This window comes from Hypanus sabinus, chromosome 1, assembly GCF_030144855.1.
Source record: "Hypanus sabinus isolate sHypSab1 chromosome 1, sHypSab1.hap1, whole genome shotgun sequence".
NCBI classification, from domain to species: Eukaryota; Metazoa; Chordata; class Chondrichthyes; order Myliobatiformes; family Dasyatidae; genus Hypanus; species Hypanus sabinus.
The window spans coordinates 176,876,585-176,998,480 of record NC_082706.1 but is presented as its reverse complement, the minus strand read 5'-3'; the positions used below and the strand labels follow the sequence as shown (position 1 = coordinate 176,998,480).

Below are 121,896 nucleotides of genomic sequence, written 5' to 3'. Positions count from 1 at the left end.
ACTTAATAGCGATCTTGCGATTCTCAAAGGGGGGGGGGGGTGAGAGCACAGGCGTAACAACATGTATACCAATAAATGACAATGAACTTCACTTGAAAGATGCAGTAATATAATTCAGCTATACTAACTAAAAGACACCAGGCTACTGTTAGCCAATAGATTATTAAAAATTATATTCAGTGTTGATCAGGTGATAAAATAGTGGAGTCAACTGATATATTTTTTTTAAAAAGTGAATTTGATCATTAAATTTTTGGCTTCATCAGTTGAACACCCAAAACAGGTTGCTCTATAATTAGATAGCTTTACAAAATATATGGAGTAGGCACTGAACTTATTTCAGGAACAAGTTATAGTTTGATTTGATTTAAGAGCTTTGTCATTAATCTTGGATACAAACTAAATTTAAATATGAATTGAAGGGAATTGTTACTTGGAATTTCAATGTATAAATAAATATCGAAACTGCATTTATGTTGTGTTAATAGTTTATTTGTGGACATATCAACTCACCTACACTGTTATGGCAATATTTACCATTTCAAAGAAACTTGGAGCCAAACAAAATTCTGAAACAGCTGCAAATGTTAGCCACTATGTACAGACAGTGCACAGGAAAGGTACACAAACATTACTGCACATCAAAAACAAAAATCTAAAAATGAGATCAGTGCAGCATCCACTCTAAGAATACTAATGATTCTCTGAAATTTCTTTTCTCAAGCTTTTTCAAAATTTCAGATTTCCTGCATCTCTAGAATATTGCCAGTGGACAAAGTCTGTACTTGGATGACAGGACCAATAGTTAATAATGTCTAACTATGGTTATTCAATGCTATACAGCTCAAGAATACTGTACAACGCAGTCATTTGAAAAAGCAGCTACTTAGTTCACAAATTTATTGGATTGGCCTTATTCCTTAAATTACCAGCTCAACAGTTTGAGGTATTAGACTTTTTTTCTTTGATGCTTCAAATGAACTGTACATTCTTCTGGACCAAGAATATGTACTGAAAGTGGGTATAATGCTCTGATTACTGATACAAAAATGGTAGAGTGGTCAGATATTCTTTTATTTTTTAAACCATCTGAAACATAATACAAATTTTACTTTATTTGATGTTCACCACTGCAAAAGCTAGCAGCAATAACATTTTCATACGTCCTCATTCACAACTCCTGTAAATGATTAGCTTCCCCAAATTGACACATCAAACCGGTACAGTCCATGAATGTCAAACAAGCAACAGGGACACAATTTATACACACATCGTTCTTAAGAGAACAAAAACTAAAAAAAAATTAAAATAGATTTGTGCTGTATTTGTATGTAACAAACCATTATAAAGTTGTCTGATACTCTGAAAGCAATAACACCAGAATATGTAACACTAATGCAGGCATTACAATCAAGTTCCTCAAATATATTTCATGATGTAAACGAAGTATATTACAGGTACAACCACCTACTTCTGAGGTTATTATAAACTACTGCATTCACATATTTTGCATTGCCAAAATTGCTTGAAATTTAAATTTCATTGCCAAACAAGCGAACAATATTTTTAATAATTTCTAAAATTTCAGGCAAAAATCAAGGGTTGTCTGAAATTGCCAGTCTTGGCTACAAATTTAAATAACTTTTATAAAGTAAAACATTGTTAGGAAACAAATGGGCTCATTTTATTTCTCAAGTCCCCCACGGAAGCAGGGTATGGGGATAGAAGGAGAGAAAGAAAATTTCCTCCGAATCATTTATCTAAAAGTTGGTGAAAATTGACACTGGCAGTCATGAGGAGATGCCCCAGTGTAGGTAAAGGTACATTTTCATTATCTTTAATAACCCAAAGCAGTATTTCTTTTTATACATTATCCTTCACAATGTTGACTTAAAATATGTCTCACTTCAGTCCTCTCAAATAAAACAGGAGAGACTGCAATGTTACAAGTGAAACCGTATTGCACCTTGCAATCTTCCCCATTCCACACACCCGCTACGTACAAAACACATAATTGAACAAGAAATTGTATACATGTTTACATCATATAATAAAGCTGCAAATTTACTATCTTTAAATAAAATAGATGGCAATTTAGAAAATACCATGTGTGGAGATTTTCTGAGACTATATCCAGCTGTATTTTTCTAAATTAGGATCTGGGCAATTCCAGAAATTGTAGTGTCACTTTAATGTAAATCTACCCATCATTGTTTATGATCACTTTGGTCTGAAATGAAGCAGTGCTGTAATGTTTCCCCATTTGTTTTAGTGCATTTCCATATAAAACTTCAATCCAAAGCTGTGCACATTGCAAAATTACTAATACGATAGTTGTTAAGCATAAGCAATCAAATTTGCATTAAACTGTTAGACTTCCAAGATACTTTACAACATAGAAATAAACAAAGTAAATTTTAATCACTTTTTAAAAAGCTTATCAGTAAGGGCTGGTTTAAAAGTAGGGTTGATGTTAATGCTAGCAGTCACTTGTTAGCAAAACCATGTCAGATCAGGCCTCCTACAGCTATGATTATGGTAATAAGATAAGCATTGATACCGGCGATTTAAAATAAAGATGAATGAGGACACAAACTTTGCGACCATTTTATATGGGGCTTTAAAATTGCATTAAGGAATGATCTCCATTTTTAGTGGCAATTAAAGCATAAAAAAAGTCAATAGCCTTCAGTACTACTCCACTCCCACAGTTGAGCACAATTAAAACAGCTGCCCATTTCTTTTTTTAAAGTGAACTTAGATATACATAGAAACACTAGCACACTAACATGAAAGATTTAAAGTTTGGTTACAGAAATGTCTTATCATGAGCACATGAAAGAGCAACTGTTAAATGAAAAAAAAATCAATGAACCAAATGTTAAACTGTGTTGTCATTAGTATTACATATTCAACATTGAAGACAGATGGTAGCACTGCTTCATATAACTGTCTATCTAGAACCAAACCTCTCTTGGAGGAAAGGTTTTTCTTTGTCCAAGCTTTTGATCAAGAGCAAGATGTGATTTCCAATGACGATTTCCTCTTTCCTGTTGGCTTCAGCAAATGTTGCCCAAACTATTAAAAGAAAAAGAATGTACATAACATACCAAGCTCTTGTACTCTATCTCACTGAGCTTCACCAAACACAAGGAGTGAGCTGACCATTTGATGAAGAACTTCTTTGTAGGAAATATTTATGCAATAAACAATATAGCTGCAATCATTTGCATTTATTCAGCATTAACAGAAAAGTAATAAAATTAATGTCAAAAACTTATATTCTGAGATTTTCAAATGGTGCAGAAAAGAATGAAGGTGAGAATTACTGAGTGGGTGAGAGTAAGACTAATTCTTTCTGGAAATGTGCAAAGGGCAAAACGATCAAAGATATTCCTAAATACAAACAATTCTATTATATAAATCTTAAGTTGAATACATTGAACAATGAATAATTGCTTTAACTTTTCCACTTACCTTTGGCGGTTCTGTGCTTGCCTTGAAGTCAGAATTTGAAGAAAAATTTTCATCAGAACTGTCACAATTGTAGCGATATGCAAATTTTCGTTTCAAAGCTGCTGCTATTAAAGCTGCTGGATTTTCTGCACATTGGTCTGGTTTGGGCTTCAAGTCATCAACAGGTCTGTAATGAAATTAGTAAATTCTTAACTTTGTGGAAGCTATAGTTTGTAAAGAACAATGAACCATGAAAATAGTGAATATCCTTTATTCCCTTATGACTTCAGGACATTCTTTCGTAGGCAGCATTTGCAAACCAGATGAGATTTAAGTGCTGAATTTTCAAGATGTTAAGTAACATGACAAGCAAGCAGAGGCACAAATCCAGGCAGCTTGTGAGACATTTAATACTTTATGGATTGTCAAATAACTGAGTGGGGAGGAGTGTTATTTGTAACTCGCTCATAATATTCTTGTGGATCATCTAGAATTTCAAATTTTATCGGAAGGACAAATATTTAAGTTTAAGGTAGGTATTGTGAATTCAATAATTGCTGCATATGAATGGTTTTTTTTCCAATATCATGTCTGTGATGAGAAGCAGAAGCAACTGTTTTATTGGTTATGAATCAAACTCGAGATGGCTAACTCTTCGAATGCCCCTCTACTCCCACCCCAAATACCAGCCACACATGAAGCAATGTCCCAAAAGCAGCAACTAAAATTCAAGCAGTGGAACCAGAGGCCCCATGCCCACCAGCACAATGGCACTTCACCACCACCCCTCAAATGTAACTGATGCTCAGACATCTAGAAACAGTTGAAGCTCGTTAGAAAGGTTACACAATTTTAAAATCGAGAAGATTTAACAACACATAACATGCAAATTAATATAAATGTTTTTAATGTTTCTTAGTTGCTCTTGCCTTTTTAATGGAACTCAGTGGCACTCTTTCAATGACTGGAATAAAACTGAGGGGTCAGATGTAAAGTACAGCTACTCAGTTTTATCAGAAGTATCCTGAATTCTGTGCTAAGTCCAGGGTGGACTGAAATTTTAGGTATACTTGTATCTTCATATAAAACAGCTAGCTCAGCACCAGCATGAAATAGCCCATTGTTTCACTGCACCAGCCTGCCAAATTAAATTGCAAGCCCCATCATATTATATGGCAGGAGCACCCCAATTTTATAGACACATTTATAATTATGCCATGCATAACTATTACTGACATTTTGACATTAAACTTGTCCAGTAGAACTGGTGCTTGTTTTATAGGCTTTAAGAACTCCTTGCTGCAAGACTCTTTATTGCTTAAATTCAATGTGAAACTGGCTCAGCCAGTTAACTCCTGTAATGAAGTTTATGACAGTAATGCTACAGATGCAGTAGAACTCAACCACATAGCTTTTTACATCAAACTGAAGACAATGCTTCATTTTAAACAATCCAGTGTTGCAATCTTTCTGTACTAAAATTATCCATTAAGTGTAGGACAACCATTAATAACCCATTTACACTGATCCTCCTTTTGTTTCTCCCCATTTCCACATTAATTCTCCTCAGATTTTACCTCATTGACACAATTCAGTAGCCTACATATTTGGGATGCGAAAGGAAACCAGAGTGCTCAGAAAAAAAAAAACTCAGTCAGAGTACAAACTTCACAAACTGCAGTGGAGATCAGGATTGACTCCATGTTCCTGGAACTTTGAAGGCAGCAAACTTTGAGGAAATCATTTGGCTAGAACTTTGGATATAAAAATTGCACTGTCTAATTCCAAGTCTTACTACTACAAACTAGCATATCTGACACAAACAAAATGGAGATCAGAGCTTGCAAATTCATAGCCCAAATTAGCTGCAAGTGAACCATGGGGACTGATTCTTGAACAAATTGAAGGATCTTAGTTGATCAATTGTTGGATTAATTTGCAAAAAGACCCATATGCTTGCAACTTTATTATAATTTACAGACTAATGTTATCATGCTAAAAGTGAATTTAAAACTATCTAAGTATCTAGGTGAATGCTAATTTATGATGGGAATTCTTTACTGAACCACACAATTCAGCTTATCCACTCTATGTGAAGCCACCTTCTTACTGCATCATTTTTAAAAACTATGATTTTAAGGGCATATTACTTAATTCTGATCCAAATCCTTCAACAACATTTTGCTTGTTGCTTCTTCGTCACACCTGTTTCTTTGTTGGTCTTCGTATGACTATTGCCCCTTTGGATGCAAATGCTGTTATCCATTCACTTAGAGAGAAAAAATGTTTTTAAAATTACGAAGATAGTTTGAACATTCTCCTTTCATTAACCACCTTCCAAGCTCAAGAAAGACCGATGCAATTAATCAGCATCTGTGGCTGCATTGGTGTCATTGGCCAACTCTACTGCACAAGGTAATCAAGCACCAGCGACAAAACTAGCTCAGTATACAAAACTTGCATACCTCTTCACTGATCGGAGTTTCACCTTGTTGATGTCTTTAAGAACTTCCAACATGTTTGGCATTTGATGTTTAGGATTACATATTTTCTGTTCATTGTCAGCTTTCTTTCCCCTTCGTTCTTTGATGAGGTCAATTGCAGACATGCTCCGTTGGAAAGGAGGTGGGGGAGGTAAAGGTGGAGGTGGCGGCGGTAATGGCGGAACACAGTGAGGAGCAGCATCAGGGATCACTATACCAGAAAAAAATCATATTGAAAATAATGTAAAGGTCAAGTATTAAATTTACTCATTTCTTATGTTGAAAATCCAGAGGAATAAAACTTGAGAGGTGAACTAAATAAGTGGCTGTGAACTGACAAAAAATTTCTGTCATGATAGTGGAACAAACCCAAGAAATGAAGAGCCAGCAGAGCAAAAAGATATTGGAAAATTGCTGCCAAAGGATTTGAAAATGTTTTGAAACTTGCTGAGCAACAGAATTGCTTTTCTGCTGAAACTACATTGCAGTCTCACTTTTTTTTCATTCATATTTTTGACATGAGAGAAGGCAAGAAAGCAGACATAAAAGTTTGCATTCAAGAAGGCTAACAGGCTTAAATCACCACAGCCTTCAAATGCACTGCACTTTTGTAAAAAAGATTTTTAATTCATTTAAGTTTATACATAAAGGTATGATAACTGCAGGTTGATTAAAAACAACTTCCTCTGAAACTTCATGTTTATTTTCTTTTGCTCAATTTTACATGTATACCTCAGAATATAGAGTTGTGTTATTTAAAATTAAGGAGATGACATATCATGCAGTAAAGAATTTAAAGACTTATGACTAGAGGATCAATGTGTAATTAATAGTACTTAAAAAAAATTCATATGCAGCCAGCATATCCACACAACTGGATGTTCCATTCCCAATGGATGCTGGATGGTTTAATGATACTTACATCTCCTTAATCAGGTTATTATTGATGAAATGAATAGCACAGAAGGAAAAGAAGAGAAGGCACGAATGTGCATTGTAGATCAGAGGAAAAAAAAAACAAGGTTTATCATCTGATAAACCTAATGCTATTAAGTGCATGGTATCAGCATATTACCCTTTCCTAAAATCATCCATTGTCTTCAGTCTCTAATGTTGCTCAAATCACCTGACCCAAGTAGTTGTACTTCCCACCATCCCCCATTTTCAATTTAAAGCTGAATTTTAAAGCTATCCATACAGAACACATTACTCATTTCCCAGCTCCACTTTCTACATACTGAATCTTCTTTTCAAAGACCAGTTCTGTGCTATTACATTTTCACATCTCCCAACCCCTTCTTCCATTAATAACCACTAGAATGTATTTTATGTTTGTCAAGAAAATTGTTTCTATTTAGACAGCTAGCAAATACATTAGAGACAGATGTACTTTATTGATCTTAAAGCAAATTACAACGTAACAGTAGCATCTCAAGTGCACAGATATACAAATATTACAAAAGTAGTAAGAAAGAATAAAAAGTAAGTAACTTCAAACAGTCTAACGGTTGGGGGGGGGGGGGGGGGGTCATCACTTCCCTGGTTATAGGCTGAATCATTATAGAGCAAGAGGGTGTATAGGAGTGAGATATGCCAACTAGTGGAGTGGTGCTGCAGCAACAACCTGGCACTCAACATCAGTAAGACAAAAGAGCTGATTGTGGACTTCAGGAAATGTAAGATGAAGGAACACATACTAATCCTAATAGAAGGATCAGAAGTGGAGAGACTGAGCAGCTTCAAGTTCCTGGGTGTCAAAATCTCTATGAGGATCTAACCTGGCCCCAACGTATCAATGTAAGGCAAGACAGTGGCTATACTTTATTAGGAATTTGAAGAGATTCGGCATGTCAACAAATACAACTTCTATAGTTGTACCGTGGAGAGCATTCTGACAGACTGCATTACTGTCTGGTATGGAGGGGCACAGGACCGAATGAAGCTGCAGAAGGTTGTAAATCTAGTCAGCTCTAATTTGGATACTAGCCTACAAAGTACCCAGGACATCTTTAGGGAGCGGTGTCTCAGAAAGGCAGCATCCATTATGAAGGACCTCCAGCACCCAGGGCATGCCCTTTTCTCACTGTTCCTATCAGGTAGGAGACACAGAAGCCTGAAGGCACACACTCAGCAATTCAGGAACAGCTTCTTCCCTCTGCCATCCGATTCCTAAATGGACATTGACTCTTTGGACATTACCTCACTTTTATTTTAAAGTACAGTATTTCTGTTTTTGCACATTAAAAAAATCTATTTAATATACATAACTGATTTACTTATTATTTTTTATTTTATTTATTATTATATATTTTTTTCTCTCTGCTAGATTATGTATTGCATTGAACTGCTGCTACTAAGTTAATAAATTTCATGTCACATTCCGGTGATAATAAACCTGATTCAGATTCTAATGGACAAGGGTAAGAATCACCTCATACAGTGCTCTTTGGAACGCTGTCTATTACTAAAAGTGATCCTCTCTTCAGCCAAGGTGGCATGCAGAGGGTGAGAAACATTGTTCAGGATTTTCCATAGGGTCTTTGAGCTTCCATAGCCTCCAGTGTGTCCAGTTTGACTCCTATAACAGAGCCCGCCTTTCTAATCAGTTTATTGAGCCTGTTGGCTTCACCCGTATTGATCCCATTGCACTAGCACACCACCACATAGTGGGATAAAAAGAAAAGAATTTCCACAATTATAAAGGTAGCAGCAGCACAGCATGGAGCCTGAAAGAATGAAATGAAACTGACAAGCTCAATTTCATTTGTTCTAGCCTATATTCATTATTCTAAGAGCAGATTCAGAGTGATATCACTTAACAGTTATCACCTGTTAGCATTTGTGCTTAATGAGTTTTGCTAAGAAATAATGTGATTCATTTGTATGAGTGTATCTGCAACTCTTAGATCACATAACAGAATACATGGGTGCAAATGTATCTTTGTATTACATAACCAACAAGTCAGTTATTCACTTTACAGCAAATTACTCTGTAAGACTGTTCGGGAAGGGTGATAACACACTTATGATCAACTAAGAATATTAGGGCTAACCCTACTTCATGGCATGAGCTTAAGTACAAGCAAATGAAGTTTTTTCACGAACAAGAGAAAATCTGCAGATGCTGGAAATCCAAGCAACACACACAAAATGCTGGAGGAACTCGAGGCCAGGCAGCATCTATGGAAAAGATCCGAGACCCTTCATCAGGAGTGTTGTCTCTTGAAGAGCAAAGACTCATCAGCAGCTATGGGTCAATCAGGAAATGTTTGAAAATTTAGCCAAGAGGAACATAAATGACTGGATATACCTGCTGAGAGACTGTTTTGTTCTTGTACCATCACAATCATGGCAATCTGCTGCCTTAGCTTAGCAAGTTCATTCTCCAGTACGTTAATTTTTTCCAGTGCTGCATCACCTGTGGATGTCCCAGGTTCTGCTTTAAAGTCCCTCATACTTGGCAGGGAAGCTTGCCTGTGGATAGGTCTTGGAAAACAAAAGGCCTGATGTTCAACAATGTTAACATGGGATCTGTACATACAAGTATTAACACAACAATAAGTAAACAACAATTGAAATTCCCAAAGGGAACAAATTCTCATATACTTGTTTGCTGACAAAGATGCAATGGTTTCTAAAGTCCATTCTTAAAAAAAGCATTAAACAAACAAGAAAATCTACTTTAGGAAGAAGTTGCATGATCAGAGCATTGACTGATTGGTAGAAAGCAGTGAGTAGGAATAAAAGGATCCTTTTCTAGTTGGCTGCTAGAGACTAGTGGTGTTCCCAGGGGTCGGTGTTGGGACCACTTCTTTATATGCTGTATATCAATGGCTTAGATGACAAAATAAATGGTGTTGTTGCCAAGTTTGTAGATGATACGAAGATTGGTGGGGGGGGGGGCACAGGTAGTGTTGAGGAAACAGAAGGCTGCAGAAGGACTTAGATTAGGAGAATGGGCAAGAAAGTGGCAAATGAAATACACTGTTGGAAAATGCAGTCTTGGGCTTCTGTAGAAGAAATAAATGGGCGGACTTTTCTCTAAACAGGTAGAAAATCCAAAAATCTGAGATGTAAATGGACTTGGGAGTTCTTGTACAGAACACCCTAAAGGTTAACTTGCAGGCAAATACAATGTTAGCATTCATTTCAAGAGGTCTTGAATACAACAGCAGGGATGTGATGCTGAGGCTTTATAAGGCACAGGTAAAGCCTCACCTTGAGCATTGTGAACAGTTTTGGGCTCCTCATATCAGAAAAGATGTGCTAGCGTTGTAGAGGGTCCAGAGGAAGTTCAGAAGGACGATTCCAGGAATGAAAGGGTTATCATACGAGAAATGTTTGATGGCTCTGGGTCTGTACTCGTTGGAATTTAGAAGAATGAGGGGGGACCTCACTGAAGCCTTTTGAATGTTGAAAGGCTTAGATAGAGTAGATGTAGGAATGGATGTTTCCCATGGTGGGGGAAGTCTAGGACAAGAGGATAAAGCTTCAGGATAGAGGGGTTTCCATTTAAAACGAAGATGCAGATAAATTTCTTTAACCAGAGGCTGATGAATTTGTAGAATTTGTTACCACAGGCAGCTGTGGAGGCCTGGTCATTGGGTCTATTTAAGGTAGAGATTGATAGGTTCTTGATTGGACATGGCATTAAAGGTTATGAGGAGAAGGTCAGGGAATGAGGTTGAAGAGGGGGAAAAATGATCATGATTGAATGGTGGAGCAGACTTAATGGGCCTTATGGTTTTATTATTATTTTGGCTAGATGTCAAACAGTTTTGTTTTATCAAAAATAGAAATGAAAATATGTATATTAAAGTGCATGTGCATTAAGACTACAGGAATGCAGCAACTAATTTGACAGGACATAACCAAATCTCAGGAAATCATGTTTTCTACTGGCATTTTACTTAAAAGTGCAATTTAGCTGGGTATACACAGGCTTTATTGCAATAGTTTCAAAATAAATTGTATGATAGTAAATTAACAGTATAAGGAAACAGACTGCAGATGCTAGGATGTGGAGCAAAAACAAATGAAAATAAACCTGGCAGCATATGTAGAGGGAGGGACAAGGGTGGTTGACTCTCGGGTTGAGACCTTCATGTGGAATGGAAGAGTATAAAGATGTGAAGGGGAAAAGGGCAAGCAAAAAGTAGGTGGATCCAGGTGAATAGAAGTAATTGACAGATGGTAGAAGGACGCAGTAGAGGCTGGGTGGAAATAGACGAAGACAACAAAGGGCTGCAGATATGGAATCTGATATGAAAGGATGGAGCATGGAGCTAAATTAAGCATTTGGGGTGAGCAGATGAGAATAGTGAAAGGGAAGGGACCAATAAGAGGATGATGTGGGTGATGGGCCGATTGCATCGGTGAGGAAGGCGAAAGAACCTGGGTGATTGGGTCTGGGTGTACATTGGAGGACCTTGTTGATTGGAAGGAGAGAGAGAGAAAGGGACAGAGGGGGACCCAGGGCATGAACAGGTAACCAGTGTAAGAATTTCATGCAGGTTATGCTATAGTTTAAAGAAAAAGGCAAGTGCACCAAAATATCATGTGTGACATATTCACTGGATGGGATTGCTGGTCAATGGTCCTTTCTCATATAGAACAAACTGACTTAATTTTGTACACAACAAATTTTATTTGCAGGTTCAACTAAAATTTTTGGTATATTAATGCCCTAACAAAATATAATAAGAAATGTTGTGGATTATCCTAACTTCAACAAGACTTTCAACAAACTGTGCACATTAATTTTGAGTAAGGTGCATAGATTTTCTAAAATGTTAAACACCTATTTAACATATTTATAGATTGTTGTTACACCAACTCTTGAAATGTATAATTGCAAAAATTCATTTGCTATACTGCAGTGCCATAAACTCATTGTGAAAGACATACCTGAAGCATTGCTGAGTTCCTGCCTAGTTTAGGAACTGTAATGGTCAATACAGAGAAAAAAATATATACTACAGTAGATTCCAGTTAATCGAATTTGGACCACACTTAAAGAACAAAAAATAATCAACAAAATAGCCATGATTTTCTTTGATTTGCCAAACAGTTTCTAATCAGTGTCACTTGTGTGCATTTGCCTGGTGTCACATGCATGTGTTTGTGTTCAAAAAGCAGTAATTTTTGTTGCTAATAGTTAGCAAGAAATAAGCAACAAGACAATTCAGAACCGTTTTGCTCACTGTGGTTTCAAGCATTCAGGCCTGGAGATGTCAGAAACAACCATTACAGAGCAAACAGTTTTTAATATAGCATCAGCTGGGTTTGCTTGTATTATGTTATCTGTTTGGGCTGAAGGATGCACTGATTTTTGATACTTTTGATTTTTATTTTGACTTTATGTATGAAGGCAATAGATAGTCCATTATCTGCACTAGGTATCTGTGCTGAGTTCGTTCATTTATAGTCAATCAACAGAACATGGTAGCAATGATCATTAGAGTCAATAATCATTAGAAATTAATATAGTTTTATAATACTGTAGTATTAGCAGTGTTCTAAATAATCTTGCATTTCATTTAAATGCATAATTTGTTACTCATTTGTCTTTGTTATGCATTTTATTTCCATGAAAATTTGGATAATTGGGGCAGGCTCTTAACTGGGCCAAAATGTACTATTCCCCATGTGTCCCAATTAACCAGCATTCATTGTATACAGAAGCCTTTAAACCCAAAGGAGGATGATAAAACATACCTCAGTTTTGCAAATGAATCAACTTGTTCACCAACAATCCAACCCACATCAGCCAGGGAAGCAACTTCACCATTCTGTGCCTCGGATGAATTCTGAGCAACTTCTCTAGGGCTATGAAGAATCTGTCAAAGATGTTTTGACTAATGATTCAGTTATCATAATAAATTAAAAACACCCTACTCAAAATCAGTACATATTGAATGATAGAATGCTTAAAATGCTGAGCATATTATTTTAGAGCTTAGCTATGGAATAGCTGATGATTCCTTAATTATTATGTAATAACCTTCTTTAAAAAAAAAGTCCATGTGGATAATCATGTGAAAAGCTTCTTTTTCATGGATAGTATCATTCACCGGACAGAACTTTTTTTTTAAACTTCCAGTACCAGAAACCTGACAATCAATTAATCTATTAATAAAATTTCTCCTGACCTCTCAGGACTTAAAGCATTAGGCACCTCTTATCCTAAAACCTAGAGATTCTAATGTACACTATTCATTAGTGCAGAAGTAGAAAAAATAACGACACATTTTGTGCTATTTGTTATCCTACACTTAAGTCTCCTGGGACATTTGCACTCTTACACTGTCAGTTTATGTCAAAGGCACGGTGAGGAGGTAATTGATCAGACGTGAACAGGACACCTGAATGTTATGTTGCCTCCCAGGTGCCAGAGTCGGGGGCACCTCAGATCGTGTCCACAGCATTTTAGAAAGAGAAGGAGAGCAGCCAGATGTCTTGGTACATATTGATACCTGCCCCCCCACCAATCTTCGTATCATCTGCAAACTTGTCAACAAGACCATCTATTCCATCACCTAAATCATTGATATACAGCTTAAAAAGTGTTCCCAACACTAACATCTGTAGAACACCACTAGCCACCGGCAGCCAACCAGAAAAGGATCCTTTTATTCCCACTCACTGCCTCCTACCAATCAGCCAATGCTCTAACCATGTAAGTAACTTTCCTGTAATACCATCAGCTCTTAACTTGGCAAGCAGCCTCATGTGTGGCACCTTGTCAAAGGCTTCTGAAAGTCCAAATGTACAACATCCACTGTATCCCTTTTATCTATCCTACTTATAATTTCCTCTAAGAATTCCAACAGGTTCATCAGGAAAGATTTTCCCATGCTGACTTTGTCCTACCTTGTCTTGTGTCACCAACTACTTCATAACCTCATCCTTAACAATTGACTCCAACATTTCCCGAATACTGAGGTCAGACTAACTGGTCTATAATTTCCTTTTTGCTGCCTTCCACCTTTCATAGAGTGTAGTGACATTGGCAATTTTCCAGTCCTCTGGCACCATGTCAGAGTCCAATGATTTTTGAAAGATCGTTGTTAATGCCTTCACAATCTCTACTGTTAACTCTTTCTGAACCATAGGGTGTAGTTCATCTGGTTTGGATGACCTATATACCCTCAGGTCTTTCAGCTTTTTGAGCACCTTCTCCCTTGTAAAAGTAACTGCACTCGCTTGTCTTCCTTCACAAACTGCAGCATCAGGCACACTGCTCGTTTCTTCCTGTTATGAATGCACCACAGCTCTGAGGGGCTGAAGGGGCAGGGGAGCCCCCCCCTTTGTGAGAATCGCAAGAGCACTAGTTGAGGGGGGGGTCAGTAGACCCAGGAAATGGAAGAGAGAGAGACGTGCCGAATACCTCGTTCCACCGCGATGTAAAATAATGTGTCATTGACCATTGTCTCATGGAGACCACGTGCAAGCCCTCAGGCAAAGTGGGCTGGTTTGCATCATCCCAACCTGATTGACACCTGAGACCCCGTGAGGAAGTATAAAGGAGGGTCTGGGGGAACAACCCCTTCAGACGCACCAGAAGAAACACTATCGATGCCGTAGTAGCGGGAAGCCATTTGAAGGAAGCCACATGCGTTAGATTCCGTGCCTGGAATCCGTGGCCGGAATCACGGGAAACCGCTTTTAGCTAACAACGGGGAAGCCTGTTCCCCTGATTCAACGGAGTTGCTTCATAAAGACCCGAGCAAGTTTTCTTTTCTCACCAATCTCTCTCTCTCTTCAACAAGTGAAAACCCAGCGACCCCCCCCCCCCCCCCCGAAAGCCAGAAGCCTGCAGGAATTTGAGTGACTTTTATATTTCCATCTGACAATATATTATCCCCTAGACAAACAATCGAGCTGTTTCTTATTGATGATTATTATTAGACCCGCGCTTTTAGATTGAGTAGTGACGATGTATAGTATCTGAATGTTTGTATTAATCATCTTTTTGTGCCTCTTCATAAATAAAGACTTTTAAAAATAGTACCATCAGACTTCAATGGACCTCTCTATCTTTGCTGGTAAGTGATCCAGTTGCGGGATTTTGTAAAACTTCCATAGTGAACAATGATGCAAAATACTCATTTAGTTCATCTGCCATCTCCTCGTCTCCCATTATTATTTCTCCGGTCTCATTTTCTAGTGGTCCTATATTCACCCTCATCTCTCTTATTTTTTTTACATACTTGAAAAAGCTTTTACTATCCGCTTTGATATTTCTTTCTAGCTTGCTTTCATATTTTATCTTTTCCATCCTAATGATTCTCTTAGTTGTTCTGTGTAGTTTTAAAAGCTTCCCAATCCTCTATCCTTCCTACTAATTTTTGCTTTGTTGTATGCCCTCTCTTTTATTTTTACGTTAGCTTTGACTTCCAGTCAGCCACGGTTTTACTATTTTGCCATTGGAATATTTCATTTTTGGAATACTGTACATCTGTCTTGCACCTTCCTCATTTTCCCAAGAAACTCACTCAATTGCTGCTCTGCTGTCATCCCTGCCAACATCTCCTTCCAACTTACTTTGGCCAACTCCTCTCTCATACCACTGTAATTTCCCTTAATCCACTGAAAGACCATTATGTCAGACTTTACTTTCTCCCTATCAAATTTCAAACTGAACTCAATCATACTGTGATCACTGGTCATAAGGGTTCTTTTACCTTAAGCTCCCTAATCTCCTCTGGTTCATTACATAACACCCAATCCAGTACAGCTGATCTCCTAGCAGGATCAATGACAAACTGCCCTAAAAAGCTATCTTGTAGTCATTCAGCAAACTCACTCTCGAGATCCAGTATCAACCTGATTTTCCTAATCGACTCACATGTTAAAATACCCCACGATATCATAACATGGCCCTTTTGACATGCCTTTTCTGTTTCCTCTTGCAATCTGTAGTCCACACCCCAGCTACTGTTGAGAGAATCGTATATAACTGCCAAGTGTCCTTTAATCTTTGCGGTTCCTTAATTCATTCCACAAGGATTCAACGTCTTCTGATCCTTTGTCACATCCTTCTACTGATTTGATGCCATTCTTTACCAACAGAGCCTCGCCACCCTCTCTGCCTACTTTTCTTTCCCTCCGATACAATATGCACCTTGGACATTCAGCTCCCAACTACAGCCATCCTTCAGCTATGATTCAGTGATGAACACAACACCATATCTGACAATTTGTAATAGTGCAACAAGATCATCCTCCTTATTTCTTATACTCCTTCCATTGAGATTTAACATTGCTGTATTTGCTCTCCTTTTTGATTTTGCATCCTTAATGCACTGATACTCACCCTGTTGGCTGCAATTTTGTCTTATCATCTGCCTGCTCTTTCTGACAGTCTGACTGCATGCTATCTCTGCCTTTTTAACCATTCGTCCTATCGAGAGTCCCTTCATTTCAGGTCCCACCCCCTGCTAAATTAGTTTAAACCCTCCCCAACAGCTCTAACAAACCTGCCTGCAAGAATATTGGTTCCCCTCTGTTCAGATACAACCCGTCCCTTTTGTACAGGTCATACCCCCTGCCCCCCTTCCCAAGAAGAGATCTCAAGGATCCAAGAAACTAAAGCCCTAGCCCCTGAACCAGCTTTTCAGCCATGCATTTATCTGCCAAATTATCCTGCTTCTACCCTTACTACCACGTGGCACAGGTAGCAATACAGGAATTACTATCCTGGAAGTCCTGCTTCTCAACTCTCTGCCTAACTCTCTAAGCTCTCTCTTCAGAATCTCATTGCTTTTCCTTCCTATGTCATTGGTACCAATATGTACCAAGACATCTGGCTGCTCTCCTTCTCTTTCTAAAATGTCATGGACACAATCCGAGTTGTCCCTGACCCTGGCACCTGGGAGGCAACATAACATTCAGGTGTCCTGTTCACGTCTGATCGATCATCTTCTCACTCTCCCGTATAAGCTGAAGGTCATCCAGCTGCTGCTCCAGATCCCTAACACTGTCTTCAGGGATCTGCAAATGGATGCATTCACACTTTTCTTAGCTAACTTCTACCATCTTTCAGAGCAAAGTTTCTGACTCAATATCTTCAATTTGTTCAGAAAAAAACTTCCTTGTACAAGATCAGGATCAACACCTTCAGATTACACTTCAACACGACTTGTAGTATCACAAACTCGACTTGAAAATAATTATTCTTTCCGACAACATCAAGGGCAATTAGGAGTGATTACTAAATACAAGTATTCCCAAAATCATTGACCTGAATCATTTATTCTTTCAATCTGCACTAATGGTGAGGAAATAGTTAAAAGCACATCCTACCATTGCTTCATGATAATAACACAGTAAGCAATTCATCCCTGCAACACAAAAATAATACAGCAAATTGTAAAGCAATTATTTTCTTAAGAGGGGTCACTGACCTGCAGCAGGTATATGTCAATCAGAGCATGAGCAGAGCTATCAGAAAGAGAATAAGGAAAGAGGCTCAGATCCAAAAGCAGTAAGATCAAAATATCATTGGAGAATATTTAGGAGACTTCGGAAGATGTCTGGTTATAATTAACCCGAACAAAATATAATTTCCCAAAAATTCAAGATGTAGAGAAAATTCAGGAAAATAGTGGAGTGTAACTGATAATTAGTAATAGTTGAAAAGGATTTTGTTTTTATAATATGGTTTCCATTATGCAAGCTACTTAGATGGAAAAATTAAATTAATCGAATAACAGATCAAAACCTAAAACCATCCTTTCAATTCCCGAAACCATTCTAGGCAGCTTATTCTAAATATCAAAAACCAGCACTCGGCATTCTTTTAAAAAAGTCTCATCAATGCTCATCATACAAACATTAGTTCAAAACTAACTGATTTACTTTAATGCACTCTTTGATCTTTCAGCTTGTTTCTAATATTTCATGAAAAGCAACACCAATATGTGTCACTGGATCAGTTGTCTGAAGCTGGTATATTTTCTGGCTGGGAATTGTGGAAACTGCAACTTTTTTAAAAAAGTAATGAACACAACAGTTGGACATTTTCAAACACTATCACATTCATCCTAAACAAAAAAAAACCTTATTGGCAGAAAATGGTCAAAATGTAATAAATGATCCAGTTAACCCATTAAGGGTGAGCCTAAGCACAAAGTTCTTTGGTATGCACATAACCGATGATCTAATCTGGACCCCCAACACCTCCTCGCTAGTCAAGAGGCACAGCAGGGTCTACACTTTGATGCATGCAAAGCTCCCTGATCCAACTTTCTACAGGAACACCAACGAGTGTTCTCTCTGGCTGCATCATTGTGTGGTATGGAAGCTGCAAAGCATCAGACCACAAGACCGTAGAGGACAGTAAAATGCCAAGAGGATCATCAGAGTCTCCATCCCCCATTTGAGACATTAATCAGGTTCTTTGCAGATGAAGGGCCCAAAGCATTGTTGAGGATACCTACCACCCACCCCACAGTGTCTGTGACCCACTACTGCCAGGAAGGAGGTACAGAGCATCAAGACCAGGACTGCCAGACTGGGCAACAGCTTTTTCCTCAGGCTGAGCCTACACTGCCACCACTGAGCTCTCGACCCTAGGACAGCCAGCTATTTACTGTTTACTTCATGCATTTTGAATTAATTTTTATTAACTTGCTTATAATGTTGTGTGTTTTATTGGTTTTACAGCATTGAGTCTCAGTGGATTTAATTTGGCTTTTTTGGCACTGATCAAAGAAAATAATCTTTTTTGTCAAAGTGAAAACAAATTTCTACTGTTACGAATGAGGAGCAACTCTGATGGGGAGAAGGATGAAAAGTCGCCCCCCACCTTTTTGAGAATCGCAAAATCGCTACTATTTCGGGTCTGATACCAAGGAAATGAGAGAACTGTTTGAAGAAGGTGAAGAATTTAAATGTGTTCCCGATAATGAAATAAGGGCAGTCCTAGATGAAAAGGATGCCATTACCTTGAAAGAGTCTGCTGGGTAGGCAGATGAGGTTGTTTTAACCCGCAGGGTTGAGTTTACTCCGGAAGGGAGTTGCCCAGAGAGTAACTGGGAGGATCAGGGGAACTTAGAATTTGAAAAGGGGACGGGTATTGAAAGCCTGGAAGAGGCAGATGTCCTGTCTGAGTGTGTTCAAGATGTGGATGCACATGATACCGAACCTAGTAATGAAACTCAGGAAAAGTCTGAGGTATCTGATTTAGTTGAAAAGGAATGCAGTCCTTTTGGGTCAGATGGACTTGGTTCAGTGAAGAAAGGGTTAACCTTGGTACTAGTGGGAAGTAAGAATTCCCAGTTGTTTGTGTTAGAAGGTATGTTAAAAGTTAGTGAGGAGATAAAAGGTGGTGATGTGGATATTACTATTGAAGGAGAAGGGAAAAGTGTTGTTCCTAAATTGAATAAAGAAAATTTAAAGTCTGGATTGGTGTCAGAAGCAGTAACCAGCCTGAAGGAACAATGGCTTGTTAACAAGGTGCCTGCGAATCAATTACAGGTTGATTTGGAATGTAAAGGTACCCCACTCGCTAATGTTATTCAAGGGTGTGCTGTGAAGAGGCAGAATTTGAAATGTTGTTTGGACAAAGAGGGATCACTTGCAGATGTTAACCTGAAAACTAATAGAATGAAGGGTCCTGAAGATAAAACTAATGACTTGCTTAAAAATAAAGAATTGTGTGGAAGTTCAGAAGATGGGCTACGTTTGGAAAACATTGTTGCTAAAATAACTCCTATTAAAGGAGTATGCGAAAGCCTATTCCACACTGGTGAGCAAGCTAACCATGTGAGAGTTAAGTGGAAAAGAGGCGAAGGTTGAAAAAAATGCCACTTTAAATAACAGGATCTGGTTTTGAGGGATTTTGGCAAAGCATGTAAATAATAAAGACAACATGGAAGATTGACTGTTAAGTTTAAAAGTAAAATAAAGATTAATATTTGCATAAACTTTTGTAAGGTACTACAGAATAATCACACATGTATTGGTTCACATTTTGTATTATATACTTAAGATCACAACCCTTTAGTTTTGTTTTTGCTGAAGAAAAGGAATTAAAAAAAAAGTGGTTATTAAATTGGAGTCTGATGCTACAGGAATTTATTAAGGTACAAGATATTAAGATATTAAAGGAAGTGACAATGTAATCGCTAACTGTTTAGATGTTAAATTGAATGTATAACTATTACTCTGTAGTGAAAACTCTTTTGTATTGTGTTAGATTCTGAAAGTCTGTAAGACTCTGTATTAGTTAATTTTCCCCTTTTGGGTGAAAATTCTTAGAAGGATGGGGGTGTTACGAATGAGGAGCAACTCTGATGGGCAGAAGGGTGCAAAGTCGCCCCCCCCCCCACCTTTGAGAATCGCAAAGCCGCTATGATTTCAGGTCTGATACCAAGGAAATGAGAGAGATAAACAGCTCATGTCAGTAATGAGAGAGAGACAATGCAGGGATACACAAAGGTGGAATGTCTCCTCCTAACAAAAGCGGGACAGAACCACTGATTACTGCTATTGTCTCTTGGAGAAGGAATTGTGTATTGAGTACTATTCATTGAAACCCTTCAGGGGGCAACCAGAGTGGTCTGGTTGATGTGTTGCATCATCCCAACCTGATTGACATCTGAGACCCCGTGAGTGGGGATAAAAGTAGGGTCTGGGGAAACACCCCTCAGACACACCAGGAGAAACGCTACGAGACCAGTGGGGGCTTGTGTGTGTGTCCACCCTTGCCTGGGTGACGAGTCCTCCACGGAACGGTCTAGCTAAAGGACGGAGGGCTCATACGTGAATGGCCACAACAACTATGCATCAACGGATCAAGATCGTAAAAGGAAAGTTGGCAAGTCAATAACTGTTAAACTTCTCTCTCTCCCCCACAATTGCATCACAGCGATCAACAACTACCGCAGCCTGCATGAACTGAACTGAACTTTATATTTCCATCGGACAATTCATTATCCCCTAGACAACGATAGAGCTTATTTTTTATTGATTATTATTATACCCGCACTTTTAGGTTTAGTATTGATGACGTATATTATCTGTATATTTGCATTGATATTATTTTTGTGTATTTTTACTAATAAATACTGTTAAAAATAGTATCATCAGACTTCAACGGATACTCCTATCTTTGCTGGTAAGATACCCAGTTACGGGGTTTGTAACACTATAAATTGGTCTAAATTTATTAAACACAAAACAATTGCATAATTACTCACCCCCTTCAAGTCAGTATTTAGTAGATACAACTTTGGCAGCAATTGCAGCTTGAGTCTGTGTGGATATGACTCTATCAGCTTTGCACACCTGCACTCTACCATTCCCCTCCACATTCTTTACAAAACTGCTCAAACTCTGTCAGATTGCACGAGGATCGTGAGTGAACAGTCAGTGAGATGACTTAAGATAGGAGCCTTACCTGAAAGTGAGCTCTAGGACATGGTTTAAGAGGTAGGTTGGTGCCTATTCTTCGAATGATACTCCGAGATGAACCATACGGTCTGTTTGTCCAGAACAGCTGCAACTGGAAGTACAAATAATATTCTCAATTTCAATGAAATATACTACTGATAAATTATACAGCAAATCTTCATGCAGCTTGAAGAACCATAAATCCATTAGAGACTACATGCAGCAATACATCAGGTAATACAATGTTGGCTTGAAACACTTATGAAATAGAGAATATATCAACTTACTGAATTCGTGTCCACTCCAGCATATTCCAAGAACATTCTAATCACATCAAACAGGAATAAAAACATCAGGGCGATCTCACAAGTTTGCAATCCACATCATGTAGGAATCTGGAAAATTTAGGCAGCCCATACTTCAACTGAAAGAAAGAATATAATCAGGTAAGCATTTGTAGGCAAGGATATACAGTATTTGCTAACATTATATTCTCCACCATTATTTTCAACCAAATAAATGGTTCAATATGAAAAGTAAAGTTAATTAACAACACATTAAAGGCTACATATAGCAGCCTTTCTGTTCCTAATCAGTATAATTTTGAATGACTTTATGTACTTTATTACATTTATACATTACATTTAATAAAGTACTTTATTACATTTAGAATTAGTATTACACTCTGACCATTCAAATTAAATGCAACGTATGGCTCAGCACAAAAGCAGCATACAGAAACAATATTCTCAAATTCTGCACCATAGAAGTCTACCCAAGCTGAACCTGCACAGGTGGACACCTTTAGTGTTAGTTACTTCACAAAAATATTTCATGATTTCTGAATACTAGGTTCACCTTCATGCATTTGTACCTGTTAAAATTCTGCAGTATTCATAATTATCCCTGTTCTGGTTTACTGACAGAAGTCAATTAAGGATGAACTAGTTACAAATGTGTGTAAAAACAGTAACAGCACAAGTGCAGATCGACCAAAAACTATTGAAAGTCCTATCATAGACAATGGGACATACCTTTAAGTGTGTGATATAAACAAAAAGTATATTATAAACACTTGTTTGAACTATCATTCGGCACTTGAGATCTCTGGACATTACCAATTCAGAAGAGCATGTTGCACATTTTAGCCTTAATAAAATATGCCTATTAATTTCAAAATAATCAGTAAAATAAAATTACTGACTTTAATCTTGCAGTTAATGAACAGACTTCTATATAAAAAGATGTGCAAGCTTTGCAACAGCTCCATGATTAAGAGTTTGAGGAGATTTGGTATGTCACCAAAGCCAAATCGCTACAAAGGTACCATGAGAGCTTTCTAACTGTATCACCATCTGGTATGGAGGGGCCACTGCACAGAATCAAAAAAAAGGGGCAAAGGTTGGAAACTCAGCCAGCTCCATTATGAATACCAGACTCCTTATCATCAAGGACATCTTAAAAAGCTATACCTCAAAAACGTAGCATCCATCATTGAGGACCCCCATCACCCCGAAAATACCCAGTTCTCTGGACTGTCAGCACCGAACTAAAGCTAACTTGATAACCAATTAAGGAAGATCAGAGCCTCTTGCAAACCCTCAAGAGGGCCCGGGTCCTGGGGTCGGGGACCAAGAGTCCCGAAATGGGTACTGAGCTAGGCAGCAGACAGCACCCAACCCCAGGTGAAGGATCGAGACCCGAAACGTGGACTGTCCACCTCTCTCCGCAGATATTGCCTGACCCGCTGAGTCTCTCCAGCAATTTGCTTATAACATTAGCAAGCATTCTGTCGTGCTGTAATAGGACTCACTTTGGAAGAGAGGAATGAATAACTCCACTGTCTTTCGCGGATAACCGGCTATAACATCCAAACATGCCGCCACTCTGAAAGCCGCGCGAACCAGCACATCAGCGCACGCGCAGTGAGCCCAACCGTTTCAGCCTTTCTTACAGCCAAAATATATTCAGTACCTTTTTCAAAATCCATGTTTAAAATCAGTTATTTAAAATCACTATAATCCTTATAATTTAATAAAACACAAAAGTTATTTAATTTCACAGAAAGGAATAACCTACGGCAGTAACATGATACGTAATTGGCTGCTTTTCATGACTATTCGAGGGACAATAAACCAATGAGGCGCCTGTAACGGGTTGAGTGAAGGGCGCTGGGCAGGGCGGACCGAGCCGGTGGATGTTCGTTCGTTGGAAGGGATTGGAGCTGTTATTAAATTCATATCATTCATCTTCTCACTGTCGATTGGGCTGGTTGTACTTTGTCAACCACTGACGAATCGATCAATAATTACCACACGTCTTAACGTAATCGAGGATTTAAGTGTTGGTTTTTAAAGGTACGTGGAGGCCATGGTTGCTGGAGGTTAAACAGGGACTCAGCTGTGGCCGAGGTCTTTGGGCTGAACGTGAGATATGCTTGGGATGGGTTCGCGCCTTCCTCACACTAAATGTTATTATTAAGGCTTTAAGTTCTAATTTAGTTAAGTGAATGGGTTAACTGGTATTCAGTTTATTCTGGAAGTTAGTACAATAATTGTTAAAGATTTAAGACATTTTCGTATTCTGTATACACTTTGATCTGTGATGTATTTAAAAAAAAACATGCCTTTGTTATCTGGATCGTTTGTAATATGACATGATTACAAAATGGGCAAGAAATCTCTGGAAAGTATCACCGTTGGAGTATCTCTTGAATAAACTCTTTCGCGCAATATCACGTGGATTTCCCCCCCCCCCCCCCCCCAATCGCAAAACCCATTTTTTTCCCCGGAGAATCCCACTGAAGATGTGAATAACAAACAAATAAGTAAATGGAACTATCTTATGCGATTTTTAGTTTGTAATTGACACTTCATCTGGATTGCACATCGATGGTCTTTAAAATAAGTTACAATAAGCAGTAAATCATTTAAACGTGCCTCAGAAGAAATAGGCAAGAACTTGATTAAAGCAAGGTTTTGAGTTGTCTGAGGAGAGCTGGTGAGGTTTTGAGAAATAGTTGGAGAGCTTAGGACCTAGGCTGCAAGAAGGAATTTTGTCTCTACAGGAAGGTAGAGTTGATAACATGCCTTTGGAGTAGGAAGAAGTTAGAAATGGAGTAAAGTTATGCAAAGGAAGGATATGGAAGTGAGGCAAACACGAGGAAATCTGCAGATGCTGGAAATTCAAGCAACACACAAAATGCTGGTGGGACGTAGCAGATCAGGCAGTATCTATAGGGAGAAGTGCTGTTGACGCTTCGGGCCGAGACCCTTGGGCCGAGATAAGCAGTAGTGATCTTGTTCCTTTGTGTTGTGTATAATTGTGTCTACATTTGGTTAAAATACAAGTTTTCATTACATCCAATATTGCATTACTTAAAATGTATACAAACCTCTGTACCATGTGCAATCAATATTTCCTATATTAAGGCTTATGAGCATTTAGTCTTGGGAGGGTTTAAATAAATTATTTAAATAATGTCTAATTGAATCCATAATCTTGAAGGATATTTAATTTTACTATGCATTTTACAGTGCAGTACGTATGGCATAGTGGATGGTGGCATAATGAGTGGGGAGCCTGATGCGCTATCAGTTGTAAACCAGCTGCAAGATTTAGCATCTGACCCCTTGAACAGGCGAGCGATTGTGCAGGATCAGGGATGTCTGCCTGGGTTGATCCTATTCTTGGATCACTCAAATCCACAAGTTGTTTATTCTGCACTTTTGGTAAGTAATAATCCATCTCATTAATGTTCATGTTCAAAAATATTCACTGGCAAATCTACCTACCTTAAACTCGCCTCCTTTTGCAGTTGCTTGATGGCTTATTCACAACTTTTTTTCACAGTAATCTTGGAGAGTCCATAAATTGAAGGTGCAAGGTTTAAAAATAAGACTGGGATAGTTAAGCTTTTAATTAGGCAAACAACACAAAAGCAAGGAAGTCTAAGTATCAGCAGGCATGTAGACTCCAATTTTGCTGACAGACTTTTCAATTATCTTCTAAAAGCCCATATGCAAAATATCACCAACTCAAAATGGTTTTGTGCAATTGGGGAAAAATGCATACTACTTAACTTGAACAAGTCAATTATTCTTTAAGTGCTAATAAATTTTGTCCTAATTATGACATCACCACTACCGATGATAGGCCTGTTTCTTTTGTTTACTACACAGCATTTTCTTGATCAGTTAATATTCTAGTACTTTAAAAATGAAAGGCGTCTGTCTTTTTACCGTAAGATTAACACATAGGTGGAGAATCAGGTCATTCAGCCCATGGAGTCTGCTCTGTCATTCCATCATGGCTGATCCTGGATCTCATTCAACCCCACACACTTGCCTTCTTGCCAAATCCTTTGATGCCCTGAGCGATCAGGAAACTATCAAATTACACTCTAAATATATGCTTGGACTTGGCCTCGCCTCCACTGCAATCTGTAGCAGAGCGTTCCACAGATTTGCTACTCCTTGGCTAAAATAATTCCTCCTTACCTCTATTCTAAAGGATCACCCCCTCAGTTTTGAAGCTGTGCCCTCTAGTTCTGGATACCCCCGCTGTAGGAAACATTCTTTCCACATCTACCTTACTAGTCCTTTTGACGCTTGGTAGGTTTTTTAATTCTACATTTCAACATTTGGTAGGTTTCTAATTCAACCTTTCAACAGTCGGTAGGTTTCTATGTTTTCTTAATTCTTTATATCAAGTGATTCTTACAAGGAGAGTTGAAAGATTAGAGTCGGTCTTTAATAATTTAAAACATTCAGTGCATTTACAGTCTGATTATTAGGCATAACAAAAACCAGTTAAGTTTCCCTGCATTTTAATGATTATGAAATATCTTGCTTTTGCCTTTCATTCATGCTTTTATCATTTTACCAGGAAGCTTTAGACTCATAATTTCAACTGTTGACACCATATTTACAGTTTTAATTGAATAGATCCTATTAAATCTCTTGATATTGTACAGCTTTAAACAGTTTTGGGGTTATTCTACAAGAAAAAGTTTAAATTCATTGCAAAATAATTGAACACATAAAATGGTGGAGATAATGGTGAGTGTCATTATTATGGTTACTTGTATGCTTTCTACTTGCACACGTTAATGTAAAGGGTTAGGAGGGAAATATCCTCTTAACCAAGGTAAAAAGGTGATTGCCTATGAGAACTGATCCTGATGCTATCTAGTAACTTCTGTGCTCACTTAAATGAGGAAAGACAACATTATATGTAATTTGAAATTATCACTGAAGCAGTGGGAGACTTACTTTTCTATGTATACTTTTACCAATGTACTCTAAACATATCAGCTTCCTAGTTCTGCAGAGTATTTTATGCTTGTCTTTTTTTTCTTCACAGTATAATAAACTGCAAAAATGTTTAACTTAGGAAGGTTTCAAGAATGGGTGTCACTTAATTCATCTTTGCTTCATTTGTCATATGCATGTCAAATTATTGCAGCATTCAGTTGGCCAGGGATGTAAGAGGAGTTTTAAAAAGTTTTAAAAAAAGTTTTAAAAAAATCAGAGTTGTAATAAATGGGGTCATGCAAAATCCCAGTCACTGAAGATGTGGGGGAAAAAAAGTTTTAAATAACAATATTTAATTGAATAAAATATAGCAAGTTCTAGAATATAAATCAACAAGCAAAAATATTTTAAATGATTTTTCTTGGAGATAGATACAATTCTAAATCCATAAGCACATTGTAAGATTGCTGATAGGGGTTATAGTACATTAGATGTTCTAAATCATCTTGTTCCCACTGTGATCTATTGGTCTGCTGCCTCTTGTACCATCTCATTGAAACACAATGCAGGCTTTATTTTTCGGCCAGTCACATTGTAACCATCTGGACTTGATGTTAAATTCAGTAATGTAAAGTAACTTGCTTTTTGTTGTGTGGTCTGTATCCATCATCCATCTGTAATATTAGCTTGCTTGGTTTTTTTGTGTCTCTGGGAGTGGAGGATATGTCCAGTCATGGGGCTTGTCCACCTACTCTGAATTCTACAATTCCCACACCTTTTTATTTTTGTCATTCATAGATACACCAGATTAAGCTGTAAACAACATTTCCACGCTTTTACTCTTTTAGAGACATCCCCTCAACTGCTCAACCTCTCCCCCTTACTTCTGTAACTTTACAAGTTCTTTCTGTCTCCTTTTCAGTTTTAATGGGCTTCTGATATGAAGCGTTTTTCTTTCCGCAACCCAAACAGCTGAATATTTTCAGCATATTTTGTTTTTGTTTTAGATTTCCAGTAGCCGTAGTTTATGTTAATTTTTCTCATACTTCCAAATCAGAAGGTGTGTAGCTTGAAGAAAAACCTACAGGTGTTCCCATGTGGACAAAGGGCTAGAACTCGGTGCTTCCTGGTGATGTTACAGTGCTGTAGACGACAGGATAATTAACTACAGTGTTTTTTTTTAGTTGATGCGAACTGCAGCAATGGTGCATTAATGGTGGGGACAAGGGCTTTGAATTGCCTGGGGAGGGAGGAAAAGTGAATGCCAGAAGTCCCATTGGGGAGAGAGGAGTGAAAATTCTTTGAGGTGCACATTCTTATGGAGAAGTGCCAATTAATTTTTGCTTCTGAAGAGTCCATGACTTGAAAAGCCAACTTTTGTTTTTTTACTGCCTGCTACACCAAGCACTTGTAGTACTTACCATTAAATGAAAAGTAAATAGTTCCGGATATAAGATAAACACGTCTTTTGGCTTGGTTACATTTCCTATATAAAACTTAGTCTTTGTCTAAATAAGGTTTGATAGAATTGTAGTTCATTGCATCTTTAGTAGAAAAGTAGAGCTATGGTCACATAGATTTTTTTGCTTAGGGAAGTCAGAAGACTCTCTTTCTGCCTTGAATGTCTGAATCAGGTTTATTTTCTGGTTCATTATTGTTGTTTTGCTGTAGCAGGACAGTGCAAAGACATAAAATTACTATAAATGTATGTGATGATTCAGTCTCTGTCTCACCAGAGTATATAATTCCAAAGATTTGCCATCTTTTTTGGTTGTTCACACCCGATGGGTCAAAGGACCTGCGAAGAAAATTCATTCTCATTTATGTCTCAAGTGAGCAACGCCATACACAGATGTTTCTCTCTGATCACCCTCATGAAGTAAAACATTTTTAACAGCTTGTCAACTCCTCTTGAAAGCTTGTATTTTAATAAACATGCATAATCCAATGTGCATAGGCACAAGATGTACGATCTTTCCTCATACAACACACCTTTTGTTCTGAAAATCAGCCTGATAGGCCTTCTCAGAAATGGTTCCAAAAATAAGGACACAAAAAAAATCTGTTCTGTACTTCAGGTATGGTCTCATCAATATCCTGTATTAGCTGTAGCAAGCTCTCTACTTTTATAATCCATCCACTTCGCCATTGCTCTGTTTGACTTTCTGCTGCATGGTAAATTTGTCTTGGGTTCAGGGGCACCTGAATTGCTCTGTGCTGCAGTTTTCTGTAGTCTCGGAATTTAAAATGATGCAGTCATTTGGGTTAAGGATATTCAGGTCCCTTATGGACCTGACAAATCATTACCTGAAAAATAAGATATGGAATTACAAATTTGGTCTGGTAGAAATTGTCATTTTAAAACAATTTCCACTCTCATTTTTTGGCATACACACAGATGATGTCTCTTGTGCTCTGAAAATTGTAATATAGACAGTTTATTAGGAATACAAATGTCCACCTCCCTCCACCCCATGGTGGTCGGGAGGGGTTCACTAATATTGAGGAAAATTTGGCTACAAAACTCACTGAAAGACTGAATGTAATGTAGATTGTAAATAGTGGAGCCCTTCAGTAAGTTTGTCAATCTGAACATGATTTGTGCATCCCAACTCTATTTTCATTGTTTAGTCAACCCATTTGGCATCCTAATATATCAGGTGCTGCTATTTAATTTGTGAAAAAAATCCCAAAATATTGACCTCCCCCCCCCCCCCCCCCCCCCCAATACCTATTTCTAATCCCCTTCAAAGAGCAACTCTTGAACCGTGGTTTCATCTTTTATGAAACAAACATAATTAAAAATCAAGGATTTGTGGCCTGGCGGAGTTGATTCATTCAACTGCAGAGCAAGTTCTTCTGTCCCAAGTATGTTGTAAAATGTCTCTTCCACGTTCTCAGACATTTCGTCTATGAACAGAGATGTCCCTAAGCGGAATTGTTTTAATTATTTGGTCTGATGACTTGTGCAAAACAGCACTTGGAACCTCCCTCTCTGCTTTCAGAATCAGTACTCCAATTTTATGGGGCTTTTCTGATTTAGATATGAGCAAAGAAATGTTGTATGAAGGTTGCAAACCATCACTATTTTGTTGTGAAGTTCTAGCAAACATGGTTGGAAGTGTTTTTGGTTTCTGAAAGTTTTTATGCAGTGACTCGATACAGCCACGAGCAAACATTGGGAGGGGCAGCCCTGACTCCAGCTTGGACAGCGTAGCGCTCTGTTCCTAGGGGGACATGCAGACTCTGCCTCAGCTGTAAACAGGCAACACTGTGGCTTGGGATGTAGTCTTCATTACGACTGAGACCACGCAGCTACCCTGCCATCCGGCCCACTAACAAATTCATGAATTGGACTTGCAGCATTCCACATTAATAATGTGCAACAGGGAATTGCAATCACAAGATGATCAGTTGCTGTTAGACTGCACACCACCTTCTTACACCAACTCCTCTGATTCCTCTCTGTTCAGGCAGCAGCACAATGCACACCAATTTCAATTTGTCCACCAATGAGCAACTCACTGTAGGGTAGACCTGCTGTACTTTTAAGTTCTTTATGTCCATAAGAAGCTCTTGTGATCATAAAAAGTATATTTAAAAAAAACTATAACAGGTTGACCCCGTAGAAGCTGCTGTGATTTAGTGCACCACCATCTTATCACGTTCCAAGGATGCCAAATACAGAGGCATGACATTGTTCTTCAACAACTATAGTGCACTTCGAGCAAAGTCTTAAGAGACCAGTGGGATATCAAGAGATGAGGTGATTATGCGATCATTGTAATCAATTGTAAGTGACTGAGATTCAAATTCTTGTAATATTTAAACTATTTCTTAAATTAACCCTGTAATTTCTCAGCTGCCCCCCTTGCTACTGAATGACCACTGCCTCCTTAGAAACTCCCTTCGCTTTGCGGGGAGAGAGATATCACCTACTTTGGAAGCCACTAACAAAGCAAAGTATGTCTTTGTGTGCTGTTACCCTACTATGGTTTTCCAGAATTTTTAATGCTATGTGAACTGAAGATAGTAAGACCCTTGAATTATATCTCTGCTTCTTGATGCACTTGGATATAGGAAAATGTGATGGTTTTACCAGCTTGGGGGTATAAACGGGGGCATGTTTCATATGCAAATGTTTATAATTATTGATCTGTTTTCCTCTGTACTGTAGGCTCTGCGTTACCTGGCTGAATGTCGATCCAACAGAGAGAAAATGAGAAGTGAATTAGGCATGATGTTGAGTTTACAAAATGTGATCCAAAAGTAAGTTTATGTTTTTGAATTGTTTTTATAACTGAAAGATGAGGTATGTCTTAGTTTACTCTCACTGTACTTTCAGTGTTTTTCTCTTAAAAGATTTCTGTATGAATGCTCCTGATTTCTAAATTCTTAAGAAGCAAAAACATTTGTTTGGTTTAATACTGATTTTTTTTTTCTCAAAGGAGATACCTGCAATATTTTATGTACTAAAATAAATTTTCTACAATTAAAATATTACCAATATTGAATCAATTTGTTGGTAGAGGTGAGTTATCTGTTTTCAGTGCTGAACTATATGGCAAGTGCCCACATACCATTTATTGGCTTGCTGTCAAGTATTAACTCACGCCTTATCTCCACATGGCTTTGTGTGATTTAATGCTGTAAAATTGGGGGTGGGAGGGTTGCTTATGAAATAACTAAAATAACGTTTGAGAGCTGAAATTTTTTTTAAAGCACTTTCTAAACTATTAAAAAGAAATAATTAGAATATTCTAAGTTAAGCAACAGTAATGTGAATTTTCTGACATCTTTTAAAGTAAATTCAATTAATTCCAAATATGTGAATGGCATAAAACTTAGTTCATCTAGTCCAGGGGTTGGCAACGTTTACCACTGAAAGAGCCATATGGACCCATTTTCCACAGAAAAGAAAACACTGGGAGCCACAAAACCCGTTTGACATTTAAAATGAAATAACACTGCATACAACGGTTTTTTTTTGCCTTTATGCTATGTATAAACAAACTATAATGTGTTGCATTTATGAAATTGATGAACTCCTGCAGAGAAAACGAAATTACATTTCTGCATGCAACAAAAACATTTTGAACTCCGAAAAAAAGACGTTGGGTTGAAGGTTACTCCGTAGTTAGCCTACCTTGGATCGAAGAATTAAAAGAAACCGCGAACTGGCGGGTGTCAGGCATTGGCAGTGGTGATGTATATTAATAGCGATTAAAAAAACACGTTGTAGTGGTGTGCTACACGCAGCGCTAAAATAAAGACACTGCAGTCAAAGATAACTTTATTCGAACTAAACAGCCTTGCTTTAAAGCTTCCCTCAACCCGCCCCCCGTGGGCGCGGATGCTCCAAAAGACACGTACTCACAAACCCCTGTAGGCTATCTCCCTTAGCCGGAATGGTGGCTAAGTGTGAGCTGGTTCGGATGTGCCAGGAAATGGGGTCGCCACAACGTTTTACTTAGATTGTACAAGATCACCATAATCTTCAAATTTCGAATTACATTTCAAAAACTAACAAACCACGGGGAGCCGCAGCACAGAGATGAAAGAGCGGCATGTGGCTCCGGAGCCGCGGGTTGCCGACCCCTGCCCTAACCACTACGTTGCAGAGAAAATGCTTTCCTTGAAGGTTTAATAGCCTTTGCAATTGAGCATAGACACTTACTTTCTCCCTCAGAGATGTAATATATTTTCATAGTATTCAATGTTCTGCTTTTTTTTAAGCTAATGGCTTAAAAATACTAATCCTTAATATATTTTTATAGGACGACAACGCCTGGTGAAACTAAGAATTTAGCAAATGAAGTCTATGAAATATTGCAGTCTTCAAGCTATGAGGAATCTGATTACACAAATGATTATAATTCTCACAGGCGCAAGCCTCAGTTTTTTCTGGGAAGTACAAACAAACGTGCAAAAACAGTAACCTTACAAATAGATGGATTGGATGATTCGGTAAGATCAATTTTAATTAGCACAAGTTATTAGTTCACCTTTGAAATTCATCTTTTAAACTGGTCATGAATTTCAAACCAGTGCTCTAACTAGTTTGTCATTTAAGTGTAGTATTTCCTTGGCTAAATGTTTCGTATGGCATGCATGTTTTCCATTGGAACAGTAATCTTTTGGCTAAAACATAAGTGCTTTTTTTTCATGGCAATAGCTTTATAAAGATTGGATTATGATTGCCAAAGATTTTAAGGTTATCTGAGCCATCTGTATCAATTTGTGTCAAAGTCATTACTATAGCATATGCAACTTTAAAAATATGCCTTGTTCAAGTTTTACTTTGCTTTTCCATATGAGGTGTATTCAGAATGTTTATTATTTTGCCCTTTTACACGATGATAGAAATATTTGCATGGTTTGGTTTTCTTGCTCATTCTTGACTTTTTTTTGAGTCCTGAAGGAAAATCTCACTAACAGGTTGGTATGTATTGCAGTTGTTTTATCCTTGCTACTCTGATTATCTTTGAGGTGTATTTAAGAATTCTATTAAATTTGTCCCACTGGATTTAGATCATTGATTTAGTTTGGAGTCTGATGATTTCACGTTACAAAAGCTCACTCACTTTATTCTGCTTAATATCTACTGAGAATTTAAAGAAAGACTTCCTGTAGTTGATTTGCTTACGTGTAGCCCTAAACATTTGAGGTAGGCGTTAAATTAATCAATGTACTCAGTGCTTTTTGACTAGGATGAATCTTAGATCACATGAAATAATAATCGTATATTTATTATGTCACAGCAGTACCATGATTTCTGTTTTCACTTTCTTGGATCATCAGTGCTCTGTAGCTGGGTTAAGAAGCAATCAAATGTCATTCTTTACAGCTGAATTTCATAAGTCTTCTTGGCTTACATAAGCAATGAGGTGGTTGGTTATTAATGGGCCAACCCCTCTTGACTGCAATATGACATGTGCAACTTCCTTGAGAAAGCCAATTTCTATATATTTACCATTTCTATGTGGAATTGGGAGCATTTCTCTGGAGATAATTGCATCAGTCTGTTAGTCTGTGTTGAAGATTTGTACATAGTGTGACATTGCCCCCAAACATGACCTTGAAGCACAATTTTCTGATGTGGTCATGCAGGTTTTGTTCCAAGGAGAACAGCAAATTAAAACTTAAGTTGGTTTTATAACAACTCCATTGACAAGTGCATGTTCTCTTCATTCACTGTTTCCCGAAGATGTACTTGAAACCATTGTTTGCTTCCATAGTTTGTCCTGATCAATGATTAGGTCATAGATTTGTTGTAACTAATTCATTGATTTCAATATAATTGATATGAACAGGAAAACGTGTAAGCCCTAAAACCATGATGGTGAAGAGTTTAGTATGCTTGTTCATGTAAAAGAAAATTACAGTCGGCCCTCCTTATCCGTGAGGGATTGGTTCCAGGACCCCTCGCAGATACCAAAATTCGTGGATGCTCAAGTCCCTTATTCAGCCTGTCTTAATACGGTGAATCTTAGGACCCAGCGGAACCCCAGACCTTATTTAACCTGTCTCAGTCTGCTGGACAGTAGGATCTGGTGGCAAAAACCTGAATCCGCAGTGTTTCTGTTCACTAAAATAATCATGATCACAATTGAAAATAAAGTGGAAATAATGGTGATCGGAAAGGGGTGAAATGCCATTGGTCATTGGAAAAGCGTTAAGCTACGTTGGTCAACGATTGGAACAATTTTAAAGGATAAAGTGAGAAAGGCTCTGCCCCGATGAAAGCTACAATTATTACTAAGCAATGCAGTGGTTTAATTATTGGGTTTTGGGTTTTTGATCCTCCACGTCAACTCGGCACGGTGGAGAGTGCACTTGAAAGCGGTCTGTCACTGGCTCATACTTGGGAAATACCGTTCCTGAGCCCAGCACTGAAACATATGTTCTTAAGTGTTTTATATGCATAGAAAGGTAAAATATATACTATATACTAAGGCAAACATTTGACTAACTGAAGCTAAATAATACCGGATGTACCTGTTCCCACTTACTTAGTAAGAGAACTTCTGATTTTTTTTTTCGATCCCAATCCACGATAACCCACGCACATCCTCCTGTATACTTTAAATCATCTCTAGATTACTTATAATACCTAATACAATGTAAATGCTATGTAAAATAGTTGTTATACTACATTGTTTAGAGAATAATGACAAGAAAAATAGTTTATACATGTTCAAACAACAAGTGCTGGAGGAGCACTTTCGGGTTTTCGCGATTTGCAGTTGGTTGAATTTGCGCATGTGGAATTCGCGGGTAAGGAGGGCCGACTGTACTGAAATCCAGTTAATCAGTGATGTCAGCTTTTGTGTTTCAGCTGGCTTTCCCCTGTCCCAACCTCTCACATTCCCAGTAAACTTGGTAGCTGTGGTTTTCTAAAGGGCAATCCTTGGCTCTACATGATAATATAGGATAATATAAGCATGACTCTGAAGGAGTGATGTCTGGGCTAAAGGTAGAAAGCCTATTTGTGATTACCCTTTCTGATGCTAAATTAATTGTTGCTACATTCTTCTAACCATATAACAATTACAACAAGGAAACAGGCCATCTCGGCCCTTCTAGTCCGTGCCGAATGCTTACTCTCACCTAGTCCCACTGGCCGGCACTCGGCCTATAACCCTCCAATCCTTTCCTGTCTATATCCCTACCCAATTTTACTTTAAATGACAATACCGAACCTGCCTCTACCACAGCTACCACTCTCTGAGTAAAGAAATTCCACCTCGTGTTACCCTTAAACTTTTGCCCCCTAACTCTCAACTCATGTCCTCTTGTTTGAATCTCCCCTACTCTCAATCGAAAAAGCCTATCCATGTCAACTGTATCTATCCCCCCCCATAATTTTAAATATCAAGTCCCCTCTCAACCTTCTACATTCCAAAGAATAAAGACCTAACTTGTTCAATCTTTCCCTGTAACTTAGGTGCTGAAACCCAGGTACCATTCTAGTAAATCTTCTCTGTACTCTCTCTATTTTGCTGACATCTTTCCTATAATTTGGTGACCAGAACTGTACACAATACTCCAAATTCGGCCTTACCAATGCCTTGTACAATTTTAACATTACATCCCAATCCCTATACTCAATGCTCTGATTTATAAAGGCCAACATACCAAAAGCTTTCTTCACCTTCCTATCCACCTTCCAGGGAACTATTCCACCTTCAGGGAACTATGCATCATTATTCCTAGATCACTCTGTTGTACTGCATTCTTCAATGCCCTACCATTTACCATGTATGTCCTGTTTAGATTATTCCTACCAAAATGTAGCACCTCACATTTAACAGCATTAAACTCCATCTGCCATCGTTCAGCCCACTCTTCTAACTGGCCTAAACCTCTCTGCAAACTTTGAAAACCTACTTCATTATCCACAACACCACCTACCTTAGTATCATCTGCATACTTACTAATCCAATTTACCACCCCGTTATCCAGATCATTAATGTATACGACAAACAACACTGGACCCAGTACAGATCCCTGAGGCACACCACTAGTCACCGGCCTCCAACCTGACAAATAGTTATCCACCACTACTCTCTGGCATTTCCCATCCTGCCACTGTTGAATCCATTTTACTACTTCAATATTAATATCTAAAGATTGAACCTTCCTAACTAATCTTCTGTGCAGAACCTTATTTCCCTGAAGTTGTCACTGAGCCCAAGAGTAGCTCTGGAACAGAGGACTCTGTTGTGTTTTATATGTGCCTCCTTGACAAGCATGGAAAAGGTTTTCCTAAAGCAGTCTGCTGGGGGGATTCAACATATGGAGCAGAATCAGTAGGAGTAAATTAATTGTTCAGTAACATTCAAAATACTGGAGGAACTCAGCAGGTCATGCGGCATCTATGGAAAGGAATAAACAGTCAACATTTTGGGCCACCTGGCCTGAGTTTCTCCAGCATTTTGTATGTGATATTTTGAATTTCCAGCATTTGCAGGATCTCTTGTGTTAATGAATTGTTGATAATTCAAGTCAAAGCCCTGTACCATGATCTAGTTTTCCCAGATAGATATTTCAGTAAAAACTTATATCCAATCTTTAAATTTTTAATTATAGTTTAGTTAGAACTTTTTGGCAGATGTCAAAAAAGTATCTTAGCCAGGAGCTGTCAGCAATTGTAGAAATTGTTACTGAATCTGGAGGTCTGCAGGTTGCCCAGTTGGAAGATAAGTTCATTGTTCTCAAACTTAAGCTGGGTCTTGTAGAAGTGCAAAAGGCACAAGGAGGTGTAGTCTGGGTGGGATAGAGAATTCAAGTGACAACCAACAGGGAACTCGGGATCTTGTCTACAAACTGAATGTAGGCCCTTTACAAAACAGTTGCCCAATTTATTTGTTTCTCCAGTATAGAAGATCACATTAGAAGCACCATATTTGGTGCCTCACCTGAAAGATTGTTGAAGTCCTTGGATGATGGGGGGAGAAAAAGAGGTGCATAGATAAATGTTGCATCTCCTGCACTTACATTAAAATGCTGTAAAAAGAGAATTAGTTAGAAGATGGGACCATGTGTTGGAAAAGACTTCAAAATGCTGAAGGGGGTGATGGGTGATGAACTGTTGTGGAATCTCATTGAGGTTGGCAGAAGTTGTGAAGAGTGATCTTTTGAATGTTGAAACTAGTGGGGTTGAAGATGAGGACCATGAGTACACTCCCCCACTCCCCCCCCCCCCCCACCCCAGTAGGAGAGGGGAAGTGAGAAGTAGTACTCTGTTACACTGTTAATTGTGGTAGCTATGTTTCTGGAAAAAGGGAAGACATCTGAGAATTCATCCATTTGTCCTTCAGACTCCTTTTGCTTTGTTTTTTTTTGTCTGAGTTCCCCTTTTGTTTTACAGTTTATGTTTGCAAAATCAAGTGAAAATAGCCAAGTAATTTATTAGATTTGCTAGGGGTGATCAAAACTGATAACAGACTTTTAAGCAGTGGAAATTAACCTGATGATTTGAATGTAGCAAAGTTAGATGAAGGAAGTGCTTTCTTTTAAAAAAGAAAATAGGTTAGCATGTGAGTAAGGTGGTAGAAGGCTATTCTGTAATAACTATTAGAAATGGATACATAGCTGAAAAGGTCTCCACCATTGAGCAAATCTACAAGGAGTTGTTGCAGGAGAGCAGCATCCATCATGGAGGACCCCCACCATCCAGGTCATGCTGTCTTCTTGCTGCTGCCATCAGGAATGAGGTACAGGAGCCTTTCACTCCACACCGTCAGTTTCAGGAACAGTTATTATTTTTCAACCACCAGGTTCCTGAACCAGTGTGGATAACTTCACTCACCTCAACACTGAACTGATTTCACAACCAATGGACTCATTTTCAAGGGCTCTACAACTCATGTTCTCAATATTTATTACTACTACTACTACTAATTATTATTATTATTATGTTTTTTCTGTTGTGTTTCCACTGTTTGTTGTCTTTTGCACATTGGTGTTTGTCTGCCTTTGCTGTTTTCTCATTGATACTATGTATTTACTGTGACTGCCTGCAAGAAAATGAATCTCTGGGTAGTATATGGTGCCATACAAGTGCTTTTCTCTGCTTCATAAGTAGTTCCTTAATTAACTTATTACTTTATCACTTTTAAATGATTACATTGACCTAGTAAAACAATTAATTAGGTTAACTTAGTTCTGTTTTATCAGCTGTTAGCAAAACAGTAGACTTGTACTGATGCTTAGAATTACTTTCATTTTGCCTCATAATTTTACTGTAAGAAGTTTCTGTTACTGAATTATGTTCCGTTCTTTTAGTCAAGAAGAAACATCTGTGAAGAAGCATTGTTGAAAATCAAAGGTGTTATTAGTTTCACTTTCCAGATGACTGTGAAAAGATGTATTGTACGAATCCGATCTGATCTGAAAGCAGAGGTAGGTCAGTTTTGAAAAGAATTGGTATTTGGTTGAGAATTGACTTCCCAATTAGATTTGGTGGCCCAACATTTAAGGGAATTGTACCCCGTGCTTCTTTTGCACTTCTGGTGATTTGAGACTGGATTCTTCCTTGGGTACTAGTTTAATGCATAATCTTCAGTTAATTATGATCATGACCATGTCAAATATGCTTGTGTAGTTGCATATGCATTGAAGACACATCTCTAAGCCATAATTAATATACAAAAATGGGATGTAGTTGTAGATAAGTTTGCTTGTGTTCAATAAATGTGCACAAACTATAATAGATAAGTTGCTCCAATTCAAGAACAGGAGATGAACAGGAAACAGCAATGCAATTAGCCTGACATTTGTTGTAGAACAATGCTGGGATCTATCACTAAGGAAATAATATTGGAATACAGTGGATTCTGGTTCATTGGGATCAGTATGTTTTGGCCCAATTAAGCAGCTGCCCCAATTACCTGAAGTTGGAAATAGTTAAAAGACTATCAGTGACAAAAATCACCTTTTGAACAAAGGTACACAACTGATGCTCTTTTAAAAACTGATAGCTCTAAGCATGATGTGATGTAGTGTAGTGGTCACCAACCTTTTTAAGCCCAAGATCCCTTACTTTGGCCATAGTCAAAGGTGAGATTGACGCCAGATCGATTAGCTACATGCATGCGCACTGGGGCAGAAAAGACCGGAAGTAAAACCCCGCAACCTGGGAGGAGAAATAATGTATAAACACCAGGGGTACCCACCCTTTTTTTGAACCATGGATCGGTTTAATATTGACAGTATTCTTGTGGACCGGTCGACGGGGGGTGTTAATCAAGACAGGAATATAGCGATACTCGAAGCAGGTCCCTTATGTCTAGTCTTTCTGCAATTTAGTTTTTGCAGCTCTCGGCACTTCGCTTCTGTCCCGCTTGCTCACGTTTTTTCTGCTGGAAAAAAAACTCAATGGGTTTGTCTTTAAGTGCAGGGTGCTTGGACTCAGGGTACTGAAGCAGTTTTGAGGGCTTCATTGCCTCATTAGACAGCTTCCCGGCCCGAACTGCAACCTCCCGCCCGCCCGCCTCCAGCCGCCTTGGCCGGGTGGGGCTGGTCGTCGGTGGAGTGAGAGGACAATGTCAGGGCCGGAGGTCCCCGTGCTGGGGCAGCGGCGGTCGCAGTCCGGAGAGAGCGACCGACCGAGCAAGGAGTGTGACAGGGCACCCGCCTGCCCCCTCTTGTAGGATCTATTGGCCAACAAAACTTTGTTTCAGTAGATCGCAGCATGGTAGCTGCTCTGATACTTACGAAACCCTGAGCCCAAATTAGATCGTCTGCGAATATTTTAGCACTGGGTTCCCCACGAACATTTGGTGTGGTGAATAGGGTTAGCGGCGGCGCCCATGTGTCCGCGCTCCAGGCCAGTAGCAACAACATTCCCTGCCAGCCGCGCGAGGCCAACCAGTGATCCTTGGCGCGAGGTTACCACTGCGTTTAGGCAGCTGATGACCTCGTGTGGGTTCAAGTTCAACAGTCGGCGTGACGGAATGAGGAAAGGTGCAGCTGACTCATTGTTGCCCCGTGGCCCGGTGGTTGGGAACCACTGAATTACACTGTGTAAACACAAAGTACACTGCAGATGCTGTGGTCAAATCAACACGTACAAACAAGCTGGATGAACTCAACAGTCAGCAGGTTGACTACTCATTTCAACGGATGCTGCCCGACCTGCTGAGTTCATCCAGCTTGTTTGTATGTGTTGAATTACACTGTAGTGTGGGGGAGCTACACGCATGTGCACTGGGCAGAAAGAACAGAACTAAAACCCCGCAACCCGGAAGCAATCTCTCAGCAGTATTTGTGTATTTATTTTATATTTTTTTTCGGGATCTGCTGGGGAAGTCTCAAAGACCCCATGCACCCCTTACACAATCTCTTCTCCCTGCTTCGAAGCATTCGGGATCTCACAACCAGACTATGTAACAGTTTCTTCCCCCAAACTGTCAGACTCCTCAATACCCGAAGCCTGGACTGACACCTTGCCCTACTGTCCTGTTTATTTATTGTAAATGCCTGCACTTTTTTTGTGCACTTTATGCAGTCCTGTGTAGGTCTGTAGTCTAGTGAAGCTTTCTCTGTGTTGTTTTTTTTATTACTTAGTTCAGTCTAGTTTTTTATACTGTGCCATGTAACACCATGGTCCTGAAAAATGTCTCATTGTTACTTTGCACTGTACCAGCAGTTATGGTCGAAATGACAATAAAAGTGACTTGACTTGAAAAGATCGACGGGTTGGTGACCACTAATGTAGTGTCTAACATCCATGCAAGTACATGTGACTGATGCCAGTTAGAAACTATTTGGCAGCAGTCTCCCGCACTAATTAAGCGGCATAGTGTCTCAAATAAATGGAGGGAATCCTGGCTATTTTCTCAATATAGTTTTTGTTCTTTAAGAGTTCTCCCAAATAAATGGCTGCTTTGAATCCACCGTGTTGAGAAAATCAAGAATTTTTAAAGCAGAATTGTCATGGTTTTATGTCATGGAAATGGTGTTTGACACAAATAGAATACATCTGAATTTTGAATGCAAAACATTTGTTAGGTGCTGTATGAATAATTACTACATCAGATCAGAGTTCTGAGAAGGGAGCAAACATTAGTATGACTTGAGGATGTGCCGACAAAAAAGCAGTTGGATGAATGCTTACACGTTGGGTGCAAAAATTTCATAATTGATATTAAATGGGGTTTGTGACGTTCTTCACAAATAGAAGAATGAAACATGTTGTTTAAATAGAGGGGAGTTTCACCCAATGGCTCAGCAGGTAGCTCCAGCAACTTTTCTTTCTAAATCTTTTTATTATTATTAGTAATATGGACAGAATACAAATGATATAGTGATAAAGAAATTACCAACATACAAATTCCATTACATATGAAAAAAGACATACATAATAGTACAATATAAATGAGTTTACCAAGACATAAGCCATAAAATATATGTATGAACATGGTAAATCTAAATATTTCATAATATATGGTATAAAGAAAACAGAAAAAAGAAAGAAAAAAAAAATATATATAATGCAAAACTAGCTAATCTACTAATCTAATAACTAATAACTAATATAGAAGAAAAAAGAAACAAAAAAAAGAGAGAAAAAAAAGGGGGCTGTTTATAATATCTCACAAAAATAAGTATTCATCAATGCCGTCACTTCCGGTTCTCTCAACATACATAAGCTAAAAGCTGGGAAATCAAATGAACTTGGCACAGGGTCATATTACATCATATGAAAATGTTGAATAAATGGTCTCCATAACTTTTCAAATTTAATAGAAGTCTCAAAAGTACCACTTCTAATTTTTTCTAAATTTAAACATAACATAGTTTGAGAGAACCAATTAAATACAGTGGGAGGATTAATTTCCTTCCAATTCAACAATATAGATCTTCTAGCCATCAAAGTTAGAAATGCAGTCATTTGACGGGCAGAAGAAGATAAATGCAGTGAGTCTAACATTGGTAAACCTAAAATTGCGGTAATAGGATGAGGTTGTAAATCAATATTCAAAACCGCAGAAATAATATCAAAAATATCTTTCCAATATTTCTCCAAAAATGAACAAGACCAAAACGTATGAGTTAAAGACGCAATTTCAGATTGACATCTATCACAAATAGGACTAATATGAGAGTAAAAATGAGCTAATTTATCCTTGGACATATGGGCCCTATGTACGACCTTAAATTGTATTAATGAATGTTTGGCACATAACGATGATGTATTAACTAATTGAAGAATTCTGTCCCAATTTTCACTAGAAATAATAAGACTAAGCTGTCTCTCCCAATCCTTTTTAGTCTTATAAAGAGGCTCTGAACAAATCTTCATAATTATATTATAAAGTTTTGAAATAAGCCCTTTTTGAAAAGGGTCTAATTCAAATAAACTCTCCAAAATATCTGAAGGCACAAAATTTGGAAACGTAGGGAGTACAGAACTTAAAAAATGTCTAATCTGTAAATATCTAAAAAAATGAAATCTAGGCAAGTTATATTTGTTGGATAATTGCTCAAAAGACATGAAACAATTGTCTGAAAATAAATCAGAAAATCTTAGTAATCCCTTAGTTTTCCAAGCCGAATAAGCTTGATCTATAATGGAAGGGTGGAAAAAAACAATTTAGATACAACAGGACTATTTAAAACGAATTGAGTCAACCCAAAAAATCTCCGAAATTGAAACCATATACGCAAAGTATGTTTAACTATCAGGTTGTCAATTTGTTTCGGCAACTTAGAAAGAGCAAAAGGGAGAGAAGTCCCTAAAATAGAACCCAGAGCATAAGCTGATACAGATTTAGTTTCTAAACTCACCCAACAAGGGCCGAAAGATCCACCCCCATCTTTCAACCAACATAACAAATATCTAATATTAACTGCCCAATAGTAAAATCTGAAATTAGGTAATGCTAACCCGCCTTCCTTTTTTGTCTTCTGTAAATATATTTTACCTAACCTGGGATTTTTGGAGTCAACATTAGTAAAAAAAGATTTCGGGATAAAAATTGGTATCGCTTGAAAAATATATAAAAACTTAGGTAAAATAACCATCTTAATAGCATTAATCCTACCTATTAGGGATAAAGATAAAGGTGACCACTTAGTAAACAAACCTTTAATCTGATCAATTAAGGGTAAAAAATTAAATCTAAATAAATCTTTATGGTTTTTTGTGATTTTGATCCCTAAATAAGTAAAAGAATCATTAACTAATTTAAAAGGTAAATTTCCATAAATTGGGTCCCGTTTATTCAAAGGAAACAATTCACTTTTATTAAGATTTAACTTATACCCAGAAAACTCACTAAATTGAGCCAATAATGATAAAACTGCTGGGATGGATTTCTCCTGGTTAGAAATGAATAGTAATAAATCATCTGCATACAAAGATAACTTATGAATATCTGTCCCACGATTAATACCCAAAATATCCTGTGATTGTCTGATGGCAATTGCCAAAGGTTCTAAGGCAATGTTAAATAGTAATGGATTAAGAGGACATCCTTGTCTAGTGCCCCGAAATAGGCGAAAGAAGGGAGATCTTTGATTATTGGTAAACACTGAGGCTACTGGAGTATGATAAATCAATTTAATCCATGATATAAATATCGGACTAAAATTAAACTTCTCACATTAAATAAGTAAGGCCATTCAACTCTATCAAATGCTTTCTCCGCATCTAATGAAATCATGCATTCTGAAGTGTCATGTGAGGGAGTATAAACAATATTCAACAATCTCCTAATGTTAAAAAAAGAATGACGATGTTTAATAAAACCGGTTTGATCATCTGAAATAATTTTGGGTAATACCTTCTCCAATCTAGATGCCAGTAACTTGGAAAAAATCTTGGAGTCTACATTCAATAAAGATATAGGTCTATAGGAAGCACAGTTTGTAGGATCTTTATCTTTCTTCAATATTAGAGAAATGGAAGCTCTATAAAAAGATTGTGGCAAATACCCCAATCTAATGGCTTCCTCAAAAACCTTACCTAACCAAGGGGCAAGAGTAGCGGAAAAAAATTTAAAAAATTCAACTGTATAACCATCTGGACCCGGTGCTTTCCCAGAATTCATTGAGGAAATAGCCCCTTTAATTTCTACATCTGTAATAGGAGTATCCAATATCAAAAGATCATCAGATGATAATCTTGGAAAATTTAATTTCCCAAGAAAATCAGACATGGTATTATGATCTTGAGGAAATTCAGATTGATACAGGGAGGTATAGAAGTCTTGAAATGCCTTATTTATCTCATCATGATTAACTGTCAGATTCCCATTCTGCTGACCAATCTTAGTGATTTGACGTTTAACCAAAGCATTCTTCAATTGACTAGCTAACAGTTTACCAGATTTATCACTATGTATATAAAAATCAGATTTAGTTTTCATTAATTGATTTTCAATCGAGGATGTAAGTAATAAACTATGTTCCATTTGAAGTTCAACCCTTTGTAAAGCTCCTTACTAGGAGCAATCGAATATTTCTTATAAATCTCTTTAATTTTATCAACCAATAAAAGAGTTTCCATCTTAGTACGTTTCCTCAAACCAACAGAATAAGAAATAATCTGTCCACGTATATACGCTTTAAAAGTGCCCCAAAGTGTTCCGCAGGAGATATCATCTGTAGAATTAGTTGAAAAGAAGAAGTCAATCTGCTCCTCCATAAATTTTATAAAGTCAGAGACTTGCAACAAGGTAGAGTCAAATCGCCATTGTCTGGCATTAGAAGCTGTATCCGTAAATTTCATAGAAAGTAATAATGGAGCATGATCAGAGATGGCTATAATATCATAGTTACAACCGATTACCAATGGAATAAAACAAGAGTCTACAAAAAAATAATCAATTCTCGAATAAGAGTGATAAACATGTGAGAAAAAAGAAAACTCTTTGTCTTTAAGATGCCGGAATCTCCAAATATCAAAAACTCCATTGTCAGTCAAAAAAGAGTTAATACAAGTGGCCGACTTATTAGGTAAAGTCTGAATAGATAAAGATTTATCCAACAGAGGATTTAAACAACAATTAAAGTCACCACCCATTATTAACTTATATTCGTTTAGATTGGGTAAAGAGGTAAATAAGGACTTAAAAAAGTCAGGACAATCCACATTTGGAGCATAAACATTAACCAAAGCAACCTTTTTATTACAAAGTAAACCCATAATTAACAAAAATCTACTATTCGGATCCGAAAAAATATCATGTTGAACAAATGGAATAGAGAAGTCAATAAAAATTGAAACTCCTTTTACTTTAGCATTCGAATTTGCGTGATACTGTTGACCCCGCCAAAATCTAAAAAAACGAAATTCGTCTTCCTTCCTCACATGAGTTTCTTGTACAAAAATGATATGAGCATTAAGTCTTTGGAATACTTTGAAAATCTTCTTTCGTTTAATTGGATGATTTAAACCATTAGTATTCCAAGACACAAAATTAATGGTCTGAGCCATAATTCTAAAATCAACCCTTTGGTATAGAAAGGGTTAACCAACTTATAAACTCATGCACCCGGAAGAGGAACAAAAGTAATGAGAAGACCCGGAAGTGACGACAACACAGACATATTTGAAGTTCAAAAACAGCCCAAATAAAAAAACTAACACAAACTGGTGTGTAAAAAAAAAAAATAGAATTAGAAAACAGACCATCCTCCCACCCCCCAAGAGAAAGAGAAAAAGCCAAAATATGACTTAAAAAGGGAAAAAGTAAGACTAATCCTACCCCCATGTCAGCTGAAGAACACTCCATATATAAAGGATATATATAAAAGAATCACCCCAACTTTAAAAATTAAAATCGCTATAATAAAAACCATATTTCTAAGTATAGTTGTAAAAAAAAAATAAAAATATAATCACTAAAAAAAAATTATAAATTGGGCTCTAGCCCAGACAAAACAAAAAATATTTAAGCTATGATAAGCGATGCATTGTAGGAAAAAGACGAAAGAAAGAAAAAAAATAACGCCACCAAAAATCTTTTTCAAAAAACCACCATCTTAATCAAAGAAAAATTCACCTTCAAAGAATTAAAAATATACCTTCGAAGGGACAAAGTTAATGGACAAGTATGTAGTATAATGGTTAAAGTGTATAAGGCAGAACAATTAATATGGAAAACACACTTTAACTTAAGTATAAAGTATAGGATGAACCTACACCAATAACCAGATTTTAATTCTGGTTTAAGAGATCGAGAACCATCTTACATGATCAGAATCGTTCATTTATTAGAGACTGGTGTCTGTAGCAGTAGGGAAGTTCTCCTCCAGATATTTTCTCGCTTCTGAAGTTGAAAGGAAAACCTGTCGTGGAGCATTCGACGGAGAAATTCTAAGCTTCGCAGGGTATAGGAGCGCAGGTTTCAGATTTTTCTCTATAACATTCAGCCATCAACGGTTTAAAAAGAAGCCTTCTTTTTAAAAGGTCAGGGCTAAAGTCTTCGACCATGTGGAAGCAGAATTCTTTGAATTTAATCATTCCTGCCCGACGAGCTGCTCGTATAAGTTGTTCTTTGTCATGTACATAATGGAACCGGACAATTACCACCGAAGGTTTGTCAGTAACACTCGGTGATCGACGCCGAATTCTATGTGCCCGATCCAATAAAGGGGGGTTATTCGGGAAAATCATCGGAAACGCTTCTTTTAAAAGTTGAGCAAAATATTTCGAAGGGTCATCTTTTTCAGTGCCGTCTGGAAGACCAAGTATACGTAAGTTCTGTCTTCTGGACCGATTCTCAAAATCGTCACTCTTAGATTTAAGGGCTTCCATCAGCTTAATGGTCGAAATTAAATCCTGTTGCAGTTTTTCAATAGTCAAATCTCGCTTCCGAGCATCTTCTTGCAAAGACGCAATAAGAGCTTGTTGCTTTTTAATTACTAAATCCGTCTTAACCATGTACTCTTGAAAAGCCTTTATCTTCTTTAAAAAATTGTTGTAGTTCAGCAAATTTTTTATCCAAAACCTCCATAAGCACCTCAAAAGTTAATTGAGTTTGTTGTGGTGGAGCCTGCTTCTTTCCGTTACCGTTCTGATTTCGTCCGGGGTCCCGTCCCTTAGACCTGAGAGACATTTCTGTTTGCATATCATCAGAAGTTCACAACAAACTCTTGGCAGTAAATTCAAAAAAAAATTAACAAAGAAACTTTCGGTATAAGTAAAAATAAGCTAAATAAGGGTGATCAAAGGTTAAAAAAAAAGTAAAGGTTATGGAGCAAATCCAAAACAGTACTCACTCCATGAGCATCTCCAGCTCAGCTCCAGCAACTTGAGTTCAGTTTTGACTTAGGGTGCTGTTTTTACTCTGTGACGGTGTAGATCCTTCACCCCACACATGCATATGCGTAGTTCCTCCACATCCCAAATTCTTGCAGGCTGATACATTACCCCTATTGTAGAAGAATCAGGTGAAGCTGTTGGGCATACAAGAGAAAATAAGTTGTATGGAAAGGATTTGCTGAGAGTCAACATCTACCTGACTGACTAAATGGCCACACCTTATGTTGTACTAAAATATGAATGCTACTCCAGAGAGATCTGGGTGTTTGCATACATGAAATACAAAGTTAGAATACAGATAATGCAGAAGGTATTGGGCTTAAGTACGAATGTCTTTATTGCATGGGGGAATGGCTGCTACTGTTCATGGCTTTAAGATGAAGTATAGTCACATTGAAGGAAGCTTCATAACGGTTCAACAGGTTACTTGCTTGAATGAAGCGATTGTCTTAGAAGGATTGATTTAAGCAGCTTGGGCCTATGTTGACAGGAGTTTAAAATATAAATAAAATATCTGAGGGTATTTAATAAAATAGATGTTGAGAGAATGCACCAAGGGAGCAAAATTACCCAACGAAGGGACTCTTAGTTAAAATGGGGACAAGGAGGAATTCTTTGCATGAGTTACGGAGGCTATTTCTGTAAATATATTCAAGGCCGGAGATGGAATGATCTTTGGACTAGAAACGGCAAGGAATAGTGATCAGCAGGAATGTGTGCCAGGAGCTTAAGGTTGACCCTATCTTGATCTTATCAAATGGCAGAACAGGCATAATGAGTTTGCTCCTTATCTTTTTTTCTCATAATAGTGAATCTAATGAAGATTTTGTTGTGAACAATAAAAAGTTCAGTCTTTTCAGACACTGTTATCTGGCAGGGCTGAGGGTGTGTGTCAGTTTGGAAAGGATGCCATATTCAATGTTTTCTTGCAAAATTAGCATGTCCTATTTCTACCTAAATTAAAAACAAAGGATGAACGTGGCATTATTTATTCCATTTGCATTTCTAGTTAGCATTTTTTTAATCTTTGTTTTGGCTTGGAGATCATAACAGAACTTTTGAAGTCTCTGTCATTTAAGTTATAATAAGGAAGGTTCTGCAACTCTTGGACTTTAAAGATTGTTAAATGAGATGGATGACTTCAGAGATTAGTTGATTTATAAAAATGATATAAATTGGTTTAATAACTTTTTATACTACTCAATGTACCTAGTATAATGTTGTAATTAAGAGGGCTAGAAATTGCTGAAGCATGCAATATGAGATGCTTTATTTGTGTGTTTATTCTAGAAACGAGTTTAAAATGTCAAATATGGCAATGTTGTCTGGTAAGTTGAAGAATATTTTGTCCCTTTAAGTGCCTACTTGCAAATAATGTTGTTGGAACAACCAATGTTTATCTTTTGTTGTAGGCATTGGCATCTGCTATTGCAGCAACCAAAATTTTGAAAGCACAACAAGTGATCAAAGATGAGACTGGGGAGGAGGTAAGATAAAAGTCTGCAATTTGAGACTTGAAACTATTTATAGTGCTTTCAGATATGTCATCTAGTTTCAAGGTTCTATTCACTGTGACGCTTCGGAAAGATTACCTAATCCAGGAGATGAAATCAGTTTCTAGGAGTCATGTACCTCCTGCATGATATCTGATCTATTTCTTTGCCCATCTTTCCCACCCCCTCCTACCAACCCAGCAGTTTCTTATAATTGATGTTAATTACAGTTGGGGCATTGCCTACATTTTGCTATACTGTACAGTAATATCTCTGAACCTATGTACTAATTTTTCATTAAGTGTGAAACTTGCCTGAATACATTCTATTAATCTTCTCTGATTTTTATCCAAAGCATTTTGTTATGTCTAAAATTCAGTTTGATCTGGCACAAGATCGAGATTGTTCATTGTCCATGCTGATCAAGATGTCCCACCTGAGCTAGTCCCATTTGGCCAGTATCCATATACTTACCTGGTAAAACGGATTGCCTAGTGCAGTGATGACAGACCACAGCAATGACTTTTTCTGTTGGTTTGCATGTATTGTGAAAAGCTGCTGCACAAACCAGACAGTAACGGCTGATTTGAGGATGTGCTCCATGATGGCAGTGTAGAATTGCACCAGATTGTTCTGGGGCAGGTGGAATTTTACAAACTGCTGTAAAAAGTCCATCCTTTACCGAGTCTTTTTGGTAATGAAGGAGATACTGTTTTCTCACATGAGGTGCTGTGAAATAAAGTGGCCACAAGCATTGGCAGGAGACAAGACTGAAGTGGTTGTAGGCATCTTTAGATTGGATCATCTAGTTCTGTGATACCACTTTGTTGCCAGGAAGGGGTTGAGAAACAGTTGTACTCTGCACTATGCTAGTTTGTTTTTCATCAAAACAATGTCATATTTAACAAACCTTGTACTAATTTACTTTGAAAAGGGGGAGAAAAACTGAAATTAATATTTTGTCTTATTACAGCATTAATGGCACTATATTGAGCTTGTTATTAGTTAATGCCAAGTTTGCTCTGAAATCTATTTGCATTAGCGTATAAATATGCTGTTTGCCAGTGGTTTTGACATTTTTGATCTTTTATATTTTATAGATGCTGGTTCCATTCCATGGTACCCCTGTTGAAGTGGAGGAAAACACAGATTTACCTGACTACTTACCTGAGGATGAGAGTCCAGCAAAGGATAGTGATAATGCTGTTTCCCGTGTGGGGAGTAAACAAGAAGTTGGTAGTGGTTGGTTCAGTACAGCAGCAAACTTTTTATCGCGTTCATTTTACTGGTGACAGGAGGGATCTGCATCAGAGTTGGGTACTTGTAGGATTGTGGAAACAGTTTCCCTTTGTTGTGATGAATTGCCAAGTGCAATTTATACTAATGCAGACACTGCAGTCTATAGAGGCTTTATGTATATTTCATCTTCACTTAAACAAGAAATTAAGTTATCAGCAGTAGAGAAGATCCCTTCTGCCTTTATCAGTGAATTGCCTCACAATCATGTTTTTATTTCTTTTACTGGGGCACATCTGTACCAAATAACATCAAAACTGAAGCTTGAGTGCCCAGAATTTGGACAGTTTCTTCTGCAGAATCCTACGTTGGGTCTCATATTCAATTCTTAATTTTTGAATACTGTACAGAAGACCTCTTTATGTTAATGTGCCGTGCATGGATTTCTTTTGAATGTTACACATTTCACTGGCATTTATAAATATTTACTGTTCATTCAAGATCTAAAACATTACATATGCCTTATTTTTGGTTTGGTTTTGAAAGCCTTTATAATTGTAGGCCTTTTCTACTTGAATAACGAAATACAGCATGTTCATTGGTGCATTTTGTCCTTGTAACTTAATAATTTTCAACCATTTCTGTGTAAAGTAGCACACTGCTCAATGTAACTGACTTCTTGCCTTTTAATCCAGTTTTTCAACCCAAAGTAATATGTTAAAGCTCGTTAACTGCACTTTGTTGCATTGTAAGATGAAAATGGATTCAATTTTACTTTGCCAGATATATAAAAAAAAAACTATAATTTGATATTTGAACGTTTTGAAGTGAAAGGTTTGTATAGTGTTTAGTTGAAGTCTGTTACAACTTTATTCATGTAATTAACATTTAGTTTGGTAGAATCTTAACCCATAAATGGATATCAATTGTTTAATTTCCATTAAACATTGGACTACAGTTACTAATTTTTAAAATATTTTCTTTATAAAATGCCAGATTTGCACTTTAATGGATTTTAGCATATGCTGTTAATCTTGAATTCTTAAAGATATTGAAGATACTGTTCGTGCATTAAAAAGACAGAAGGTTGTGCATTAAATCTAACTTCAGAATCTTGGGGAGAGAAAATTATGCAGGTGCTTTATGCAGTACTGGTGAGTCCTGTACTGTAAAAGATGCTGATTATTTTTTTTAAATGAGCATCATCTGAGGACACATTTGTTCTCTTCAGATGGATGTGCAAGGTCATACAACACTGTTTTGAAAGAGAGCAGTGGAGTTAGCACTGATGCCCCGCACAACAGATAACCTTGCTATCATGTAAAATCATTATTACTCTGCTGTTTTGGGAATTTTCTGGGAATAAACTGCAGCTGTGTTTCCTGTAACTAGGTGACTTTATTTCAGAAGTACTTTCTTGGTTTTAAAACCAAACCTATGCTGTGAAATGCAAGTTTTTATTCTTTATAATCATTTTGAAGTGAATCACTTGGTTGGGTACAGTAGGTATCAAAATGATCTATTATGAAAGGGAATCATTCACTAAACCACATTTTTGAAATATTGTATTCATATTGATGCAGCAAAGAAAATAAATCCAGTTTTAATGTTATGGCTGCATTTATATAAAAAAAACTTGACCAATCTTTTTGAGGTCTATGTAAACTGTTTAGCAAGGTTTGAAATAAAGTCCATTTTCCAATGATTAGAGAAAGGTTAGTGGCATGGTAGTTGTCTTTTTGGAGTTCACATGTCCTCCCTGTGCCCCCCAAATGCTCAGGTCTTCTCTCGTATCTTAAAGATAGGCTAGTTGTGAGTTAATTGGCCCTTAATATTTTCCTAGTTTAGTTGGGTCATAGGACAATTGGAGCCAGAAGTGTCCATATTCTAAATTTCTTCTCTGGATTAATGCCCAGGGATTGGATAGGTTGGGTTTCATTTCCATTGGAGACTGGGAGAGCTTGGTGGGAAGTTGCAACATTCTGAGAGGCTTGGTATGATGGACAGTGAGGAACTTTATCCCCAAAAGAGAGACATACAAAACCAGATGGGGAGGAGAGGTTTAGAGGGGATCTGAGTATTTTTTTTCATCCAGAGTATAATTGTGATCTGATACCCAATGCCTGAGAAGGTTATGTTATGAAGTAACAAGACGAGCACTTATTTGCCAAGGCAGAGGAGGTTGCAGCTCTCATGCTAGAAAATTGATTATTATTGATGGGTACTAAATGGTCAGTGTGAGTATGGGGGACTGGTTATAGAATGTATGACTGAAGTCCATTGATACCAGATTAAAAATCATAATTACAAATCTGCAATGACTGTCTTCCCTTGTGTAGACAGTAAAAATGAAAGTGAATTGTTTACTGACAAATACTAGTCCCCTTTTTAGTGGCGTTTAGGAAATTAGACTGAACCAATTTAAAAATGTATTTTCTTTCACATTGGAACATATTTTACAGCTAGGTTGTGATCTCAAGTACACTTCATTCTTGGAAAAATGACACTTACAAGCATAATTTACCTTGTGTTTTTAAGGGTGACTTCTAAACTGAATAATTCCAATATTTTTCTGCAGTTACACAGTTATCTATGCAACATATTTTGATAGAACACAAAAGACCTGGAGTATTTGTCTGTGATTCAATAAGGGAAATAAAGATTGAGGGCATAGGTTGTTCTGTATAGGAATATTGAATATCTGCTCCATATGCATGCTCTCTAAATTACAGAGATTTATGTCTGCTCTCCATATAACATTGTGTCAGTTCTATTCTGTGGGAGGAAGCCACTTCTAAATGGAAGTGCATTGATATTGTATATTGCTGTTCTATTTAGTAAAGGACACTGAAAATGTTTTGTGGCGTTTTTCAAGGATAAGTACTGGGAATATTGTACAAATCCACAATTTGCAGGTGATAGCAATTTGGAGTACAGGTAAAAACCTATAAGATTCAGAAGCGTTCACAATTGATATTTGATTGCAAATTTCAATATACAAGTGTGGTGTGTCATATTGGGGATCTTAAGGAAGGCAACTTATCACAGCATGCAATAAAGTTAGATTGACAATGGCAGCTGTAAGAACTACTATGCAAACCACTAAAAGTAATACAGCTGGTTATTGGGTCATACTTTTAAAAATGCAGGCTTGGCATTAGGGCTCACTGCTGGACAAACAGAATTGAAAATAAGCAAGTTATATTAAATCTTATATTACAGTTTGCTCTACTTGGTGCTCTTTTCTGTTTTATGAGAAAAGATGAGGAACTACTGCTAAAAATTCAACAAAGATTTGAATTAAACCAAACCTGATAAGATGCTGAAATTGAGTGTTTTCTAAACAATGAAATAATGTCAAAGAATTTTTAAGATTGAAAAGCATGTATAATATATAATTGAATTGATCAAGTGCTATCACTGATTTACCTCTTTTACAGCTATTTCTGGGGTTGTCCTTGAGGACTTGAAATTTTCACTTAAAAGATGATAAATAAGCCAGGATTTGGTAAAATTCCATTTAACACTGAGAATTTTCCTTACTAAAAATTTATGCAAGGGTTAAATAGAAATACCACCTTAACAATCTCTTACAGCAGTGATAATGATAACTTCATCAAATTCTGAACAAAATATAAACAAAAGGGAATTTCATTCACCAGTATGACAAAAGTGCATTGAAAATTTTTCTTACATTCAAGGAGTCCATAAATTGAGGAAGTTAAATAACATGAGCAGATGTGTTTTCCAGTAGCTAGCTAGTTTGTTTTCCAGTGCTGGATTCTTTCCTGTCTATGACATGACCAAATAAGATGGACTTGCTAAGAAATTTCTTAACTGTTCTGCTTCTGGCTTTTGAATGTTTCTGTGAATCTAGGTATAGAAATATAACTGAATATTATTCAGTTGGAATGAAGGTAGAATGACAGGCAAATGAGAGCTCATTTTTAGCTAGAGTAAATATTGATTGTCGTCTTGTTGAAGAAATGCAAAATGGGTATGGGGCGATGCCTGCAAAAGCTTTAGCAAATGAAATAAGGAACTGGCTGACCCCATCATAACAAACAAAGACCACAGTTGAAATTATGTTTGTGATTTTGTGTGTGAACCCGTGCAGTGGTTTTATCTCCGTGTGGAACTAGAAGTACGAAGTGGTCTGCCAGTACAGAAACCTTGTAGTAATGTTTGTCCACTCCATTATTTCTTCCAATTTAAAGCTGTAATTTGCTGTGGCAATGCTTCAGCAACATCCGTGGTAGATTAGGCATATTTTGAGGCTTATTTTCTCTAGCAAGTTACTAAAAATGAGAACAGCTTTTACAGTGAAGGGAGCCATTGACGAGTTAATATTGCAAGCAGAGATGTATCTCGAACAGAATGAAGGATTTACATTAATGATGCAAGGACAGATAAGAAAATGTGCAGGAGATAAACTTACCCAATTAGATAGAGAAGAAAATTAAAAGGGGGGGGGGTGGGGGTGGAGAAAAAGAGGTCCTGATTTTTTTTCCCCTTAGAAATAAACCTTTTTTTTGGTCCCCTGATCTGCTAAGCAGAACTTGTGGAATATTGTAGTTGGACTTGCCCATGGGATTCATATACCCAAGAAGACTCCAGGAAGGTTTTTGGCACATTATCTTTCTCTAGTAGAATGGTCTGAAGGCCAAGTACAGGCTGCAGCAGGACTATGTATTAACCTGTTCACACCCCCCCACCCGAAAAAAAAAAATCCTATCCTACCTGTGGCAAAGTCTGCAAATCCCATAAAGGACTCATCAGGCTCTTTAAACTGGGCTAGAAGTAAGTCATCTTGACCCTGAGAGAACCGGACTAGAAGTAAGCAGAAGACAACCTCCTCTCCTTTAAAAAAAATCTGGGCACTCTTTTTCGCACTAAGTTCCTGTCGGCCACTGGAGCAAGCTGCAGTGATATCTAGAATACTTCCCACTGAACAGTCTTCAAGTAGGTTCAGCTAACTTGTGCAGGTACTAGTCCTGTAGTATGCTAATAGGTAGTTAACAGATCGTAGAAAGTAAAATAATTTGAAAGTAACACAAATTTCATGATGAGCTTGGTAAATGTAGGTAAATCAAAGACACAATGCTGGCACGTTTTACACCCAACCTCCATCACTTGAACACTGTAGAACAGAAATAGGATTTAACCTTTATATAAGAGTTGTGTTTCACGCTAACAATAAAATGGGACCCCCCCCCCACTGAAATAAATGTGAATTTAGACAAATATAATTGGGTAGATGGGGTCATAAAGTCTTTGGCACATTGGCCTTCATAAATCAAAGTACTGAATACAGGAGATGGGATGTTGAAGTTGTATAATACATTGGTGAGGCCTAATTTGGAGTATTGGGTGCAGTTTTAGTCACCTAACTGCAGGAAAGATGTAAGTAAGGTTAAAAGAGTACAGAGAAAATTTACAAGGATGTTTTTGGGACTGGAGGACACGAGTTGCAAGGAAAGATTGAATAGGTTAGAATTTTATTTCTTGGAACGTAGAAAATTGTGGGCAGATTTGATAGAGGTATACAAAATTATGAGCGTACAGGTAGTGGAAAAAGTTTGCTTGCATTTACCTTGAGATTGAGTGGGACTACAACTAAAATTCATGTGTTAAAGGTGAAAAGTTTAATGGGAATATGAAATGAAACTTATTCACTTAGAGGATTGGGAGAGAATGGAATGGGCTGCCAGTGCTGGAGATGCATGTGAGCTATATAAATGGCAGGGATATGGAGGGTGAAAGTCCCTGTGCAAGTTGATGAGAGTAGGTAGTTTGATGGTTTGACATGGACTAGATGGGCTGAAGGGTGTTTCTGAACTGTACTTTTCTCTAAGACTGAAACCACATGAAGGTGATTTAACTCCATAAGAGTATACTATGGCAGGATTGGCAGAGTTTTTGCTGGGACCACATTACTGACCATCAGTGTCTAGGCAGCATCTCAAGGATAGCTAAAAACCAGCACACAATTTCCTACACCCGTTGAGGATGTCCTGGTGTAGGAAATACAGCATTCCCAGTTCCTGGAGGAATGGCCTTTAGAGGTGGTCGGCACAATGACAAGCAGCAGTGTAAATCACTGTATGGAGGAATTTTGCAATAAATTTCACCCACCCCCTCCAAAAGAGATCAAACCTCCAGATTAATCCTCATGGAAAAACTCACTTAATACCATTCATCTTCTCTGTTTAGGAAACCAGATTGAGGGAAATGAGCAAAGGAACTTGCATGGGAATGGGTTCCCAGATGGTAAAGAGATCACTATGTAAAACCAGTGAAAGATCTTGGGTAAAGATTAGAGCAGATGGCATATTGGTCTTTGGAGAAGGGGAATGACAGCAGAGGCATTATTAGACCATTCTTTGAAGCACACGGTCTTGATATACAGATGCAGACAGAAACAATTGAAGTGAAGCACAAAAATAGAAGCTCAAAGTGAAGCAGATCTCCTTTTATGGATCAGGCAGCATCAGTGAGAAAAGAGTAGTCAAAGCTTCAGGCTGAGACCCTTCATTCCTGATGAAACATTGGCTACTCTTTTCTCACAGATGCTGCCTGACCTGCTGAGTTCTTCCAGCGTTGTGTACGTATTCTTTGATTCACAGCATCTGCAGTTGTATTTTTGTCCTTTTGTGGGTCACCTGATCATGAGCGATTGTCTGAGGCCAGAACCAGCTGTAACATCCTGGTTAAGATTTTTACTGCCGTGCTGTAGGTATTTAATTTTAGCAGTTCTGTAAGAACATTCTGTTCTATTTTTAGCATGTTTGGATTTGAATAGCCCCTTCTCTTTAGCTCAATTTAGGAATGTTGTGTCAGTCAATCAGGATGGTGAAATTGGAAGAAGGTTCTAGGGAATGCAGAGCAAGGAGGTTTTTGTGATGGACGCTAGTGTGGGTCACAGCCTTTTTTGGCTGGAGCTGAGAGAAGACAGGAGGGAAGGTGACTGAGGATGCAATCCCTGTTGCTCAAGCTGCTTTGTGCAGATGAATGGCTTCAAGGAGGAAGGGTCAACACACTCATGGAGGAGTTCATTTGTTTGAGATGAATTTGAAGTGACGTTTAGAAGGTGGTATGTGCTTTCATACAGACTGTAGGTCCAATGAGTGAGTTAAAGACAACTTCAAGATGAGCTCCAACATGTATGCACAATTGGACTAGGTTAACTAATGAGCCCTTTTCTAATTTTTTAAAATTTTCTTTTTCCTACTAACTGTTTGATAAAGCTGAAATTTGTAAATATACTTACTTTATTATTATATGTAGTATTTGACCTGTTATTTCTTGCGGACAGCAAGGGGACAGTGTTTACACAGTATTTGCACAGATCAGGATTTGGGTGGTTGAGACATCCTAACTTCCCGTTATACCACGTTAGCAAGTCATACCAACCCTAGATGTAGGAAGTTTGAGGAAGGTGGTTTTCTCACTGCTGAGTCCACTGCTAGTGAGGACCCAACAAGCCACATCTCTAGAGATGCCTGGTAAAAGGGGTTTTCACAGCAAAGGTCAAAGTAATAAAGTATTTACCAAGTCTGATGGATGCTACATGAGTAAAAACTCTTTCTGGGGTCTACCAACAATTTGAGTAAATTCCTGTTCCTGAGTGAGCCATGTGATACCCTGAGCATCATGGGAACGTCTGCTAAGAGCTTTCATAAGCTGATTCCTGCCAGTGAGGACACCCGCATCTACAAACTGAGGAATTACTTGCAAGTCAAGTCACTTCTTATTGTCATTTCGACCATAACTGCTGGTACAATACACAGTAAAAATGAGACAATGTTTTTCAGGACCATAGTGCTACATGAAACAATACAAAAACTACATTGAACTACCTAAAAACAACACAAAAAACGACACTAGGCTACAGACCTACTCAGGACTGCATAAAGTGCACAAAACAGTGCAGACATTACAATAAATAATAAACAAGACAATAGGCACAGTAGTGGGCAGTAAGTTGGTGTCAGTCCAGACTCTGGGTATTGAGGAGTCTGATGGCTTGGGGGAAGAAACTGTTACATAGTCTGGTCGTGAGAGCCCGAATGCTTCAGTGCCTTTTTCCAGACGGCAGGAGGGGAGAAGAGTTTGTATGAGGGGTGTACTGCTGTTTGCTTTGCAGATGCAGTATGTAGTGTAAATGTAATGACGGGAAGAAAGACCCCAATGATCTTCTCAGCTGACCTTACTATCTGCTGCAGGGTCTTGTGATCATTTGTGCTGGAGAAGTTTCACCAAACAACATTTGAGAGCGCTTTACAAGTTCCCAGCACTCACAGGCCATTTCAGATTACAGCTTTTAAACCTCTCCATAGAGTCCAAAGAGTTGCTGAAAGTTTGTAAATATGCAGTTTCCCAAAAGTACAGTGAACCTCAATGTTGTCCAACTAAAGCTTTGTATGTAGCCAGCACATTTAGTGGAGCCTTTCTCTGGCAGGCTGTTGTACTGAGGATACTAGCCAGAGACAATCAACATGGTGAGACATATTCCAATTTCACAGCCATTTATGTGGGACATTGAAGTGGCACCCAGACAAAATGCTACAATGCGGCACCTGTTGTGAATGATTCTGACTGGATGCAGTTGAGTCAGTTCCAGGTGAGACATGAACAGGGAATTCACAATGGCTTAGTTTTCAGAGGCAAATGAGTAGTTGTTCCCAAGCCATGAAGGAACATCATTATCAAATGTGTTCATTGCTCTCAGCTGGGAGAAAGGTTGCCTCTGTAGGGTGAAAAAAGGGATCCACTAGGCAGGGATGAATGAGTCGACCAGGGACCATACACAGAGATGGGGGGGCCTACATGTCTCCAAAAAGAAACCAAAGCAATTCTCAGCAAATTTAGTGGTAAGGTTTACTGGTGCTGCACTGGGGTGGGGTGCAATGGAGGAGGTTTAAACTAGAGTTACAAGCAGATGGGAACCAGAACATCACAAGAGATAGTGGAGAGGTTGTGGAGAAAGATCTTATTGGGCCTACGTACAGAGTCAGGAATTGAAAGGTTGAGCATGGTGGGACTAATACTCTGAGCTGCGTACGTTTCAATGCAAGGAGTATTGTAGGAAAGCCAGATGAGCTTGGGGCATGAATCAACATGTGAAATTATGATATTGTAGTTATTAGTGAGACTTGGTTGTAAGACGGCCAGGACTCGAAACTCCTTGGTGTGGGGTTCCACTTTAAATGTGGTAGAGCAAGGGGGATTAAAGGGAGAGGGATAGTATTTCTAGTCAAGGGAAATATCAAGGCAGTGCTCAGTCAGGACAGACTGGCGAGCTTGTCTATTGAGGCTTTATGGGGAAGCTGAGGAATAAGAAAGCTATGAGCTTGTTAATGGGATTATAGTATACACAACCTAACAGTCCCAATGAGAGTGTGTGTGATACTTGACCTGCTGTTAGGAAATGTGACAGGGCAGGATAGGTCTGGTAGATCTGGTCCTCGGATTGAGATTCTAAGTTGGAGAAAGGCCAATTTTGATGGTATTAGAAATGATCTGGTAAGTATTGATTAGGACAGGTTGTTTTTTGGAAAAGGTGTTCTTGGTAAGTGGGAGTGAAATCTTGAGAGTACAGAATTGTTGCTGTCTGACTAAAAGGCAAAAACAACGGATTTAGGGAACCTTAGTTTTTGAGAGATGTTGAGGTGCTGGTTAAGGAAAACAAATGGAGGTACGTAGCAAGTATAGGCAGGTGGAACCAAATGAGTTACTTAAGGAGTATAAGAAATGCAAGAGAACGTAAAAGAAGGAAATCAGAAGGGCGAAAAGAAGACATGAAGACACGACCTAGCAGAAAAGGTCAATGGAAATCCAAAGGCTTTCTATAGATATATTAAGACCAAAAGAAAAGCAAGGGACAAATTTGGTCCTCTGGATCTAAGTGTGGAGCTGAAAGAGATGAGTGAGGTCCGAAATGAATTTTTTACATCTGTATTTGCTCAGGAGACAGACTCTGTCTACAGATGAAAGGCAATGCTCTCTAAACAGAGTATAGAGGAACAGATATCTGCTGTCTTGAGACAATTACAGTGAGCCTGACAAGGTGTTCCCTTGGGCCCTGTGGGAGACTGGCGCAGGAATTGCAGGAGCCCTAGTAGAGATATTAAAACATCCTTAGCCACCGGTGATGTGCTGGAAGATTGGAGGATATCTAATGGTGTTCTGTTGTTAAAGAAAGACTCTAAGAATAAGCCAGGAATTTATATGCCAGTGAGTCTGAAGTTGGTAGTGAGAAAGTTATTGGAAGGTATACTGAGGGACAGGATACATAAGTATTCAGAAAGACAGGAACTGATTAGAAATAATCAACATGGCTTTGTATGTAGTAAGTCATGCCTAAGCAATCTTATAGTTTTTCAAGGAAATTACCAGAAAAATGATGAAGGCATGGCAGTAGGTGTTGTCCAAATAGACTTTAGCAAGGCCTCTGACATGGTGTTTCATGGGAGGTTTGTCAAGGAGTTCAGTCGCTTAGCATTCAAGATAAGGTAGTAAATTGGATTAGGTATTGACTCTGTGGAAGAAGGTAGAGAATGATTGTATGTGGTTGCCTCTCTGAATGGAAGCCTGTGACTTATGGCGTGCCCCAGGGATTGGTGCTGGGTCTGTTGTTGTTTGCAATCTATATCATTGATATGGATGATAATGTGGTAAACTGGATCAGTAAAATAGTGGCTGATACCAAGATTGGGGTTGTAGTAGACAGTGAGGAAGGTGATCAAAGTTTGCAGTGGGATCTGGACCAGTTGAAAAAATGGGCTGAAAAACGGCAGATAGAATTTAATGCAGAAAAGTGTGAGGTGTTGCCAAGCAGGGCAGGACTTACATGGCACTGATAATCTGGATCTGGGAATATAAATCGATAATTTCTTGAAAGTGGTACCACGGGTCGTAAAGAAAGTTTTTGGTACATTGGCATCATAAATCAAAGTATTGAGTACAGGATTTGGTATGTTATGCTTAAACTGTATAAGAAATTGGTGAGGCCTAATTTGGAGTACTGAATGCAGTTTTGGTCACCTAACTGCTGGAAAGATGTAAATAAGATTCAGAGACTGCAGAGAAAATTTACAAGGATGTTGCCAGGACTTGAGGACCTGAGTTACAGTATAGGGAAAGGTCAAAAAGGTTAAAACTTTATTCTGTAGAACATTGAGGGGAGATTTGATAGAGGTATATAAAATTATAAGGGGTATAGTTAAGGTAAATGTAAGCAGACTTTTTCCACTGTGATTGGATGAGACTAGGACTAGAGGTCATGGATTAAGAGTGAAAGGTGAAATGTTTAAGTGGAGCTTCTTCACTTAGACGACGGTGACAATGTGAAATGTGTAGCCAGCACAAACAATGGATGCAGGGTTGATTTCAACATTTAAGAGAAATTTGGATAGGTACATGGGTGAGAGAAGTATGGAGGCCTGTGGTCTGGGTGCAGGTTGTTGGGACTAGACAGATTAATAGTTTGGCATGTACTAGATGGGCTGAATGGCCTGTTTCTCTGCTGTAGTATTCTAAAATTTTATCAAGTCCCAGGTCAAAATTGAAAGTTGAAAATTCTGTCCAGGTGGAAAAATAGTTAACTTGTTTCATCTTAAGAGAAAAATTAATCTGGTGACTCTTGATTGTTTTTAAAAAGTTTTAGAGACATAGGCAATAGGAAGACCAAGAAACAGGCAGAAACAGCATCCCTTAGGTTCTGATCACTGGTGAGTCACAGTTCACAGCAGACAACTTGCTTACTGGCATATTGATTACCAGAAAAAATATCCTACATTTTGCTGAGTAAAAGAAAGGAAGAGAATTCTGTGCACATAACCAAGAAATCACTGAAATAGGATAATCCATCACAGTTAGATCTTATCTTCCACAGTACCCTGACCCAATAGGTGATTGAATTGAACTGAATCGACTTTATTTCTTACATCCTTCACGTACATGAGGAGTAAAAATCTTTACTTTACCTCTCTGTCTAAAAGTGCAATGTGCAATCATAGAGATTTATAATAATTTCTATTAAATAGAACAGTCAATGTAACTCAGATACACTCAGATCAGTGTGAGTTAATCAGTCTGATGACTTGATGGAAGAAGCTGTCCCAGAGTCTGTTGGTCCTGTCTTTTATGCTGCGGTGCCACTTCCCGGATGGTAGCAGCTGGAATAGATTGTGCTTGAGGTGACTTGGGTCCCCAGTGATCCTATGGGCCCTTTTAACACACTTGCCTTTGTAAGTGTCCTGAACCATGGAAAGTTCACAACTACAGATGTGCTGGGCTGTCCGCACCACTCTCTACAGAATCTTGCAATTATGGGAGGTACGGTTCCCATACCAGGCAGTGATTCAGCCAGTCAGGATGCTCTCAATTGTGCCCCTGTAGAAAGTTCTTGGGATTTGGGCGGCCGTACCAAACCTCCTCAACCGTCTGAGGTGAAAGAGGTGCTGTCGTGCTTTCTTCACCACACAGCCGGTGCGTACAGACCACGTGAGGTCCTCGGTGATTTGGATGCTGAGAAACTTAAAGCTGTTTACTCTCTCAACCCCAGATCCATTGATGTTGACAAATTCATATTCCTAACAATAGGAAGGTTGCTGGATTGCAAAATAAAACATCTGGATGTTACCAAAGAAGACAGGCATATCACTACAGTGGTACAACAGAGGCCCATTGATGCACCATCAATAACTCACACTGAGACGTAAGGCGAGATATCGGCTTTTATTGACTGGAAGAAGGAACCAGGAGTGAGTGTCTATCATACAATGTCCTGGAGACTGAGGCCGAGCTTCAGGCCTCAGATCTCCTTTATACAGGGGCCTGTGGGAGGAGCCACAGGAGCAGTCAGCAGGGGGCGTCTCCAGACAGGCACATAGTTCACCACACCCATAGATCTGCCACTGTTAGGAGCTGAAGACACTGTGAGGACAAATCTCACCTCAGAATGTAGAGAAAAGCAGTAGGAACTTAACACACACCACACTGTAGATCAAAGAAGATAATAGGTAAGGAGGGCATTCCAACTTGGAGGAACAGCTGCTATTCCAGGAAGGTTACTGAAGAAACTTGCTCAGTAGGAGCAGATATTGAGATACCGGAGGACACAGAATTAACCCTTTGGAACAAGAACACTGCAGCGCAGGCACCAGGGTAATTAAAACCAGTGCGGAACTGGAAAATAGTTTCTGAAACAATTTACTGGGTTAAACTGATTGTTGCATAAATCTGGGTACTATTTAATACAACTTCTATGGTTGTATTTAAAAACAGGAAGTCAAGATATATATAGTACTTTAAGTTGAAAAGATCTTTCCTATTTTAAATATGTCCACTAGGGGACGTTGTTTCATAGGTTTTATGTGACATGCTCAATTTAAATATCTGTGGAAGCAATACCACTGTAAAAATTCAATCTATTAATATTTATGTTTAACTTCAAAAAATACATGTTTCATATTTCAGTTTTATTAAGTGGGACAAATATCTTCATTACCGTCCTCATGGAAAATTAAAAATAGATTAAGTGGAAAATTTTGCAACTCCATATCTCGATATTCCCCAAATTCAAAAGAATTCATGGCATTTATGCTCCAGTGTAAGAGCATCACTCTGTTTCTCTGTTGTCAGGTTATCATATGCAAAGTTACGCCTGCAATTCAAGTTGCTGCTATGATCTCTCTATCCCATGGCCCTGGGTTACTTGAGGAAGACAGATTTACTCCAAGGAAAATACTTTGCAAGGATAGAAACGAGAGGGATTATTTTCATTGATTCAGTTATTTGGACCAGGCTATCCACGATTGCTCTTGAGTAAGTGGTGGTGAAGGCACCTTCACATTGCGGGATAGACTTAATAATGAGGAGAATGGGCAAAGTGCATTTGGCCCCTCAGCTCAGTGAGACGCGGTACAGGAGTTGGTGATGATTAGAGTGGAACGCCGTGTGGTCAGGAAGCTGACATTCAGTGCATCTCTGACTTCTGCGTTGCAGAGCACAGGCACTGAAGTTGAATTTCTGTGGGGGAGGGGGGCACGTTGCCATTTCTCTTAGCGTAAGCACCCATACCAGAGCTCGACCTGCTCCAGGGGAATATTCCAGGAGTGTTCACCAAGTACTAATCCACTGACATTGATAGTCATCAGTTCACCTGCTTTTTCTGGGTCAGCAATATTTTTGAATAAAGTGCTATTAAAGTGAAAACAAATTTCACATCCTGGATGTGGCCAATTTACCCGCCCAGTCTGAATAATGACAGAATCTAGCACAGTGCTCCCTAGAGGTACTTTTGCAGTGGAAGGAGGAAGTGAAACGACCGGCTGATGCGTATTAATTGCACCTGCTGGAAAATAAATTTGTGTTGAGTCAGGAGCTGAACACATTTTCAGAAGCTGCCCTCTTTCTTCAACTTTCAGCCATTTCCTTTAGTGTGAACTGGACGGTCTTGGAATCATATTGTGACAACAGCTTCCTGGATCTCGTTATGACCATGAGGTTACTGTCAAGTGAGTCCGCACAGGAGCCACCTTAGACAGAAGCAGATATTCAGTTCTCCATTTGCACGTAGGATCTCCAAGCCTCGACCTCCATTCCAAATGTCCATTAAAACCATTTCTTGCAAGTGGTCCAATCTGACCCAAGTGATCACTGAGTTCGAACAGTATCCTTTTGCTCGGAAACATTTCCTGTAAGTTCCACGACAGGTGCAAAGGTAGCACCTGAGCAGCTTGCTCCTACTACTGCAGCCACTTCCTTCTGTTCCAAGTCACTGAGCAATTATCTGTGTGTATTTGATGACTCCCTCAACCACAAACTCCACCCCCGGCACCAGCACTCACACTGCCCTTAAACTGTGACTAATTATTTCAAGTAACAAGCAGCCTCTCACAGCCCTCTTGTTACAGCTAGGAATAGAAGCTGACTATAGTTATCACAAGGCCTAAGCACAGAGCAGGTGGAGGAGTCAACGGCAGCTCAGTGAAAGTTGCAAATAACAGACACCTATGTTACTGGCAGCAACAGCAATTCTTTGCTCACCTTATTTTCAAAGTAGCTTGTTCTGTAAAAAAAACACAGATCTGGAGAGCTGGCTATGATTATGTTCAGCTGCAGTAACTGTGAAGGAGCAAATCTGAGATCAAATGAAACAATGAATGCCAATGGAATCACAGTCTTGTTTTCACAAAGGTAAAGATTAGCTTTATTTGTCACGTCCATCGAAACATGCAGTGAAGTGTGTTGTTTGCACCGTATCAGCGAGGGTGGTGATGAGCACCCCAGACATGTCGCCAGATTTCCATTGCCAACATAGTGTGGCCACATCTCACTAACCCTGACCCTATGAGTTTGGGTTGTGGGAAGAAACCAGAGGACCTGGAGGAAATCCAGGAATTTACGGGGAGAGCATACATGAGCAATTAGGAAAGGACAATAAATCCTGGGATCTTCAAAATGAGCATTAAAAAAGAGTGACAAACAGGGGAAAATCTACAGATGCTGGAAATAAAAGTACTACACACAAAATGCTAGAGGAACTCAGCAGGCTAGGCAGCATCTGTGGAAAAGAATAAACTGTTGACATTTCAGGCTGAGACCCTTCATCAGGACTGTAAAAAAGAGATGAGAAGTTAGAGTGAGAAGGTGGGTTGGTGGGGGGGCGGGGGAGGAGAGGAAGGTGGTAGGTGATAAGTGAAACCGGGAGAGTGGAAAGGTTAAAGTAAAGAGCTGGGAAATCTATTGGTGAGATAAAGGGCTGGAGAAGGGGGATTTTTCCTCCTTATGACCTTTTTAAATTGCCTTCTGTTGGCTTTTAAAAGCTTCCCAATCCTCTAACTTCCCACTAACTTTTGCGTTCTCTTTTCCTTTAATGTGGCTTTGGCTTCCCCTGTCAGCCACAGTTGTGTCACCCTGCCTTTAGAATACCCCTTCTTCTTTGGCACGTACCTATCCCACTTTACTCCCAGTAACTGCAGCTATTGCTGCTCTGCTATTATCTCTGCTCGTCTCCCCTTCCAATCAACTTTGATCAGCTCCTCTCTCATGCCTCTGTAATTCCCTTTACTCCACTGGAATGCTGATACATCTGACTTTAATTTCTTCCTCTCAAATTGCAGGGTGAATTCTATTCTAGTATGATTATTGTCTCCAAATGGTTCCTTTACCTTAACTTCTCTAATCAATTCCGGTTCATTGTTAACACCCAATCTAGAATAGCTAATCCCTCAGTAGGCTCAATCATAAGCTGTTCTAAAGAGCCATCTCATAGGCATTCTCTGACAGTCTCACTACACACTTGAATACCAGCTACCCTATCCTCAGCCCTAACGCTCAGTCTCCAATCCCCCTGACAAATTAGTTTAAACCCAGCCCAAGGGGTCTCGCAAAGCCGCCTGCAAGGACATTGGTCCACCTCAGGTTCAGGAGTAACCTGCCCCTTTTGCACAGGTTGTACCTTCCCCAGAAGTGATCCCAATGATTCAGAAATCTGCAACCCTGCCCCTGCACCAGTTTCTCAACCACGCATATCAAGTTATCTACTTAGAAAAAAAATGTACAGTAAGGGGAAAAGGAGGGACATAAATCCAGAGGAATACCACGAGATTCACCTTCACCTCATTCTTCTCTGGCATCAATGTCCAAGATTTTGACTTTAATGTCAATTATCTGGAGAGACGAGGCTAATCAAGTGTAATCGAAGTCCTGCTCCCGTACGATGTCGAAAGTTTGAAGAGTACAACAGTGCCACATGCTTTCCTATAGTACATTCCACTGAGTACAAACAAACTAAGAGCATGCGGAAATTTGCTTTCCGGCACCTGAACAGATGTACGTACAACAATAGATTCAAGTCTTAATTGCAACAGAAGGTTTGTTTATCTGTTATTGTTGTGGCATGCATGTTACGAGAGAAATATAAACTTAAATGCTTCTCATTGGCTTCCAAAAAAAGATGTAACAGGGGAAACAAAACTTTTTTTAACTACATAGTCAGCTTGGCACATTGAATGTATTGTAGTTGGAGATCAGGAGGTTCTGGATTGAAGCCTCAGTTTAGAATTGAGCTCAATTTAGACGAATAACTTTGATGCTGAGGGAGTGCTGCAGTGCAAAGTTGCAACTTTTAAAAAGCTCAATCTGCTTGCTACATATAATATGAAGAAGATAATATTGTGATCTGGCAGATATTCCTCCCTCAATTAGACTACCAAAGAAAGATTAATAAGCCATTCAAGTATCCTGATTCAGAGTTTCAAACTGAAAGGTCGATAATTCCTTCATTCTCCCCCTGCCCCCGCCATATTTAAACACAGATACTGCGTGACCCACAGATTGTTTGTTGCTCTGGATTCCAGCATCTGCAGTCTCTTTTTGCCTCTGGAGCATTCCAGTAGGCAAATTAACGCCTGATTATCTACTGATTGCAAAGTGCTTCCTAACAGCAACATAAGATGGCATAAAAATAAAAATGGAAATGCCAGAAACACTCAGCAAATAGGGCAGCACTTGCAGAGAAGGTAAAAGAGCTAATGTTTCAGTTTGATGACCTGACGAAGGGTCTTTGACTTGAAATACTAACTCTTCTTCATGGTAAAAAAAACTTGCGGGAGGAACACGAATTATTGGGTATATTTAAAGCAGAGGTTGATAGGTTCTTGACTAGTCTGGGTGTCAAAGGTTTTGGGGAGAAGGCAGGAGAATGAGGTTGAGAGAGATTGTAAATCAGCCATGATAGAATGGGGGAGCAGATTTGATGGGCTGAATCGCCTAATGCAGCTCCTATGGCTTATGGTCTTATGATCCTATATTGAGTAGAATCTGTAGAGGCAAAGCAAAATCGACATTTTGAATCATGACCTAACATCAGGACTGAGAGTGTGGATGGAAGATAGCAGTATAAAGAGGGAAAGGTAAGACAGGAGCTGGTGGGTGGTAGGGGTTCACTCTCTCCACTTCTGATCCCTTTATGAGGATTGGTATGTGTTCCTTCATCTTACCCTTCCAGAAGTCCACAATTAGCTCTTTCGTCTTACTAACGTTGAGTGCCGTGTTGTTGCTGCGACACCACTCCACTAGTTGGCATATTTCGCTCCTGTATGCCGTCTCCTCACCACCTGTGATTCTACCAACAATGGTTGTATCATCAGCAAATTTATAGATGGTATTTGAGCTGTGCATAGCCACACAGTCATGGGTACTACTGACATTTTCCACTGTTTTTTCAGATTTTGTTTAACTTGCATTTAAATACTTATGTGAACTGGTTGGGTTGAGTGGTCATTTTTGGTCTGTAACTGAAATGTATTTCAATGTACTTAAAGAATAGCAGATTTGCATAATTTCTTCCACAAGGTAAATAATACAAGTAAGAGTTCATTCAACTCTGAGCATAGCTCATTGGCAAAGAGTGTTCCTCCCAGCAGTGAAGCAAATTTTATTTGCTTTTTTTTCTCCTATTGAACACAGAATATTTAGCTTTACTTTTTGAAACATACAGTGAAATGCATCGTTTGCATCAAATCAGATCGGTGAGAATTGTGCTGGGCAAGAGCCATCACGGAGCGCTTGGTGCTGGCATAGCACACGCACAACTCTCTACCCCGAAGTGTACGTCTTTAGAACGTGGGAGGAAAGCAAAGCAGCTGGAGGAGACCCACGTGGAGAATGTACAAATTCCTTAGAGACAGCAGCTGGAATTGAACCCAGAGAAAGGTGACGTTGTAAAGTTTTGCACTAACCACTATGCTACCATACTGGCCTTTATTTTAGCTATGCATGCAAAAGACACAGAAGACTGATGTATGCTTGATATAGTAGTTACCTATGGTAGTGGTCCAAAATCAGTTTTTGTGATTCATGTAAGTAAACAACCTTTTCAATTCATTTTGCTGTAAAATTATTTCATCAAATATTCCAGGTGTATCTCAGGCAATCCAATGTACATGCTGAATGCAATTTCACAAAACATGAACAAAACCCCAATTTACCAGTTTCAAGCTGAGTTAATCAATCTGATCATGCTTACAAACTGGAAAAGAAAGGATACTTTCATTTAACAGTGAACTTATTTTATGACAATACAATTTTTATGGTTTTCCGCATCATAAATCAGATTTTTAAAAAATATTTGCCTTTGACTGTCTGGATTCCACGAGCTTTGCTGATTGATGCTTAGCAACATGTTATGGAATAAGAACAGTTCGTAATTGCATTACCCTAGCGTGTCCAGCTTTACATTTCGATCTGCTGACACATTAATAGATTTATTCTGCATACTTGGCATATTGCCAAAGTTAGAAAAAAGGCAGTTTCCCTGTAAGGTAAACAAGAATGGGGATAATAAAATCAGAAAAGGCTGGAAAAACTAAGCCTCTATGGAATAAGAAAAAAATTACATTTTGGGACAATTTTGATCTATTTGAAGAATGATCATCTTGTGCTAAAATAACTATATCAGGGAGATAGATGTTGGTGTCTGAAAGGAAATGCTGAAAGTACCTCTGCACTAAGTCTCATTATTAGCTGATCTGCTATCTGACAATTGGCATTCATTGATCTGAAGTTGACAGTGAATAAGTTGAAGTGAATTAGTATATATAGTGTGTTCCTTAAGAACCTTCTCTGTTGGTGTTGAGTGAATCAGTGAATCCAGTAGCCAGTGATATAAAAGAGCATACTAAGTTGTTTCAAATATATAAAGAGTGAAAGAGAGGTGAGAGTGGAAATCAGATCACAGGAAAATGACAATGGAGGGATGGTAATAGGGGAAAAAGAAATGGCAGACAAACTTAATTGGTACTTTGCTCTAGTCTTCACTATGGAAGATGCTAGCAATATGCTAGAACTTCAAGAGTGTCGGGGGCAGAAGAGAGCATTGTTGCTATTCCTAAGGAGAAGCTGCTTGAAAAACTGAAAGTTCTGAAGGTAGGTAAGTCACTTGGACCAGATGGGCTACACCCCAGGGTTTTGAAAGAAGTAGCTAAAGAGGCTTTGGAGGCATTAGTAATGATCTTTCAAGAATCACTGGAAGACTGGAAAATCGCAAATGTCACTCCACTCTTCAAGAAGGGAGGGACGCAGAAGAAAGGAAATTATAGGCCAATTAGCCTGACTTCAGTGGTTGGGAAGATGATGGAGTCTTCTTGGGCCCCTTATCTTAGAAAGGATTTGCTGAAACTGGAGAGGGTTCAAAGTAGGTTCACAAAAAATGATTCCAGGTTTGAACAGCTTGTTATATGAAGAACATCTGATGGCTCTGGGCCTGTATTCACTGGAATTTAGAAGAATGAGGGTGACCTAATTGAAACCTATTGAACGGTGAAAGACCTTGATAGAGTGGATGTGGAGAGGATGTTTCCTCTGGTGGGATTGTCTAAGACCAGGGGACACAGCCTCAGGCTATGTTCACACTAAACTGGATAAATCCGTAACCGAACCTTTTCTCTTCGTTTTTACCCTCTGTCCGCACTAAAACGGCGTTTTCGTCCCCTGAAACCAGAGCTTTTCAGAAACACTTTCCAAATTGTGTAATTTTGAAAACGCCGGAAGAGCAGTGTGGACGGGGTAACCAGAGACTTCTAAAAACGCTGTCAGACAGCAGCACGCTATTTCATTGTTTTCTTGAACGCAACCTAACAATTTTAGAACAGACAGCAATGAGACTGACGCCAGAAGAGTTAGAAATGTACTCACCAATACTTTGACCCATAACTTACTGAATAAATAAGTATACTCACTTTGCCCTGTTTTCTGTCCTTGCTCATATGAAGGTGGTTTATCTATTTATACAAGTACTTCTCTGACAGTAGATGTGTAACAGCCTAATGTAACATTGTATGGAAATACAAGATAATATTGATGCAGACATGTTTTATACATTTAACAAGGTGCTTTATTAATGCAACAGAGTTAGTCAGTTTTCAATGCTCGTTGTCAGCCGGGTCAATCTGTCCGTGAACTTCCTGTCGGTTGCCTCCGTACGCTCCAGTATTTCTTTTTACTTTTAAGTTCTCCTGCACGAGAGCCAACAGCTGTCTGTCGTTTTAAGTTTTTCTAGTCGGTAACTACACAAACACGTACTTTCACAGTGAGATTCGACACCAAACTTGTTGCTTGTTTTCGGTAGATGAGTCCTGCGCATGCGCAGGAGGAGGAGATTCGCCGAAATCTCCGTTTTAATGAGGACGGAGATATTTTCAAAAACGCATAGTATGGATGCCTATTGTTTTTACATGAAACCAGCATTTTCAAAATTATCCGGTCTAGTGTGGATGAAGCCTCAGAATAGAGGGGCGTTCTTTTAAAATGGAAATGAGGAGGAATCTTTTTAGCCAGAGAGTGGTGAGTGTGTGGAATTCTTTGCTACTGGCAGCTGTGGAGGCCAAGTTTTTATGTATATTTAAGGCAGAGGTTGATAGATTCTTGATTGCTAGGGCATGAAGGGATATGGGGAGAAGGTAGGAGATTGGGGCTATGATGAAATGGCAGCAGACTTGATGGGATAACTGGCCTAATTCTGCTCTTATGTCATATGTCTTATTATTAGGATGAGGTTTCCAGGTACTTGGAGGCACGTAATACAATAGACCCAAGTTGGCATGGTTTCCTCAAGAGGAAATCTTGCCTGACAAATCTGTTGGAATTCTTTGAGGAAATAACAGGCAAGTTAGACAAAGGAGTGTCAGTGAATGTTGTTTACTTGGGTTTTCAGAAGGCCTTTGACAAGGTGACACAAGTGAGTCTTCTTAACTAGATAAGAGCCCACCGTATTACAGGAAAGATACACGCATGCATAGAGGTTTGGCTGACTGCAGGAGGCAAAGAGTGGGAATAAAGGGGGGGCTATTCTGTTTGGCTGTTGGTGACTAGTGGACATAGGCATCATTGTTGAGACCGCTTGTTTTTACTTTATATTTCAATGATTTGGATGAAGGAATTGTTTGCTTTGTGGCCAAGTTTGTGGATGATATGAAACTAGGTGGAGGGCCAAGTTATGCTGAGAAAGCATTATGTCTGCAGAAGGGATTAGACAGATTAGGAGAATTGGCAAAGAAGTGGCAGATCGAATATATTGTAAGGCTGTGTATGGTCGTGCATTTCGGTAGAAGGAATAAAGGTGTAGGCTATTTTCCTAATGGGTAAAAAAGTTCAGAATCAGAGGTGCATAGACGTAAAGGGACCTGCGAGTCTTGTGCCAGCTTCCCTAACGGTTAACTTGCAGATGGTAAGGAAGGCAAATGCAATGTTAGCATTCAGTTTGAGAGCAAGGATGTGATGTTGAGGCTTTATAAGGTATTGGTAAGACTACACTTAAAATATTGTGAACAGTTTGGGCCCCTTTTATAAGAAAAGACGTACTGAAATTGGAGAGGTTCCAGATGAGGTTCACAGCAATGTTTGTGGGAATGAAAGGGTTAAAGCATGGGGAGCGTTTGATGGGTCTTGGTCTTGGATGGTTCTTGGATGGAGCCTAGAAGAACGATGGATCTCATTGAAACCTATTGAAAATTGAAAGGTCTGTATGGAATGGTTATGGGGGAACACTATATGTTTCCTATTGTGAGTGAGTGTAGGACCAAAGGGCATAGTCTCAGAATAGAGGGACATCCATTTAGAACAGAGATGAGGAAAATTTCTTGATCCAGAGGATAGTGGATCTGAAATTCTCTGCCACATATGATTATGGACATTAAATTATTGAGTACACAGTACTTAAAGGTTGATAGGTTCTTGATGAGTAAGAGTGTGAAAGGTTACAGCGAGAAGGCAGCAAAATGGTGTTGAGAGAAATAATAAATAATTCATGATGGAATGACATAGCAGACTTGATGGGCTGAATGGCCTAATTCTTCTCCTATGTCTTATGGAATCCTGAATGCCATATATGCCCGTATCTGAGGAAAGACATTCTTGCCATAGAAGGACTACAAAGAAGGTTTACCAGATTGATTCTAGGGATGGCAGGACTTTCATATGAAGAAAGACTGGATCGACTAGGCTTATACTCACTAAAATTTAGAAGATTGAGGGGGGGATCTTATTGAAATGTATAAAATTCTAAAGGGATTGGACAGGCTAGATGCAAGAAGATTGTTTCCGATGTTGGGGAAGTCCAGAACGAGGGGTCACCGTTTAAGGATAAAGGGGAAGCCTTTGAGGACCGAGATGAGGAAAAACTTCTTCACACAGGGAGTGGTGGCTCTGTGGAATTCTCTGCCACAGGAAACAGTTGAGGCTATTTAAGAAGAATTTAGATATGGCCCTTGTGGCTAAAGGGATCAGGGGGTATGGAGAGAAAGCAGGTACAGGGTTCTGAGTTGGATGATCAGCCATGATCATACTGAATGGTGGTGCAGGCTCAAAGGGCTGAATGGCCTACTCCTGCACCTGTTTTCTTTATTTCTATATACAATATTGAACTGCATTCGATATTCTGTGTTGGAAACTATTTTATATCAATAGTCAGTGTGTGCTTGGAGCCTGTACATAGGTCATGAATACGAGGACTCCGGCAAGCTGATACTTGTATTAAAGTTTTTACACCCATGGAGAGGTTGACTTTTGTCTGTTATCTATGTTTTTGTTACCTGTGGGAAGTCCATGTCTCTACCACTCAGAAGTAACGAGGGTTTACTGCAAGTGTTTTGTTTTAGGATGTGAGCTTTACTGGGAAGGCCAGTCTATATCACGTGCCTCTCAGTACCATTGAAAAAGTGGTGATGGGCCGCCCTCCTGAACTGGCTGCTTAAGTTCCACTGTAGGTAATCCTACTGTGCTGATGGCAGAGGCTTGAGGGTTTCAGTCTGATGAAGGAATGTTTGCTGCTGTTATTTTATTGTTTATTGTGTTTTGTTTTGTCGGTTTCTCTGTGTTCTGCTGAGCATTGTGGGTATGCTATGTTGGACACTATTAATTTTTATAACATGTAATATCATTTCATAAGCACAATGATATGAAGGACGATATTGCAAAGTCTTCACATGAGCTAATACCAATATTAAACGTTGCCAGTCCAGATGCGGGGTTTTTACCCGAAACGTCAACAGTTCCTTGCCCCCCCCTCCCTATGGATACTGTTCAACCTCCCGCAGATTGTTTGTTGGTCTGGTTTCCAGCATCAGCACTCTCTCGAATCCCCATTTTAGTAATCCACTGTGAAGTCTCTTCAAGGTGTGCTGAGGCTGAAGGGGTTTTCTTCCTTTCTCCAACAGAAGTTTTGGGAGACCCTCTCCCACTGCCTTCCTGCTCTTTGAGCACGTTCTAGCCAAGCCTCACTGCCACAGCCATGTGTATGTTCCCAGCACTGTTCTTTGCTGCCGGAGTCCTGATGCAGGCTTTTGACCTGAAACATCGCAGTCCCTTTCCTAGCACAAATGCTGCTTGATCAGAGGCCTTCCTGCAGCAGATTGTCTGCTGCTCCAGATTCCAGCATCTGCCATCCCTTGTGTCTCTCTCTTATATAATCTTGTGGACACCTTACTAGGTACAGCTGTACACCTGCCTATTAATACAAATATCTAATCAGCCAATCACGTGGCAGCAACTCAGTGCATAAAAACATGCAGGCATGGTCAAGAAGTTCATTTATTGTTTCGACCAGACAGCAGAATGAGGAAGAAATGGCTTTGACTGTGGAAAGATTGTTGATAACCAGTCAGGGTAGTTTGAGTACCTCAGAAACTGCTGATCTCCTGAGATTTTCACCCACAACAGTCTCTAGAGTTTACAGAGAATGGTGTGAGGAACAGAAAGACACATCTGTTCAGCAGCAGCTCCGTGGGTGAAAACGCCATGTTAATGAGAGAAGTCAGAGGAAAGCAGCTGGACTGGTTCAAGCTGACAGGAAGGCAATGAACGGCACATTACAACAGTGGTGTGTAGAAGAGCATCTCTGAATGCACAACACGTTGAATCTTGAAGTGGATGGGTCATAGCAGCAGACGACCATGAACATACAGTACTGTGCAAAAGTTGTAGGCATATATACATAGCCAGGGTGCCCATAACTTTTGTACAGTTCTGTAGTAATTTTTATGTTTTGCACTGCACTGTTGCCACAAAACAAAACAAATTTCATGACATATATAAGTGATGATAAACATGATTTTGATATGGTTCTCTAATGTGGACTGAGAGTGGGAAGTGCGGCAGGGAGGAGGGAATCATGGTTGGGAAAAGGAGAAGGGAGAGGAGAGGAAGTGGGAAGTAATGGAGAGACATTCTGTAATGATCAATAAACCAGTTGTTTGGAATCAAATGACCTTGCCTGGGTGTGTCTGTACCTGCGCCAACCCCCACCATCCCACAGCCCTCTCGCGGCGTTCCACCCTCACATTCTAACATTCTTTGCTCCAGCCAGATTTACAAACATGCTCTCTGCTCCACATTAACAGATACAGGACTGTGCAAAAGTCTTAGCCAGATATGCATGAGCCTAAGACATACAGGAGGTACCTAATAAACTGGCCACTGAGTGTACAGCATATTTATTGGTTTCAACAAATACACAGGAAAGAATACAGTTATCCGGAGTGTAAGACAACAGTCAAAGTGTATCAGAATCACATTTATTATCACTGACATATGCCATGAAATTTGTTATTTTGCGACAGCAGTACCGTGCAAAACATGAAATGTACTAAAGGTTACATAGAGGAAACAGTGAATAATGAGTTAATGTTCATTGGTTCATGCGCCATTCAGAAAGCTGATAGTGGAGGGGAAGACGCTATTGTTAAAGCATTGAGTGTGCGCCCTCAAGCTACTCTGATGGTAGTAATGTGAGGAGGGCATATCGCGGATGAAGAGGGTCTTTAATTAAAGATGCTAAGGTAGGGACATGTTCGGCACAACTTTGTTTACCGAAGGGCCTGTATTATGCTGTAGGTTTTCTACGTTTCTAATTGTCTCTTTGATGCTGCCTTCCTGATGCACGTCCCCTTGAAGATTGCTTCGATGGCAGGGAAGGTTGTACCTGTGATGGTACTTTGTTAATATATTGGGTAAAATTCTGACATACTTACACTGATTACACTTCGATCTTGAGGCTTCACAGTACCTACATCCTGCAGACCTGGCCACTGTGGCCATCCCTAGAATTGGAACAGCAGTCTGGACACAGCATCTGGGTATCAGGCAGTACACTCTTAAACTACCCCCACCACCAATTCCTACCAATACTGTCCTGACGGATTTGGCAGCTTGTGCATTTAATTAATTAAAAAATTAGACATTTTTTAGCAATTAATTAAACATAAAATACAATCTAGTTAAACTAAATCAATGCAAATTTATCAAAAACAGAGTAAGATAGAGAAAAGGAAGCAAAAATTTCATCTTCACTTTTTTAAAAATGAATCATGGAAATGTCTTATACAAACTGTTTTAAGTATATAAGCTACACTTAAATTATGGGATGTGGGTGTTGCCAGCTAAGCCAGCATTTATTGCCCATCCCTCGTTGCCCTTGAGAAGGTGATGATGAGCTGCCTCCTTGAACCGCTGCAGTCCTTGAGGTGGTACACTGTTAGGGAGGGAATTCCATGATTTTGACTCAGCGGCAATGAAGGACAATTCACTTAACTTTATAATGAAGATCGATGATCCATTGAAATGAATGGGGCAATGCCAGATATGCCAGGCACGACTAGTGCAAACCAGAATGACCAGGTATCCAGCTCAGGTTGATTCAGAACCAAATTCTGTCATGGGTGGAGCAAGAGACCTGAGGTATCAGCATCCAACCTCCAGCCTGTTTTGCACTTCTTTGTATGTCATGCATTCGCTAACCCTTGGAAGGACCCTTGGATGTACAATGTCCAACACAATCCAGCCCATGTTCTCCATGACTTTGACATTCAAAAGTCCATTCCAGTGATTTGAGCTGAAAGATCTAGATTGAGGTAATGATGTACTCCAAAGGGACACTTCTCTGTTGGAGGTGCCAGTTTTATTGTGAATTTGAGCTGTGCACTTCAAGATTCAAAAACTTTATTGTCATTCCAACCATATATCAGCTCCGCAGGGCAGAATGAGATAGCGTTTCCTGTGGCCATCAAACGTTACAACTCCTCCCTCGGAGTGTCAGATACCTTGAGCCAATAGGCTGGTCCTGGACTTATTTCCACTTGGCATGATTAACTTATTATTATTTAATTATTTATGGTTTTATATTGGTATATTTCTTCACTATTCTTGGTTGGTGCGGCTGTAACGAAACCCAAAAGTATGTCTGTCTGTCTGACTGTCTGTTTCCCAGGGGCAAGTGCAATCATAACATAACAAACGCAATAAATAGTAAACACAACAATAAATAGTAAAACACAACAGCCACATGTCAGTTAAAAACAAGTTATAAGTGTCCAGTGCAAGTTAAAAGTGTCCAAAGCAGAGTCAGGTAGAGCAGCTATTTAGCAGTCTGACTGCCTGAGGGAGGAAGCTGTTTAATAGCCTTGTAGTTTTTGTTTTGATACTCTTGTAACGTTTACCTGATGGCAGAAGAACAAACAGTTCATGGAGAGGGTGTGAGCAGTCTTTAATGATGTACCTTCCTTCCTCAGGAGACAATGACCATGATCGCACGCACTACTTTGAAGAAGGGCAGGGGAAAATCCGCTCGGCGTTCCCTCCCGCATTCCTATAGACACGGCGTGTTTTCTACTGCTGTTTATGTGTATTTGTTCTGTATATATTGTAGCATGGCAGCTTTTATTCTGGCTATTATCCAGAGACCTTGATTGACACATGTGAGTTCAAAAATTCAAGTAATTTAACTGTAGCTTATATACTTAAACTAGCTTGTATAAGACACTTCCATGGGTCACCATGCTGATCTGCCGGGGCACCCATGAACGATGTTGACTCGAATCTGATAGCAAGCCGTACAGTTAAGGGGGTACTTGGGTTCAGCCTTGCCACCGATATCCAAATCCTGTGAGAAAATTTCAATATGAAACCTGGCTGTCCTTTTTCCTACATTACATTTCAGCATGTGATCACCTTAATTACATTTACATGGATCATCACGGCTCTTGCAAACAACCGAATACAAAACCATTAGGGAGGGAACAAAGCAGGCAACATGCTACAGGGAGTAATGGTGCGGGGCACTAATTATAAGAGATCTTAAGATCAGAATTGGTCAATTATGAAACAGCGCAGTATTTAGCTGCAGTTAATGCAAAAAGTGAAATGAAGCGCAGGGGTGTTCTAGCAGAGGAGCAAACAAGGAGTCTAAATCTGGCAGTATTGATGACAGAACCTGCATGATTACAAGAATAGAAAATGATGGAAATACCCGGGCAGCAACTGTGGGGAGAGAAACAAAACTAACTTCCAGGGTCTATGACTTTTCATCAGAAACATTTGAAGACAAGCATGTTTCCTGTGGCACAGTAAGTCGAGGTGATGTAGGGTACAATCTGGATGCCTGGGATAAAGTGTGGAATAACAAGCAGGAAAATCTGGAAATCTTACAGCATGTTACACGAGCAAAATGCTGGAGGAACTCAGCAGGCCAGGCAGCATCTACAGAAAAGAATAAGCAATCAACATTTCGGGCCAAGACCCTTCATCAGGACTGGAGAAAAAAGATGGGATGTCTGAGTAAGATGGTGGGGGAGAGGGGAGGAAGAAATACAAGGTAGTAGGTGATAGGTGAAATCGGGAGAAGGGGAGGGGTGAAGCAAAGAGCTGGGAAGTAGATTAGTGAAGAAATAAAGGGCTTGAGAAAGGGAAATCTGATAGGAGAGGGCAGAAGGCCATGGAAGAAAGGGAAGGAGGAGGAGAACCTGAGGGGAGTGATGGGCAGGTAAGGAGATAAGGTGAGAGAGGGAGATGGGAATGGGGAATGGTGAGGTGGGGTGGGGGTTGGAGTTACTGGAAGTTCGAGAGATTGACCTTCCTGTTATTAAGTTGGAGGCTACCCAGACAGAATATAAGGTGTGGATTCTTCAACCAGCATGTGGCCTCATTGCAGCAGTGAAGGAGGCCGTGGACTGACATGTCGGAGTGGGAATGGGAAGTAGAATTAAAACGGATGGCCTCCGGGAGAACCTGCTTTTTCTGGTGGATGGAGTGTAAGTGCTTGGCGACGCAGTCTCCCTGTCTACGTTGGGTCTCACAGTTGACACTGATGAGACTGAATGACACTGACGTTGGAAATCTGAATAAATATTAGAATGCTACACATGCTCAGCAACACACCAGAATGTGACGTTTCATGCTGAGACCCTTCTCCAGGACTGAGACTCTGAGAAACACTCTGTAAGTAGGCAGCACCTGCGAAGATATTAGAGATTACTGTTACAAGCTGATGACTTTTCGTTAGAGGTGGACAGTTGTTGCACAGACTGGAAAGGCTGATTATCTGACATTGTTGCCTTGAGTATTCCAAAACCTGCAGCGTGCCTTATCAATTGAGATACAAGAGGTCACATAACAGAGAAGTTGGGCTTGGATGGGTTGGATAGTTGAAATGAAGGTGGCTGGAAGTTCTGGCTCACTCTTGTGGATAAATCTACATTCGTTTTGTCCCCAGTGTTGAGAGACTACATCGAGAACACAATAGAATACACTAAGGTAGAAGCACAAGTGAATTGCTGCTTGACCTGAAGGAAAGTTGTAAAAGGGCATCTTGATCAATTTCATGGAAGGTGACATGAGATGGAGAGCAGCATTGGTACAAATGAAAGAGTGAGCCAGGGAGCTACAGAAGGAACCATCTCCTTTAGAATGATAGAGGGTAGGAAGGGAAGATGTGACCAATAATGGTATCATGCTGAAGGTGCAGAAATAATGGAAAACATAGGAAGAATGCAGAGGAGATTTTCAAGGATGTTGCCTGGATTGGAGAGCATGCCTTATGAGAATAGGTTGAGAGAACTTGGTCTTTTCTCCTTGAAATGACAGAGGATGAGAGGTGACCTGATAGAGGTGTATAAAGTGATGAGAGGCATTAATCGTGTGGACAGCCAGAGGCTTTTTCCCAGGGCTGAAATGGCTAACACGAGGAGGCATAGTTTTTAGGTGCTTGGAAGTAGGTACGGGGGGATGTCAGGGGTAAGCTTTTCACACAGAGAGTGGTCGGTGCCAGTGGCGGTGGTGGAGGCAGATACAATAGGGTCTTTTAAGACAAGAGTCGTTTTAGAGACTCTTAGATTTGCATGGAACTTAGTAAAATAGAGGGCTTTGCGGTAGGGTAATTCTAGGCCGTTTCTAGAGTAGGTTACATGGTCGGCACAACGTTGTGTGGCGAAGGGCCTGTAATAGACAATAGACAATAGGTGCAGGAGTAGCCCATTCAGCCCTTTGAGCCAGCACTGCCATTGACTGTGATCATGGTTGATCATCCACAATCAGTACCCAGTTCCTGCCGTCTCCCCATATCCCTTGTAATGTGCTGTAGATTTCTATGTTCTAATCCACACACACAAAATGCTGGAGGAACTCAGCCAGTCAGCCAGCATCTGTGACAGAAATAAACAGTTGATGTTTTGGGTCCCGACTCTCAATCAGGATAGGAAAGGAAGGGGGCAGAAGCTAGAATAAGGAGATGGGGGAAGTGCTGACCAGGTGAGCTGGAAGGTTGGTGGATGGGGAGGGGGGAGTTTGTGAAAAGCTGGGAGGTGGAATGTAGAAGAGGTAAAGGCAGAGGAAGAAGGAATCTAATAGGAGAGGATCGTGGAATAAAGTGAAGTAGGTGGGGAACCAGAGGGAGGTGATAGGCAGGGGAGGAGAAGGAGTGATAGTGTAACCAGAATGGAGGAAAGCAAAGAAAGAGGAAGGGGGAAGGGATGGAGGGGTGTGGTTATTGGAAGTTAGAGAAATTAATGTTCATGCCATAAGGTTGGAGACTACACAGATGGAATATGCGTGGCTCCTCCAGTCTGTGTTTAGCCCCGTTGGGGCAGTAGAGGAGGCCACAGACAGATATGTCAGTGTGGGAATGGAAGTTGAATTGAAATGGTCGACACCCTGAGAGATCCTGCCTACTGCACCAAATGGAGTGAAGGTGCTCAGATGATTGGCTGAGTGCAGAAACTGGTGGAGTGGAGGGAGCAGATGTAAGGAAACCTGTCCTCTTTCTGGTTGAGTATTGAGAGGGGTGAGAGCAGGAGTGCAGGAAAAGGAACAGATACAGTCGAGAGCCAATTAATCAGCTTTTAGAGTATCTTGATTTCCATCTTTGTATATACTGTGCAGCCATGGAGACCAACTTGTAGGAGAGATTATTGAATGTGAGAATTTACAAAAGTATGCTGCTAGGATGACAAGCTAAGCGTGTAGCATCTTGCATTTGGAAACTAGCCATCAAGTTTCATAGTTAAGTTTTAGATAAATAGTTGGAGGCTTGTTTTGTTTTGAAAGAGGAGATATTGTGGTTAACTTAATGAAGTTTTCAGGGTTACGAATGAATGGACAAAATCAGCGTGAGCAAGTTATTAACTACAGTGAGGGTCAAATGTCAGGAGACATGTTAGAAGTTAAGTGAGGCAAATTTATGTCAACCAGAAGTTAACAGGATAATGGAATACCTTATCTGATAAGCAAAGTGAAATGTATGCATGGGCTTCAAAGATATTTAGATAAAAGAAAAATAGAAATAGATTGAAGAAAAATAACCTTAGATGTTCTGCAAAAATAAAACCCTTGTTTTAGAAAGTGCTGTTGGCAACAGCAAAAGTTGATTAAAGACCTTTAGGATATCTTGAGAAAATAACTCAGTTTTAATATATTGAAAATAATAAATCACATTTAAAACAATGATATTAGCAAAGAGAGTGTCTGGAATGGTGTCACAGGTAGTTATTGTACATGCACTCAAACACAGATTTATTCATCATTGGTCTTTCAGAAAACTAAAAGCTGAGAACCGATGTGTATAATTTTCTCCAATTTTATGCACAAATTTCATACCTATTGCTCCACTAGACCTCTTGCTTCTGGGATATCTTATTTAAGGACATGCGTTCAGCTATGCATTCAATTCCAGTCCATTCAATAGTTTGCCTTAAGGAAAGTAAATGAACAGACATCTCTGCTAACAAAAAACCATTTCAAACCAAATCACATTCATATAACTTTGAGTAGATGCAAATTTCCATTAAGGGGAAATTTAAATACAACAATTTTAATCCAATTAAGATTAAGACCATAAAACATAGGAGTAGAATTAGGCCTTTTGGCCCATCGAGTCTGCTCCTCCATCCAATCATGGCTGATCCTTTTTCCTCTCCTCTGCCTCACTCCTCGGCTTTCTCCTCATAACCTTTGATGCTGTGTCCAATCAAGAACCTATCAAGCTCTGCCTTAAATATTCCCAACAACCGGGACTCCACAGCTGCCTGTGGTAACAAATTCTACAAATTCACCACCCTCTGGTTAAAGAAATTTCTCCACATCTCTGTTTTAAATGGACGCCACTCTATCCTGAGGCCGTGCCCTCTTGTCCTAGACTCCGCCAGAGCTATCAAACGTTCCTTGTATGATAACCCTTTCATTTCCGGAATCATCTTTGTCAACCTCCTCTGAACCCTCTCCAATGCCAGCACATCTTTTCTTAGTTGAGGAGCCCAAAACTGTTGACAATACTCAAGGTGAGGCCTCACTAGTGCCTCGACATCACATCCCAGCTCTTGTTTACTGGACCTCTTGAAATGAATGCTAACAGTACATTTGTCTTCCTCACCACTGACTCCTGCAAGTTAACCTTTAGGGTGTTTTGCACAAGGACTCCCAAGTCCATTTGCAGCTCAGATTTTTGGATTTTCTCCCCATTTAGAAAATAGTCTGTACATTTATTTCTTCTACCAAAGTGCATGACCATGCAATTTCCAACATTGTATTTCATTTGCCACTTTCTTGCCCATTCTCTTAATCAGTCTAAGTCCTTCTGCATCCTACCTGTTTCCTCAGCACTACCTGCCCCTCCACCAATCTTCATACCATCTGGAAGCTTGGAAACAGAGCCATCTATTCCATCATCTAAATCACTGATATACAGCATGAAAAGAAGTGGTCCCAACATCAACATTGTGTAACACCAGTAGTCACTGCCTCCTACCAATCAGCCAATGCTCTAACCATGCCAGTAGCTTGCCTAGTATTGGATCCCAATTAATTTCCATTTGGTTTTAAACAAATCCATTGAAATTGTAGGATAATGAAATTGGTGGAAGTATTCGCATAATTCACAATCACCGATGTTGAGTTGGGGTTTACTTTCAAAGGCTGGTCTGACGTGATGATGCAATGACATGAAGTCTTTTACTGAAATTTCTGTTCTGCTTTGGAGGACAAGAATGGAGTTGTTAGGGTTTCCCTTAAACTTAAAACACCTCTGCCGTTCTACTTATGAAAAACTACAATATCTTCAATTGATATTTCTTTAAAATTGTATTCACAGATGGTTTAAACTAGGATTATAGAAAAGTACATAAAGTTAATTCTTTTTCATCATTTCACTGCCAATCTAATGCAAATCACAAATACATGAAGCAATCTCTCTTTGCTTAATTGTAGTTCACATAGGGTAGCATTTCCTCTTGAACTTAATGTTTTAACAAATGTCAATTACTATCAACTTGCTTAAAGTAACAAAAATTTAAAATAACTCCAGCTTTTCTAAAAGTGTTTGACTTTCCGTTTTTCCAATGGCTTTAAGTAGTGTTTTCTGCAAAGTTGGTTTGAACTGGAGTTAAAATATTTTTAATCACGTCTAATGGTTATTTGAATGTATTATGCATCACCACAAGTGGTTATGCAAAATGAGCCCATTGTTTCATTTAAAATGGAATTAGATAAACATTTGAAGGAGAAATGTATTAAGGGAGGTGGAACACAGCAGGGAGCCGATGTTAGTTGGGATAGGCCAAAAGGGGGCATTAATCATGACACAGGCAGGATAAGCCTGAAATTTCTTTAATTCTTTGCAATTAATTTTAACAAGATCAGAAACAAAGTTGGTAATTTTACAAAGAATTTTTATCAGTAATGTAGTTTACACAAGAATCAGATGAATTAGTGTGTAATTCTTGAACTTTAATGTATCTTCTATATGGCATATAAATTCTGCACAAACGGAATGGATGTTCATGGTCTTCTGCTGCTGCGTCCACTCATTTCAATGCTTGGCATTCAGAGATGTGCTTCTGCACACCACTGTTGTAATGCATGCTCTGTCGCCTTCCTGTCAGCTTGAACCAGTCCGGCCATTCTCCTCTAACACCTTTCATGAACGGTGCCCTTTGTTAATGAACTGCTGCTCACTGGATGTTTAGTAGCACCATTCTCTGTAAACTCTGTAAACATTTCTGTTGTGCTTGGAAATCCCAGGAGATCAGCAGTTTCTGAGATACTCAAACCACTTTGTTATACACCAACTATCCTTCCACAGTCAGAGTCACTTAGATACCATTTGTTCCTCGTTTTGATATTTGGTCTGTACAACAACTGAACCTGTTGACATGTCGTGTGCTTTTATGTATTGAGTTGCTGCCACAAGATTGGCTGATTAGATATTTGTATTAATGAGAGGCTGTGCAGGTGTATCTAATAAAATGGCCATTGATTGTATATGATATATAAATCTTCAGGACACCCTAAAACCCTTGATATTAAAAACTGGACTCTGAACACTAAAAAACTGGACAGGACTAAAAATAGAGGCTCTGTACAAGAAGGGACAGAGTCGAATGTACTTCCTGCAGAGGCTCCCGTCATTCAATGTCTGCAGTACTATGCTGTAGATGTTCCATGACTCAGTGGTGGCCAGCTGTAGTCTTCTGGGGCAGAAAGGTGACAGCAGCTGATGCCAAGAAGATCGATAGCTTGTCAGGAAGGCTGGCTCTGTTCTGGGGATGGACCAGGTTTCCCTGGTGGTTGTGTCTGAAAGGAAGATGCTGCAGAAGGTACGGAGCATTATGGACAATCCCTCTCACCCCCTCCACGACACACTGGACAAGCAGAGGAGCACCTTTAGTAATTGATTTTACCGAGCAGCACCACTGAATGTCACAGGAGATCCTTTCTCCCTGTGGCTATAAGACTTTACAACTTCTCCTCGTTAAGTATATAGTATATGGCTTCATTGTACATCTGTTGTGGCTATACCTCGAGGTCGAGGATGATGGTCTTTGTTCCATTTCCACAGAACGAAGATGCCTGTGCATGTATTTGTTTAACATGTACTTAATGTTGCACTCCAAGAAGCACACGATACTTCACAAATCAACCAACTGATTCTAATGGCATGGAAACCACGATGATTGGAGCTGGTGGATTTGTTGCAGCCTTCATCCACCTTCACAGCCGTTGAGTTCGAAGTAACTTCGTCCGCCTGTTCCACCGTTGAGGTCTTGGTGGGACTGATCTTTGTCAGGGACCTCACCCTCGACCTTACCGCCATGGGTGACCCTACCAGGAGCATAGCTCCGGACGGCATCGCTCTTGGGATCTCAGGCCCACACAGGTTTCTCCACCACAACAAGGTGACAACCCACGGAGAAGCTTGTGTGGTCCTCAGATCCACAGACAATCCACTTCTATTTTTTGCACCATTACATTTTAATGCACATCTTGTACTTTCTCACACCTCAATGCTTACGTTTTGTATTTTAAAGTATATATTTCTGACTGAACAACCTTGCAACAATAATTTCCTTTGGGATAAGTAAAGTTTTATCTTATCTTAAGTTTATTGAAATTCTTATCAAATTCCCTTTCAAAAGTTCCTATTGAATCATAGAGTTGTGGAATGATTATAGCACAGAAAGCCGATGTTCAGTGCGTCAGACCCATGCTGGCTCCCCATGCAGCAATCCTCTCAGACATGTTCTTCACAGCCCCAAAGGTTACTCTTAGAGGCAATTCAAATCCCTTCTGAAAGCTAAAAATGATTCTGTTTCCATCACCTACATGCTGTGAAGTCTGGAACCTGCTGCACCAAAGATGTTTTCCCCTACATCTCTGTTATACCGTTTATCCAAAATATGAAACCTGCGGCCCTGTTGCCTAATCATTCACTAATTGCAGCAGCTTCCCTATATCAGCCAGACATAAACCTGTGCACTGGCTGTTCAATTCAGATGTTGCATTTTAGATCACAGAAACTAAATAGATTAATTAAAAAAGTATGTTTCTTCTCCCTGCTGTCTTAAACCTATCCCCTCTGATACTGATCTCACTACCACCAGAAACAGTTCCCCTTATTCGATCACGCCTTCACATAATTCAGTGGAGATATGTCAAGATTCCATTTAATCTTTCCTGCTCTTAGGAGAACCACATCAGCTTCGCTTGTATGTATAAGTAAACTCCTTCATGTTGGGCACCGTTCACGGAACATAGAACGGTACAGCGCACGATCAGGCCATTCGGCCCACAATGTTGTGCTGAACCAGCTAAAAAGCTAATCAAAAGCACCCAAACTCTAATCCCTCCTACCTACACAATGTCCGTATCCCTCCATCTTCCTTACATCTAATTGCCTATCCAAAGTCTCTTCACAGCCTCCAATCTGCTTGCCTCTTCCACCGTACCAGGCTTTTGATCTACATATAGAATGTCTTGGGATTCACCTTAACCCTACTTGCCAGGGACTTCTCATGGCCCCTCCCAGCTTTCCTAATTCTCTTCTTTAGTTCTTTTCTAGCTTCTTTATACTCCTCATGACTTTGGCAAGTTGATCCTAACTTCCAAAGCTTTACCTACTTTTCCTTTTCCTTCTTGACTAAATTCATCATCTCTCTGGACATCCAAGGTTCTCTTATCTTTCCATCCCCGTCCTTCCTCCTAACAAGAGCATACCTTTTCTGTACTCTGTTCAGGAAACACCATCCACGTGTCTGATGTGGACCTGCTAGAGAAAAGGTGTTCTCAATGAACCCTTCTTAGAACCTGTCTAATGCCCTCGTAATTTGCCCTACTCCAATTTAAAACTCTCTTGTAAGCCCATACCTATCCTTATCCATAGCTATCCTGAAAATTAAGGAGTTGTGATCACTGTTCCCTAACTGCTCACCCACTGAAAGGTCAGTCACTTGGCCAGGCTCACTACCCAGCACCAGGTCCAGTACAGCCTCTCCTCTCATTGGACTGTTCACATATTGATTTAAGAAACCTTCCTGGATACACTTAACACATTCTGACCTATCTGAACCCTTTGCACATATTAGGGAAGTTGAAATCCCCCATGCCAACAAACCTATTATTTTTACGCATTTCCGTTAATTTGATTACATATCTGTTCCCCAATGTTGGCTATTGGGGGAGTCTGCAGTACAATTTCATCAGTGTGAACGCAGCCTTCCTATTCCTGAGTTCTACCCAAATGGACTCAGTGTCTGACCGTCCATTATGTCTCCCTTGAGTGCAGCTGTGATATTGTCCTGATTAGTAATACAACTTCCCCCCCTCCCCATCTCTTTTATCTCTTCCTCTATCATTTCAAAAACTTCAAAAACCTGGTACATTAATCACCCATTCTTGCCCCTCTCTCAGCTAAAGTTCAGTAATAGTTCCATGTACTAATCCAAGTTCGTCACACTTGCCCATAATACTCCTAGCATTAAAATATATACACTTTAAACTATCTGACCCATCATACTTGATATTTCGATTTTGCCTTTTAATACTTTCCCTGGATATTGGTTCTCCACCAGTTCAGGTGCATACAGTCCCTCTTGTACAGGTTTCCACCCCCCCCCCCTACCCAGAAAAGGTTCCGATGATCCAAGAACTTGAAACCCTGTCTCCTGTACCATCTCTGCAGCCACTCATTCACCCATTCCTACCTGCACTAGCCTGTGGCACTTGAAGTGATCCGGAGATTACTGCCTTGGAAGTCCTTCTCTTCAGTCTCTTTCCTAACTCTATCTACATACTCCATAGGACCTCTTCCCCTTTCCTGCTGATGTCATTGGTTCCAATATCCTTCACTACCTCTGGCTGTTCAACCACCCCTTGAGAATTTCCTGCAGCCGCTCCAATGCATCCTGGATTACAGCACCTGGGATGCAGCACACCACCCTGGTGTCTCCTTTGTGGCCACAGAATCTCCTTTCACTTCTTCTAACTATTGAGATCCTATAACTACTGCACTGCCTGACTTTATCCTTTCTTGTTCATGTAAGTCTTTTCTGAGCCCCCTCTCAGGCTTTGACGTGTATCCAAAGTTGGCCATCCCAGCTAAGTCTAAAGAGTGCCTTAAGCAAATATAGCATCACTTCCTTGTTTTTGTCTCTATTGATAAGGATTCCATGTGCTCTATTCTACTTGTCTTGCCATCTTCAAAGATTTGTCCAGTGACACCTCCAAGGTCTCTTTGTATCTCATTAAAATAGTATCATTTAAGTTATGTTGCCTCTCTTCATTCCTTCTATTAAATGAGGTTATTATGAAAACAAATACACCAACTGATTGATACAAGGTCCAACAAACAGAAAATAGAGAGTGGCAGTAGAATCTGTTAATTGACTTCCCCCTCTGGTGTCTCTTAAAGAAGAAAGGTAGTGAGCACAAGTGGGACATGGACACGGAAACGATTACAGTACATTCACTAAACAAGGTAGGTGACCTCTTAACCTGAAGCACTGTCCCAGAAATGACACTTCCAAACATACCCCCATCTGAACTGTAAAGCAAAATCTTGTCACAGTTGCCACCGTTCTGCCATCTTAACTTTGCCTGAAGTGTACTCAAAACTCTTGTTGGCACCTGTTTCACTTCTGGTGAAGTTACACTGGGGAAGGAAGAGCAGCTTTGAGAGAACTCCTGATTTATATATTCAAGATAAGAAAATCATAACATTTTACAATGTAGAAAATAGGCATTTGAGTCATTACACTTTTGCAGCAGTTCTATTTAAGTTTGAAATTTCTTCTGTTCATTCCTACACTAAAGCGTGCCTCTTAAAGATACTTCTAACAGCTGTTATTTCTTCTTCCATTAATGCATTTAATAACAAATCTTGCATAAAAATGATAATAACTGATCCCTTGTTAATGATATTAGGCCATAATATGCTGTTAAACTATAACGAATATGATAGTGCTTACCGCTGTTGATTTACAAATCCTGCAACAACTATCAAGAATATACAAATATGTGTTGTTCTGCCATTTCCCTTCATATTACACCACTAATTTAATAAACCTCTTCTAAAATTCTGTGTGCCTACATCTTTGGCATTTATCTTAACAAATGTTCTTACTTCTTCAAAAAACTTGTGTTTCACTCATTGGCCACTTTGTTCGGTACAAGAGTGGAACTCGATGTGGTCTTCAGCTGTTGTAGCCCATCCACTTCAAGGTTCGGCGTTTTGTGCATTCAGAGATGTTCTTCTGCGCACCGCTGTGGTAACGCGTGGTTATTTGAGTTACTGTCGCCTTCCTGTCAACGTGAACCATTCTGGCCGTTCTCCTCTGACCGTTCTCACTGCCAGGCATTTACACACACATAACTGCTGCTCACTGTATGCTCTTTGCTTCATTCTCCGTGAACTGCAGAGACTGTTGTGTGTGAAAATCCCAGGAGAGCAGCAATTTCTGAGATACTCGAACCACCCCATCTGCCTCCAACAATCAACGTCACTTAGGTCACATTTCTTCCCCGTTCTGATATTTGGTCCAAACAACAACTGGACCTCCTGACCATGTCTATATGCTTATATGCATTGAGTTGCTGCCACATGATTGGCTGATTATGTGTATAGGGGTATTGGTAGATTTAATAAAATGGCTGCTGGGTGTGTATTAGTCAGTGACAGCGTACCTTTTAAAAATCTCTGCTAAATTAAACATATTTTTCTAAGTGAGTACTGAATTTATCCTGTACTTGTGTCTTTACAACCTTACACGTAGGTAATGTCAGGCTGATTGGTCTAAGGTCACCTGATAGATCCATTCGGAACCATTTAATCAACATTATTACACTGGTTAGCCCCACCTCCTCATCCCCATCCTGTGGTAAGGTGCCCATCCTATGTGAAGTACGAAAACACAACTTCCTGACAAAGTAGTGGAAAATTGTTAATGAGAGGCGTACTGATGATACATTTATTATTTATTCTCCCCAGATCATCTTCATATTTCCAGAACCACGTGCATCATTCCTCAGGATGCCAACTGCTTTCATTACCAATACCAACAGCTGCCCTTCTTAAGGTAGTGAAAGCTAAGAGAATATTTGATCAGCAGGGACACTGCAGTTGAGTCATATTCTACATTTAACCAAAGGCCATCCAATATGGTGTGAAGAATGAGTTGTGTAACCCCATTTGATCATTCCTCTCTTCCTGAAAATCAATATCAAGGCCAACTGACGTGCACCCTGGAACTGCTCTGCTGCATGGGATCAACTAATGTGACCCAGCCTGAGGCTTGAAATTTCAAAGATCTGAACAAGGCAGATTTATACTTACTAGTGGATTTACTGACAGAAGTAGACACTAATTACTTGCCAGAAATTGGCCCCAGCATTTCTCAGAGAGAGAGAGGGAGAAAAAAAAACAAAATTATATCTGAATATTCAATCAATGCATTCTATCTTTCTGGATTATTGGTGTTGACTTTGATATTAAATGAGTTTAATACTGTCCACATATCGCTGTGTCTGCTGTGAAATTCCGGCTTACTAAAGTTATAATTAAATGCATGAATATGGGAAAGAATAATAATTACTATGATAGCTCATTACAGCTCCATGATGATTTGCTTCTGTCAGAAGTGCACTGTCCTCTGACACCCCAGAAAAAAGAGCAGCCTCACTGACTTGGGTCTTGATTGGTGGGATGAAATATTGCTGGTGAAAATCAAAAGGTCTCAGTGTCAAAATAATTCATGATATGCATATCTTCCATTCCAATGAAATGGCTGATATCTGGATTAGCAAGATAATAAAACTGATCAGGCTACAGTTAAACAATTTAAACTCGAGAGCTGTTCATTTTGCAGGTGTCAGATTCTGGATCAAGAGGTCAGAAAAAATGAAAAGCTCCACATTAACCTTCTGATGGTTTGATCTGGAATATTCTTCACAATTTGCCAAAACTTTTTGTCTGTGTGATGCTGTCTAATCCTGCTCCAATGAAATACGATATGACATCCAAATTTTTAAAAATGACAGGTTATTAGCGGCACAGAGTAGACTGTACATATATTAAACACTATATTTCTCTTCTGTAATTTGAACTGATAGCAATGCTATAATTGAGTGCAGGGAAGGTAAAATTCTTTGTTAAAGAACAGTGGGATGAAGAAAATATTCATTTTTGTAGGATTATCAGATCTTACCCAAAGTTTTACCAACAGAGAGGACATCTGTAATAAAATGGAACAGATTCAAAGCTTTTAAGACTCTGATAGCTAAAAATAAAAATATTAAAAAATACTGGAAGTAACGATTGTCAATGGGGATGTACAAATGGGCCACAGTTAATGCAGTATTTGCTGTTGTCTGTGAAAGGCAGTTTAGCTTCTATCCACGCTAACCCAATCTCTCTCCATTTTCATAGCCACGACAGATGGTCCCTTGATGAATCCTCAGTAATACTGTCATGTAAGGCAGCTAAGGCTGGAAATCATCTCTCAAAAACATTTCATCTGACAGAATATTACACACAGATAAATGTTATTAACACCGAGAACAAAGAAAATATCAAATTCCTTTAGAGAACGGGTTTTCATTTACCTGGGTGGCCTTTGCATGCAGCTCACTATTCCTGGAGAAGATTTTTAATTTTATCATCATATTTCCAGGCTTGTAATGTGGCTTAACCTAATAACTTATTTGTTTGTTTTTAAACCATGTACTTATAAACGCTCTGTTATGATCATTTTGAGGACTTTTTACAATTCCGCGGTTTCTCCTTTCCTCATTAGGTTCTCGTAATTGTGGATCAGGTGAAGTTTGCTTCACCTCATTTCAAGGTCATGCACCACTAGGGCCATTTTACTGACTGAGAGGGCACATAATTTCACAGACATGTACTTCTCATTAATCCACTCTGAGAGGGTGCTCTGAAAGTTCCAGATCACAGATTTGTTTTTGTCTTGTTTTTAAACTCGTTGTTTCGACAGAATGTAAATTAACCTCTTAATTTCCATCTCCCATTGTGTTGAGTATGCATGTGAATACTGTTATCAAAGATGTACCACATTGTATACCAATCACATTATATTCCACAGTAAAAAAATTACTACCATGCCCAGTCAATAATTTTCTGAAAACCATGAAGCATCTACTGTGGAGAACCCAAGCAGGGCAGGTGATTTGATGATTTGTTGCTTATGATTCTAGACTAAATGTGCTGTCTATTTATCTCTTCTGAATCATAGCAATATCTATGCAAAGTGCAGAATGTATACCAAGACCAAAATAAAAGTTTTGAAATTGGCACTTCCAACATCTAAAAATTTACATTTTCTGTTTTCTGATATGAAAGGAATACAATACAAGCAAGTTAACGAGCAAAAACAACAATGGTTTTAATAACTTTATCGTTTGTTTATTTTTACTTAGTAATACAACACAGAACAAGCCTTTTCAATCAAATGAACTGCACCAACCAACAGCCTGCCTATTTAGCACATGCCTAATCACAGGACCATTTATAATAATCAATTAGCCTACTAACCAGTAAATCTTTGGACTGTGGAGGAAATTGGAGCATATAGAGAAAAGCCATTCATTGACGGTGAGAACATATAAACTCCTTACAGACGGCACCGGAATTGAACTCCCAACTCTGGGACTCACCAGGCTAGAACAGAGTCGTGCTAACTGCTATGGTACCATAGCTCCCTTATATATCTTTACAGTTCATTTAAATTCCCAAAGCATGAACTTCTAAGCATAAGGAATATAGATATTTAATCTGAAATGGTGAGATTGGAATGACGGCTATAAATTTAGTGAACAGATTTGGAGGAGGAAAGACCTGGGGACTCTTTGAGATTTCAAGGCTAGGGTGGAAGTGTGACACTTAGTAAGGAAGGTACAAAACACATCAACAGGAAGGCCATTTCTCTTTCTATTATTCAAAATTTTGGCTGACCCTTTGCACATCTAGGGACTTCCTCAATAAGCTGATCCTGAGACCTTTCAGATCAGACATTGCCTTACTATCGGGTGGGCACGGCCAGTGGAAACTGGTCTGAAAGCATCCAATGATAAACGCACACTTGCAGTCCCGAGGCCAAGAGCACATACATCAGCCAACTCTCTTGACTTGATCTGGAGTCTCCCATAACTTATTGAGGTTCCAGTCCCATAGTTGCCCTTATACTAGCTGCTATCTTGTTGGCCTCAAGTAGAGCTGCTGACTTTGATGACTGGTGAGAAGTGATGGGGAGGTAAAAGAATGGATGCTGTAATAATGTAGATTAAAAATAGTTTGTGTGTTATTTCATGTATTTTCCTTATAAATCTCAGTAATCCTTAAAAATGTTGTGGTTAATCTATAGTTATACTTAAATATGTTACTTTGAAATATGTTAGTACTTTCAGTTTTTCTTAAAATATAAGATTTAGATTTGTCTTGTCTTATATTAGTTATAGAACATGTGCTGACTGCAATAGAATCAAATATAGAGAGTCTGGTGCAAGCAGATAATATTTTCAGATTGGCAATCTATTCTAAATTTTCCCCAATGTCTTTTGGTTGCAGTTTTCCTAATGTAGAGGGGTTTATCCTGAAACACTACAATGGCTGGCATCAAACACGAGGAAATCTGCAGATGCTGGAAATTCAAACAACACACACAAGGCCAGGCAGCATCTATAAGGAGAAGCACTGTCGACGTTTTGGGCTGAGACCCTTCGTCAGGACATCATGGCTGGCATCATTTCTGCAGGTGGTGTGGAGTGATATTCCAAATGCACCTCCAATAAAGCAGCCCTTCCAATGCTTTCAATATGCCCTATTCGGGATGGGAACTCTGCATTAGCCTGGATTGCCATGCACTACTGCTGGTGTTGTATAATAATTGGTCATGAATGGTCTCAAGTTCAGCTCCCAGGTATAAAAGGCCTGACTCTGAGTGCACTCAGAGAGCTCTCAGGGGTATGTCTGAGGGAGGGTGTTCAATGCATGGTGAGGGTAAAATTTCAGCTACATATACTAAAATTTTACCTCAAAGTCCACAGAATACTGGTAATTTCCATTCCTGGAGATTCCTTATGAAACCTGGAATGTTTTCATTTATATCCAGCTGAATGAAGAAATTTCTCTTCATTTCAGTCATCAGGATAGTCCTTTCATAGTGCCCTCTAGTCGTAAACTTTCCAGCCACAGAAAGAGCCCATCTCTGGGAGACCCTCTCAGAATCTTATGGACTACACTTTCCCAGTCTTAGTTCACTAGCCAGCATTGTCCTTGCCATTTTCCTTAAGTTAAGATAGATGGGAATGGCTGGTCACATCAACCTCTACACTGGTGGTGACGCCCAAGTGGTGACTAGGCCTAAGCCTGTGAACTCCTGAGATCCCACATCTAGGATGCTTGTGACAGCTTTAGACTGAATGTAAAGATATACACAAGAAAATAGAAGCAGGAGTTGGCCTTCAGACCCTACTCCGCATCATACCCTACTGTTCAATATGATCATGGCTCATCTATGCCAACTTCATCTCCTTTTCTCATTTACGGGGAGCAGGCTGGGGAGTGCAGTTGAGAAGGGGATAAAAAGGATCAGCCATGATTGAATGGCAGAGTAGACTCAATGGGCCAAATGGCCTAATTCTGTTCCTTTATCTTATAGTCTTCTCTATGTCAACTTTAAATATAGCTAATGATTCGGATTCCACCACCCTTGGAGTCAGAAACTTCTAGAGATGCATTAACCTCTGAGAGCAAAAACTTTCACGCACCTCAGTTTTAAATGACTGTCCCTTTCCTTTTGTAGCTGTGCCCTTCTGGCTGTGTCTCTCCCACTAATAAAAATATCTCAACATCTAAACTATCAAGCCCATTCAGGATCCTCTAATTCTCCTAAACTCCAAGGAATACTGGCCCAAATTGCCTCTTTTGACAGGACAACCCTCTTATCTCTGTAATTAGTCTCCCTTATATGACCTCCAATGGTATTTTATCCCTCTTTAGGTAAGGGGGCAAGAACTGGGCATAGTATTCCTGTTTTGGCTTCATCAATGCCCTGACATCTGTGACAGGTCCTCCCTATTCTTAAACTTCAACCCCTTGGCAATAAACGCCAACATGCTGTTCGCCTTTTTAACAAGCTCCTGGGCCACTTGCTTATATTTTTCTTAAACACCAAGATCCCTCTGAACGTCACCTAAATGCAGGTTGTCTCCATTTAGACAACTATCCACCTGTAGCCCCCCCGTTACTGAAGTGCATGGCTACACATTAAGCTTCATTTGATACTTTTTTGACATGCAATTATTGGATCATTATCTCATTACAGAATCATAATGTCCTCATCACAAAATCTCCTTCCACCTATTGGTACAGTTTATATTTCATGTCAAAGCTGTTAAACAATTTAACAGTTTTTTAAAAAATTTGATATCAGGAAATTTTTAAAAGGTAATGTAAATAAAAACTTATTTTAAAAGTTTTAGTATTATTTCAAAACATATTAAACATCTAAAATAATTAAGAAATTAAAGTGAAGCAATTAAAAATAATACTTCACTGTTCCTAACCGGGGGGACTAGGATTCCATTTAAAATGAACAGTTTCCAACACTGTTCCAGATTTATGGTCCAATATAATTCTGGTAAATTTTTTGACTGAACTGACCTGGCTGAATTGTTGGATTTATTTTTCTTCCACCTTTGTAATATTCATAAGTGTCTTCTGTCAATCACAAAGTTGTGCCATGCAACATTATGGACAGCCTGACTGCTGTGTACTTCAGTACTGTATGAGATTTACCAAACCGTCGGAAGAGTGCTTTCAGAGTACTGATGCGGCAACACTCCCGTGGATGCTGTTAACCACACTGTATCGAGACTTGGGCAAGTGTCCTCAAAACCCAGTGTGGTGTTATCCGGTTTGGATATCCAGACTCCTGCCATCCTCTATGGATAGTAACAGTATGTTGGATTGATTTAAAATGATTGGGTTCAGTTGTTTTGGATATCATGCATTTTTCAGCATAATTACACACTTTGACTAACCAGTTGCTACATACTGATGAGATTAAACCCTTAAACTTAGGAAAATGGTTGTTTTCTCAATAAGAGCTCATTTGTGAGTGTAATTGGTTGCATCTTATACTTGGGGATACAGCCACTTCATTTGCCCTCTTACATTAATACACGAGGCCTGTGGAAATGCTATGACTGGGCAAATCAGATGAACAGTTCAAAAGCTCCTTGCTGGATGCATGAGAGATGGCTGATTATCTGATTTTGGAAATGTCCCCTGATGATGCCTAAAGGCAGCCATTGGCATTGCAGTTGAGTGCTGCTTTGACTCTAATCGACAGTGGCAGTGCAATGCCTCTGGCAGAGATGGGCATCAGGTCTGTGGAAAACAGGTGGCATGACTCCATTCCTGCCGCACAAGGGAAGAACCGGTTTTTCAAGCATAGCTGATTGATATGGTGAAGATACAACAAAAGCAAGGGACCCTTGGTGTATGCCACATTGCTTGTTCTTCCTACATAGAAGGGAAATTTCTGCAGAAAGCACCATTACAAAATGATCTGAATGAATTGAGATAAAAATAAAAGACCTTGGAAACAGGAATTCTGGCAAATGAAAACTTATCAAGAGGAAGGCACAACTATTATTCAAACTGTAAATTCCTTCCACTTGCTACAAATGTCTAGAGTTCTATTAGTTCCTCTATAAATAGAACACAATAGAAGGAATCACAGGCAACAAGAGAATGGGTTTAATGTAGGATGTTTGTAGATGTTTTGAAATATGATTTATACATACTTCCTATAATTTCCCCTGTGACTTCTTCTTCCATTCACCAAATTGAATTGAAAATGAGGACAAAGATGAGGTTTTAAATGAAGCATAGTTTGACGACATCATGACACTATTTGCATAAATACTTCAGCAGTGAACTGCTCCATCTTTCCAAACAAAGGCATTGATAATTATTGGCAATTATTCAAACTATTCTGACTAAATTCCTTATTATTGACTGATGGGAATTCTCTGAGAGTTAGCACAGATTTGACCAGCCAAATGGCCACTTTCTATACTATAACAAAGAGGTGCTAAAAATATCTTAGAAACTTTGCCAAAAGATGTAACCTGGGTGGACTTTCAGCTAAATAAGGTTCATGATCGCTTTCTGTTCTTGACTAATGATTTACTTTGATGTGATGGACAGATTTTGAAATAAAAATGAGCTGAGTCATTTTGGAATAGAAGTCATTTATTCAAATATGACTTATTTTGGACTAAAGTACTGAATTCTTGAAACATAAATATTTGGCAGGTTAGACAGCATTTTTCTTATGATATAGCAGGTGGCCATTTGGCCTATCAAATCTGTGCTAGCTCTCAGCATTCCCATCAGTCAGGTTGATGCCCTTCCATTAGATCTAGGAATTGTTACAAAAACAGGCATATTGCAGTGAAGTTTAGGGGTGAAGAGAATAAAAGAAGTGCTCCTGGTAAGGTGGGGATCAAATGAAACTGCATGACACAAGCAATAGCTGAAAGCCTGTGGTGAAGCCATGTTAAAAAGAGCTTTGACCAACTGCCAATCCAGACATCGGAAGTTTTGGGGAGACGGGACTTCAACTATGTCCACTGCCTAAAGGTACAGTGAAAATGAACTTTGACCAGCAACCAGTCAGCAGTAAAGGAAGGCAGGGGTAAGCACAACAGTCGTTGTCAGAGTGGACGTGCTCAGAGTGGTGATCTTGAGGCTTTAGCTCTTTGACGTAGAGAGGCTTCACTCAGAGAAAGCAAAGGAAAGAAAAGCTCAAGTTTTTTCATTCCCTTTCTTTATATCTGCTCAGCTATGACAATGGAGATGCCAGCTAGGATGGTTGAATATTCCTCTTGCAGGACGTGGGAAGGCAGGGAGACCTCCAGTGTCCACTACAACTGCAGGAAGTGCATCCAGCTGCAGCTTCTAACAAACCGCATTAAGAGCTGGAGCTGGAACTGGATGAATTCCGGATCATTTGAGAGGCTGAGGGGGTGATAGGTAGGACATAAGGCCATAAGACATAGGAGAGGAGTTAGGTCATTCAGCCCATTAAGTCTGCTCCACCATTCCATTATGGCTGATCCTGGATCCCACTCAGCCCTATATACCTGCCTTCTTGCCATATCCTTCGATGTTCTGACCGATCAGGAAATTATTAACTTTCGCCTTAAATATACCCATGGACTTAGACTTCACTGCAGTCTGTGGCAGAGCATTCCACAGATTTACTATCTGGCTAAAAAAATTCCTCCTTGCCTCTATTCTAAAGGGTCAATTTTGAGGCTGTGCCCTGTAGTTCTGGATACCTCTACCATAGGAAACATCCTCTCCACATCCACACTGTCTAGTGCTTTAAACGTTCAGTAGTTTTCAATGAGATCTCCACACATTCTTCTAAATTCCAGTGAGTACAGGCCCAAAGCTGCCAAATGCTCCTCATATGTATCCCCTTCATTCCTGGAATCATCCCAGCGAACCTCCTCTGGACTCTCTTCAATGACAACACATCCTTTCTGAGATAAGGGCAGGGATCCAGAATACGAGAGAAGATGATATGATGAAGGATAAGGGACAGGTGGGGAATACACGTTTCCCAAATATTAATTGTGTAAAGGAGAAAGGTGAGACAGAACATGTGTTGGAAAAGTTACATGTACAGAGGGTTGGTCAGAAGGAGCATGGGGTTAAATGTGTAGAAGGTTTGGGTGATCATCAAAATTCAAGGTGCAATTAGCCCGATGGAAGTTCAAGGAGCTGGGTTAGGTACAATTGACAGTGTTTTAAGCAAAGAGAGGAAGAATGGGCTAAGGATTCTATACTTGAATGCGCGTAGTGTCAGAAATAAGACAGATGAGCTTGAAGCTCAGATGAAAATGGGGAACTACGATATTGTTGGGATAACGGAGACATGGCTGCAAGGGGATCAGGCCTGGGAATTGAGTGTACCAGGGTAGATGTGCTGTCGTAGAGACAGAAATATGGGAAGAGGGGGTGGGGTGGCCCTGTTGGTGAGGAATGAGATTCAGTCCTTAGCAAGGGGTGACTTAGGAACAGGGGAAGTAGAGTCTGTGTGGATTGAGCTGAGGAACAGTAAGGGTAAAACGACCCTAATGGGTGTTGTGTACAGGCCCCCAAACAGTAGCGTGGATATTGGGTACAAGTTGATTAGGGAGTTAACATTGGCATGTGCTAAAGGTAATGCAGTCGTTATGGGAGATTTCAACATGCAGGTGAACTGGGAGAATCAGGTAGCTGCTGGACCCCAGGATAGGGAGTTTGTGGAGTGTCTAAGGGATGTATTTTTGGAACAGCTTGTGCTTGAGCCAACCAGGAACGAGGCTATTTTGGACTTGGTGATGTGTAATGAACAGGAATTGATAAGTGATCTTGAAGTAAAGGAGCCATTAGGAAGTAGTGATCATAACATGATAAGTTTTTATCTACAATTTGAGAGGGATAAGGGCAGATCAGAGGTGTCAGTGTTGCAATTAAATAAAGGAGACTACGGAGCCATGAGGGAAGAGCTGGCCAAAGTTAAATGGGCGGATGCCCTGGCAGGAAAGACAGTGGATCAGCAGTGGCAGATATTCTTGGGGATAATACAAAAGATGCAAAAGCAGTTCATTCCAATGAGAAGGAAGGATTCAAAGAGGGGGAAGGGGCCACAGTGGTTGACAAAGGAAGTCAGAGATTGTATAGCATTAAAGAAAAAGAAGTATGACAGGGCTAAGATGAGTGGGAATACAGATGATTGGGAAAGTTTTAAGGAACAGCAGATCTTAACTAAAAAAGCAATATGGAGAGAAAAGATCAGGTATGAGCTCAGTCTAGCCAGGAATATAAAAAGGGATAGCAAAAGCTTTTTTAGCTAAGTGAAGAGAAAGAAGATAGTTAAGAACAATGTTGGCCCCTTGAAGAATGAATTGGGAGAAATTGTTATGGGAAACAGGGAAATGGCAACAGAATTTAATGCGTACTTTAGATCTGTCTTCACCAGGGAGGACACAAGCAATCTCCTAGATGTATGGATGGGCCAGGGTCATAAGATATCAGAGGAATTGAAACAGATTGACATTAGGAAAGAAACTGTGATGAGTAGACTGATAGGACTGAAGGCTAATAAATCCCTGGGTCCAGATGGTCTGCATCCGAGGGTTCTAAAAGAGGTGGCTCAGGAAATTGCGGATGCATTGGTAATCATTTTCCAATGTTCCTTAGATTCAGGATCAGTTCCTGAAGATTGGAGAGTGGCTAATGTTGTCCCACTTTTCAAGAAGGGAGGGAAGGAGAAAACGGAGAACTATCGCCCTGTTAGCCTAATGTCAGTCATGGGGAAGATGCTTGAGTCCATTATTAAGGACGAAATAGTGGCATATCTTGATGGCAGTAATAGGATTAGGCCAAGCCAGCATGGATTTACCAAGGGCAAATCATGCTTGACTAATCTGTTGGAGTTTTTTGAGGGTGTAACAAGGATGTTAGACGAGGGTAAGCCAGTGGATGTAGTGTACCTAGATTTTCAGAAGGCTTTCGATAAGGTGCCACATAGGAGATTGGTGAGTAAAATCAGAGCTCATGGCATTGGGGGCAGGGTTTCAACATGGATAGAAAACTGGTTGGCAGATAGAAAGCAAAGGGTAACAGTGAATGGGTGTTTCTCGGACTGGCTGGAGGTGACTAGTGGGGTACCACAGGGCTCTGTATTGGGACCACAGCTCTTTACGATTTATGTCAACGATTTAGATGAGGGCATTGAAAACTATATCAGCAAGTTTGCTGACGATACTAAACTGGGTGGCAGTGTGACATGCAAAGAGGACGTTAGGAGAATACAGGGAGACTTGGATAGGCTGGGTGAGTGGGCAGATACTTGGCAGATGGCATTCAATGTGAATAAATGTGAAGTTATCCACTTTGGAAGCAGGAACAAGAGGGCAGAGTATTGTCTGAACGGTGTAGAGTTAGGTAAGGGAGAAATGCAAAGAGACCTAGGAGTCCTAGTTCATCAGTCAATGAAGGTGAATGAGCAAGTGCAACAGGCAGTGAAGAGGGCAAATGGAATGTTGGCCTTTATTACAAGGGGAATTGAATACAAGAGCAAGGATGTCCTTATGCATTTGTACAGGGCCCTGGTGAGACCACACCTGGAATATTGTATACAGTTTTGGTCTCCAGGTTTAAGGAAGGACATTCTGGCAATTGAGGAAGTGCAGCGTAGATTCACTAGGTTGATTCCTGGGATGGCAGGGGCTGTCTTACGCAGAGAGATTGGAGAGATTGGGCTTGTACACACTGGAATTGAGGAGATTGAGAGGGGATCTGATTGAAACGTTTAAGGTAATTAAAGTATTTGATAGGATTGAGGCAGGAAATATGTTCCAGATGTTGGGAGAGTCCAGTACCAGAGGGCATGGATTGAGAATAAGAGGTCAGTTATTTAAAACAGAGTTGAGGAAAAACTTCTTCTCCCAGAGAGTTGTGGAGGTGTGGAATGCACTGCCTCGGAAGACGGTGGAGGCCAATTCTCTGAATGCTTTCAAGAAGGAGCTAGATAGATATCTGACAGATAGGGGAATCAAGGGATATGGGGACAAGGCAGGGACTGGGTATTGATAGTGAATGATCAGCCATGATCTCAGAATGGCGGTGCGGACTCGAGGGGCCGAATGGTCTACTTCTGCACCTATTGTCTATTGTCTATTGTCTATAAGGGGCCCATAACTGTTGACAATACTCTAAATGCAGCCTGACTGCTATGTTATAAAGACTCAGCATTATCTCCTCGCTTTTACATTCTTTTGCCTTTGAAATAAATTCCAACATTGCATCTGCCTTCTTTATGACCGACTCAACCTGTAAATTAACCTTCTGGGAGTCTTGCATGAGGACTCCTAAGTCACTCTGCACCTCTTCTAAATGGGGAGTCTTCTCCCCATTTAGATAACAGTCCAGATTATTGTTCCTTTTACCAAAATGCATTATCATATATTTCCCAGAACTGTATCCCATCTGCCACTTTTTTGCCCATTCTTCCAATTTGTCTAAGTCTTGCTGCAATCACGTTTCTTTCTCAGCATTACCTTCCCATCCACTTATCTCTGCATCATCTGCAAACGTTGCAGCAAAGCTATTAATTCTATTAACCAAATGGTTGACAAACAATGTGAAAAATGGTGGTCCCAATACTGACCCCTGAGGAACACCACTGGTCACTGGCAGCCATCCAGAAAAGGCCCCATTTATTCCCATTCGCTGCCTCCTGCCTGTCAGCCATTCCTCTATCCATGCCAGTAACTTTCCTGTAATGCCAAAGGATTTTATCACCGCCAGGTGTGGGAGCTGTACTTCCCTCAATCGCAGGGCTCTGCAGAGAGTGGTGCGGACAGCCCAGCGCATCTGTAGATGTGAATTCCCACTATTCAGGACATTTACAAAGACAGGTGTGTAAAAGGGTCTGAAGGATCATTGGGTACCTAGTCACCCCAACCACAAACTGTTCCAGCTGCTACCATCTGGGTAACGGTACCACAGCATAAAAACCAGGACCAGCAGGCTCCTGGACAGCTTCTTCCACCAGGCCATCAGACTGCTTAATTCATGCTGGTACAATTATATTTCTATCCTATATTGACTGTCCTGTTGTACGTACTATTAATTGCAAATTACTATAAATTGCACATTGCTCATTTAGACGGAGATGTAACATAAAGATTTTTACTCCTTGTGTATGTGAAGGATCTAAGTAATCAAGTCAATTCAATTGCCAAATGCCTTCTGAAAATCCAAGTAAATGACATCCACTGCCTCTCCTTTGTTCACCCTGCTTGTTACTTCCTGAAAGAGCTCTAACAGATTTGCAGGTAGAGTCCCTTTTCAGAAACCATGTTGACTTATTTTATCATTAGCATCCTAGTACCTTGAAACCTCATCCTTAATAATGGACTCCAACACTTTCCCAGCCACTGAGGCTATCTGGGCTATCATTTCTTTTGCCTTCCTTCCTTCTTTAAGAGTGGAGTGACTTTTGGCATCTTCCAGTCCTCTGGGACCATGCCAGTATCAAGTGATTCTTGAAAGATCATGACCAATGCATGAGGGGTAGAGTTTAGGAGGAATGATGGCACCTAATGGCGACTCCTTTGCTTACATCTTTAGAAACAGCTCTATTTCTACCCTTAATATCTTTATTTTTTTTCCTTTCAGCGTTCTTTTGAAGACCCTGACCTGGAATTACATGCAAGTTTCGGTTCTTTGAGGGAATGGGACCCGTTCTCGGGGTTCCGCGACTGGCCGCTATTTGACATGCCAAGGGCTTGGCCTGCGAATCTTGATCGTGTTTGGAAGCCCAAGATCTCGGGACTCTGGAGACGGGTGGATCGAGGGTTGATATCACGGCTGGAGACTTGTCGGGGAGGCTGGAAAATCTTTTGCTGTGGGCCTGAAGACCCGAAGTCTTTTCGATCTTCGGACACAGATCAAAAAGCAATGAAGTGGACTTTTAAGAGCATAAACCAGTGGGTTGATGTTATGTCTCCGGCCCGTTGTTTAAATGGGGTCACCTCCCTCTCCCTTGCCAGGGAGAGAGAGAGAACCTGTGGGTTGTCGAATTTGGATGAAATGCGAAGATTTTGGGGTAACTGCAAGGTCTGTGCCTTTGCTATCGCTTAACACATGCTTAGGCTCGGTGATTGTACCGATCTGCATTTATTTTTGCTGGTGGGTAGAGGGGGGAATCGTTGCTCACTGCCACTTGCATGTGGGAGGGGAAGCTGGGGGGGGGACTTTGGGGTTCTCATGTTTAACTATCGTTCATTCTATTGGGCACTTCTCTGTTTTGGTGGATGTTTTGCGAAGAAAAAGCATTTCAGAATGTATATTGTATACATTTCTCTGACATTAAACTTGACCTTTGAACCTTTGAATACTAGACTCCAACACTTTCTCATCCACTGAGGTTAGGCTAACTGGCCTATAATTTTCTTTCTTTTGCCTTCCTCCTTTCTTAAAGCGTGTAGTGACTTTTCCAATTTTCCAGTCCTCTGGGATCGTGCCAGAATTAAGTGGTTCTTGAAAGAACATGACCAATGCATCCGTCATCTCTTCAGCAACCTCTCTCAGGACTCTGGATGTAGTCCATCTGGCCCAGATGACTTATCCACTTTAAGACCTTTCAGCTTGCCTAGCATCTTTTCCTTTATGACAGCAATGACACTCACTCCTTCTCCCTGACACTCATGGACCTCTAGCACACTGCTAGTGTCTTCCACAGGGAAGACAGATGCAAAGTACCAATTAAGTTCATCTGTCATTTCTTTGTTCCCCATTGCTACCTCACCAGCAACATTTTAGTTCCCTTCCCATCTGTATTCCCTGGAGTTCAGGAGAATAAGGGGGGATCTCATAGAAACATTCAGAATGTTAAAAGGCCTGAACGGATTAGATATGGCAAAGTTATTTCTCATGGTGGGGGAACCTATGACAAGAGGGCACAACCTCAGGATTGAAGGATGTCCATTTAGAACAGAGATTGGGAGAAATTACTTTAGTCAGAGGGTGGTGAATCTGTGGAATTTGTTGCCACAAACGGCTGTGAAGGTCAAGTCATTGGGTGCATTTAACGTGGAGATAAATAGGTTCTTGATTAGCCAGGGCATCAAAGGGTATGGGGTGAAGGCAGGGGAGTGGAGATGACTGGAAGAATTGGATCAGCCCATGATTGAATGGCAGAGCAGACTCGATGGGCCAAATGGCCTACTTCTGCTCCTATATCTTATGGTCTTATGGTCTTTTGTTAGATTTTAAAAGCTTCCCAGTTGTCCTACTTCCCACTCACTTTTGCTATCTCATATGATCTTTTCGTGGCTTTTATGCAGTCCCTAACTTCCCTTGTCAACCACAGTTACCTACGCCTGCCATTTGAAAACTTCTTCTTCTGTGGGAAATATCTATCCTGCGCTTTGTAATCTATTCTCAGAAACTTCAGCCACCTCTGCCCTACAAGTATCCTTGACAGTATTCTCCTCCAATCCACCAGGGCAGTCTCCTCTCTCATGTCTCTGTGATTCCATTTATTATTGCATTACTGATATATGCGACTTATGCTTCTCCTTCTTAAATTGCAGTATGAATTCAGTCATATTATGATCACTGCCTCCTAAGTGTTCCTTTACATTAACTCCCTAATACGATCTGGGTTATTACACAACACCCAGTCTAAGACAGCCTTTCCCCGAGTAGGCCCAAGCACAAGCTGCACCCTCTATTGTGATCTGACACCAACATGATTCTCCCAATCACCTTGCATAGTGAAGTCTCCCATTTCAATTGTTGCATTGCCCTCATTACATGCCTTTTCCAACTTCCTTTGCAATCTCAACCCCACGTCTTGGTGACTATTTAGAGCCCTATATATGATTCCTATAATGGTTTTTTCACCCTTGCAGTTTCTTAGAGAGATTCAATATTCTCTGGCCCTATATCACTTCTTTCTATAGATGTAATTTCATCTCTAACCAATGGAGCCACACCACCGCCTTTGCCTTCCTGCCTGTCCTTTCGATATGAAATACCTTTGATGTTAAGCTCACAGCTATGGCCTTTTTTAGCTACAACTCAGTGATGCCCACAACATCATACCGACCAGTCTCTAATTGAGCCACGAGTTTGTCCACCTTATTCTGAATGCTGCGCGTATTTAAATACTACATCTTCAATCCCGCATTCTTCGCCCTTTTGAATTTTGCCTCTGTGGAACAATTAAACTCTTTGCTCTGTCTGCATTTGTACCCAGTCACTGGCTTGTCCTTCCTTACATTCACGTTATGCCCATCATGTAAACCTGCTGCCTCACACTCAACTTGATCATACTGGTTCCCATCCCCTGCCATATTAGTTTAAACCACTCCCAGCAGCTCTAGTAAATCTGCCTGCAAGAATATCAGTCCCCTTTTGTGCAGGTCACATTTGCTCCAGAAGGGGTTCCAATTATCCAGAAATCCGAATCTCTGACCGCCCCCCCCCCCACCCCGCTCCAATTCTTCAGCTATGCATTGACTTGCCACCTCATTCTATTCCTATACTCACTGTCGCGCGGCACGGCCTGCAATCCCAAGATTACCACCTTTGAGGTCCTGCCTTAGGTGACTACTTCCCCGTAACTCCTGTCTATCACCTCTTCACTTTCCCCTCACATGCTGAAGGTCATCAAGCTGCAGCTCCAGTTCTTTATCACAGTCTCTGACAAGCTGCATCTCGAGATGTAATTACACCCAAGGTGCAAGACACAGGAAATGAGGTGACAGACAGGAAGGGGAAAGGGGGTTAAGGAGACAGTGCAGAGTGCCCCTGTGGGCATCCCCCTTATCCCCTTTAATAACAGGTATATCACTTTGGATACCATCGGGGGGGGGGGGGCGGGGGAAATGACCTAACAGAGGAAAGTCACAGTGGGTCAGTCTTTGGCACTGAATCTGCCTCTGTGATTCAGAAGGGAAGGGGGGAAGAAGAGTTATGCTGTGGTGATAGAGGATTCGTTAGTTAGAGGAATGGTCAGGAGGTTCTGTGGGTGTGAATGAGATTCCCAGATGGTATGTTGTCAGGGTCCGATATATCTTGGATCGAGTCCTCAGCATTCTTAGTTGGGAGGGTGAACAGCTACGGTCCATGTAGGTACCAATGACATGGGTAGGATGACTAACGAGGTTCTGCATAGGGAGTTCAGGGAGTTAGGTGCTAAGTTAAAGGGCAGGACCTCCAGGGTTGTGATCTCAGGATTGTTACCTGTGCCACATGCTAGTGAGGCTAAAACTAGGACGATTATACAGTTCAATATGTGGCTAAAGAGTTGGTACAGGAGGGAGGGCACAAGATTTTTGAATCATTGGTCTCTCTTCCAGGGAAGTTGGGACCAGTACAGAAGGGACAATTTGCAGCTGAACTGGAGGGGCCTAATATCCTAGCGGGAAGGTTAGTTAATGCTACACAGCGGGGTTCAAACCAGAATTTCAGGGGGATGGGAACCAAACTGTAAAAACTGTTAGTGGAGAGGTTGTGGAGGCAGATGTTGGTAAGACAGACAAAGTCAGGAATCAAAAGGTTGAGCATGGTGTGACTACTGTCCTGATCTGCCTGTATTTCAATGCAAGTGGTATCCTAGGAAAGGTGCATAATAGTGCTGAGGATGAGGTAACTGGACTACAAACAGAGGCAATGTGTTGTGAGGAGAGGCTGTTGATAGGGCAAAATTGCAGTCAACAGGATGAGTTGTAATGTAAAAGGTGACAAGATCAAAAAGGATGAAGTGAAGGTGCTGTGTTTGAATGTGTGTAGTTTATGGAACTAGGTAGACGAACTTTCAGCACAGTCGCAGAATGGCAGGTATGATGTTGTAGGCATCATGGAATCATGGTTGAAAGAAGATTATAGCCGGGAGATGAAAATCCAAGGTTACACATTGTATCGAAAGGACAGGCAGGAAGGCAGAAGCGGTGGCGTTGCTCTGTTGGTAAAAAATTAAATCAAATCATTAGAAAGAATTTGACATAGGGTCAAAAGGTGTTGAACCATTGTGGATAAAGCTAAGGGTAAAAAGAACCTGATGGAGTTGTATACAAACTCCCAAACAGTAATAAGGATGTGGCCTTGAAGTTAGTATTATCATAATATTATTGAATTCACTCTGAAATTTGAGAAGAAAAAGCTAAAGTCAGACGTATCAGTACTACAGTGGAGTAAAGGAAATTAAAGAGGCATGAGAGAGGAACTGGCTAGAATTGTTTGAAAAAGAACACTGGCAGAGATAACAGCAGAGCAGCAATGGCTGGAATTTCTCGAAGCAATTTGAAGGCACAGAATATATACATCCCAAAGAGGAAGAAGTATTATAAAGAAAAAATGACACAACCATGGTTAACAAGAGAAGTCAAAGCCAATATAAAAGACAAAGAGAGGGCATGTAAAAGAGCAAAAATTACTGGAAAGTTAGAGGATTGGGAAGATCTTAAAAGTCAACAGAAGGCAACTAAAAAGGTCATTAAGAAGATAAAGATGGAACACAAAAGTAAGCTAACCAATAATATTAAGGAAGATACCAAAAGTTTCTTCAGAAACATAAAGTGTGAAAGAGAAGTGAGAGTGGATATCGGACAGCTGGAAATTGATGCTGGAGAGGTAGTAATGGGGGACAATGAATTGGCGGATGAACTGAATAAGTATTTTGCATCAGTCTTCACTGTGGAAGACACTAGTAGTACGTTGGAAGTTCCAGGTGTCAGGGGTCATGAAGTGTGCGAAGTCACCATTACCAGAGAGAAGATTCTTTGGAAATTGAAAGGTCTGAAGGTAGATAAGTCACCTGGACCAGATGATGTACAACCGAGAGTTTTCAAAGAGGTGGCTGAAGAGATCATGGAGACGTTAGTAACGATCTTTCAAAAATCATTAGATTCTGGAATGGTTCCAGAGGACTGGAAAATTACAAATGTTACTCTACTCTTCAAGAAGGGAGAGAGACTGAAGAAAGGAAACTAAAGGCCAGTTAGTCTGACCTCAGGGGTTGGGAAGATGTTGAAGTTGATTATTAATGATGAGGTCTCAGGGTACTTGAAGACTTGATAAAATAGGCTGTACTCAGCATGGTTTACTCAAAGGAATGGTTTACTCTTACCTGATGAATCAGTTGGAATTCTTTGAAGAAATAACAAGCATGATAGACAAAGGAGAATTGGTTGATGTTATGTACTTGGATTTTCAAAAAGGCCTTTGACAAGGTGCTACACATGGGACTGCTTAACAAGCTACAAGTCCATGGTATTAGAGGAAAGATTCTAGCATGGATAAGGCAGTGGCTGATTGGCAGGAGGCAAAGCATGGAAATAAAGGGAGCTTTTTCTGACTGGCTGATGGTGACTAGTGGTGCTCCAAAAGGGGGCCGTTTTGGGACGGATTCTCTTTATGTTATATTTCAATGATTTGGGTGATGAAATTGATAGCTTTGTTTCAAAGTTTGCAGATGATATGAAGATAGGTGGAGGGGCAGGTTGTTTTGAAGAAGTAGAGAGGCTACAGAAGGGCTTAGATTAGGAGAATGGGCAAAGAAATGGTAGATAGAAAGTGTCAGGATGTGTAGGTCATGCACTTTGGCAGAAGAAATGAAAGAGTTGACAACTTTCTAAATGGTGAGAAAATAGGTTGAGTCTGTGATGCGGAAAGCAAATACAATGTTGGTATTCATTTCAAGAGGACTAGAATATAAAAGCAAGGATATAATGTTGAGACTTTATAAAGCACTGGTGAAGTCTCACTTGGAATATTGTGAGCAGCTTTGAGCCCCTTATCAGGAGAGGGTTCAAAGGAGGTTCACGAAAATGATTTCAGGTTTGAAAAGCTTGTCTTATGAAGAGCATTTGATACAGCATCTAAGGCAGCATCTATGGAAAAGAATACGGTTGATGTCGACTGTACTTTTTTCCATAGATGCTGCTTGGCCTGCTGAGTTCCCAGCATTTTGTGTGTTCCTCCAGCATCTGCAGATTTTCTCTTGTTTGTGATCGAAGTGTTCACTGAGATCTTCTTGATATTTATTGCTTTTTTATGGTACAGTCAATAAGTCATCTATTGAGTATCAGAGGTTGATGTCTTTTTCTATCAGAATTGGACAAATACAGCATGATAAAAGATGGATAGGCTGGTATTTGGTATTGTTGAATTCTTTGTGAAATCATCAGTTGTAATATGCTAAATTGGACAATGAGATATTCTTTGAGTTTACAGTACATTGGCCCACAGTGTGAGAGGACCAAGATAGCCAGTCAGAATGGGAATGGGATTAGGAAAGAGTATTAAATTAACAGGCAAATGGAAGCCCTGGATCAATCTTTCTCAATATCGATGAATAAGCTTGGTCTGAACTGAAGTGGAAGCTATGGAAGGCTGCAGAAATCCAGTCCAGCAACAAATTACACGTTGAAGCTCTGAGATGATTATGAGCATAAAGGGCTTGACTCAGCATTGAGCGATTGAGAGAAAGGGAAGGTCAGCTGTCACACTAAGGTCATGATAATCGTTCATAGAAAACAGAACTCTTATGCCTTGTCATTTATTAAATTCCTAGTCTGTTCGTATGCACTAATTGAAGTTCTGGTCCATTGAAAATGCAAAAGGATAGAGATCAAAGAAGTCCTAGAAATGTACGTTGGCTTCGCACGAGTGGGTGCACCCCAGTCATTGCTTGTCAGAGCTACTTGAGATACCCAGATTTTTAAAGGAACAGGGAAGCTTTCCACATTCTCACTAGGCAAGTCACTGCAGATTGTGAGAAAAAATTTCCTTATAGTGAATACCATGTTTCTGTGAAAATCATATGGCTCCCTGACCCTGAGTGAGTCCACACTGCTGGACTGTTTCAGGGGCTGGCACTGCTGAGAGGGTTTCTAGCAGCAAAAGCTGCCCTCTGACTATCCTCACACTGGGGTGTTTTCTAGCCCCAGCAGCAGATTAAAGATACAAGTGTCGGGGCAATGGTGGGAAATACTATTGGTCAATTCAGACTGTGATGTGCTTGGCTACAACAGTTCAGGGTGCCCTGCTCTACACGTGAAGCACAAAGAAAATCTGTCTAATTGACTGCATCCCTAAAGCCAAGAAAACGGGAAATAACAACCACTGTCAGAGGAAAACTATAAGACCATAAAACCCATAGGTCATAGGGACAGAATTAGGCCATTTGGCCCATTGCTGTAAGGCACTCGTGAGACCACACTTGGAGTATTGTGTGCAGGTTTGGGCTCCTTATTTTAGAAAGGATATGCTGACACTGGAGAGGGCTCAGAGAAGCCCTCTTTAAATGATTCCTCTTTAAATATGGTGATGACTTGGCCTCCACAGCCATCTGTGCAAATGAATTCCACAGATTCACTATCCTCTGGCTAAAGAAATTTCTCCTCAACTCTGTTCTATTTGAGACTGTGCCCTCTGATCCTTGACTCCCTTACCCTCGGAAACACCTGCTGCACGTCCACTTTCTCCATGCCTTTTAATATTTAATAGGTTTCAATGAGATTTGCCCCTCATTCCTCTAAACGCCAGCAAGTACAGGCCCAGAGCTGTCTTCTCCAGCTCCAACAGCAGCACTTCTTTTCTTAGATAAGGGACCAAAACTGCTCACAATACTTCAGTGCTGACCAATGCCTTATTAAGCCTCAGCATAACATCCTTGCTTTTATATTCGAGTCTCTTTGAAATTAATCTTAACACTGCAGTTGCCTTCCTTATCACTGACTCAACCTGCATGTTAACCTTTGGGGAATCATTGCACCTCTGATTTCTGAAGTTAACTAGCAACAAGGAGATAAGTGGAAACTAATAAACCATGAGGCAGATTCCACAGAGGAACAAGTACGAGGACATGGAACAGGAGTAAGGGTGAGGAGCAGAAGCATGATTAGCACATGGCTGAGGAGCAGAAAGATGCTGATCAGGAGGAGGAGGGGCAGAAGCAGAAGGCAGCAACTTGAGGATGTCTTTGTTTGGCTTCACCAGTCTCACCTCCTAACAAAAAAGAACACGAGCACTGTTGCACGGGATGCAGGGGCTCCTTATTAGAGAGGTTATTTTTATAAGGAGACAATAAAATAAAATTTCCCCAATGTAAATATAACAATCAGTCGGGAAAGCCCACATCCCTTAATTCCTGTTGGGCAAATCCACCCACACTGCATACAACACATGCATGAATAAATCTCTGCTCCAATTATTTTAATGGCTTACTTAAGCATCTCCGTGTTTCCTGAAGAGATACTCTGCACATAAAGAGCTTGGACTTCTGCATATAAATATATTTTCTGTGAGCTGTAAACACTGTACAAAAATTATTGTGACATAGCCTGACATCCCAAAATTTGTATTGGCCTTGTTGGATTGTATTATTTAGAAAGGGATGACATAGGTCAGAGAATGTTGAATCTTTGTGGGTAGAGTTAAGAAATTGCAAGCATAAAAAAAACATTATGGGAATCATATATAGGCCCCCAAATAGTAGCCAAGATTTGTTGTCGAGATTGCAAAGGAAGCAGGAAAGGGCGTGTAATAACAATTCGAATGGGGAACTTCAACACGCAAGGGGATTGGGAAAATCAGGTTGGTGTTGGATCACAACAGAGGGAGTTTGTTGAATGCCTATGAGATGGCTTTTTAGAGCAGCTTGGGCTTGAGTCTACTAGGGGAAAGGTCATCTGTTAGGTAATAACCCAGATCTTATTAGGTAGCTTAATGTAAAGGAACCCTTAGAAGACAGTGATCAGAATGTAACTGAATTCATACTGCAATTTGAGAGGGAGAAGCATAAGTCACATGTATCAGTATCACAATGGAATAAAGGGAATTACAGAGGCATGAGAGAGGAGCTTGCCCAGGTGGATTGGAGGAGGATACTGGTTTGGATGATGGCAGAGCAGAGGTGGCTGAAGTTTCTGGGAATAGTTCAGGATAGCTCTGGGAATAGTTCAGGATAGCTCTGGGAATAGTTCAGGATAGCTCTGGGAATAGTTCAGAATAGCTCTGGGAATAGTTCAGGAAAGCACAGGATAGATATTTCCCAAAGAAGAAGAAGTTCTCAAATGGCAGGGGTAGGCAACCCTGGCTGACAAGGGAAGTGGGGACTGCATAAAAGCCTAAGGAAGGACATATAAGGTAGAAAGAGTGAGTGGGAAGATAGATGATTGGAAAGTGTTTAAATACCAACAAAAGGCAACTAAAAAAGTTATAAGAAGGGAAAAGATTAAATACGAGGGCAAACTAGCCGATAATACAAATCAGGATACTAAAAGTATTTTTCAGTTATATAAAGAATAAAAGGGAGGTGAGAGTTGATATTGGAAGACTGGAAAATTATGCTGGTGAAGTAGCAATGGGGGACAAAGGAAAGGCAGATGAATTTAATAAGTACTTTGCTTCAGTCTTTACTGTGGAAGACACTAGCTGTGAGTCTGTGAGTGTCAGGGAGCAGGAGTGAATGCTACTGCTATTCCAAAAGAAAAAATGCAAGGCAAATTGAAAGGTCTCAAAGTGTGTAAATCACCTGGACCAGGTGGACTACATCCCAGAGTCCTGAGAGAGGTTGCTGATGAGATAACAGATGTATCGTCATAATCTTTCAAGAATCACTTGATTCTGGCATGGTCCCAGAGGACTGGAAAATTGAAAATATCACTCCTTTCTTTAAGGGAGGAAGGCAAAAGAATAGAAATTATAGGCCAGTTATCCAAACCTCAGTGGCTGGGGAAGTGTTGGAGTCTATTATTAAGGATGAGGCTTCAGGGGTACTTGGAGATGAATGATAAAATAAGTCAGAGTCAACATGGTTTCTGTAAAGGGAAATCTTGCCTGACAAATCTGTTAGAATTATTTGAGGAAGTAACAAGCAGGGTAGACAAAGGAGAGGTAGTGGATGTCATTTACCTAAGTTTTCAGAAGGTTTTCAATAAGCTCCTACCATGAGGCTGCTTAACAAGATAAAATCTTGTGGTGTTACAGGAAATATACTGGCATGGATAGTGGAATGGCTGATAGCCAGGAGGCAGTGTGGGAATAAAAGGGGCCTTTTCTGATTGGCTGCTGGTGACTAGCGGTGTTCCTCAGTGATCAGTATTGGGACTGCTATTTTTCACATCATTTGTCAATGATTTAGATAACGGAATTGATGACTTTGTGGCAAAGTTTGTGAATGACACCAAAGTAGGTGGAGGGGTAGGTGATGCTGAGAAAGCAATGCACTTACAACAGGACAGACAAATTGGAAGAATGGGCAATAAACCTGCAGATGGAATACAGTTTTGGGAGATGTATGAAAATGCATTTTGGTAAAAGGAATGAATGTGCAGACTATTATCCAAATAGGGAGAAAATTCAAACATCAGAGGTGCAATGGGACTGAGGTGTCCTCGTAAAAGACTCATAGAAGGTTAACTCACAGATAGAGTCTGTGGTGAAGAAGGCAAATGCAATGTTGGAATTTATTTCAAGAGCAATAGAATATTAACAAGGACATAATGCTGTAGCTTCATAAGGCATTAGTCTGGTCGTGCTTGGAGAATTGTCAACAGTTTTGGTCCCCATATCTCAGAAAGGATGTGTTGTCATTGGAGAGAGCCAAGAGGAGGTTTACAAGGATGATTCTGGGAATGAGGAGGAAAACATACGAGGAGTGTTTTGCAGCTCTGAGCATGTACTTATTGGAATTTAGAATAATGCAGGGGTATCTCAGTGAAACCCACCAAATGTTGAAAGGACTAGATAAGATGGATGTGGAGAGGATGTCTCCTCTGATGGGGGTATCCAGCCTCAAAATTGAGGAGCGACCTTTTGGAACAGAAGTAAGGAGGAATTTTTTTAGGCAAAGAGTGGTGAATCTGTGAAATGCTCTGCCACAGACAGCAGTGGAGGCAAGTCCGTGGGTATATTCAAAGTGGAAGTTAATAGATGCTCATTAGTAGTTAATAGGGCATCAAGGGATATCATGAGATATCGTGTATGGGGTTGAATGGGATCTGGAATCAGCCATGATGAAATGGTAGAGTGGATTCGATAGGCTGAATGGCCTAATTCTGCTCCTATGTTATGGTCTTATTGACAATTATAACCTCTTTGTGCCAGGATCTTCTCATAGTTAGATGGCACAACTGAGCCCCACCATATAGAATCCTTTTACTAGCATATGTCATGTTGACCAAGACTGGCATACCCTTTGGCTTGATTGAAGAGTTCTCTCCCTCTCCTGTTGGCTTTTTCTTTTCCACAGCAGCTATTTTGTGTGTTGCTGTTTGGGCTGCTACAGGGAGTGTAGTCTTGAGGGCTGACACCCCGTTCTGTATGCCATGCAGCATGGTGTCAGGGTGAGGCCTTTGTGAAAATGGTGCAAACCCTGTTTTAGATTTTCCTCATATAAATCTCCCTAACATAACTCAAACTGGATTGCGGCCAATGTCATCATCTTTTCTCATGTGGGAGCTGAATCAGTGGTGGTACCAAAAGCAGCTCGCTTCCAGCTCTACAAAATGGATAAAATTCAAGTTCTCGGGTACACAAATTCTTCTGGTATTACACACATAGAAGTTATTGAAATGATGAATAAACAGTTAAGTACCATGCAAACACAAAATGCTGGAGGAACTCAGCAGGTCAGGCAGCATCTGTGGAAGGGAATAAACAGACAATGTTTTGGGTCTCGATGTTTATTGTGCGTGTTGCTCTGGATTTCTGGCATCTGCAGAATCTCTTGTGTTTATGAAAGCATTTGAATGTATTTTTTTTTTGTCATTTAATTAAACCTGGCAATCAACAGGACACTATTGTCAAAAGGCTGATAATACACTGACATACCTTATTTGACTGTAGCTCTCATTTATTTTGAACAAACTTTGGTGAAGACAATTTTGGATATCGTCCAGTTTTGGATGTTTACTCTTGTGAAGGCATTGTGCATTGATTCCGGGACTTTATCTCTTAAGTAATCAGTTCCTCATCCGGTTTTCATTGCACTGGAAGAATTTTAAACAGCTGTAGAAAATAAGAATTCTGCCTGACCTGCTAATTTCCGCTAGCATTTTGTGTGTGTCAAAAATAAAGTCTAAGTGGTTAATTTTACTAAACTTGCACATGGTACATTAAATGTTACAAGTATAGAATTAACAAACTATAAGACAGACCATATTAAAAGAGATTTATTTCACCACAGAATGATGGATTTGTGGAATAAACTCTTTCCCAAAGCAGTTAATGCCATATTGATCAACACTGTTAAAATAAGTAACTGGCTATGTGCAAATGAAGGGTAGTGAGAAAGAAGTCTAATTGAGATGGCTCAAGTCAGCTTCCAAAATCAATGCTTTCTATACATACAAATATCAATAAAGAAGTAGGATTCAGGCCAAAAAAAAAGCCCTGGCATTATAACCTAGATTGTTCTTGCTAAATCATTTCCATTTTGCATTGTGGAGGATGCTGGCCTTCTAACAAGAGAAGTTGTTAAGAAAAAGGGGGTATACTTTCCTTCATCCACTCTGTCATTAAGTACATCAATGTTCATGCTAGTGATCTGTGAACATAGAGATGTACAGATTTTGAGGTGGATTGACATCACTGATGGTGAGAGGTAATTTCCTTGGGCAGGAGAAGCTAAGGTAATGGGTCTTACCTTTGATTCTACTTAGATAACAAAGGCTGCCTTCCAACACACAATTCATGTCAAATCCTTGCTCTCCAAACTACCCTTTGTTAACTGAATGATTTCCCTATTTAGTATTTCCACCTGCCAAAGCTCAATAGAAGGCATGGCCAGTTGACTTGCGAATACAGAAATTTGTGAATATGCAGATTTGGAGATTCTCGCTAGAAGTTTTCTTGTATCCTTGCTTGCTTGTTTAAATTCATAGGAATTGTGTGTTCTCCTGCCTATTCTCTTTCCTGTTTGTAAATCTAAAATTATGTGCTTTTTTTTAAAAGCGAGGTATATCAGAACTGAGCAAACAAAAATCCGATTTGTCCTTGTTATTTAAGAGCATTGGGTGCCTAAATGTTTGTATGAACATGGTGGGTCCTAGGTCCTGTTTCGATGCTTTAGGAAGGGGAGAACAAAAACAAGTTATCCAAACGACATGCACAAAACGCTGGAGGAATTCAGCAGCCAGCAGTATCAGTCCTGGTGAAGGGTTTTGGCCCAAAACATTGACGGTCTACTCTTTTCCATAGATGCTGCCTGGCTTGCTGAGTTCATCCAGCATTCTGTGTGTGTTGCTTGGGTTTCCAGCATCTCCAGATTTTCTCATCTCTTGTGCCACAACTTACCCAGTTTTAGTTAGCCAGGTTCAGTTGCAATCAGATTACTCCTCAATCACATACTTCCCCAGCCAGTTTGATTGTAAGAAAATTTAGAGGAGGAAAGGGCCACTAGGTTTCAGGCAATATTCTATCCAGAATAGTTGGGCCCTATTTGGGAAAGTTAACCTATGGCATAGCTTGTGTAGAATGGGCCTGTATCTTCTGGAGTTTAGAAAATCAAGAGATGATGTAATGGAAATGTTTAAAATTCTTAAAAGAACATGCATCTGCATTTCCCCGGATGCAGGATCCAAGACTTATGGCACAGTCTCAGTTTAACAAAGTCCATCACTGGAGAATGAGCTGGGAGGAATTTGAATTGTACATCCGCAGATTCTCAGTCCAAGCAGATGTTAATAGAACATGGGATACAAAGCAAATCTGAGAATGGGGGAACTGGATGAGAAAGTGGGCTAATTTATCAAATCAATTATGTCCAAAAGGAGAATCCAGAGATCAAATGTTTGCATTCTTACGTTCTTAATCTGTGTATAACTTTGTTACTCTTGTTACTATTTGATTATCTAAGGAATAAAGTTTCATCATTTTGAAAACAGAAATGTTTCTCAATGGCCTCAAAACTCTTCCACAAAAGAAATAAGCTCAAAGGTAAACTTGATTTTTTTTCAATTAAATCAAATAATCCAAAAACTACAATTTGAATTAAATCGAAAATTGTTGTAAGAAAATATAGAGTTGAGGAGATTGAAAAACTAATACAGAGACAAAATGGAGCTAGTTAAGTCTTAGAGAAAAGCTTTATTCTTAAACGTGGCTTCATGACCCAGAGTACATGGAATAAAAACATTTTTGATCCTTGTTTATTTTACTATTAATAGTTAAATTATTTAGCAACTATGCATCATTGATACATTTATATGAATATATGGATTAGGAACAAGAATAGGCCACTTGTCTCCTTGTGCCTGCTCCACTGTTTAGAAAGAACATTTAGTTCCTGCATCCCTTATTATCCATGATAATTTTACACCCTCTGCTTATCAAGAAACTTTTACCTTTTATCTGCTTCCATCAGTCTTCAAGAAATGAAGTTCCAAAGGTTCACACCTCTCTCAGAAGAAAATAATATTTTACCTCATCTTTGGGAGGCTCTTTATTTGTAAACAGTGACCTTAAGTTTCGAGATTCTTGCACAAGTTGCAACATCCTGTCTAATAAGGATCTTGTAAAGTGTAGGACGGAGATGGAAGCTGGTGATCTTATTCCAGGGTACTGTTCGCTGCTATATTTTGTCATATGCCACACTGGTGCATAAATTTGAAGCACACATAAAGCTATCTGGCTGGCCTTGTTTTTCATTCTGTGAGTAGTAAGCTCACTTTGTAAAGTTAAAGGATTTGGGAAATAATGAAGAAGAGGTTTATTAAAGCTGTGCTAGGATCAAGAATTTTCAGTTTTAGAGAGAAAAGGGGAGCTCTGGCTGGGGAAACAGGACCTTTCTTATGAATCATGTTGCCAGCATTGGAAAGGAAAAGGAAACCAAATAAACAGGTTTTGTAATAAGAGTGAACACAAATGAACGATCCCCTCTATATTCTATTTGCTAAAATATTGTTTGGGAGACATTGTTTGTTAGAGAACATAATAGAATAACTGGTAAGACATGAAAGAGCTTGAAACAGATTGTAACAAATCCTAAATAGCTTTTCTAAGACACTTTATGGTCTCATGAGAAAATAAAAATTGATTTTTCCATCCTTGTCACGTAGTTACGATCACACATTATTGCTAAATGATGCTGTGCTATGTTGGTCATATATCACAAGACTCTTTCTACAGGGGCTTAGTTCAATACATTACAAACCAAATTGATGGAAGATTTTACATCACAGATAACATAAGGTTGCTTCAGTGTTAAATTGCAATGAAAATACAAGCTATTGAAAAATATTAGTGGTTCGTAATGAAACATGCAACGTCTTGAACTGTAGCACTAAAAGGACAGAATTATCACTGAAATCCAATGAGGTAGTAAGTAACATAGATTTACAGATCCTCTGCATCTAATGTACACCGGCCTTATATAGAGCCCATACATACGAATGAGTATTTGCATATCTGGTGGGATGTACGCATCTTTTGCTTTGTGAAAATGCAACTTGCAGACTCATCTTCACCTGCGAACTAGCAGGTTACAAACAGCTAACTGCCATAACATGGGGAGCACTTGTAAGGGATTACAGTTTCATTATCTTGCATTCTGTCCAATAATTGACACACAGCTCCTTTCTTATACACTTGATAGTCACTCAATAACCACTTTTATTTCTGACTTGGGAATAGTCACCCTTGTTTTATTCTCAGTTTGTCATATGAAGGATTGAGCACACTACTGGTACTTATAAGTCAAAGTAAAAATCCCTAGTAATGTCTGATGCAGTTTGTAACTTGTTCCTTAAAATTTTTAGTGCGCTGTTTTGGTCTTTCAAAAGGAATCATGAAAGAAGACCAACAGATTTCAAATGGATTTTCAGGATCAAGAAATGTAATAGCTAGGGAAAAAATGGTGCGTGAAATTTGATTTTATAAACATTTTCTGTATTTTATTTGGTTCAGCAACCAATTGTGACAGCAACATGTTTACATTTTTCTATAATGAAACATTAGCTTGTTTGGAGAAGTATTTTTTTCTTTGCAAATTTTTGCATCAGCAGGTTGTTGTGAATATTAATAAAATACTGTTACAGGTAGGAACACTTTGGATAAAAAGATTAATTTTTATAATATGTGGGTGAGTCTTCCATATCACTCCTCAGGAGAACACCATTAAAGGAACGTAGACCATTGACATAAGCCCAGGACCAGGATCTGCTTTGCATTTTACAAACTGCATTGACTAATGAGCTATGGAAAAAAAAACATGTCAATCAGGTCTTAAAGGGAATCATCTTGCAGGCTTGACCCACCTGCTTGATTTAGTCATGATTGGACTCACTCTCAGCTATCTAATCTGTGTTTTAAATGATGTGCAGTTGCTAGCATAGCTAGTCTTGGTCTGAAATTTCTGTGACTCTGGCTGGAAACCAAGGTATTACCATCTCGAACCCCTTGAATTTGTAGGGTGTATATTTCTTATTGGTAACCATTTTTATTCTGGATTATTCAAGAAGTAGGGCTCAGAGGGGTATTCTAGGAAAGGAATTACACGCCATTAACAAAAGTATTCAAGAACTATGTTCCAGGCATAGTCTGCAATTCTGATAAAAGAATTTGTATACTGTGCAGATGTAGGAATAAATTCTTCTTTATTTAATTAAAATACTTACAAATGCCAGTGCTTTGCCTGGGAGACAAAATTTTAAAAAAAAAATGCTTTTGTCTTGTACGTACAATCATTTTCTGTACAATCTGGCTTTCTCTCCAGTTTAGTGGGTCAGGAATGTCAGAAATTGTAATCCTTTATAATCCAAGAGAAAAAGCGATTAGATCATGTTGAGCAAAGGCTTAAGTTTTTTTTATTCAATCTTACAAAATCGAGTTTCATGTTTTTTTTGTTCAGTTTTCTCCCTACGTTTCTGAAGGGACTGCCTATCAAAAGAAAATTATTTTGATTTACTCTTTGCTGCCAATTCTAAATGACTGATCCTCTTAGCAATCATTACTATTTGGCCTATGTTTCCAGAAATTCAATTGATTTGTGCCCTTGCCCACTAAATTCACATTATAGAGGGAAAAGCGTCTTTTCCCCATCATTTTTCAAACACTTCAAGTGGAAGTAGTTTTGGATTCTCATATCTTGGATTTTTTTTCCCCTGAAATTGTCATCTATGTTCTATATGCTCCATGGCTTTACTATCGTGAACAGCAGCCTCTCCCTAACCTGGGCTTTCACCAATGGCTAGAGCAGATGCACTCTTTACTGCAAGTTTGCATTGCTGGACTTCTTTCATTGCCTATCAGTTGAGAATGGAAAGATTAACTTAAAATAGGCCCCTCAAGCATGGTCTACCAGCTGCCCTGCTAGAAAAGCTCAAGAGCATCAATGCTGCAAATTCACTGATTCCAATAAACTTGTTTTATGTCTTGAGAATGCACAGTCATCATTGATTTTCCCAACTCACACAACAGATTTTCATCCAAGAGGATCACCTCTATGAGCTATTGTGCAATTGCTTCGTAGCTGACCTCTCCGCACCGTCAGAACTTACTGTACTGTCCAGTGCATTTATCTCTTGCACATATTGACCAAGCTTATGAGTTTCATTCTGTCTAGGAAGCCTTCCAGTTCTTTAGTTCTCTCACCCAATAGGTCACGTCACATATTGCTCTTCAGATAGGCTGCAGAAGATATCCTCTGGCCATCCTGTGGTCAGATATCTTCAGAAAGAAATGCTCCCAAAGTGGGTCAAAAGTTCTATCCCACCCTGCTGTGAAGAGCCCAGAGGAACTGTTTAATAGCTAGTCATGGCATCAGTAGTTTTTACATAGTAATAAGTTTTAGAATAAAACCTATTTACTGATTTTTGAGAATGCTGATAAGCATTAAAAAGTTTCTGTTCTACTGAAGTTCGAATGTCAGCTGTCCCATACCAGACAATTCATGGTATTATAGATGGCAAGCAGAGTAAAGATGGTGCAGTCAAAGGGAGAGTTATGTCAATCAAATTGGCAGGAGTGTATTCCTCAGGCAAGGCTTTGGCGACTTGTAAAGGTGCTAAAACCGATGACCTTTTCCAAGTCCGTGTAATATTTAATGTTGAAGAATTGCCTTCAAGGCGACTTTGAATAGTGTTGACTGCCTAAA

The 121,896-nt window shown here is 39.6% G+C and overlaps 2 protein-coding genes across 3 annotated transcripts; one reads left to right on the top strand and one right to left on the bottom strand.

Annotated features, from left to right (window-relative positions):
• Positions 1 to 405: 405 nt before the first annotated feature.
• Positions 406 to 23,258, bottom strand: LOC132400691 (mitochondrial fission regulator 1-like). The gene is made up of 8 exons (XM_059981925.1): positions 23,152 to 23,258; positions 21,626 to 21,762; positions 21,346 to 21,450; positions 12,657 to 12,778; positions 9,250 to 9,425; positions 5,922 to 6,150; positions 3,478 to 3,643; positions 406 to 3,078 (listed from the first exon to the last, which is right to left on the bottom strand). The coding sequence occupies exons 2-8, from the start codon at positions 21,689 to 21,691 to the stop codon at positions 3,010 to 3,012; spliced, it is 933 nt and encodes a 310-aa protein (XP_059837908.1). The 5' UTR covers positions 21,692 to 21,762; positions 23,152 to 23,258; the 3' UTR covers positions 406 to 3,009.
• Positions 23,259 to 23,499: 241 nt separating this feature from the next.
• On the top strand, positions 23,500 to 51,058 carry armc1 (armadillo repeat containing 1). 2 transcript variants are annotated; one of them, XM_059981911.1, is made up of 7 exons: positions 23,500 to 23,695; positions 24,875 to 25,069; positions 30,771 to 30,862; positions 32,371 to 32,560; positions 38,384 to 38,500; positions 48,785 to 48,859; positions 49,966 to 51,058. In XM_059981911.1, the coding sequence occupies exons 2-7, from the start codon at positions 24,908 to 24,910 to the stop codon at positions 50,155 to 50,157; spliced, it is 828 nt and encodes a 275-aa protein (XP_059837894.1). In that variant the 5' UTR covers positions 23,500 to 23,695; positions 24,875 to 24,907; the 3' UTR covers positions 50,158 to 51,058. The 2 variants fall into 2 exon arrangements, with proteins under 2 accessions (XP_059837894.1, XP_059837901.1); XM_059981918.1 differs by lacking the exon at positions 23,500 to 23,695 and adding an exon at positions 23,707 to 23,764.
• Positions 51,059 to 121,896: the final 70,838 nt, after the last annotated feature.

Excerpts from the sequence above, each read along its gene's own strand:
- LOC132400691 (XM_059981925.1), bottom strand. The coding sequence starts at position 21,691 with ATGTTTTTATTCCTGTTTGATGTGATTAGAATGTTCTTGGAATATGCT. Across the intron at positions 21,451-21,625 it reads CTGGAGTGGACACGAATTCA|TTGCAGCTGTTCTGGACAAA; the intron begins GTAAGTTGATAT and ends TTGTACTTCCAG. Across the intron at positions 3,079-3,477 it reads CAAGCACAGAACCGCCAAAG|TTTGGGCAACATTTGCTGAA; the intron begins GTAAGTGGAAAA and ends TTCTTTTAATAG.
- armc1 (XM_059981911.1), top strand. The coding sequence starts at position 24,908 with ATGAGTGGGGAGCCTGATGCGCTATCAGTTGTAAACCAGCTGCAAGAT. Across the intron at positions 30,863-32,370 it reads TTACAAAATGTGATCCAAAA|GACGACAACGCCTGGTGAAA; the intron begins GTAAGTTTATGT and ends ATATTTTTATAG. Across the intron at positions 48,860-49,965 it reads AAGATGAGACTGGGGAGGAG|ATGCTGGTTCCATTCCATGG; the intron begins GTAAGATAAAAG and ends TATATTTTATAG.